This window comes from Pleurodeles waltl, chromosome 3_1 (assembly GCF_031143425.1).
Source record: "Pleurodeles waltl isolate 20211129_DDA chromosome 3_1, aPleWal1.hap1.20221129, whole genome shotgun sequence".
NCBI lineage: Eukaryota > Metazoa > Chordata > Amphibia > Caudata > Salamandridae > Pleurodeles > Pleurodeles waltl.
Window position 1 is genome coordinate 444,601,727 of NC_090440.1, and position 144,179 is coordinate 444,745,905.

Genomic DNA, 144,179 nt, shown 5'->3' on the forward strand with positions numbered 1-144,179 from the left:
GGAAGGAACCTAGGACATCCTGGAGAGTCTCCTCATTGATGGTCGGCAGCTGGTCATCCATGTCACCTGTAAAATCCAGAACAGGAAGGTTGGCAGGAGGTAAGGCATCGTCCTCTGCATGGGATAGTGAAATGCCAATCATTGACTGTAGTGGCTGTTGACATGGCTCATCATTTACTTGCTACTGCTGGCTCAGTGACAGGTTACAGACCCCAGATTGTGATTTTTAATAATGGGTTGCATTGTGCATCACACATAGCACAACCTTTCATGGTATGTGGTGCATTAATCCCAAACCACCATATTCCTTTCAGGCCCCATGCCCCAGCACTGACACCGTGGTAGCATGTGATTTACATTCCTGTTCACCATGGTAGACATTCCCACAGTACTCCAATGAGTGTTGTTGTCACTATTTTGGTGCTTTACTGTATTGGCACCATGAATGATGGCACTATCGCAACAAGGCATAGGGAGGTCCATTGCTTACAATGCTTGTGTCACATTGTCATCTGCCTTTAGGAGGCCTCACACATGTGGTAATAAGATGGCACAGTGCAACCTTTATGGATTGTTAGCCCCATTAGTTTGTCCCTCTCTGTGTAAGGAACATCTCCTTGCGTAGACAGCATATCTTCCACAGGCATATGTTGATGTAAGGATGTACAATGTGGATCAATGCATGCATTTTGTGACTTTGTTAAAGTGGCACAGGGGATATGGGCAACTTGGATCCACATTGGCAACTATTTGTATGATGGTGCTGTTGCATTATGGGCTAGTGACATTGGGGATGTAGTGCAACATTGATACCACTTGTGGCTGTTCTTAAGCATGAAAGTATCCCCTTGTGCACAACACCAGCCATTCCACAACACAGACAACCTTGTTACATGGTGAAATGGAAGCTACTTGTACTGCAGCATAAAGGATGATCACAGACATGCCCTATATGTTGTATATGTTCACATTTCTACCCATTCACAAATGGTGCATGGAGGTGTGTGAGAGTAGTTGCTGGGCCACATGGTGACTATCAGAGGACATGTTGCACACTGAGGCCCTGATTTATTCAAAAGTGCTGCAGCTCCGTGCTGTGCCAAAAATAGCAGCTCCGCGCTGCACCACTTTTAAAACACTGGGATGTGCTGTATTTACAGAAATACGGTGCACCCCTGCATGTCCCTTGAACTGGCACTAATTTAAGCTCACTGCGCAAATGCAGGCATCCTTGCACCATAGTGTGCCACAAAAAGTGGCATTACACCTCCTTGTAAAAATGGAGCAGTGGTTATCACCACCGGAGTGTCAAGAAAAGTAGGGGCTCTTAAATTTGCCCCTGAGTGTTACACATGGGCAGGTGGATCTGTGGCAACAGCAAAGAGATTGCTGGGATGGCTGAAAAATATTTGGGACATATAGGGGGGGAAGATTGCCATGAGGGACACAATCAAAGGTGGCTTTAAAGTCAACAAAACACAAATAGGTGGGAGTCCTATTTGCTTTTGCTCTGTTGGTAATAAGTCCCAGTGCCATGAGGTTTGTTTGAGTTCCTTGATGTTTGGTGAAACAGCTTTGATTTAAAGGCAGAATGCTTTTATTTGTAATCCAGGTCTCTAAGTGGTTTAACACACAAGATGAGAAATACTTGAGGTCGACATCTAGGAGAGCAATAAGTCTGTAATTACTTGGAGAAGCCGTGTTCCCTCCTTTGTAGATGGGGTGAATTATTGAGCCTCTCCAGGTTGCCGGGACCGTTCCTGTTGTGAGCACACAGTTGAACATTGCAGCCAGGATCTTGGCCCATCTTTCTGTTTCCTGTTTAAACAGTGCCTGCGGTAAACCATTTGGTCCTGGTGCACAATCAGTTTGTGACTTCCCAATGATTTTTATTAATTCCAGTGCTGAGATCTTCAAACTTTCCGCAACATCGGGTTTCTGGTTTTTCAAAAACCCCTGGGGTTGCGGCTCATTTTTGGTGGCTGACTCCTTTAGATGTGACTTTAAATGGTCCACCCATGCTTCCTCTGAAATGTTTGCATTATTAGCTGCCTTTGGGCCCATATCCAATGTATTAATAATTTTCCATAATCTTTTGGGGTCAGATGTTTTAGACGCAAAGTGAAGTTTGGCCCAAAGCATCTCCTGCTGATGTTTTTTAGAGGACCACAGTTCCCCTTTTAGAAGTTTCCTTTGCTCTCGCAGGGCCGCCAGTAGTGATCCATTGTCTGGGTATTTACACATTTTCCTTAGTAGTTTCCCTACAGCTGCTTTTCTTCTACGGACTGGCTGAGGTAGCTGTAAACATTTTTGATGGTTCAATTGTGCTCCCTTTCTTGTGTTTCCTACAGAGTCTTTATCAATAAGGTCTACGGCAAAGTTCTCCCAGACCATTGTCAAATTTGCCCCACTCGTGGCCATTGATTCTAGTCTTAGTAAAGCCCCTTCTGCTTGGCTTTCAATGGTGTCTGATAATCATTTAAGTCGTTTTAGGTTTTCGGTGCCAATCACCCCTTCCAAGGCTACCGCTTTCTCTGGTTTATATGGTGATGAACGAATCCCGATTACCTGTGGCTTGTGATCACTTTCCACGCGGTCCAAGATGCTGAAGTCACTCACTAATGTATACAGGGCGGGAGTTACCAGTGTGTAGTCAAGGTGGGAGACTGCTTTCCTGGAGGATCTTGTCCACGCTGGTGGGATGTCAGGCGATTTTCGACCATTTAGTGCAAAAAGGCCTACCGCTTCACAGGTGTGTGCAAAACTCTCACCTAACTTGTCTTTCCTACTTTTTATTGGGAGGGTTTGAGCGGGTGCTGTTGCTACGGTTTGGGTGTGATCTTCACCAGGATTATGGAAGAGGTTGAGGTTGAAATCACCCGAAATTAGCCAATATGCCGATTGCACCATACTTTTCATCCTTATCAGTTTGTTTAATACCTTATTTGCTTCAACTGTTTTGTTTTTGGGGTTGATATATATATTGACTAGGATCAGTTTTTCCTGTATATTCTTTCCCCAACCATCAAGACTGACTAGGTGAAAGGGTAGATCTTCCTCCTTGTGGTCTGAGATCTTTGATCTTTGCTTGGATGCTCGTGCTAATATATATATCGCTATGCCTCCCTTCGGCTGACCAGGCCTGTTAGTTTTTGTGGCTGGACTGAGATATTCTATAAATCCTACTAATGGTATTAATTCCATCGCCCAGGATTCCTGTAGGAGTATAATATCAAAGGTGCTAAAAAACGTTGTTACCGCTGGATCCTCCATATTTGCCCGCAGGCCACCTATGTTCCACGAGCAGATGTTCAGTGTGCCTTGTGGTGATGGGTCTTCAGCTTCTTTCCATTTTGTAGTAGCTTCCCCGTATGCCCTTTCAGACTCTAAATTTTAAACATAGCTAATAGATATGTGCACATAGTTCTTCACACTTGCAGTCGAAAAAAGATCACAAGAGAGAGGTTAGTAATATATATATTTTCGTGAATTCCATTAAAGAGCACAGGATGTAGTGCTACTGGAGTGCTACTCTCCATGCTAATAAAGTCCTTTTTTAATTGCCATCAGTATGTAGCGGTATGTAGTAGTATGGTACAATGTGGCGAGAGGTAGAAATATGGAGGCAGGGCTTCCTCTGTTCATGTTGACACCTGATTGTGCACAAGCATTCATATCTCTGTATCTTTGTATATGCACGTGTGTTTGTGTGCTTGCAAGAAAAGCCTCCTTCTTGCTGATGCCACTGGCCAGGAAGAGCTAGGGTAGCTCTTAGTTTTTAACTAAGTTGATTTGGAATGATGCCTGTAAAACTCTAGACAGGTACAGTCGGAGTTAAGAACAGGACCTGTCAGCTTACCTGCTGAGATTGGTTTTAAGCCTTGAAAAAGCATGTAAGCCTGCTTAGCATTTTCAGTTATAAGCCAGACCTATAGGCTTTTCCAATTCCTGTAATGCTTATTTCTGGTGTGATCCTAATATAGTGAGACAATGTACATAAACTTAATCATACACCATAGCTGCTAGGCATCTGTTTATCTTATCTTTATTATGTTGCCATTTGCTCGACCAACCTCCTGAACTTTGATGATTGACCTTGTGCTCGCAGCCTTGGGCTGCAATCTGCTTATTGCTGTAATTTACTTGTTCTAACCGTAGTTCCGAGAATTTTTGTGCCTAATCAGTAACTGTCAGAACAGGTTCGTACAGGGCGTTGCCACCTCCTGCCAGCTACATCTGTACCTTCTCCCACCACACGTGTATCCCTGAAATATTCTGAAGGCCGCAGAGGACCTTGAATACGCTAGAGGTGGAGTTGTCCTCTGACTAAGCAGTTTTGTGTGTATATAAGGTTGGGTGCCCCAGAGTGAAGGGGCAGCCTCCGTAGGATAGTCACTTGACTGTCCTGGGACTCTGTATTAGCTTGAGTTTAATCTATGTAATAAACTTCTCTTTATTCCTCCAGTTGGTGACTCCGCTTGATTTGTGTACTCTCTGCTAAACGGACCCTGAGGACTAGGGTGTCCCTCCACCGCTGGGAATAAGACCCCGGGTGGGGATTCTATCTTTCCTGGTTCCTCAATAGTAGTAGCTTTACTTAGCTATTTTAACAGTAATACTTTCTTGTCAGAATTTAAGCTCAGTAGTACCGATTTAAACATAAATACAGCAACTACAACTTGAGAACCAACAATTTAAGTTTTCAAAGGGACTGCACTTCATGTTGCACTGTTGAACCTTTGGTTCATAAACAAAAAATATCATTGACGTTTGCAAACCAAAGTCCCAGAATAACCTAATTGCTGTGGGTTTATGTATTATTGAAAGCCAACAGCTTAAACACGATTAGGATAAAAATAATGTGCTTTGTGTCACTTCAATCACAATGCAGACCCAATCAGCAGATTGTTTTCTAAAACTGACTCTAGACAAGGGGCTAGAAATTTCCCGTTGCAGAGACTAAGTGATGCAACACAGGATAAATTTGACCTTTGTGCCATTTTAGTGTCATTATTTTTTTACCCTAAAACGTCACAAACTTAACTCCATATTTATATTTTGACGCTAGACCTGCAACATTATAGGAGTTTGTGTGAACCCACCTTGCATCAATGAGATAAAGGCAAGTTAGGCATTCCCGTCCACAAAAAGTACGCTATTGCCTTAGCTCCATTTTTATTCCCATGCTAAAATGACGCACGGGTGGGAGGTGTACCCAAATAATGACGTTAAGTTTGCTTCGCATCATTATTTAACGCCTGGGTCAGACGAGGCATTAAGGTACCAGTCGACCCATTTCTATGACCAAAGACATGAAATGGGCCCACAGGTGCCCACCCAAAGCCCCAGGAACACCCTCAGCCACACCAGAGGGCCACCAGAACCAGAGGAAGGGGGACCCGTCCCAGGTATGTAGGGTAAGTATTTTTTATATTTTATTTTAAGTGCCATTAGGGGCCCTGACATGGGGACCATTACCTGACACTCTGTGTAATGGCCATGCACAGGGTACACTGTTCCACTGTGCCGGCAATTGGGGTGGTGGGCATGACTCCTGTCCTTACTAAGACAGGAGTCATTTGTGGGTGGTTGTCCCTCAGAAAATGATGCTAGGCTGGTTAGTGGCCTTATTTGTGCAGCTAACCAGCCTAGCGTAATTTTCTGTTGCACAACCTCCTTTCCCATCCTGCCACCCCCACCCAGCTAACGTCTTTTTTTTATGCTACCCCAAGTTTAGCCCCTATCTGAGCCATTCCTTAAATATGGCATCTGGCTGATGCTGTAGAATGGTGCAAGCCGGAGCTAAACATTTTGATGCAAAACTGTTAGCGCAGTTTTGCATCAAACAGTATGAATCTGGACCTTAGCTTGAAAGACTTCAAGAACACATTAAGTGTGGGCTAGAAAGGGGGAAATGCTTTTGCTCAAACATTGCAGCTAGGGAAATCTGCATATTCAGTATTTGTGTTGGTATGTGTGTTAGAAATCTGGTTATTAGTTGATTGATGTGAACTACACTTCTAGTCAGAGTAAGTGTCAGACAAACCCTAAATAAACCTGTCATCACCCTCTGGTAGCTTGGCACAGAGCAGTCAGGTTCTTAGAGGCATTATTTAAAGTATTAATGTAACACTTCAAACAATACAGCAGTGAAAACTCCTCACAAGAAGATTCCACACCAGGTTAGAAAAATAGATCTGTATTTAATAAATAAAACCAGACCAAAAAGACAAACAATAATCCAAAAAGTAGAACATGAGTTATGAATTATTAAAGAATGAACTGTGAATTTGCACTTAGAAGCAAGAAGCGTCAAGAGGGGGTATCTGGTCGCAATGACTCAGGACAAAGTCAAAAGTTCCGGCAGGCTGTGGGGACCAATTTGGGCCCACTGAACAAAAATACCTTAAATTCTGGTTGTGAAATGATGCATTGGTTATTAACCACACAGTAGAGGTGATGCATCGCTTTTTCCACCGCAGCAGCAGCGATGCGTCAGTTCCAAGTTGCGGTGAAGCTGTGGTGTGAGTTTCTACTGCATTGACATCCAGAATCTGATGCACAGTCAAAGCAATGCATCTGTTCTGATGAATGCAGAGGCTGCAACGTGGAGTTATGGCATCTTCATTGAGGCTGCCATCGTCAGGATGTAAGGACCTTGTGCTGAGAAAGACACAGCAGTATTGTTTTCCAGGGTGATGGTTGCAAGGTACAGCAGCAATGTGTTCCTGGTTGCTTAGGTTCTGACCCACACAATAGAGATGATGCGTCAATTTTCTCCATGCACTGATGGCGATGAGTTGAGGATGCATTGGTTCTGCTAGAGAAGTCACCTTAGGTCCACTTCTAAAGCTCCAGGACTGGGGTGGCACCACTTGGCAGCACAGACTTAACGAGGGCAGAGTCCAGGTGCAGGATCAGGGTGGTTGGAAGTCTGTTATGTTCCTGAGACTTCAGATCAGGAGGCCAGTGGACTACCTCTTGGAATCAATCTAGGTTTGAATGATGAAGGTCCAGTCATTCTCACTCACACATGGGAACAGCAGGCAGCATGGCAGCACAGTAATGCAGAAGTACAGCAAACCAGCAGTCCAGAAGATTGATGATGTATTCACAGGTCTAGAAGTGTACTGAGTTGGTGTTGCCAGAGGTTCAGTACTTATACCCAGTTGGATCTTTGAAATGTGGGAAACTTAAAAAACAGGATTTTGAAGTGTACAGAAGTCCCGCCCTTCCTGGCCTGGTTCCAGACTCACTAAAGGGGGTTATACAGCCCTTTGTGTGGGAACGGGACACAGCCTATTCAGGTGTAAATGAAGTTGCGGCCAGCTCCTCCCACTCATTCTTCCAGGATGGCCCATCAAGTCACACCTAAGCTCCCATTGTGTGTGGCTGTCCAGGGGGAATCCACAAAGCCCAGCTGTGAACCACCCCAGACAAGTGATCAGAGACTGACACCAGGCACCAAAAGTCAGAAAATCCCAACTTTCTAAAAGTGGCAATTTCAGAATTACATTTTAGAATCCAACTTCACCCTAAGTTGTAATTGTAAACTGTGATTCGGGAGACACCAAACTCAAGAAGTGTATTTCTTCCAGATTGTGAATTACACTTATAAGAGGCAGTAAGGTAATTCCAATGATACCCCATGGGATATTTAGGGCTAGCTGTAGTTGAAAACAATTTTGGGAGCTTTTTTTTCCTACCATTAAATGTAAAACTTAAAGGTACATGACCTGCCTTTTAAGTATATTGCACCCAGCCCTCTCGGTTGTCCTTGGTGATGACTTATATGTATAAAAAGGGAAGATTTGGGCCTGGCAAAAGGGTTACTTTCCAGGTTGACATGGCAGCGTAAAACTGCATGTACAAGCTCTCTAGTGGCAGGCCTGAGACCAGGTTAAATGGCTACTTAAGTAGGTGGCACAATCAGTGCTGTAGGCCTACAAGTATCATTTAGTTTACAGGCCCTGGGCACATGTAGTGCACTTTACTAGGAACTTACAGGTAAATTAAGAAAGCCAGTTGGGGTAAGCCAATGTTATCATGAATAGTGGAGAAAACACAAGCACTTTAGTGCTGGTTAGCAGTGGTAACATGCACAGAGTAAAGCCATCAAAAACGAAGACAGAAAAGTGAAGGAGGTAGGCAACAAGTTGGGGGAACACCATCCTAAGGTTGTCACGTCTAACAAAGTGCACTTTTTTAAGTTGGAATAATGTGATGTGTTACATATGCAACATTGTTGCAACCCAATTTCTGGGTAATATGTAGTACTTTGGAAGTGACAGTAGTGTAAACAGTCACTAGTGAGGATGCAACAATTGAAGAAGAAATGGATTGCATTGTATTTATTAACACAGCCAGACCTTAGAATGGGGGCACAGACCTGGTGAGTTAGGGGAAGGACATAACCTTGCTGTGATGATACCAAGTGCAACTGCAAAAACCTACAGAAGGAGAACAAGTGCTTACATAGTGCTATGGTGAATCGAAAGAACACTCCAACAGCACCTATGAAGGGTATCCATGTAGTGCCAAATTGTAGGTACTAAGGAGACACAAGTGAACTCAGTGCCCTGAAAGGGATGTGCAGGTGGATCTGTTTGGTTTCGTGGTAAAGGGAAAGAGAAGCCATTCATTGAAAACTCTAGAAAAAAGAGATGGAAAGCATTTCCACAGTTTTGCCAAAGAAGTACCCACACATTGCGCTAATTAAAATAAGGTACACAGTCCCCTTTGAAAATGAAGACCACCCACAAATCAATTGTATAGCTAAGGAAGCTCATATAGATCTCTGTTTGGAATGGTCAGTAATCCACTTCCAGAAACATTCTCCTTGGTGCCTTGGTGAAAGGACTAAGAGAACAAATGACACCGTACTGGTGGAGTCGAGGCATGTCGTCTTCATTTTCTGGTTATGTGGAGGGTGGGTTGATGAGCAAGCAATTCTCTGACGATAAGGTGCTCACATTGAGCTCTGGAGACAAGGATACAAACACAGTTATGTGGAGAGGAGGGAAGCATAGAATATCTTGAAAATGGAAACTCTACAAGATCCTAGTGATAAGGGGACACCTAGTTGATGTTCTCCTAAAGAGATTCTTAGAATTTGAACACAACCGAAAGGCAGATATACAATTTGGGAGTGAATATATGAAGAGGTGCATCGTTCTGAGAGGGAGGGTGAGTTATTTACTGCATGATGAGGTATTGTTCCCTAAAGAGGTGTGGCTTCAGCTTTTTCTTAATTTGAAGAAGGATAGGGAACTCACAATATATACGTGGATGCCCTTCCACATCCTGGTTGCATAGATGGAGGCCTGTGTACTTTTTCTGGCAATTCTTGATGCATAGTTTGCTACTGTTTTGCTGGTGTTCTGGCTATGGATTTGCCGAGAGGTATTGGAGAGGGTCAGCTTGTTAGCTAGAGATGGCTTTAAAGGTGTATGCTGGCAAAGGCAATTCACTTAATCAGGCATCCTCCGCTGTGTGGGGAGGAGGCACTCTGGAACTCGAGAAGCTGAAAAGCATGGTGTTGTGTCATCCAGATTCATATGAGAGTTTAAACAAGACTACTGAAATTACTTTCTCAGAGAAACAGTTTTAAATTGTTTAGTACAAAGAGCTAGTATCAAGTCATCTTGTTTTACCTGTTTATATGTTCTTTGATGGTGATTTCAGTGTTAAGGGTAAATCTGAAAGAGCTGTCACTGATTCAAAGTTGGGGTTTGAATCTGTCCAGCTGCATTTCTGTAAGCCAGGTTTGGACTGATTAGTGTTTGTTGTTGGTGAATAGAAGACAGCCATTTTCTGTTGGGTTATGTGGGAGGTACATACTGGAGCATGGAGCTTCAATCATTGATGTGTTGAGAAGAGGTCATACAGGCAGCATGGATGGAATGCCTATCAAGTAATGTTGTGGTTGCTAGGAACAGCAAAGGAGTCTTCTTGTAATCGAAGGTTTATAATTAGATGAAGGTCACCTTGGTATCCATAGCTACCACATCATGTTACTGAAATCCCTGGTGAAGGGGTTGGTAGGTACTCCAAAGTGCTTGCCTTGAAACTGAAGTCCTACCAATAGGAAGATGTTGATTTGGTCTCCTCAGCAACACCATCATTTTATTGAAATCTGGCTCTTTCCATGGAAAATCGGCAGCAACATCAGGGAAGGCAGAGGTAGGGGCGGGTGAGTCAGTAGAAGTGCAGATGGGACTGTTTGCTTCAAATGCACTTGAAAAAGATACATACAAGCACTACTTTAAACCCATTGCAATTTTCAGCAATATTGATACTAACGTATACATCTGTGAAATGCAGTGGGTTGATCAATAAAGTGACAGACAGCCCAAAGGTTGGTGCTTTAAGTGGGCTTACTCAAACAAGAAAACGACTGCAGAATATAGGAGATCCAAAAGCCCTTGTCCAATTGTATGTCTTGTGTGTCGTGGAAGTATAATGTCTTACCAGGCAGCCAGACCTGACTAACGTCAGATCTAACAAGGTCTCCTGTCACTTTAGTAAGCTATTATCCTCTATTAATAAACCAATCTGATACATTTACAATAGCTGCGCGATGAGAATAAGGGGAATTAGGAGGCACAAGATTAACAAGGACATGGGACTGATCCAGCAGTTGAAGATTTTAGAGAATTGAGATTCAAAGATCAGTAGGGTTGGTTAGTGGCAGATGAGGGACTAAGGTTTCAGGCAAGCCTTCCAGGCCAAGGTCACTAAGAGACCAATTAGGGGCAAGTCTTGAAAGAAGGTAAGAACTTTTTGGGGAATTCATGATTACGCATAAGCAATGGTTAGTTTCCACCCCACTGCTTGCTGTAAGGCTCTTCCACTCATAGTTTTTGTCCCCTGCTTGCTCCTTGTCTGCACTTATGTTGTTTCTTCCCTTCCCTTCCCTTCCCTTCCATGTTCCTACCTCCAAGCAATGCCTACTTGCTTGGCTGCTTGCTTCTACATTAACTGTCTCACCATACCATACCAGTGATTCTCAGAAGTAACCTAGCTGGTATGCTTTTCCTGTGCCTCCTCTCATAATATCATCCTGACTCCCTCTCTGTGAAATCTAGACCCATCCGTTTGCCAGGTCTCCGGCTCTTTCGATGCTAGAACGTTACTGGAAATCTTGGCCTACTACCGGCACCTCCTGACTACAAGCCTGGTAAGTCCTGGACCGGAGTGGGGGTGTGGCTGGAAGATGTTCTGTTGTGTATTAATTATTGCATCTGGTACTTGAAGGATATGTATCCATAAATGCTGGCTTGATGAAGCACTATACCATACAACTCTTAATGCCTACAGTGTTTCACCAACCCACACCCCTATTTTCCCCCCGATTGAGCATATGTGCTCTGAATTCCTGCCACTCAGAACTGCGACATACTGGACAGGGTGAGACATAAGCTTTTCAATCCAAACCTCATTATTATTATTGGCTTGTGTGTTATGTGGGAACTACAGCTTTGCCACAGCAATCCGGACCACTCTCTACAAGTAAATGGTTATTGGCTTTCCATAATATACTATCAATGTGAGCATAGCAACCATTGTGTGTTGTTTATAGACAATTTACATAGTTTCTTTGATTAAACTTATTTAGTTAAATATTTTGACTTTTTCTGTGGGTCATGGAACTGTAGGGATATATGTATGAGAACAACATATAGATGTAGAGATAGATAGGTAGATGGATGGAGGGATAGATAGATAGATAGATAGATAGATAGATAGATAGATAGATAGATAGATAGATAGATAGATAGATAGATAGATTTAGAGTGTAATTGCTATTTATTACCACTGTCAAGTGCGAGGTGAGTCGCAAGAGGTGGAGCCTATATCAAAATGCACATATTTAAACCTTGCATCCTGGTTTCAGTTAAATCCTATAGAAAAATCTATACATGCCAATGCACAGTGTGATGTTCTAGTTTTGAGCCATGCACTGGTCTTTCTCTTCTCTGTTATATTACATCACTCATGACATGATAAAAGACATCATTAATGTAATTACTGATGATATTTAAAATGACATCATTGATGACATCACTGGTGCCATCATTGATTACATCATCCAACGGATTGGGCAGTTTGGTGTAAACGTTTCATACTGGATGGAATTCAGTAAGGTGCACATAGACCCAATTTCCCACAACCTCTGTAGTACTAATGTGCACGTTTTTGCATCAAGTGGTACAACCAGAATGAGAAGAACATCTTTAAAATTAGTGTAGTGGCTTAGAGTGAATTTGCGTAGAGTGGAGTGCGGTACAGTGGAGTTAAGTTCAGTGGAATAGTGTAGAGCAGACTTACCTAGAAAGGAGGGGTGTCCAGTGAAGTGGCATTGACTGGAGAGGCATAGAGTGGAGTGGTGTACTGTGGAATAGCATACAGTGGAGTAGTGTAGAGTGGAATGGTGTAGAGTGACCCCACTCTACACCATTCCACTCTACACTACTCCACCGTATGGGTAGAGAGGAGAGAGTGCCATAGTGTGATATGACATAGAGTGGTATAGCATACAGTCAAATAACATACACTGAATTACCATAGATTGAAGTAGTGTAGAGTAGAATAGCATACAGTGGAGTGACATAGACTGGAGTGGCATAGAGTGAAGTGTCATAGACTGGAATAGTACAGTGGAGTGGCATACAGTGGAATGGCATAGTGTGAAGTGGTGTATAGTGGAGTAGTGTACAGTGGAGTATCATACATTGAATTGAGGTGTAGTAGAGTAGGGTAAACTGGAGTGGCATAGAGCTGATTAGCATACAGCGGAGTGGCGTAGAGTGGAGTGACAAACTGTGGAGTAGTGTAAAGTGTAATATCATATGGCAGAGTTTTATAGAGTAGCGTACAGCGGAGTGGTGTGCAGTTAATTAGCGTACAGTAAAGTGGTTTAGAGCGTAATAGCATACAATGGAGTGGCATAAGGTGGAATGGTTCACACTGCAGTGACACAGAGTGTAGTGGCATACAGTGGATTAGCATAGAGTAGACTGGCATAGAGTAGAGTAGCATAGAGTGGAATAGAGTGCAGTGGAGTGGCATATAGTGGAATAACAGAAAGTGGAGTGGCATAGAAATGAAGTTCAGTAGAGTGGAATAGCATAGAGTGGAGTAGTGTACAGCAGAATGGCATAGACTGGAGTGGCATGGAGTGGTGTAGTGTAGAATGGAATATCATAGGGTGAAGTGGCATAGAGTGGAATGGGATAGAGTACAGTAACGTAAGGATGAGTGTTGCACAGTGGAATAGCGTATGGTGGATTGTTGTATAGCAGAGTGGTAATCAGTGCAGTGGCATATATTGGAATACCATGTGGCATAAAGTGGAATTGTGTTCAGTGGAGTAGCATAGAACGGAGTGTGGTAGAGTGGAGTGGCGTACAGTGCAATACCGTATAGTAGAGTGGAGTACAGTTAAGTAGTGTAACGTGGAGTGGAAAAGAATAGAGTGAGGTACAGTGTAATGTGTACAGTGGAATACAGTAGAGTGAGGCAGCATATAGTGGAGTAGCATACAGTGGAGTTCCACACGGAGTGGCAGAGAGGGGAGTGTGGTACACTAAAGTTGCTTACAGTGGAATAGCATACAGTAGAGTGGCACAGAATTGAGTAGTGAGACAGAGTGGAGTGAAGTACAGTGTAGTGCCTTAATGAAGAATAGTATAGAGTGGAGTGGTTTACAGTGGAGTAGTATGGAGTGGAGTGTCTTAGAGTAGTGTGGTTTAGAGTGGAATACAATAGAGTGGAGTGTTGTAGAGTTGAGTGTTGTAGAGTGGAGTGTGGTGGAGTGTTGTAGAGTGGAGTGGGTAGAGAGTTTAGTAGAGTAGACTGTAGTTACGAAGTGTTTAATAGTGTTGTTAGAACTGCCATCCTTAGGGTGGTCTTACCCCACACTTATTGCATGGCTACCTCATTATTTTTGCTGGTCTTAAGGCTTAGAGCACTTTACCACTGTTGACCAGTGCTAAAGTTCATGTGCTTCTCCCCTAAAAATTGTGACACTGGTGTATACACAATTGGCATATTTAAATAACACAAATAATTCTGTATAAAGTGGTGTACTATATACCCAGGGCCTGCAAAATAAATTATGCTAGTGGGCCTGCAGCACTGGTTCTGCCTCCCACTGAAGTACCCCTCAGGCCTGTTACTTCGACTTGCCATTTAAAACTCCTTTCCAATCCTGAAACTCCTGTTTTAGTGCATAAGGGTAACCCCTAAGGTAGGCCTAGGTAGGCCATTAGACTGGGTGCTACGTAACTAAAAGTTAGGACATTTACTTCAATGTTTTATATGTCCTGATGGTGAAAAACTCACAAGGTGTTTTTCACTACTGTGAGTCTTACCTCCCTCATAGGTTAACATTGGGAGTTCCTTAAAACACTTTTAAACTCGAATTCCTTATTAGAAAGGAGTAGCTGTATCATGTTTCATATCTTTGGACTGGTAATGAAAAATCTTTTTTACTGCTGAAGTCAGGTTTAACATTACTATTTTAGAAATGCCACTTTTAAAAAGTGGACATTTCTCTGCTCTTACTGCTCTGTGTGCCTGCAGCCTGTCTCCAATACACGTCATGGATGGGTGACAGCTACACTTTGCCCTTTCCCTCTAGAACGCCTCAAACACAAGAAGGGTAGGTGTGTCTGAGTGCTCTTCTGCTTTTATTTGCATTCTGATGGCTCTTTCTGGGCAGGAAGGGCAGGAGTGGATGACACTTACATCTGGAAAGGCAGTGCCTGTCCCCACACAAAGGACTAATTGCCACCTACTGATAGTCTGGAGCCAGGGCTGAGGAAGAAAGGATAGTTGTACACTTCAAAGACCCTTCTATGAAGTCACCCTCACTTCAAAGGGACATTTTGGATACAAAATCTTTTGGACCTACAAATAAACTCTGTTAGAAGAACTGCTGTGCTCCATTAAGCACTGTCACTCTGCTGGACTACTGACCTGGAGGGACTGCTTTGTTGCTGTGCTTCCCTGCTGCTTGTTACCCTCTGACCTTGCTGTGGGAGGCTTTTAACCCAAAGTGATCTACAAGGGCTTGTTGGCTTGTCTCCTGTTGCTAGAGACTCAGCGATGTCAAAGTCTCTACCTCTGACCCAGAGCCCGGTTCACTGGAAGTGGATACAGATAATTGCACCAGCAAAATCAATAAATCAACACTGTTTTGGGAGCAGAACTGGCACATCACAATTGAAATCAGTGCTTCATCAATGCATTGTCGTTGCATCAGAACCACTGCAAAGCCGCCATTGCTGAAGGAAGATCAGTGCATCCCTTCACTGCATGGAGAAACCCAGCACATCACTTTGGAACTGACTCATCATAGCATGGGCACTTTGCCTTTGGAAACCATTCATCAACAGCACTGCGCAAGGAAAATCACTGCATCTTGTGTTTGCAACCAAGATCAAGGAGTTCTGTTCCCCACATCTTCGGGGCTCCTCTGTGGAGGCTTTTTGTGGTGTTTTCATTGCATTCCTGTATGTGTGTATTGCACACATATTTTACATATTGCCTCTTTAGATAAGCCTGACTGCTCTGTGCCAAGCTACCAGAGGGTTAGAAAAGGTTATCTTTTACTGTGTATCTTACTTACCCTGAGTATAGTGGTGAACCCTATTTTCACTGGATACGTACCCCTTCCAACTACAGAGCCCACTTCTAACAAGTGTACAGTGGCATAAAGTGGATTGGTGAAGAGTGCAGTAGCCAAATGTGGAATACTATAAAGAGGAGTTGTGTAGAGTGGAGTGTCAAAAAATGGAGTGGCATACACTAAAAGAGCATACAGTTGGGTCATGTAGAGCAGAATAACTTTGAGTGCAGTGACGTACAGTGGAGTGGTGTAGAGTGGAGTGCGATATAGTGGAATAGTGTACAGTGGAACCGTATAGAGTAAAGTGTTGTACAATGGAATAGCATATAGTGTAGTAGTATAGAGTGGACTAGCATACATTGGAGTGGCGATGAGTGGACTGCCATAAAGAGGAGTTATGTAGATTGTAATAGCAAAGAGTGGAGTAGCATATAGTGGAGTGGTGTACATTGAAATAGCATACACTGAAGTGGTGTACAATGAAGTAGCATAAAATTGAATAGCATAGAGTCATAGATTGGAGTTGTGTACAGTGGAGGGGTATACAGAAAAGTGGTGTAGACTGGAGTGTCTTGAATGGAATAGTGTAGAGTATAATATCGTACAATGGTGTGGTGAAGAGTGGTCTGGAAAAGAGTGGAGAGGGGTAGAGAGGAGATGCGTACAGTGGGTTAATGTAGAGTGAAGTGCCATAGAGTGGAGTGATGCAGAGTGGAGTGTGGTATTTCAAAAAGATGCAAAATAAAAATGGGCAAATAAATGTAGATGTTATGGGGCAGGAGTATAGATTATAAAGTGTAAATTGTAATTTTTGGTAGGAGGTATAAATAGGGTAAGTAGTGTTAAAGTTATGAGTGTTAAAGCAGTTATATATTGTGCCATGGTATACCACAGTAACATCATTGTATACCGCTTTACATGGCAATGAGAAAGCTCTATTGATTGGCTAATAGCTTTCTTTAAAAAACGTAAAAGGCAGCTATGCACTTTTCAGCACTCTGCGTTCTGCGTTAGAGTCTTAGAAATAGGTAAGTTGGAGGTTTTATTGTTGTTTATATGTATTTTTCTGTATATTTTTACAGCATTTAAGAAGAACCTGACCTTTTTTTTAAGTAGTGCTGTATTTGGGCGGTATTACTTTGGTAATCCATAGACTTTTTTTGTAAACAATTAAATACATAAAAAATCGAAAATACACTGTACTACACTATATTGGTAAAATATAAAAGGAAGGATGCACAGATATAGGCCCTCATTATGAGTCTGCTAAACTCTTGACAAGGTGGCTGCTCTCATAGTGGCAACCACTCCGCTGGACCTATTAGGAGTTTCCGGCTGGGTCGGCGGGCAGAAACCTTGGTTTCTGCTGACAGCCTAGCAAGAAACAGGCTACAGCATTGCCTCTGGCCCTTAATCGAGTCAGATGTAAAACTGTAGCCAGCAGAGTGCACCAGCACCCTTGCAATGTTCACTGTCTGCACAGCAGACAGTGAATATTGCGTAGCTGGTGAGCAGGGTGACCCCTGCACTGCCCATGCCTGGTGCGTGGGCAATGCAGTGCGCCCCCCCGGCTCTCTGCACCCGATCTCCAGCAGCCTTACCATGGTGGTGAAATCGCCATGAAAAGGCTGGCAGACAACATGGTCATAATCTGCATGCAGCGCTGCTCTGGCAGGTTACGATCTCCGCCACTGGTAGTGCTGGTGGAACCCTTGAAGTCTGATGCCAAGGTCTTTATGTGGCAGTTGGACCGCCACAGCAGCGGCGGTCTTGACCGCCACCACGGGGCTGGCAGTCTGAAGACCCCCCAGCCTCATAATGAGGCCTATAGTGATTTTATTTTATGAATTATAACTTTATTAAGCATTTTTATAATAATTACTGTTATTAAACATTGCGTTGTATGAAATACTGAAATACAAATTTGATTAAACCTATTTTGTGATTTCTTGACAAAATTAAACATCTGTTTTCTGTGTATATCTATATCTATCTCTATCTCTCTCTCTCTCTATATATATATATGTATATATATTTATATATATACATATATATATTTATATATATACATATATATATATATATATATACATATATACATAAACATACCCCTTGATAAAGCCAATAGGCTCACTTTTTATATTTTGGTGTTGTGACTCTTTGAGTCATGAAGGCCCTCATTATGGACACAGCGGTAAACACTGCACCGCCGGCGGTGGCGGTAAAAACCGCCAACAGATGTGCAGTCCAAACAGCCAAATAATGAACCAACTGAAACAGGCATCCTGAAAACCACTCACCGCCAGCAGAGGAGTGCTGACAAAGATGGGAGAGCCTGCCCACAGGCCGACGGAAAGGCCCTACCCGCCCATCAAATAATGAAGCACTAGACCGCCATCAGTTCCGGGTCGGGAACCACTGCCACACAAAGCCAGACAGAAACAAACCAAATATAAGGAAACATTCACCGGAGGCTCACACAACACGCCGAAGCAGACATGGAGAGAGAGTTGCAGATCATGCCAGCCCTGCTCCTTGCCATATACCTCCATGACCGAAATCGCCGACGAAGACGACAACGGTAAGTACCGCAACCTACTAAACAAGGGAAGAAAGGGCGCAGTTACATACCCAACCACTCCACCCACCCTGCAATGCTCCCACAACCCTTCACAGCAGCACAAGCCACAAACCCCACAGCAAAAGGTACTTACCCGACACAAGGCAAATCCAACCTGCCCAAATTACATACATGTGCCCGAACACCCCCAAACAATGAAACGAGGGACCATGAATCCAGAGTGTGCCTCAAACAACACAGGCCACACATTAACCGTTATTGTGCTCACTGAGCAACAGAAGTGCATAGAAGGCCAATGGCCAGTCCATAGTCAAATAAGTCTGATGGGCCACAATGGCTCCAACTTGGCTCCCACAAGTGCAACGGTACTCCACCTCAGAGGGACAACAATGGGGCATCTAGGCACCTCAGGGAACAGGGGCAGGAGATGGTGGGGGTGGGGATTTATGACTGAGCGTGGAGGGCTCAGATTTACGTTGAGAAAGTAGAGGGGGCTTAGGTTTAGTCACAGGAGCTGGTGGAGCAGACTTGGCCTGGGGTGTGGCAGATGTTCCTTGGCCAACACGGGATCTCTTCCTCACACAAGAAGTAGCACAGGAATGGGACGGGTGGACAGGGGCGGGCTGTGACGTGGAAGGAGTGAACAAGGCAAGGAGGTGAGCATGTTTAGGGATGAGACAGGGTGGGCCAGTGGGTTCAAATAAGTCAACACGGGATAGGAAAAGTTTCTTAGGGGCAATTGGGGTGGACCTGGGGGAAGGTGTGGGAGTGGAGGTAGAGGGGAGTGGTTGTGACAGGTGTAGGTGTGCATGATGTGGCTGCAGGTGACTGGAGTGTATGCTGAGGTGTGGTGGATGTGTGATGGGTATATGTTTTGGTGCATTTGAGTGTCTTGGAAAGAGGGGGGTGGACACAGTGTGACAAGACAGGCTGCCATTGTAAATGTATGTTGTCTGGGTGTCTGCAAGTCTGGTGAGTGTGCTGCATGTGTCAACTAAAGTCGTTGTGGTGAGTGCAGGTGTGGTGTCTGGGGTGCATGACTGGATGTGTGCTATTGTGGTGACTGCAGGAATAGGGTCAGCAACATTGAATGAGAGTGCAGTGCCTGTGGGTGTACAGATAGGGAGGCGGAAGAGGTGGACACACTGGGGAAAGTGGATGTTGGGGTGTGTGCATGTGTATGTTGTCTGTGGGTATGCTTGTGGTGGGAGGTGTGGTCCTTGTGTTTTGAAGTGTGCTTCTTGTGTGTTGGGGTGTGTGCCTGCGTGTCAGAATGTGTGATTTAGACGGGTGAAGGGAGTGGGGTGCTGGAAGGGGTAGAGGTGGTTGGGGGGGACAGAATGACCAGGGACACTGGCTGCCATCCAAGAGGAGACCAGAGCCTGAAAAGATCTCAGTAGGCCAGACACGGCAATGTTGGATGTCTGCTCTACAGAGATGGTTCTCAGGAGGTCAATAGCCTCATCCGTGAGGGCAGCAGGGTTGGCTGGGGCAGGGAAGGAGGTGCCTGGGGTGAAGGAGTCGCCCACCCTTCTGGGTGACCGGGCACGGTCAACTCGGTGGGGAGCAACTCGGAGGGCAGTGATGGTATGGGGGGGGTTGAAGATGACAGAGTAGGGGTGGGCCCACTAGGGTCCGCCACCGCCAGGGAGCTCCCATTGGAGGAGGTATCGGAGTCACTAACTCCAGTGGTAGTTGCCACCCCCTTGGGTCTCTCCTCGCCCTTCTACCCACTGGCCCCCTTGGTGTCAGACAACTCTGCCTCTGAGGATCCGTGGGCCGCTGCCTCCCCACTTGCCGGTACCTCAGCTCCCTCACCAGATGATGCTGATGTACACAGACAACACAAGAGAACAGGGATGGGGAGAAAAAACAGTAGAGACACTTGTAAATAGCTGAATGGAGGTACATTAGTAGTTCACACATACACCCACCCAGAAAACCTTCCACAAGGCAGCACCTACCGCTATACACATGGCTATGCCCCTGACTAGTGGCCAGAACCATGCTCTACAGCCATTCCCCAACTAACGTAAGGACCTGACGTACTGCAGTCTTGACCCAAACACCCCTACTCCCCAAGGGGGCCATTATGCAGATGTACATCAGTCATAGTCCCTGCCACTAGACAGCATAAATACGAATGCACATACACACATCCATCAAGGGGCCAAAATATGGTATATGTACTCACCCCTTTGTCACTGCTGTGCTGCCTTCAAGCACCCATCCAGGACCGGGTACGCCACCTCCAGGATACATTGCATAAGAAGGGTCAGTGCCCGACGTGCACCCCTTCCTCGTTGGGAGGACTTTCCCAGCTGGGCCTCACAGATCTTCCTCACCCAGTGCCGCAGGTCGTTCCACTTCTTCCTGCAGTGGGTGCTCCGCCAGTTGTAGACCCACAGGGTCCACACTTCCTTGGCGATGGCATGCTAAAGTCCCCTCTTCTGGTGGGCGCTTACCTATAAGGGACATACAGAAAAGTAACACTGAGGTCAGACACTGGCCAATCATATACAGCTGGCTATACGTCCACTATGAGACGGACATTTCAAACAGCCTAACAGAACACACACACGCAGCATGTCAGGAACCCTGGACCACACAGTGTCACAAGTGCACACGTGTAGGTAGCCAACACCCACCACTACACAAGTCCATGCCCCCAATCTTCCTACTCACCTGTACCTCTGGCCGACCGTAAAGCTTGGCGTACAGGGGCAGGACCCCATCCACAAGCTTCTCCAATTCCTCGTTGGTGAAGGCCGGCACCCTTTCCCCTGCAACACGTGCCATTTCCATGACCAGAGGCAGGACACAGCAGTACACTCAGTGGAGTACCTGCAGGCATGAGATCAGGAAGTCAAGTGAAGTTGGGGTGACGAGTTCGCGTACGTACCGCAGCGGTGTACACCGGCACCACCGGCGGTGATCGTGATACGCTAAGAAATGCCCACTGACAACCATGTTAACCAATGAATTTGTGCACGGCGGTAAACACCACCTTACGCTATTAAATCAACCGCTAGCGGTATGAGGTCACTTCCACCACAACACTTCTGTTTTACAGGGGGCAGACATTTTGGCCTTAGCTACGCTGTTGTAAAACCCTCATCAGCACAATGCAGGCCCTATTGTCCCCTAAACACCCATAGGCATCAAACAATATACATTACCTCACCTGACCAGTCCTGATATATCATTGTGGTCATGTTGCTGTAATGTCACACACACTAAGCATTTGTGTAGTCGACAATCATGCCAGCAGTGGTGAATGAAAAACAATGTTTGCAGATGTATGTGTGTTCCTCACTCCTTTTCAACTCCTCCTAGGTACAGACCCTTGTGGTGAGGAAGGGCCCCATCGGTGTACAGACCACTTGTTGATTTGCGGACCATGGTGGAACGTCACATCATTATCAATAACAGACTCACTTGTGCATCTATTCATGAAATTTGTGCATTACTGCATCGAGCACTGAGACCGGCAAATCGTAATCAGCATGCCATCCTTACTGAAGTGCAGGTGCTCTCTGTACTCCATTTCCTGGCCACCAGCTCATTTCAAGTGACAGTGTGCATGGGTGCAGGTTTTTCACAGCCAATGTTTAGCATTATACTGTCAAGATTCCTGAATGCATTTGTACGACACCTGCAGTCCTATGTGAGGTTTCCCCAAAGTGCTGACCTCCCTGCCATCAAGTCAGACTTATATGCCTTTGCCAACATACCCCATGTGATAGGTGTCATTGATGGCACCCACATAGCTATCATCCCCCCAAGAGTCAGTGAACAGGTGTAGAGAAACAGGAAGAACTTTCATTCCATGAACATTCAATTGGTGTGTACTGCAGACCAGTACATCTCACATGTGAATGACATGTTCCCTGGTTCAGTCCATTATTCCTTTATGCTGAGGAACAGTAGTGTGCCACACAAGATGGAACAACTACAAGAGGACAGAGGATGGATCATAGGTAGGTGTTTCTGACACTGATTGCCACATAGCAGACGACCAGGCTGTCTGCCTCTGAGAGTTGTCAATGAAAGTCCTGTTTTACACCTTTATCTAGGTGACTCTGGCAATCCCAACTTGCGTTGGCTCCTGACACCAGTGAGGAATCCTGGAACAGATGCAGAGAGGAATTAAAATGAGGTCAGTGGACATACTAGAAGGTTGATAGAGTGCACAATAGGTCTCCTGAAGGCTAGATTTAATTTCCTACATATCTCTGGTGGTTCCCTGGCCTATGGGCCTGAAAAGGTCTGTAGAATAGTGGTGGCCTGCTGCATGCTGCTCAACGTGGCTGTGAGAAATTCTATCCCCCTCTTTGAGGAGGAGGATGCTGTATATTCAGACCAGCTTCCTCAGAGAGGGGATGAGAGTGATGGTGAGGATGAGGAAGGGGAAGATGTAAATACCAGGACCCAACTGATACAACTCTACTTCCAGTAACTTTGTGGGACAATTGGATGAGATTGCTGTCTGTGCATAATACTGTCAGTGTGCCTTGTCATCTAGGGGGGTGTTGGGTCAATACTCATTGCCACTGTGAATAGGTCTGCAGAGGACAGGTCACAATATAGTGTAATAGTTCAACACATCTGTAGGCACAACAACATGTAATGCGTGTGGTGCATTTCCTGTTACTCAGATAATAATAAGAGTTATCATACAGTTGCATCCATACTTCACTTTGTTTAAACTTAATGACAGTGGACATTGTAACAAGTGAGGTGTTTTATTTGGTGCAGGGATTAAATCGTGCAGATTACAGTGATGGGTGTGGGCTACTGGTGGTTGTACAATGTGGCAACATGGTCATAGCATTGTGGGCAGTAGTGGTAAGGTCATCAATGCTTACAAGAGTTTGTTGTAGTTTTCACATGGTTTGGTCGTTGATTCAGTGGGACACTTGGAGGACAGTTCTTGCCAGAGTCACTTCTTTGAGGGGGGTCTTGATCTTGGCAGGTATTCCTGTGCCATATCTGGGCCTGAGGGTCCGTTTGGACACCTGGTGTTGGTCGGTACAGGTTGAGATGGATGTCCCCTTTGTGTCCTGAGAGGGTGGTACATGTGCAGTTGCTTCTGATGCTGTTGCTGTCCGGTCTGCATCCTGGCCTGTAGTAGGGGCTTCCTGGTCTGTGTGGGCCTCAGGCTGTGTTGGGACAAGGTGCAGCAGTGCACCTGCTATGCTGCCATTGTGGCATTGTCCATGACCTCTTGGTGGTGTGCCAGCTGCATCCTTTGACTCTGCTCTGGGGTGGATACTATCTGGGACAATTTGTCTTGGGTATGGTGATAAGCTCCCAGGGCCTCAGAGATCACGTCCTGGCATGGAGCATCCATGCTGTGGCCTCCCCCCTGGGCCACTGATGCCCTCCCACTGGGCCTAGCCCCCTGTGCCTGTGTCCCCTGCACAGGTCTGGCAGTACCACTTCTACTGGGGGCCATCATCTTCCTCCCTGTTGGTAGGGGTTGACTGTGGCCTCTGTACTTGTGTTCCACCAGTCTGTGGCCTGGATACACAGGTGTGGCGACGGTTGCCCTGGGCTGATGTTGTTGGCTGGGTGGTAGGGGTGTCAGTGGTATTCTGGGTGGGTCTGCTGGATGGTGATAGTCCAGGACTATGTGAGGGGCCAGGGTGATCGTCAGTGTCCAGGGGTCCATCCCCAGTGTCCTGGGAGGTGCCTTTGTCTTCCTGTGGGTCACTGCCACTCCTTGTCCTGTCCGTCAAGGTGGCATGGGTGGTGGTGCCTGTTGGGGGGAATGGACATGCCTGTTACATTAGCATGATCGGATGGGGTGCACAGGACTGGGCAGTTTTGACACTTTGGGTCCATGCAGGTTGCTTTCGTGAGGTTAGCATTGCTTTTTGCTTAGGATATGGATGTGCATTGTGGGTGCTGTAGGCCATTGTGATTCCTTGCAGGGGTGGGTGGCTGTGCACAGGGGGATGGATGTGGGCCTGTTAGTGGGTTTGTGGGCATGAAGAGTAACTGGATGTAGTGATTGTGGCCTGGGTGGGGTTGTGGTCATGATGGTAGTTGGAAGGGGTGAGGTGGTGCATGCATTCCAGGTGTGATGGATATGGGGTAATTGTAGATGACTTACCCGAGTCCATTCCTCCAGTGAGTCCAGTGAGTCCCTCAGGGTGCAGGATCGCCAGTACCCTTTCCTGACAGTCAGTATAGTCGGGTGGTGTTGGTGCAGGTCCTCCCCCAGTCTTATGGACTGCAATGTGGTGCCTGGGTGCCATGGACCTGACCTTCCCACGCAGGTTGTTCCTTCTCTGGCTGATGTCGTCCCTGGTGCGTGGATGGTGTCCCACTGCATTGACCTTGTTGACTATTGCCTGCTATAGCTCCATCTTCTTCGCAATGGGTGTGTGCTGGACCTGTGCCCAGAATAATTGTGGCTCGACCTTCAGGATCTCGTCCACCATGGTCCTTAGCTCCTTTCTGTGAAGCGTGGGTGTTTTGCGAGTGCCTTGGTGAGTGTTGTGAATGGTGCCTTGTGTGGATCTAGGTGAGGGTGCTCTTGTGTGGTTGGGTGTATGTATCGTGGATTGGGGCGTCCGGTGTCTGGGGTTCTCTCTATTAGTTGGCCTAATGTTGTTTCAAAGGATTGTGGGGTATGTCTGTGAGTGTTTTATAGTGTTGTGGATGTTTGTCAGGTGTGTGGGTTTCAAACTTGCCAATGTATGCATTTCTTGCTGTTGGGTCCACTTCCCACCCGTGGAGGTCTGTACCACCAATGGTCGTTCAGCTTCCACTGACCGCCGCAGTGATTTGTGCTTTGTTATTTGGAGGGTGGGGTGTTTGTGTGCTCAGTGGTGGCGGGGTGGGAGGTCCAGCATTTCCGCCGACAAGGTCCTGGCGGTGACTGGTGGTAGAGAGATTTTTGTCAGATTCTGATTTTTTCTTCATTATATGGTGGGTTTCTATTCACTGCCAATGGTGGCCTTCTGTTCACCGTTGCCACTGCGGTCGACAGTATTTACTGCCGTGTTCATAATGAGGGCCTAAGTATACTTGAGTGCAGCCAGTACCTGCAAGATCAACTGCATGCTGCCCGTGGCAGAAGGCTGTGTGCTGGAGGAGGTAGGGCACTCACAGGGGGTTGGTTGCAAGGGCTGAATACAGGCAAGTTCCAGTCCTAACCCTTATGCTGTGTGGAACTGAAGGCCATGAGCAATATGGGGTTGGCATTAAAAATGATTATAAAATATTACTGTACATTAAAAAACCCTAGAAAATCACTGAAAAAACTAAAGATTAAAGTGACGTTACAGTTAGGAATTGTAAGTGTATCTCACATAACATTCAAAAAACATTTATGGCTTGGCAAAAAATTCAGTGACAACATAAAATTTTAAACTAAAAAAACACTGAAATTCACCAATTATAATCTCATGGTCTAGAGTAACTATAACTTGTGCCCTCGCCATGCACTGCTAATTATCCCACATATTGCATGATCTGTGGCATCACTCATAATATCACTGCAACATTTGAAATAACATATTTGATGACACGACTGTCCATGGAGGGGGCACGAGTTATAGTTATTTTAGGGAATAAACTATAGTTACTTGAGATAACTATAACTGGTGAATTTCAGTAGTGTTTTTTTAATATGAAACATTTTTTAAGAGAATATACATAAAGTGACATAGTATATATAGTATAAGGTGTCATTATAGTTAGGTACGCTTATAAGATTTTAGCTTACAGTAAAAAAGGCCCAGAAATGTACTGAATAAAACAAACATTAAAAGGATGTTATACTCTTGTGTTATAATTATACAATAACTAATGTTTAAAAAAACAAAAACTGACATTCACCAGTTTAGTTTAGTTCAGCATTCCTCACAATACTATCCTATTGGCCCAGGTACTGGCAGTGTGCAGATCAAGTGGGGGAAAACCCATCAGCAACATACATTCTGTTACTAACAAGATGTCAATAAATCCATGCTCTATAGGCTGCTCATCAATGTTCTTTTAACTCAAGGGAGCAGAATGCAAAATGTTACACAGTGGCTGATCAGGGTACATAAGGAAAGCAGAGTGAGGGGTGGGATCCAGGCCCCAACCAGAAAGAGTCTTTGACAACTGAATCCTGGATAACTTCTTCTTCACCCACTTCCTCTCAATCTGACAATGTTTTATCCTCAATACATTGACAATGTCTGTCACCTTTTGTGTCATAGCCATCTTCTTTGATCCACTGAGACTGCTTGGAGAGAGAATACGTGATTGGCTGTAATCAACTACAACAAAGGTAACTACAAGGCCTGCCTCAAAGTCAGTGAAGGTCATCTTTCTTTTGAATGGACTGACTTAATTCTGGAGGCCTGAACTATAGTACCCCATCCCTAAAATGTCCAAGGGGAAAAGTAGAGATCCCAGGGTGTGATATTTTCAATTTAGGCTAGATTAATATGAGTCAGAACTGTGTGACTGAGGTCAGGTATACTTTTCTTGTAGTTCTTCATTGTGTATACTCCTTGTTGTTTGGCCATTATCGCAAAGATATGTTTGCATTGGGTAGATCTCCTTTACATCTTCACTTAATTGTAAATGTCATCATGCAACTGGATGTAAACATACAAATATGAGGCCTTCAAAGCAGGGGATGGAAACTCCTATGTTTGAAGTAATAAACAAACACATTAATATCCTGCCTGTTTGTAGAAATCTCCATCACCAAAAGGGAGATCACTATATGAAAGTAACAGGAAATTAATTTAAATTATAAAAATCAATTATATAATTTGTGCTGAATGTATCACAATTGTGTATGAAAGTTATGTCTTATTTTAAATGTGATGTATTTTTAAAATAAGCTGTTGTTTACAATATATTTTATTACATTCTTATAATCTAATCTTAAATCTATATTACAAAATTACATTTGTATGATTATTGAGTAACAAAGCAAAAAATAATCTGAATGAACATTAGTTAAACATTTTGTTTAGTTATACATTTCCCACGAGTGCGGACATAAAGATAGTAATCATAAACGCCCTTTTTGAGTTCTCAAAGTCATAAACAAAGACTTTTGGCCTATGTTTAGAACACGTCTAAGGACCTGATTACAACTTTGGCACTCCTAAAAGCAGACCGCTGAAGTTGTAGGGAAGACACTGCCATCATAACAGTGGCATCCACCCCAAACATATTACAATGTTCCCGCCAGTTCCCGCACTGTTCCTGCTGGTCAGCCTGGCGGGAAGGCTCAATACAATGTTCCTGCCTGGCTGACCAGTAGGAACAGTGCTACAGTATTGTTCTCAGCTACCTTAAGAGAGCCAAGGCCAATATTGTAGCACACCATCACCAAAGCAGACATTGCGCACTCTGATGGTGCTGGGCAGGGGGGCCACCAGCCCTGGCTTTTAGCAAGCCTTTCCATGGCAGAGTCCCTGGATTGAAAGGTTGGTAGAAAGCTGAGTTATAATCAGCCAGGTGGCACTGAGTTCAACTCCGCTGTGGCTGAGTACAACTCAGACCGCTGTCAGCCCATTGCGAACCATATTCCTGGCAGGGACCGTGGTCCGAATGCCCGGATCATAATGTGGCAGTTGGACTGCCTGGAGTGCGGCAGTCCGCCCGTCACTGTGAGTCTGACAGTCCGAGGACCGCCAGACTTGTAATTGAGCCCTCAGTTTACCTCTGTGAATCAGGCCCATTATTTTTTCTCAAATTAATGTATATTTTCAAAACTCAAAAAACCCACATATAAAATGTAAAAAAACAGCAAAATATATCAAATCACAAAAAGGAAAGCTGTTGTTTGTTAAAAGAGGATAAACTTGAAGTAAGGATTGCACGACCAGTGATAAAAACACACCAAATATTATTCATAAACATGTTATGACTGGCCTACCATTAAAAAAAAATTGTTTAAGGTATATGGAACATAACCAGCCACCTAATATTACTTCTAAATAGAAGTAAAACATAGTTTGCAGGACCTGAAAAAGGCCAGAATAAGCTCACAAGAGACAATAGAAAAAGTTAAAATATTTTACCAAATGCTCCTGAGAAAGCAACAAGCCAATTTCTAGCATACCAACCGTAAAAAGATGAATTATCAGAATATAGAACAGCAATACCAATTTGCTAATCTCTAGGACCAGAAAAAAATGTAATTTGACTGGTGTAATTGGTATAACTTTAATAATTTCATGTAATGAAATGTCGGTGTAATTACAAAGATGATGGGCCTGATTACGACCTTGGTGGAAGGGATACTCCTTCACAAACGTGACAAATATCCCCCCACCATTCTACAATTTCCATAGGGTACAATGGAACTTGTAATAAAGAGGATGGGATATCCGCCACCTTTGTGGCGGATATCCCATCTGCCAAGGTCGTAATCAGGCCCTATGACATTATTCCACACAGACCAATGAAAATTCCATTCGGGGAGAAAGAGTAATGTGAGCTGCATGAAAATAATGGGATCAGCACAAACTCAATTTGCAATCATGTTGATTGATTTTTTACCTAAGCAGACTGATTCAAAACTACATTTCCAAACACCATGGCACTTCTTTTAATGCAAGCAATCAGAAAATCAACCCAAAAATACATTTTTGTTCTGAAGATTTACTCAACCATTCAGGTAAAGCCTAAAATGTATTTTTCTTTTTTTTTTAACAGGAACAAAGTTCCAAAGAGAATTGGAGGCTACTGTACATACGTAAGTAACTTCCTATTTCTGCCTGGATGAGAGTGCTTATAAAGTAAAAGAATGAGTGCTGGTGAATAGAAGCCCACAGTGGTGCTATTAAATGTTGGCGCTGAATATCAAGGCTTTATAGTCTTGAATTCCCCTCATGCCTCTTTATTGTACCTCCAGACATTGCCTGCCCCTCTATATCAATCTTGCTGGTCCCTGCATTCTCCCTTTATGATAGTTATCCTTTCTTTCCCTTCCTTACACTTTCTCGTTGTGTGTTTTCCCTGTTTTGCTCTGGGTCAATACTGTATGAGGAAAAATAAGTGTTGGTCCACAAAAATGAGCTCTGGTGAACACCACCAGCTGAAATTAAGCACTGCATAAAGAATCATCCTTCTGCTTTGTCTAGCCCCTGGTAATTCTGAAATTGTGTTTTAGAAGAAACAGCATCACTGTCCTCTGGTCTGCAAACTCTGTTGGATCCTTAACCTTGGAATTTTCACTTTTTGGGAAAAATCAAGTAAAGTCAATGCATTGCTTGGAAAAAAAGTGTGTTGATTGACGCAGGGTAGGCACCAGTATATTTTTTCCTTTGTTTGTTTTTGTTTATTTATTATTGGATGTTCTGGAGTTAGGCTTAGTGACCCTTGTGGGATTAAATAGGTTAAAGGGATAGTATATGCATATTTTTGGAAAGATGGAGACCTAGAGTTATACATTTATTTTCCCCATACTCTTGTGTTTTTGCTGTGAATTTCGTACAGACTTTTAATCATTTTACTATGTTGTTATTTTAGTGTATTGGTCCTAGTCTGTCCTGCATTTGGTCTTGAGTGTATTTTTAAATGTATTTGACACATTCTCACTGCTACTGTGCTCTATATTTTTTTTACCCATTGTAGGGGATAGTGGATGACCTTGTACTGAATGTAAAATTATTGCAATCCTTTGCTTGCAATGCTACAAGATTTTCTGTTCAGAGGGTTGTCTAGGAAGGATGTCTCCTTTTTTGCTGGACGTGTGTTGGTAGCCATTTTGTGACACCTGTGTGTGTATTTGTCATTTTTCTTTGTTCTCCATGCCTACTTCTTTGGTGAAATGCGTGGAACACAATTTTGTGGAGTCAGTGATTATGTGTAGTGACCACTTTGTCTTTGCTCTCTATGCCTCCATCCTTGCAGATCATGTGATGGATGATCTAGCTACCACCATTTTGTGCAGCCAAGTATCAATACTTGTATTCCACATTTAACAGTCATTTTCTAGGAACATTATAGAAGACATGCATTATATTTCTGTTATTTGGTATACTTTTCCTGATATATCTATTTGGGCTTGTGGCTGACTATGGTACAGTATTGTTGCTTGGTATTGATTTATTTATTTTTGCCTGTCTTCCTGTTTTCTGTAATGTTTTCATGGACATGGAGGAGCACCAGAAGTTAATTAATTCCTTTATTAAATCTTTGCTTGCCCAACACCTCTCACAGGGGCCCCATCAGCCCTGAGGATGTGTCAACAAATAATTGATTAATTTATTCAGTTTCTGCCACCCCCCTCCAATGGGTCCTTAAGGGGCATCAGTAATTTATTAATATATTTATTGGATTGTTACCTGCCTCCCATAGTGTTCCCTTGGGCTCTGTAATCACATAAGCAAATATTATATTTATTTTTTTGATTTGTGCATGCTCTCCACCTCCTCTGGGTCCTAAGTGGACCCCAACAAATATGCAATTCAATTAATTTATTTGATTCTTGTCTGACAAATGTGTCCCATCTTTCCCCCATGAGCCCTGGAGGTACAGCGGCAATTATTTGATTTAGTTGTTCAATTTTTATGTGCGCTCCTTGTTTCCAAAAGGTCGTAGAAAGGCAGCAGCAATAAAGTAATTTAATCTATTTTTGCGTGCCACCCATAAGGTCCTCATGTGCCCTGGAGGAACACCTGCAATTATTTAATTCATTTATTCAATTTTTGCCTGTTCCCTCTGCCTCTCATGACATCCCTATGGCCCCTGAGGGGTACCACATTAGCTTTCTTGTATTATGGCTAGCAAAAAATAGTTTATGTCTGAGTGCACTACAGTTACGTATGTATGGTGATTATAATGATGATGATTTGTATTATGTTGGCTAAATTGCCAAAATCTCACTGACTTTCTGCTTTATTACCTGCAGGTGCACAAAACATCATGTCAAGCACAATACTGAGATAGAGAGAATTCTGCAAATTAGCTGATGGTAACACTAGAGTCCTCTACTAAGTGTTTAAGCATGTACTAAGTCCTAATCCATATAAAAAGTAAAGAAGATGGCCCCAAAGGAAGACGTCATGCCAAGAAAGTGGCCAGCCAAGAAAAGAAGAAGTATGTTGCCAGTGCCACTGCTTACATCAAGACCTCCTCATTTTTCTACAAATGCAAATTACCTGGTTCAACCTCCTCTAGGTAGGAAGAGACTGTGAAGAGGATCACCCCTGAATAAACATCATAACACCAAAACCAAAGCCCATGTTTCTCTGCACTGGAGTGACTACAGCCATGGTGAGCAAAGAGACTGAAATCAAATTGGCACACTAATAAACAAAATCATCACAGTAAAGGCAACATCAGGACCCCCAGCCTGCTAATGTATTATCAGATAATGAAGTAAGCTTGTGACTGTTCCCCCACTGGACATGTCAGCTTTACAATCTCCAGCAAGGAAAATAAATAATACTCCCCCATCTTCTCCAAGCCCATCTTTCAATGATCTGCATATGGATTGGTACCTAACCAACACCTGCCATTAGATATGAGAGAAAAAGTTAGTCCTGAAAGTCTTGGAATTGAGGAATGTGACAATGGGCTAGCGATTGCTGGTGTGGAGAGTGGCAGAGAGAATGTACAGCTCACCTCCATTCATCCTGCTGTTAGTCATGTGGTTTTTAAGATTAAAAAAACATGCCACAACCACCACCCCTACCGCAGGTACAGCATGCCCCAGAGAAACATCAACATGATGGCCTTGCATGCATGCATTAGCACCATGAGAAGACTCTTTTTCCTACTTTGGTACTTCTTTACATTCAGGCCACATGTGGCGCACAGAGTAGATTGCTTAGTTTAAATAAAAATAAAGAAATAAAAAAAGGTTGTCCTGGTAATATATATGGACATTATAGTACCCGGGCCGACTGATCAATCTGAAAAATCAAAACGCAAACCTCAAATACATAGTTGCTGATGAGAGAGAACAAGAAGTTCAACTGATAGAAGGAGATGATGATGAAGAAGAAGAAGAGAGTGTTAGCATCATGGAAGCAGTGACCTTCACTCATTGTGTGCAGGAAGTCATCACCTGCAGAAACCTCAGAATGGCATAGTGGACAAAGAGATAAACTCACACTAAAGCACCCAAGCAGCTTAACTGCTCAGTGGAGGTATCATAAAGAGAAAACAACCACAACATCCAACTATCAAGGCTATATTCATTAAGGAGTTGTCATACCACCAAACCTATGAGAAAGTGCTTTTATACAATGAGAAGATGGCCAAAATATAAGCGGTTAAACTTCCTATTGCTTTTTGTAGAAAGAGAGGGGTTTCTTGGATTTGCAGCAACCCCCTGCCCAATATGAAGGTCTATGCAGGCCCTATTTTTCAACTGTTGCTGTGCCAGTACTGCATCATCAAGTGCTCCAACTTGTTGGCAACACTATGAAGGAGATCGCTGTTCAGTCCATCCATCATATGACAGACATGTGGACCAGTTGTCAGGCAACAAATTACATGTGCATCACAGAAGACCGGATCTCCTTCAAGGGAGTGTAGTGCTAGATAACTTAGGGCACTCCATAAACCTGATTGTGGAAGACTTTCTCCAAAAAGAAATGTAGACAGCAACATACTGGTCTCATTTCAAAGAATTTAGTACATAGAATAATTCAAGCCATCCATCAATCACCCTGTTCTTGCAGTTGATGCCCTATGTGCTACTTGCGCAAATGCTGTGTTCATTGTGCCATAGGCCTCAAGCCACATGCTACTGACAAGCCGCATGTGGGGAGAAACCAGACTAGGGTTGCTCATGGTCTGTTTTGGAGGGGGCCTGGTCTGACAATTTAGGAAAAACTGTTCCATTAAGAGCTAGATCTGTACTAATATGTATAAGTTGGGCCTTTATTTAGAGTGGCCTGGTAAGCAAAAAACTATAGACTGGAATGCAGCCCAAGCGATTGCCAGTTGTTGAGATTATTTCAAGACTTTCATTCATCACCTTGCTATTGTTGTAGCTAAAGCCCTCAGTATGACCAGCATGCCCAGACATGTGTTCAGTAGGATAAAGCTTGAGTCTTATGGCACAGTGAGACAAGTGTCCTGTGTTCACTGTGCCATAAGACTCAAACTTCACCTCACTGAAGTAGAGCAAAACCAGTTTGAGGTTTCTTGTGGTTCCTTTCTTAGGGTGTCTCAAATTCAAGTTCGGGGTGGACTGTTCTAATGAGGAGCAGGATAGTTTCTTATTTACTTAAAGCAGGCCTTTGTCCAGGGTGGCATGGTGGGTTGAAAAAACATGTTAACGTATTTAGATTTTGGCAGATGGATTACTCCATCACAAGAGTGACTGATATTCCATCCACCAAAATATAAATCCCATAATTTTCTATGGAATTTATATTTGGGTGGACAGGATATCCGTCACCCTGGGGACAGAGTAACCCATCTGCCAAAATCTAAACCAGGCCCTTGGTCTGGAATGCAACCCTGAATGATTGCCAGTGGTGGAGATTAATTCAAGCCTCCACCCATCAGTGTGTAGAGAAACTATTCTCTGCACACATATACATATCATTCTCTAACAGGAATCAGGCACTGCACCTACCTATTTGTTTAGGTTACTCTGAATTGTCAAACGTGACCAAAACTCACTGAAGTCAGTTCTGTTAGAATATATTATGATGTCTACTACCTTTCCTATTGCACCATTCAGAAGGCTCTACTCTACGTTCAAATTATGGTGGAAAATAATCCTTGCATTTTTACAGAGGTTTAGAGTTATTCCTAAACCAGCTATGTGTGAAAATGACTTTTCTAGGTTGGTAATGTCTTTACCACTTTTGAGTTAATGGTAAGTTTACTTCTTGTTAATCCATATTAAATATTGAGGTAAGTTGAATACTTTCCTGCCTCTCTAACTGTACATTTTGTATATTAAACTGTGCACACTCATCCAACTTTGGCACAACACACACAATTTATTTGTATTTTTTATGTAAAGCTCCTTCATTATACCTGGAGGTGATATTTTATTTGAAAAAAATTATGTACGACTTTTGAGATCCATCTTTGCTTTTTGACTTACTATATGTCATTTAGGCCCTCATGATATCAATGGCGGTAATGACAGCCTACCGCTGCGGCGACGGCCGCCAAAACACCGTCGCCGTGGCTACCTACTGCCTGTCATATTATGACCTTAGCCAGAATTCCACCAGAAGGCTGGCAGAATTCCGGCTATGGACATGGCGGCACACGGCGGTAAGGTGGCACTGCTGCCAGCAGCAGTGCCACACCAGTAGACCACCGCAGAACATATCATAAACCATGATACGGCCTGGCGGGGTTCGGCTGGTGGACTCTGCTGTTGGCAGCAACGCCACGTCCCGTTTCCTGCTGGAGGACCCCCTGCAAGCAAGTAAGTCGGGTACCCCAACAGGGGAGGGGGGTGGAGGGTGTTGTGTGTTAGGGTGTGGGTGTATGTGTCTGTGTGCGTGCATGCGGGTGTGTGGTTTGTGGAATGCGTGTGTGTATGAATGGATGTGAGTGTGCATGTACATTGTGTTGTGTGAATGCGTGTGTGTTTGTATGTATGTCAGTGTGTGTAGATGTGTGTGTGAATCTATGTATGCATGCGTGGGTGAATGTGGGTATGAGTGTGTGTATGCATGTGTATGTTGGTGCGTGAATGTGCGTGTATGTCGTGGGGGGGCTGGGAGGGGGAGAGCGGGGAAGGACTCTGGGGTGGGGAGTGATGGAGACCCCTCTCAGTGTCAGGGAAGGAATTCCCTGGCACTGATAGTGCCTACCACCATGGATTTCATGGCGGTAAGGGAGCCACAAAAACCATGGCGGTAGGCAGTGTCAAAATCGCTGGGACAGTGACGGACGCCTGGCTGGAGACTGAAGTCTCCAGTCCAGAGTTGGACGGACGGAGTGGTACATTGTCAGTTCGGCTTCAGCCAAACCACCAATGTCATATTTGGGGGAAAGGTACTGCCAGCTTGTTCGCAGTCACTTTCTCTAAAATACCGCCGTCCGCCAAGGTTGTAATGCAGGCATTAGTGTTTCTCAGCATGCTGCCAATTCTCACATTTTCAGCTTGTCTTATGTTCTTAGTTTATTCAGTGTTTTGTAAGCCATGTAGTCATGTTTTCAATACTGCCTATAAGTTGCTTATTTGCTAGTGGAGCAGCCTGTTGAAACCTAACTGATCATTACAGGAGTCAGCTGAAGGTTACCATAGATTATGGCATGGTTTCCTCCAATATACTTTGTTCTAAGAACTTCCTGCATTCTCAGGGGAACAAAGGCTAGCATCAAATTTGAAGCCATGATAATATTCTCAATAATGATGACCTTCAATTTTGGAACCGCCCTATGACAAACTTCACCAGATAACTTTAGTTACTCCAGTTTGTTGTCATGGTGAATTGGCAACATTAGAGAAGACGATGCAAAGTTATACCTTTTATGTGGTGTGCTGCCTGACTAGTCAGAGTTGTTACAACACAAGAAAGGATGCATTCTGTCATTTTAACACATGCAGTAAACACTTGGATAAGAAAATGTTTCCCAGTGTGTGCCTGACCACTAACATAGAGAAGTATATGCTTGAATGTGTTGCAGGAACACCGAAATTCTATGTCAACTGATGCTGTTATATCCCTGAAAAAGCTTGACTGCTCTTCTTTAAGTTGTTCAAATCAATCGACTCACTTCAAACCTGATCCATAGCATTTTCAACTTTATTCATAGCTACGGCTGCCTCATTTTCTACTGTAAGCTGATTGAGAATTGTTTCACAGTTTTCTCTTGTTGGATTACAGCATTCAACATTTTTAGATAGGTCAGAAACACTAGACACTAAGGGCCTCATTATGACATTGGTGGTAAATCCCACATTCCGCCACGCCAACTACTGCCAACATACTCCCGCCGCAGCGGATATCCGTTCACCATATTATGACACACACACACCAATCTATCATTATTCAGCCACACACACATTTTTGCCGCACCAGAGGTCAATGCTAAATTGTCAGTATCCAAACCCACACCGTCACACCAACAGAACTACGCCCATCACATTATGACCCATGAATCACCACGGCGGACATTCAATGGAAGTAAACCATTGGCAGTACATACCGCTGCACTCGAAATACACACACTCAAACAAAACAGCACCACATTGGACAACTTAAACTAGACACACCTGACACCCATACACACACCACACCCAAAACACTATAAACACCCACCCACAGTTCCCACAACACTTTACAAATACAAACCATTGGCACGAGCCAGACACCACAGACAAGCCCAGAGCCACACACCACTATCACCTATACACCACCCACGCACCTTACATCACACACCCCAACACATCACCCTACACACCCTCGACCACACTACTCACACAACACCCATGGCACCACAAAGACACCCCAGATTCTCAGAGGAGGCGGTAAGGCTCATGGTGGAGGAAATCGTCTGGATAGAGCCTCACGTATTTGGAGCACACGTGCAGCAGATATCCATTGGTAGGAAGATAGAGCTATGGAGGAGAATCGTGGACAGGGTCAATGCTGTGGGACAGCACCCAAGAACAAGGGATAATATCAAGAGGTAGAATGACCTACGGGGAAGGTACGTTTCACTGCAGCAAGACATCAACTCGCTGTATAGAGGACTGGTGGTGGATCCCCACCTCCTCCCCCACAACTAACAACATGGAAGGAGCATGTCTTGGCAATCATGCATCCTGAGCGCCTGGCAGGAGTAGCAGGACTGAACTCTCGTAAGTCAACTCTCTATTACTGTCACCCCCCTACCTGCATGCCATCACATACCCCCAACCCACCCTCACTCCCATCACTCCACCATCTCCCACACAACCCACCATCACATATCACCCATTCCGATGCCAAGCCCTGCATGCACCACCAATGCATGGACATCAATCACAGCCCTGCATGAACACCAATCACACAAGCATGCACACCAGAGAGAATCATCTGGCCTACCACATACCAACTCACACAAGTGAAAGCTACCAGGGTGAATACAACCAAAGATGGCAACCCACCAATGCACAATATGTCACACACAGAAACAATAACACTGCATTTATATCCCCACAGGTAGCCCAGCAAATGTCATTGGAGAAGAGGTGCCAGCAAAATCCAGTCCCCCCACAGAAGAGGGCCACAGTGATGAGAGTGACTCTGGTCGCCTGGATCTGGATGACCAACCTGGCCCATCAGGGACCTCTGGACACTCGGTTACCAAGGCACAGCCACACACCACCACAGAGCCTCCCCCCTTCAGGAAACACCACCTCAGCACCCACCCAGCGTACCCATACCTCTGTCCCCAGGGCAAGTCAATCAGCAGTGTGTCCACCACTACAGGGACCCCAGGGCACTCCTCAAACCCAAGACAATCAGGGACCTGGGGTCAGTGGCAGTGGGCTCACCGTTCAGGGGACTGAGGCACAGGACAACAGGGACATTGGGAGAACTGCTGTGTGCTAGGGGGAGGACAGGCCCAGGGAACCAACTCTCCAGGAGGCACTTACCAAGATCCTGGGAGCATACCAACATTCCCAGGAAATGCTGTGCCAGATCCTGGACAACGTGCAGGAGAACAGGCGGCTACAGGAGGGACAGTACCAGGGGATCATGGAGGACTTGCAGGCAATCAACACCACCCTGGTCTCCATAGCAGGGGTGCTGGTAGACATAGCCAACATTATGAGGGAGGCAGTCTCCCAACAGTGGCCCCCCACCACTAGCCAGACTGCCTTCCACCTCCGCTGCCTCTAGTGGACAGGAGGCCCATCACAGGACCAACAGGCCACCAGCACCCCTTCCCCTGCAGAAGGTGAACCACCTCACAAACGTTCCCTGCGATCCAGGCAGAAGCCACAGACTATTGCCAAGACCCCCACTAGGAAATGAGACTCTCCTGATTGTCACCCTTGTGTCCCACTTAGTCACCCTGTCCACCTTGAACTGCCATTGCTCCCTTTCCTATGTCCCCATGGACAATTTATCTGTGCTACAAATAGACTGGAACTATACCCTGGACTTTCCTCCATCATCAACCCATCACAATGCTCTTGCCCCACTCCTCCTTATCACTTCAATAAATACTGTTTGAATAAATACAAGTATGGAGTATGTCAAATGATTTAAGTATGTATTCGTTTAACCAGGTTCAAACATTGCATTTCAACTGTACAGTAATGTGCACATAGGAAAGACCTGGAGTTGGCTGCAGTAATCACACCAGCAGTGATAGTGGGGCACCAACATCTGCAAAATAAGTTGCCAAAGGGTACAGTGAGTGGGCATAGAATAGGGAAATAACAGCCTGCCAGTGACAAAGATAAACAAAACAATTACAATGAAATATGAAGTAACACTGTCTTACCTGTGTGTCATTGGAAGTATTGTTGAATCACTACAGTTCTGTTGTCCTTATCCTCATCCTCTGCCTCCTCATCCTCACTGTCCACAGGGTCCACTGCTGCCACACGGCCATCTCCAGCATCCTCCTCTTGCAGAAAAGGCACATGTCGTCTCAAGGCAAGGTTGTGCAACATGCAGCATGCCACGATTATCTGGCAGACCTTTTTGGGTAAGTGGCACATGGATCCACCTGTTAGATGGAGGCACTGAAATCTGGCCTTCAGGAGGCCAAAGGCACATTCGATTATCCTTCTTGTTCGCCCATGTGCCTCATTGTAATGTTCTTCTGCCCTTGTCCTGGGATTCCTCATAGGGGTCAGTAGCCATGATAGGTTTGGGTAACCAGAGTCACCTGAAAATATCGAGGGACAACATTTAGCCACAAACTATCCCATATGGCCCACACCATACCCATACACCAACATCCACTGGGTGGGAACCAGGGCTCACCTATTAACCTCACCCTGTGCCTCTGTAGTTGGCCCATCACATTTGGGATGCTGCTATTCCTCAGGATAAAGGCATCATGCACCGACCAGGGTACTTAGCATTGACATGGGAGATGTACTGGTCTGCCAGGCATACCATCTGGACATTTATGGAGTGAAAACTCTGTCGATTTCTGAAAACCTGTTTATTTTGTCGGGCGGGATAAATGCAATATGTTCTTTATTAATTGCCCCAATGATGTTGGGGATATGTCCCATTGCAAAGAAGTCAGCCTTCACTGTGGCCTGGGGGAAAACAATGTAGCTGCACATGTGTTTAATCAGGGCAGACAACACACTTTTCAGCACTATTGAGAACATTGGCTGTGGCATTCCTGCTGCCAAGCACACTGTCACTTGGAAAGATCCAGTTGCCAAGAAATCGAGCACAGATAGCAGTTGCACACGAGGGGGGATAACAGTGGGGTGACGGATATCAGATATTGCTATGGGGTACAGTGGCCAATGGTGATGTACACCAGCGGTGACGGTATACACTGCCGCGGACGTGACCGCCATTTTCTATCTGATCACTCACTTGCTACCTGACCTTCAACAGGAGAGGCCCTACCCTGCATGTGCTGCTGTGACCTGTGTCTGGAACCTACCATGGCTCGTGTGACTGGGGAAAGGGACCCTGCCTTCACTTCAGCGGAGTTGGAGTGACTGGTGGATGGGCTCCTACCCCAATACCAACTGCTGTATGGACCTCCAGACCAACAGGTGAGTACACTGTGAGCACAATGCATGGGGCATGAATGCATGGAGTGGTGCGTGTGAAGGCCTCATGTGGGGGGAGTTGGTGGATGGCCCCTGGGCGGCAGGCAGCTTGTGTGCTTGGCCCTGTGTGTGCAAATGGCAATATGAAGGGGTATGGTGGGTCGTGAGTGTAACAGGCAGGACGGTCTGACTAATACCTTTCCCTGTGTGTTTTTCTCTGCAGGTCAGCACCCATCAAAAAAAGGGTATATGGTGTTCCATCGCCAAGGAAGTGCAGACCCTGGGGGTTTATGGCAGGCGGCGCACCCACTGTCGGAAACGGTGGGAGGACCTGAGACACTGGGCATGGAAGACAGCGGAGGCCCAGCTGGGAATGGCCTTCCAACGAGGAAGGGGTGTCCGTCAAACCCTGACCCCCCCCTGATGTCACGCATACAGGCGGTGGCCTATCTGGAGCTGGATGGGGGCTTGAGGGCATCACAGCAGCCACAAGGAGGTGAGTACAGTTCCTATCATTACAAGTTATGCATGGTAGGGGGGTACCCGGGTGGGGGATGTATGTCAGTGGGTGCCCCTAGGCCAGGCCTGACTTTGCAGAGTAGGTCACATGTTGGGCAGGGTTCTGAAGTGATATTCCTGCTACCTAGCTTGTAGGCATTCACTACTGGGCAGGGCTGTGTGGGTCCCAAGTGTGCTGCAGTTGGCGGTTTGTGTCCCTCCTCATGCCCTGGTGGCTAGCATTATTACTGGTAGTGCATTGCCTAGTGCGTAGGGCTGTTCCCAGTGTGTGATGGTGGTGTGTACGCCAACGGTGGTGTTGGTGCAGCAATTGACCCAGTGTATCCTTTGTCTCAACCCCATTTTTGTTTTGTCATCCTGGCCTTATGTTCAATCGCCTCATCTGGCAGAGGAGCAGAGGCACTGGTGACAGAGGGAGCTGCATTCCACAGGACCCAGGTGGCACAACAGTCCACCGATGGTGAGGGCACAAGTGGGACGGAGGGAGAGGGGAGCACCATGGTGGAGACTGGAGGGGACAGTTCGGACACAGATTCCTCCTCCAATGGAAGCTCCCTGGTGGTGGTGGACACTTCAGTGACCACCCCAGCTACAGGTACATCCACCACCCCCGTACCAGCACTGCCCTCCCAGAAGCCCCTCAGTGAGTTGCTTGTGGCCGCTCACCCAGGAGTGTGGGCATTTCCTTCACCCCAGGGACCTCAGGCCCTGCCCTAGTTAGCCCTGCTGCCCTGAGTGAGGAGGCTATTGACCTCCTGAGATCATCTCTTTAGGGCAGTCAACCATTGTGAATGCCATCTCGGGGCTGGCAACAGACCACTGCAACAGTTGCAAAATGCAACAGACCACTGCATTCCTGGAGGGCATTCACACTGACTTGGTGGCCCAACATAGATCAATCCAGGCTCTGGCCTCCTCTCTGATGGCAGCCATTGTCGCTGTTTTCACCCTCCCCCTCCAACTTCCTCTTCCCAATCCCATTCCTCTCAACCCCAACCTATATCAAGCACACAGGCAGACGAGCATGCACACAAGACAACACACAAGAGTGGCACAGGCAAACACAAGCACCACACATCATTCCACAGGCACTCACACAAACACCATCCAGATGCAGACATACCAATATCCACTGCCTCCACTGTGCCCCACTCCTCCTCCCCAACCACCTCCCTCCCAGTTGTGTCTACACTCACGCCTGCATGCACTACACATGCCAGCATCACCAGCACACCTAGCAGAACACACACCTCACTTGCAGACACCACCACAACAGCCATGCACAAGTCCCCTTTGTCCTCTCCACTTTGTCTGTCCCCCCTCCTAAGGTGCACAAACACAAGCACTCAGACATCCAACAGCCATCCACCTCACAACAGCATCCAGCCCATGCACCTGCACCAAACACAGCAGACAGACACCTCCCACAACCACTCCCTCTTCCTCCACTCCCAAACCTTCTCCGTCCGGAAGCGGTGTTTCCTCTCCACCATTGACCTCTGCCCTACGCCTCCCCTCGTCCTTCATGCCTGGCCAGGGTGGCAAAAACCCAGGCAAGCACCTCAGCCACACAGTCTACGGGCCCAGTAATCTCCACACCCACTCCTGGTGGGAAAGGATCCAGGGCACCAGGCAGCCTCAGGGAAAGGGTGCCTGCCCTAAGTGCTGCCCGGATGGGCAAGGAGCCAACCCCAGCTGCTGGAAAGAAGTGCAAGGAGCCATCCCCAGCTGCTGCCAAGAAGGGCAAGGAGCCGTCCCCAGCTGCTGCCAAGAAGAGCAAGGAGCCATCCCCAGCTGCTGCCAGGAAGGGAAAGAGGCCTGCACCAGCAGGCAGGAAGGACAAGGGGCCTGGTGAAGGGACTCAGTCCGAGCCCCCACCATCAACCATGGTTGTGCAGCCATCCGAGGCTGCAAGGGATGGGCTGGAGCCTCCCCCCAATACCAGCAGCAGCACTACCACCAGCAGTGGGCAGCAATCAGAGGCTGCAGGGGATTTGCTGGAGCCTCCCCCCACCACCAGCAGCAGCACCACCAGTAGTGGGCAGCCATCCAAGGCTGCAGGGGATGGGCTGGAGCCTCCCCCCACCACCAGCAGCAGCACCACCAGTAGCAGGCAGCCGTCCGAGGCTGCTAGGGATGGGCTGGAGCCTTTACCCACCACAAGCAGCAGCACCACTACCAGCAGCGGGCAGCTGTCCGAGGCTGCAGCAGATGGGCTGGAGCCTCCCCCCACCACCAGCAGCAGCATCAGCAGCACCACCACTGAGCAGCCATCACGGCTGGCAGATGGTGTGTAGTCCTGCCTCCATGGGCTGTTATGCGGCCTGCCCCCTGCAAATCCTGTCGGAATGACACCCAGCTGAGAGACTGTGACCCTGCACTCACCAGGAGCAAGAGCACAGGGCACGATGCCCCCTCCAGAACCAGTGGGTATGGCACCCACTCACCCCATCCTCTAAGAGCACAGGGCACAATGGCCCCTCCAGATCCAGTGGGTATGGCACCCACTCACCCCATCCTCCCCAGGAACAAGAGCACAGGGCACGATGCCCCCTCAGAACCAGTGGGTATGGCACTCACTCAACCCATCCTCCCCGTGAACAAGAGCACAGGGCACGATGCCCCCTCCAGAACCAGTGGGTATGGCACTCACTCACCCCATCCACCCCAGGATCAGAAGAACAGGGCACAATGCCCCCTCCATAACCAGTGGGCAAGTGACCCACTTGAGAGACTGTGGCCTTCACTCCCCAGGACCAAGCCTAGGGCATGTTGCCGTCTCCGGAGTCAGTGGGCAAGTCACCCACTTGAGAGACTGTGGCCTTGCACTCCCCAGAACCAAGCACAGGGCATGTTGCCCCCTCCAGAGCCAGTGGGGAAGTCACCCACTTGAGAGACTGTGGCCTTGCACTTCCCAGGACCAAGCACACGGCATGTTGCCCAATCCAGGACCAGTGGTGTTGTACCTTCTGCCGGCTGAGGTGCCCTCCCCCTTTTCCCGTCCTCCTGAGGTGCCTGTCTATGTTCCAACTGATGCCCCTGTAGTGTTCTCTCCGTGTTGTAGCAGGAGGCAAGTGGGGCCTTGGACTTTGTCATGTTGCCCTGTGGCCCACGCACATTGAGGTCTGGGCAGTGTCCCTTGAACTGTACATATGTATATACCATTAGATTGAATTTTCGTATTTCTACTGTATTTATATTATTGCACTCACTTTCATCTATTCCTGTACTCCTTGCATTATTCCTGATGGGTACGGGGTAAATATGTTTTATTACTGCATCTGATTTTGTGTATGGTGTTGGAGGTGGGGGTGTTGTGTGTGTGTGTCACTCTCTTTTTTCTCCCCCCCACGTGTGTTAGGTGGCTGTACTCACCGTGGTCGTCTGCACTGTCGTTGGTGTTCGTGGTAGAGCAGGACATAGAAAATCATTGGAAAGATGTGAAGTTCAGGCTCCATGGAGGTGTGGTTCTTCCCTGTGTCTCCAAAGGTGAGTCCTTTCACTTCTGAGGTCTGTTTCCACCAGGCTTTTGATGTCATTGGTACCGCCCCGGAAAAGGTGGCGGTTTGGGTTGTCTTAATAGGGTGGGCCTAACATTGACTTCTGCCTGGCTGTAGGCTGCTACCGCCGTGGTGGCTGTTGTTTACTCCCTGGCGGTCGGTGTGGTAAAGTGGCTGTCTATGGGAGTTTTCACAGCCATGGTCATAATTTGGCAGTAATTACCGCCAGCCTTTTGGCAGTAATACCGCCACTTTATCACCGACCGCCAGGGTTGTAATGAGGGCCTAAATATGATCTCTTACTGAATTGAATGCCTCTTCATAGCAGTAATTGTGACCCAATAGAACTTCTTCACTGTGCCAAGGTTTTACAAATTGCAGATGGACTGTTTAAAAAAATATGGGCATATTTAAGAGTTCCTAGTGCCATCCCAAGGCCCCATTAGCATCATTTTTTGACATTAATGTGGCATTAGAAGGTCAAAATCCACACACCATATTTATAAAGTGGTGCAATGCTTCCATTGCACCATTTTGTATTCCTTTGCGCTACATTATGCCTGCACCAGCATTAAAAATGTTGCCAGCTTACCATTGTACAAAGATGCCATTAGGTGGTTGTGGTCACTGGGCTCTTCCTGACTAATCATGTCCGTAATTGTATCCTGGATTTTCTTCTATTGTGGGGCCACTGATGCAGGTAACTTTTAGTTTGTAGGTCATGGTGGTACAATCACTGTATACTGTGGTGTCTCCATCTGACTGAGAGTCTTTCTGTGCCATTGTGAGGTCGCTGAGGCAAGTGAATCTGGCACACTGCTGGGGAAAAGGCTGCTTTGCATGAGGATGATGGCACCCTCTTCTTCCTCCGTGATTTGACCAGGTATAACTGATGTTTCCTGGCTCTCCTCATCTTCATCACTGTGACCACGTTGGGTCATTTGTTTAAGGTGCTACTCTCACTGGTCGTCTGTCGTCCAGTACCATTATGTGAACCAGGCTTACCTCGACAAACACTCGCATGACAAAAAGAGCATATGGCAATGTTCTCCCCTTGTTTGCTAATTGTCACAAAGTCCCAAACTGGGGAGTACTTTCTTATTGGGCCACTGCCAATGCCTGAAGAACAGGATGTAGATGGTCATGGATGTGCCTCTCTGCAGCGCATACATGTACAGAGGTAGGGGTTGGTGCAGGTGTCTGCTGGGACCTTACAAATATGGGAGCTGGTGGTGCTGTCTGTGCTACATCCCTTGAAGCAGGTTGGATAGTAATGCCGGGCACCTCTGTGCTAGCTTTCACAATGACAGTGCCGTCGTCATCATCCTGGTCATTATCCCCTTCCATGGTACTAAGGCTTTCTGGAACTTTTTTTTACCCTTCTCTCTCCTGGTGTCTCCCAGACTCTATGGGGGTCCACTTTATGTCCCTATCATCGTCATCAGAAGTGGTGCTTCGAGAAGATGGTGGAGTAATACCTTTCCTTTTTCTTGCTGGAGATGTGGGAGCCCTCGATTCTAAAAAAGGAGGTTCTTGCTCGACAGGAAGCTCAACCTCCTGTTCTGCTCACACTTTAGGAAGATCAGGCTACAGCTGATGTCCACTTTGCTCTGTTTCCTGAAACAATTGGGTACTCATTTGAGAAAGGGAAAAATCCAAATCAACCTCACTGCTCCTCGGCATCGCCATGATTGCAGCGGCTGCCTCACTGACAGACATGGTCTTGGGTTGGGGTGGTGCTGTTGATGCGGGTCTGTTGGTGTGGTAGGCAATGTCTCCTGAGAAAGGTTGCAGTTGACACACCACTGGTGGAAAGCTGCTTTTTCTCACTGGCCACTTTCTTGGGAGCAAATTTTCTTCGGGCCCTCTTAATTAGCTCTGGGACAGCTTTGGCACTAAGATGCACAAGCAAAAAATGTTGGTGCCTGTGGACCGAAGTAATTGTAAGGCCTTTTCTTTGGTAGTACTGTGGGTGATGTGAGGTTTCTTCTCTTGTACACCTAAAAACAAACAATCACGAAAAACATGTAGTTAGTGAAACGTGGCGCAGAAGGTTGAAAATAGAGAAATGCAATCTTAGTGCAGTTGGTTACTTATGTAATATACCTGGTATTTAATCAAACATTGTGAAGGCAAACCACACCACCACTCCATAAAAACATTACATTTCAAATTGTACAGCACAACAGGCAGATCTAGCTCTTTGCTTTATCTCCATCTGTTTTAGGAGACACCTGGGGTAGTCAGAGAGAGTTGCATGGGTAAATTGAATAATCCTTTAAATAAAATACCCTATGGTGGCAAGATGGTCCAAGGTAATTGGAATATTCACGAAATGAATTATGCTGGTGATCTGTTTGTTGTGCTCCACCGCCGGGGTGTCTTGGAGGAAAGTGAATTACACCTCAGAAATATATACATAGAGGAATGGAATGGACCAGATGGATGGATCAAGGCAATATGAAGAATTAAATAAAAATAAAAATAACAAATTATATAAAATAAAATAAAAAAATAAAATTAAATATTGAAATTAAAAATCAAAATTAAAAAAGTATAAAAGAAGAAATTATTACAAAAATAAAAAACAAAATTAAAATGAAAAGACTAAAAAATTAAAATTAAAAATGCAAAAAACTAAAAACTACAACTAAAATATGAATATTAAAATAAAATATACATTCAAAAATATAATAAAATGGAATAAAAATTGAATAATTATTAAAAATAAAAATGAAAAAAATAAAATAGAAAAAATAGATACGTAAAAAACAAGTGATCATTAGTTAATGCAGTTTATATGTAAGCCTATGTCAAGGACACACTGGCCGCACAGTGTATGCACAAAATGGCTGCCAGCCAGCCACATTGTCAAACAGCAATAAGAAGAAGCAAAGAGTAAGCACGAAGAACAAAGAACACATGCAAGCCTATGGCAAAGGGACCCTGGCTGCATGCACAAAATGGCTGTCAGCCATATGGTCAAACAACATCCTCCTATGCCACCAAATACTATTGCCCCATACTATATACACTTTTTGCAAAAAAATGAAATGCAAACAATGCCCAACATTTTACATTTAGTACAATGTCATCCCTGCCCTAAATCAGGTTTAAGGTTTTAGGTAGAGTGTGGGCTGGCATTGACAGTAGTACATTGTTGTACAGTGGAGTGCTATAGAATAGAGAATAGTATGGTATAGTGGAGAGGTATATTCTGTTGTTGAGTAGAGTACAATGTTGTTGAGCTGAGTACAGTAGAGTGGCAGGAAGTGAAGTTGGGTAGAGTGGAGTGGTGCACACTAGAATCCCACAGTGTAGAGTAGCCTACAGTGGAGTGGTGTGCAGAGAAATAGCATACAGTGGAGTAGCATACAGGCGAATGGCATAGAGTGGAGTGACATACAATAGAATAGAATACAATAGAGTTGCTTACACTAAAATTGCATAGAGTGGAGTGACATACAGTGGAGTGGAATGCTGTAGGGTGGAGTGGTGTAGACTGGAATGGGCTACAGTGGACCGGTGTAGAGTGGAGTGGCTTAAGAGTAGAGTGGTGTACATCCGAATATCATACAGTGGAATAGTCTACAGTGGAGTGGCATACAGGAGAGGGTGTACAATGGGGTAGGTTCCATTGTTGTTCCCTATCCATTACCACTTAGTTGATTTTATTTATTGGTAACGAGTAGAGAAATGTATTTATATTTTTCTACATAGCTTTACAGCACTTTACAGAGAACTATGATGTATTTATTTTTAAAGTACAGCAATAATTCCTAGGTATTACCTTGGTGCTCCATAAACTTTTTTCTAAAGAACTGAAAATGTAACACAATGAAAATACAATGTTTTACACTATATTGTAAAATTAAGTGTAGTACAGTGTACTTTTAATGTTTTAACATGTTTATTTTTTTTATAATTTCTTTTAGTACTGTGGCACTTCCTAAGAAGTACTGTAGTACCCCATATTTTTTTAAACTATACATATCAACTTATAAATAGATTTCCCTTCCTATTATCACTTTATCAATATAAAGCCTAATACTTATCTATATCGAAGGCTGTAATCCAGAAGACAGCCAAAGTGTACTTAAAATAACATGGCTGAAACATGGATGCCTTGAACTTTTGTAAAGGCAGTCATTGGTCAATCACATTATGCCTTGTCATCACTTTGTACCGTAGTACTTTGACAAAATACCGTTTAATTTCACAAAATTACTGCAGCCACAGATATCTCTGAGTTTTGATTCCTTATAGCTTAAAAAATACCCTATTTACCTGTAGTACCAAAAAAGATCATCTGCACACCATAATCTATAATCCATATTCTACAATCCTGCCAAATTGAATGCACATCTGTTTAGGCATTTTCACTCTACATCTGATATAAAAGACTATGGAAAATGCATTGGTGGAAAAAGGACTTTTGGGTCCACCTTTTTTCTTTTCACCTCCTTGACCATTCACCACAAACCTTGCAACCTCTGCCAGTATAGAAAACGTTATGGGCCTGGAAAGTTCCATAGAAAATTGACAAACAAGGAGCAAAGTTATTATTGAGCAAAAATATTAGGAATTTCTATACTAGATATCCTTAATATACCTACAGAGTAGCTACCACCACTTATTGGCCACCAGCAACATGAGAAAAACTGTTGCTGGCAACCATTACAGGACTTCAGGACTTAGGCCCTCATTATACCATTGGCGGCAAATGACGCCTACCGCCACGGCAACGTGGCTACCAACGTCCAACAAAATTTGACCATAGCGGGAATTCCACCAGAAGGCTGGAGGAATTCCGGCTACAATCATTGCGGCAGACAACAGTAAGGTGGCGCTGTTGCCAGCAGAAAACGCCAGTAAACCACCACCGTCCGTATCATGAGCCATGATACGGCCTGGCGGTGTCCTGCTGACGGACTCTGCTGCTGGCAGCAGCGCCTAGTCCCTTCTCGTGCCGGAGGACCCCCTGCAAGCATGTAGGTCAGGTTCTCCAACAGGAAATGGGCGTTGTGTGTGTGTGTGTGTGGGGGTGACTGCGTTTGTGTGTAATGCATGTGTGCATGAATGGGTGTGAGTGTTAGTGCCTACCGCCATAGTTTTCGTGGCGGTACAAAAGCCACGGAAACCATGGCGGTGGGTGGGGTCATAACGCCATGGATGGCCTAGTGACAGTCGTTAGGCTGGAGACTGTAGTCATGGCAGTCGATGTTTTAAATTGGCAGTTTGGCTTTGGCCAAACTGCCAATGTCATAATAGTGGCGGTATGTACCACCAGTCTGTTGGCGGTATTACCGCCACTATTACACCGACCGCCGGGGTTGTAATGACCTCCTTAGTCCCCTGTCCTGAAGTAAATTAAAAAAAATAATATAAGGAGACAAGGTATGGAGGCAGGTTAGGGAAACCCTGCTTCCCTAGACTCCATGGGGCCCCCTGGCATCCAAGTAAAAAAAATTGCAATTTTTGCAGCAATCCTGCAGGACTCGGATGGGATTGATAAAAAACAAAACAAAATGGCAGCTGCGGCTGCATTCTTCACCCTGGAGCTGCATTGCTTTTTTAAGTGGAGGGTGATATGACTGAGCCCACCTATGAGGAGAAATGTCAGAAAAGCAGAGGGGACTCCATTCCTCAGGAACAATATATTTAATTGAGGGAATGGGAGCTGAGTGCCCCCCATGCAGAGCTGCTAAAGGCTGAAGGCCCTGAGGACCACATCTCCCAGGGCCACTAGACGTTTTAAAAACCCCCCTCCCTGAGCCTTCTACGGCCATGTCGACCCCATCCCTTGGGGGTCAGCTGACATACCAGGTCCCACGGAGCCCACACCAGAGACAGAACAGTTTCCGTGCCCATACCGTCATGGGAAGAGAAACTTGTACTTGTTCCCACATCATTTTTTAAGACTTATGTCTTAAACATCTGCGCTACACAAATTAAAATATGCAAGGTAGGCAACTACATGGAGGTTGTTATCCTGCAGCTCGACTTCCCAAGGAGAACACCACATAGACAGTGGAGGAGGAGTGAGAATGTGTTCCGGCAGTACATCTCCCTCATCAATCTCAGGGAGGATGAGGTGATGAAATTCTTTAGCCTCAGGAGGGAATCCATAATAGTATTGCTCCAGAAGACTAGGCCAAGTCTGCTGCCTGAACTGCCAGGCCCAACAACATTCATCCCCAGGTGAAGTTAATGGCTGTGCTCCACAAGCTGGCTACTGCATCATTTCAGATCACAATCGCAAGAGTGGCAGGAATAACAGAGGCATCATTTTCTGCATTTTACCCACTGCCCTGGATATCATAATTCACCTCACACCCCAGTACCTCCTCTTCCCTAAAACCCACTGACAACAGATGGAGACCAAACAAACCTTCAATGCCATTGGAGGGTTTCCACATGTTTTGGGTGCTATGGATTGCACACATGTGTACTTGGTTGCCCCAGCAGAAACAGCGGACCTATTTCGGAATAGAAAACATTACCCAATCCGTGTACAGGCTATCGTTGACCATCGGGGGATGTTCAATAATGTGGTGGCCAAGTGTCCTGGAAGTGCTCACAATGCCTATGTCTTCAGGCACAGTATTACCAATGAGAGCTTCCAGAATGGCTGATAAGGAGATGGCCTACTTGTTGGTAAGTGAATCTGAAGTGCACAACATACCAACAAACATGTTGAAATGTATGACATAATAGCTATCTCTGTATCTGTTGATGGATAGAGGGGCATAAGTGAGAGTGGTATGCCTCACACTTACACAAAGCATTGTGGGTCATGTGTAATGCAAACTCATAAGTCAAATATGTTAGGTCTTGATAACACAGTTTGTGTGGTTGTGAATTTTGTACTAAGTCTGGAGTTATGCAACATACCAACAAATGGTGTGTATAAGGGAGGCGTCCCATGTGTGTTGTATGTGTGTATCCATTCAACTCCCATGGTTGATGACACATTCATACCAAACATGGTCAACCTATGAATGCATAAATGAAAAATGCCTCCCCAGGTAATGCAGAACAAGGATAAATGACTTAAGTTGTCCAACTCACTACTGCTTCATATGTGTGCTGCTTCCTATTGCACACAAAGAGATTGGAACATTCCTCTAAAGATTGTTTATGTGCTCAAAGGTGCCCTTCCTGCACTTAAACAATCATGCATGCAACATAGGCACACTTGCACCATGGTGCAAAGGTGCCTGTGTTTCTGATAGGCAAACCATTGTGTGCCACTTCATGTTGAAAGGACAGGAATATACATTATGACTTAAATACTACACATTCCTGGCCTTTCCCAGTGACACAGTGCAGCACAGTAAGGTCACTTGCTGTGCTGTACTGTGCCACTTTGTCAAATATCTGGACCCTAGTGCCATGCACATACTGGGAACAATTTACAGCAATATATTTAGATAATTATTTTTCATTCTGCCTTACCCTCACTAATCCTGTAATGGTGGTAGCAACAAAACATCTGTGTGTACTATTGTCTCATCTCAAACTGTTGAATGGACTGAACCACATCATCCACACTGGATAGCAAATCAATGTAATAATCATGTGGTACACAAGACAACTTTATATAAGTTAGAACTGTATATGATATCTAATTGTGGGATGAGAGTTTGTTCAGTGGTATACCTTGTCCCAGTATCAGTTACATTTCCAAAAATGTAATGATGTGTGAACTAATCCTGTGTTTATAAGTAAGTGTGTCACACATGGATGAACACTTGTATGTGGACCATAGTTCCTGAAGCAACTCTAGAAGAACTAGTTGTAAATTACATTTGTGTCACACAACAAAAGTGTAGGCCACAGCCATGTGTAAAAGTCAATTTAGTGTACCAACGTGAGAGTCAACATGAAAAAATAATGAAAAAACACACATATTTCTCTGCCATACTTACAGTCTAGGTCACACACATACATATGTAGCCACATTGACTTTTTAACCAATGTAATACATCCCCATTGTTTTGTAACTAGGCCTAATTCCCAGTTTATAAATCCTTTGATGTTCAACACACAAACTCAAACACAATGCTGTCCAAGATGTCATACACCAGTAACTAACAGAGAAAGGAATACAACCAGGGCATTACATGTAGAAACTTGTCTAGCTTTGTCTGCAAATGCATGGTTACCTGAAAAATATATGTGCCATTTTGGAATTACACCATGTCTTTGTGAAAAATCCAGAAAATCTGTAAACTGAATGGTACATACACTGTAGAATGGATAATCCAGCCTGCCTCTCTGCTTCCCTAGGAGTGTGTTGTATCAATAACACATCTTATGGCAGGAATCCTGACAGTTTGACTGAATGAAGATGTTGGGCAGAATAGATGATACAATAATGTTGTACATAGGAGTAGTAACACAAATATATGACATAATTCCCACAGCTACCTAAGTCTACCCAAACCTACAACAACCACTAAAGTTAGATAAACTTGAAAAGTTCACAATATTTACTTATTTTCCCTCACAATAAATTGCCTCTTAATATGTCACACCTAAGACGGTGAAATGTTACACAAAAGCATACCAAGACCTCTGAAATGTCACACATCTGATATGTCCAGAAAGGGTATGGCCAAGAATTTGTCTGAGGATGATTTGGGGGCCTGCTATGGCTCCTGAGCCATTACCTTCCAAACATGCTGGCATCAGGGGGCACGGGCAGCCAGGACTACCGGGCCAAGCGGAAGGAGCATCAGGAAAGAATGTGCTCGTACATGTCTATTTACTTGATTTCCGTCACAAGAAATTGCCCTTCAATATGTCTCATCTAAGAAGGTAAAATGTGACACATAAGTACACCATGACCTTTGAAAAGTCACACATCAGCCATGTCCGTAAAGGGGAGGGTCAGAAATTTGTCTAAGAATGAGTTGGGGCCTGCTATGGCTCCTGAGCCATTGCCTTCTGAACATTCTGGCATCAGGGGTGTAGGAGGCTGGCCTGGCTCTTAGTGGGTACCTGATGCTACTTACACCTTGAGCTAGGTCCATTTATCCCTTATTAGTAGTTTAGTAGTGTTCTAGCAGCTTAGGCTGATAGAGGTAGCTATAGCAGAGCAGCTTAGGCTGAACTAGGAGACATGCAAAGCTCCTACTATACCACTTTTATCATATAGCACTATGTCATAAGAATCACAATACTCAGAGTTACTAAAAATAAAGGTACTTTATTTTAGTGACACTGTGCCAAAAATATCTCAGAGGATACACTCCCTTAGGAGGTGAGTAACATACACAAAATATACACACAAACCAAAATGAGGTAAGTTAACTGTTAGAAAAGTAGTGCTAACGTAGAATACAATAGGATACAATAGGCCTAGGGGCAACACAAACCATATACTATGAAAATGGAATGCGAACCACTTAGGGACCCCTGGCCTAGTATAGTATGTAGAGGGTCGCTGGGAGTGTCAGAAAACACTAAGAGTGTCCAAGAATACCCACCCCAAGACCCTGAAAAGTAGGAGTAAAGTGACCCTACTTCCCCAGAAACACACTAAAGTTGTGATAGGAGATTCTTCAAAGACTACAAATGACTGCAAAGCACTGAAGGCGGATTCCTGGACCTGAGGACCTTTAAAGGAAGGGGACCAAGTCCAAGAGTCACAAAAGTGTCCGGGGAGCAGGAGCCCACTAAACCCAAAATGAAGGTGCAAAATGGCTGCCTCCGGGTGGAACAAGCTGAAGATTCTGCAACAACGGAAGGTGCTAGGGACTTCTCCTTTGCACAGAAGATGTCCCACGGAATGCTGGAGGAGATATTTCTTTGAAAAAAGACTGCAAACAAGCCTTGCTAGCTGCAAAGGTTGCAGTTGAAGAAAAAGGCTGCTGCCCAGGCCCAGTAAGGACCAGGAGGTCGCCACTTGGAAGAGGAGAGAGAGGGGGCCCTCAGCAATACAGAGAGCCCACGCACAAGAAGGCAGCACCCGCAGAAGTACTTGAACATAGGTTCAAGAAAGCTGAGCGCAGTGGTCATCTCAACACTACAGAGGAGGGTCCTACGAAGCAAAAGTGCACAGAAGCCCTAGCAGCTGCAGTTCACCAGTACACAGGATTACTGTCTGGCAAGGGGAGGCAAGGACTTACCTCTGCCAAATTTGGACAGATGGACCACTGGATTGTTGGGGTCACTTGGATCCACCACCTGTTTTCAAGGGACCACGCTCGTCACGATGAGAGGGGACCCAGAGGACCAGTGAAGCTGAAGTTTAGTGCCTGCGTTAGCAGGGGGGAGACTCCGTCAACCCACGGGAGATTTCTTCTTGGCTTCCAGTGCAAGGTGAAGGCACACAGCCCCCAGAGCATGCACCACCAGGAAACAGTCAAGAAAGCCGGCAGGATTAGGCACTACAATGTCGCTGGTAGTCTTCTTGCTACTTTGTTGCAGTTTTGCAGGTGTCCTGGAGCAGTCAGCTGTCGATCCTTGGCAGAAGTCGAAGAGGGAGATGAAGAGGAACTCTGGTGAATTCTTGCACATTGTTATCTGAGGAAAAGCCCACAGGAGAGACCCTAAATAGCCCTCAGAGGAGGATTGGCCACCTAGTCAGGTAAGTACCTATCAGGAGGGGTCGCTGACGTCACCTGCTGGCACCGGCCACTCAGAAGCCTCCATTGTGCCCTCACACCTCTGGATTCAAGATGGCAGAGCTCTGGGACACACTGGAGGAGCTCTGGGCACCAGCCCTGGGGTGGTGATGGACAAGGGAGTGGTCACTTCCCTTTCCTTTGTCCAGTTTAGTGCCAGAGCAGGGACTGGGGGTTCCGTGAACCGGTGTAGACTTGCTTATGCAAGGAGGGCACCATCTGTGCCCTTCAAAGCATTTCCAGAGGCTGGGGGAGGCTTCTCCTCCCCAGACCTTAACACCTATTTCCAAAGGGAGAGGGTGTAACACCCTCTCTCAGAGGAAATTCTTTGTTCTGCCTTCCTAGGACTGGGCTGGCCAGACCCCAGGGGGGCAGAAGCCTGTCTGAGGGTTGGCAGCAGCGGTAGCTGCAGAGAAAACCCCAGAGAGCTGGTTTGACAGTACCCGGGGTCCATATTGGAGCCCCAGAGATGCATGGGATTGGCACCCCAATACCAGAATTGGTATGGGGGGACAATTCCATGATCTTAGACATGTTAGATGGCCATATTCTGAGTTACCATTGTGAAGCTACATATAGGTATTGGCCTATATGTAGTGCACGTGTGTAATGGTGTCCCTGCACTCACAAAGTCCGGGGAAATTGCCCTGAACTATGTCGGGGCACCTTGGTGAGTGCCAGGGTCGGCTCACACTTAGTAACTTTGCACCTAACCTTCACTAAGTGAGGGTTAGACATATAGGTGACTTATAAGTGATTTAAGTGCAGTGTAAAATGGCTGTGAAATAACGTGGACGTTATTTCACTCAGGCTGCAGTGGCAGTCCTGGGTAAGATTTGTCTGAACTCCCTATGCGTGGCAAAAGAAATGCTGCAGCCATAGGTATCTCCTGGAACCCCAATACCCTGGGTACCTGGGCACCATATTCTTGGGAATTATAAGGGTGTTCCAGTGTCCCAATTAGAATTTATGAAAATGGTCACTAGCCTATAGTGACAATGTTAAAGGCAGAGAGAGCATAAGCACTGAGATTCTGATTAGCAGAGCCTCAGTGATACAGTTAGTCACTACACAGGGACACCCATTCATGCCACAAACTATGAGTACTGGGGTCCTGGCTAGCAGGATCCCAGTGAGACAGGCAAAAACAAACTGACATATAAGTAAAAATGGGGGTAACATTCCAGGCAAGATGGTACTTTCATACAAGGGGGCAGGGTCAGCAAGGGCTACCCTTCCAAGGAGCGGAAGGAGCACTGGGAGAGAGTGTGTTCGCACATGTCTACAGTGTTCAGGACAGAGCGTATCATCCACCAGCTAAAACACTGCTGCGATTTCGAGGCCCTCCTCCACCCTCAGGCTTCTGCCTGCACATCATCCCTGGTGGTCAGTGGTGAGCCGTAAGTACTGTCTGTCTGTTTTCCTTTGTGTCTGTTTTCCCTGTTTTCCTTTCTCTGTATCTCTGTTTTTCTCTGTGTATTTTGTGCCTTTTTTCAGCTTTTTTCTGTTGCGCTGCGTTTTCTGCTTTTTTTTGGCTTCTCCCCCGTGCTATCCCACCGATGCGTCCCCTGCGGTCCCACCCCCTCACGCGCCCATTCGCGCTTCCCTCCCACCTCCCAGCTGCTCCTCCATCCCACCTCCCCCTCTTAATGGCGGCCGCTGCGCAACCGCACAGTGGTCGCGCTGGAGGAGTGCCAGAGGCAAGCCCCTCTGCGCCCCTCTGCACCAGTACCACGCCCAGCACCAGACCCCCTGGCCCTCATGACCCCCATCACCCAACACCACTACGACACCAACGCCCTCCACGCCCTCAACAACGGCCGATTTACCACCTGCTTCCAGGCCTCACCAAAGCTCACCCACGGACCCTTCTCCTGCTGGAGCTGCAGCTTCACCACCGCCCGAGCAACCACCTCACCCGCCAGAACCAGATGCAACCACCTCAGATGCATCCTTTGCAACACCCGCTCAGACCACAAGCATGCGATCGAACTCTAGGACCTTCTCGACTCCTCCTCCCCAGACATCACCTTCCTGACGAGACCTGGATGAACCCATCCTCAGCACCCGACATCGCCATAGCCATCCCAGACAGTTACAAGATCACCCGCAGAGACCGCACAAACAGACCGGTAGGAGGGATCGCCATTGTCCACAGGAACACCATCAGAATCTCAACCAACACCGTAGACACCCTCAGCACCGCCGAACACATGCACTTCCAAATCCACATCGATCCCAAGACCACCCTCAGAGGTACCCTCATCTACAGACCCCCCGGACCTCGACCCCAGTTCAGTGACTCTGTCGCCGACGTCATCAGCACTCAAACCCTTGCTTCAACAGAGTACATCCTCCTCGGAGACCTGAACTTCTGCCTCGAAAACACCAATGACAGCAACTCCACCACCCTGCTCAACAACCTCGCCAACCTAGGATTCAAACAGCTTGTCACATCTCCCACTCACTCCGCCGGACACACGCTCGACCCCAACTTTCTCCTCCAGCAGCCACATCGCCTTCAGCCACACCACCGAACTCCACTGGACCGCCACCGCTGCATCCACTTCACCTTCGATAAACCCACCACTCGCCACCACCTGCAACCGATCCCCCGCCGCAGCTGGAACAAGGTCACCACGGACCGGCTGATCCCCGCCCTCGCCCGATCCCCACCAGCCGACACCACTGACGCTGACACAGCTGGCCACAACCTCAGGCAATGGAACGACGACTGCACCGACGCTCTCGCCTCAATCAAGAAACCCTCCTACAACCACGCCATCAGAAAGCCCACCTGGTTCACCACCGACCTCAGGACCTCCAAACAGACCTGCCGTAAACTCGAGAGGAAGTGGTGCCAGGAACAGACACCAGCCACCTACACAGCCCTCTAGAACTCCATCCGCAAGCACCACCAGCTCATCCGGTCCACCAAGAGATCCTCCTTCAAGGAACTTATCGACAACAACGCGCACAATAGCAAAGAGCTCTTCAACATCGTGAAGGAACTCGCTAACCAAAGCTCCAGCACTAACGACATCCCACCTTCGCAAGACCTCTGTGACTCTCTCACCACCTTCTTTCACCTCAAGATCACAGACATTCACGACAGCTTCAACACCAAGACCCCACCGGCAGCTGCTAACACCTCCGACTCACCACCCCTCAACCACACTACCTTCCTGCTCTCCTGGACACACATCAACAACGCTGACACCACCAAAGTATTGAACACCATTCATTCCGGCTCTCCATCTGACCCCTGCCTGCATTACATCTACAACAGAGCGAGCTCCATCATTGCCCCCCAACTCCGTATGATCATCAAGAAGCTCCTTCGAGACCGCCACCTTCCCGGAAAACTGGAAGCACACTGAGATCAACGCCTTACTCAAGAAACCCAAGGTGGAACCTAAGGACCTCAAAAACTACCGGCCCATATCCCTGCTTCCGTTCCCGGCAAAGGTTATCGAGAAGATCGTCAACAGGCAACTGACTCACCACCTTGAGGAAAACAACACTCTCGACTCGTCCCAATATGGCTTTCGCAGCAATCACAACACTGAGACCACCCTCATCGCTGCCACCGATGACATCAGGGCCTTCCTGGACAAAAGGGAAACCGCAGCCCTCATCCTCCTTGACCTCTCGGCCATATTTGACATTGTCTGCCACCACACCCTGTGCACACGCCTTCACAACGCAGGGATCCACGACAAAGCCCTTGCCTGGATCACCTCCTTCCTCTCCGACAGAACCCAGAGAGTCCACCTCCCACCATTCCGATCTTAAACCTTCTAAGACCATCTGCGGCGTACCACAGAGCTCCTCCCTCAGCCCAACACTCTTCAGCATCTGCATGGCACCACTCGCCAACATCGTCAAATCTCACAACCTCAACATAGTCTCATACGCCGATGACACCCAGCTGATCCTCTCCCTCACCAAGGACACCGCCAAAACCAACCTCCACGAAGGTATGAAGGCCGTCACCAATTGGATGAAGGACAGTCACCTAAAGCTGAACTCAGATAAGACAGAAGTCTTCATCCTTGGCCCCACACCCTCCACCTGGGATGCCTCCTGGTGGCCTTCCAAGCTGGGAGACGCACCAACGCCCACCAACCATGCACTCAACCTGGGTTTCATCCTTGACTCATCGCTCTCCATGACATAACAAGTCAATGCCGTTTCATCCTCCTGCTTCAACACCCTCCTCATGCTCCGCAAAATCTACAGGTGGATCCCTAGTGAAACCAGAGGATGGTCACCCATGCCCTCGTCAGCAGCAGACTAGACTACGGCAACGCTTTCTACGTGAGAACCACGGCCGTTCTCCAGAAAAGACTGCAACAGATACAGAACGCCTCCACACGCCTCATCCTCAACATCCCCTGCCACAGCCACATCACAGCCCACCTGAGAGACCTACACTGGCTCCCCGTCAACAAAAGGTTCACATTCAAACTCCTAACCCACACCCACAAAGCACTCCATAACATCAGACCAGCATACCTCAATGATCGATTCACCTTCTACACCCCAAACCGTCAGCTCTGTTCCGCCGACCTCACCCTCACCACCATTACACGCACCACAGGACAACAACTGGTGGCAGATCATTCTCCTAACTCGCTGCCAAGACCTGGAACACCATCCCCATCCACCTACGTCAGACCAAGGACCTACTGACCTTCAGGAGACTCCTCAAGACCTGGCTGTTCAAGCAGTAGCAACTCCCCCCCCTCAAGCTCCTTGAGACCCTCACGGGTGGGTTGCACGCTCTACAAATGCAATGAATGATTGATTGATTGACTTAGACAGATGAAAATGCCTCTGGCAATGGAATTTTTTCTGTAGGTGGAACATTCATGAAAAAACATTGAAACAATCTTCCAAGGCTTGCAACCCTGAACCATGTGCAAGGTAGCATGATTTCTGCTAGTCAGCACTCTGTGCACTAGTACCATGAATATTCTGATATGGTCCTTAAAATGTTACATATGGTGTAAACCTGTCCTGTTTCACTGCTGCACTACTTTGGTCTGCCTAGAGCCAACACTTCTCCCCTGTGTCATTGTGCAAGGGGCCCTGAAGTGATGCTGCACATCCGGTTCATGTAACATCTAATGCCTGAGGCATGCTTCAGGCATGTGATGTCAGCTATAACATAGCCTCAACATCCAGCCACCTCTGCCATGCAATGTGACTAGCTGCATTCCATATTCAGACATACACCTATATGTTTCCAATGTGTTGAATCTCCCAATTCACTGGGATGCCATAGTAGTAATAGTAGTAGTAATTTATTTGATCAATATATTTTCATTTACGTAAAATATATTATCACATAAAATGCATAAATAAATACATTTTAAAAAGAATAAACACACAAGATACATTTTCAACAAGTCAATCAATCAATCAATCATAGCTTTTGTAAAGCGCAGCACTATCATCCCTAAAGGTATGTGGGCATTGAGGGTGCTGTATCTCTGTTGAAAAGTCACATCTCGAGCATCCTTCTGAAGTTCACCAGGGATGGAGCAGTGCGGAGGTGGAGGGGCAAGCTTTTACAGGACTTCTGGACGGTGAGCCAGTTGAGGTTCCTGAGGTGTGAGGTGATGCTTGAGCACTTGGGGAGTTTAAGGATGAGTCTGGCTGTGGTGTTCTGTACAGTCTGGAGTCTTTTACATAGCTGGGAGGACCCTCCAGTGGAGAGAGTGCTGCTATAGTCGAGGTAGTTGGTGATCAGGGCAAGCGTGACTTTGTTTTGTTGTCGGTATGGATCCAATTGAAGATTCAGTGGAGCACCCAGAGGATATAGAAGCAGGAGAGGAGAATGAGTTTACTTGTTGATTTATGGATAGTTGGCAGTCGAGGATCATGCTGAGGTTTCGTAGTGGTCTGATGCAGAGGGTGTTGGTCCGAGTTCTGCTGTCCACCAGCTGTGGTCCCATATTGAGGAGTTCTTCCTGAAGATCAGGACAAGTCAGAATTCAAAAACAGCAATACAGCTTAAAATGACATCCACAGGGATTTTCAGAGCTACACAATAACCAAAAGGTAAATAGTACTAATTATCAACTAATAGATGCCTTCATACAGAACACACAAGCCATTCTGTATTATCTGATCTTCAAATGCACACAGACTCTGCAGGTTGTAAAACAGACATTAGTTGGCAGGCTGGAACTATCCATCTGCTGATCTTTACATATACAAGGCAAACAAACAGGTCCAGGACAGAGACTACTAGCTGGGCAAGTCGAAGATACAGTAGACTGCTTTCATTTACTTTTACTTGCATTAAAAAATTCCCATGCCTGTATTGCAAGTAAAATGCTCATGCAAACGGCGGTTCAATCTGATCCATGAATGTCTCCTGTAAGAAAGTGCATTTAATATCCAAGAATCAGAGTGCCTTGAATGAAGTCCAAGAATCTCACCTTTAGAAAAGATACTGGCCCTCATTACAACATTGGCGGTAAATGCCACTTACTGCCATGCAGAAGACCGCCAACACACCACTGCGGGAGTGGAATTCCGCTACAGCTATTACGACCAACAGGCCGGAATCTGCCAAAATCCAGACACCCACACAAGTCCGCCACACCAAAGTTCAGTGATAAATTGGCGATAACAAAACCTCCACCGTCACGCCAACAGGAATACGCCCACACTATCACGACCCACGAATCCACGCGGCGGTCTTTCAACTGCAGTATTCCATTGGCGGTACACACCACAGCGCTCAAAATACACACACATTTACAAAACACAACCACAATGGACAATTCAAAATGCACACACCTGATACACATACACACACACCACTCCCACATACCCAATACAATATAAAACACACACCCACATCACCCACAAACCCCTACGACAAAAATAGAGAAAGAAGCACAGAGAGAGACACCACTATCAACAATACTAGAATCCACAGGCACACACCATCATCACTCACACAACATCCACGCACCTCAGACAACACACATAAACACATCCCCTCACATATCACAACACACACCACCCTACACATCACCCACACCACATAATGGCACCGCAAAGACACCCCAGGTTCTCTGAGGAGGAGCTCAGGGTCATGGTGGAGGAAATCGTCCGGTTAGAGCCACAGCTATTCTGATCACAGATGCATCACACCTCCATAGCTAGGAAGATGGAGCTATGGTGAAAAATCATAGACAGTGTCAACACAGTGGGACAGCACCCAAGAACACGGGATGACATCAGGAAGAGGTGGAACGACCTACGGGGGAAGGTGTATTCCGTGGTTGCAAGACACCAGATAGCTGTACAAAGAACTGGTGGTGGACCCCCACCTCTTCCCCCACAACTAACAACGTGGGAGGAGCAAGTCTTGGCAATACTGCATCCTGAGGGCCTGGCAGGAGTAGCTGGAGGACTGGACTCTGGTAAATCAAATCTTTACTACTTTCAACCCCCTACCTGCATCTATCACATACCCCACCCTCACCCTCACTCCATCACTCCACCACCTCCCACACGCCCCAGTATCCAGCACTGCATGGACCACCAATGCATGGACACCACATACAGCCCTGCATGGACACCCATCCCCACTGCATGCACACTAGAGAGGATCACCTAGCCCACAAAATAACTACTCACACAAGGCAAAGCTGACAGGGCACTCAGAAGCATAGAAGCCAACACACCCATGCACAAGATGTCACACGCAGAAACAATAACAGTGCATTTACATCCCCAGAGGTCCCCCATACAATGTCACCGGAGAGGAGGTGCCAGCAACATACAGTCCCCCCACATAAGAGGCCCACAGTGATGACAGCATCTCTCCTTGCCTGGATCAGGATGACCAACCTGGCCCATCAGGGAGCTCTGGACAGTTGGTTACCCAGCCACATTCCCATACCATCACATAGCCTCCCCCCTCAGGAAACATCAGCACAGCACCCACACAGCGGGCCCATCCCTCTGTCCCCAGGACACGTCAATCAGCAGTGTGTCCACCACTACAAGGACTCCAGGCAACCCCACAAACACAGGACGTTCAGGGATCTGGGGTTAGTGGCAGTGGGCACACGGTTCAGGGGACAGAGGCACAGGAGAACAGGGAAGCTGGGAGGACTGCTGTTTGACAGGGGGAGGACAGGCCCAGGGAACCAACTCTCCAGGAGGCACTCACCAACTTCCCGGGAGCATACCACCATTCCCAGGAGACCATGGGCCAGATACTGGCCAAGATGCAGGAGACCCAGCGGCTGCAGGAGGGAGAGTACCTGTAGATCAGGGTGGACCTGAGGGACATCCATACCACCCTGGTCACCATTGCAGGGGTGCTGGCAGACATGGCCAACACCATGAGGGAGGCAGTGGCACACCAATGGGCCCCTGACACTAGCCACACCAATGAACAGCCGTCTGCCTCTGCTGACGCTAGTGGACAGGAGGCCCCGTCACAGGAACCACAGGCCACCAGCACCCCTCCCCCTGCAGAAGGAGAACCACCCCGCAAACAGTACCTGCGATTCAGGCAGAAGCTAGAGAACATTGCCAAGATCCCTGCCAGGAAATGAGACTCTCCTGATTGTCACCCTTGTGTCCCACTCTGTCACCCTGCCCACCTTGAACTGCCATTTCTCCACTGCGTATGCTCCCTTGGACAATGCACCTGTGATACAAAAAGACTGGACTCTATCGTGAACTCTCCTCCACCATCACCCAAGCCCACTGCACATCCCCATTAAATTTTCAGCAATTAAATAAACACCCTTTCAAAAAATACAAGTATGTGGTATGTCAAGTGATTCAAGTATATATTCCTTGAACAATCTGTAGACATTGCACGTAGACTGTACAGTAATGTATACATAGGTATGACCAGTATTGTGCTGCAGTCAATACACCAGGAGCCAGAGTAGGGAACAAATATCTGTGAATAGACATGTCAAAGGGTACAGTAAGTGGCTATAGTAGTGGGAACAGCAGCCTGCCAGTGAAAATTTACAATACAAAACTGCAATGGAAGGTGAAGTTACAGTGTCTTACCTGTGTGTCACTGGAAGTACTGTCGATTGATAGATGCTCTGATGTCCACATCCTCATCCTCTGCCTCCTCTGCATCACTGTCCACAGGCTCTACAGCTGCCACACGCCCATCTCCAGCCTCATCCTCTTGCTGAAAAGGCACCTGGCATCTCAAAGCAAGGTTGTGCAACATGCAACATGCCATGATGATCTGGCACACCTTCTTGGGTGAGTAGCACAGGGATCCACCTGTTAGATGGAGGCGCCGAAACCTGCCCTTCAGGAGGCCAAAGGTTCGCTCTATAATTCATCTTGTTCGCCCATGTGCCTCATTGTAACATTCCTCTGCCCTTTTCCTGGGTTTCCTCACTGGGGTCAGTAGCCATGAGAAGTTGGGGTAACCAGAGTCACCTGTAAATATTGAGGGATACTTGTTAGCTAGACACTCACCCTTAGGGCCAACCCATACCCATATATGAACATACACTAGGTGGGGACCATGGGCTCACCTTTTAGCCACACCCTGTGCCTCTGGAGTTGAGCCATCGCATATGAGATGCTGCTATTCCTCAGGATATAGGCATCATGCACAGACCCAGGATACTTTGCATTCACATGGGAGATGTACTGGTCAGCCAGGCACACTATCTGCACATTCATAGAGTGAAAGCTCTTTCGATTTCTGAACACCTGTTCATTTCTCCAGGGGGAGGGGACAAAGGCAATATGTGTACCATCAATTACCCCAACAAAGTTGGGGATATGTCCAATTGCATAGAAGTAAGCTTTCACTGTGGCCAAATCCTCCACCTGAGGGAAAACAATGTAGCTGTGCATGTGTTTCATCAGGGGAAACAACACTGTGGTCAGCACTATTGAGAACATTAGCTGGGACATTCCTGCTGCCATGGCCACTGTCACTTGGAAGGAGCCACTTGCCAAGAAATGGAGCACAGATAGGACTTGCACAAGAGGGGGGGTCCCATTGGGCTGACGGATAGCTGAGATCAGGTCTGGCTCCAATTGGGCACACAGCTCTTGGACTGTGGCCCTCTCAAGTCTGTAGGTGAGGATAATGTGCCTGTCCTCCATTGTTGCCAAGTCCACCAGGGCCCTGTACATGGGGGATGTCTCCATCTCCTATTCATCCTCAGCGGTTGTACTCTAGGGGGCAAAATGATGAGCATCTGATTAGTTTTCAACATTTCCTCATTGTACAATGCATTGCATGTTGTGACAGAAACAGTATGTTTATGTTTATTCCCAAAATGTGCTTATGGCTGCTGTGACGCAGTTAGGTGCCATGGCTTGCCCTCCCTGAAATGGCGGATGCCTCTCCTGAGTGGAGGGACAGGTGGGAATGAGGTAATGCCTCAGATGTTGTGCGCCGTGGCGGGAGGCAGTCGAGTACAGCCGTGCAACTCCTCATTGGTTATCATTGGGCCTTATAGGTTACAGTAGCCAATGGTGATGTACGCCAACGGTGATGGTACGCACCGCCGCGGACCTGACCGCCATTTTCTATCTGTTCACTCACTTGCTACCTGACCTTCAACAGGAGAGGACATGCACTGCAAGTGCTGCTGTGACCTGTGTCTGGAAGCGACCATGGCTCGAGTCACTGGGGAAAGGGCCCCTGCCTTCAACGCTGCGGAGTTGGAGAAACTGGTGAATGGGGTCCTACCCCAGTACCGATTGCATTATGGGCCTCCAGAGCAACAGGTGAGTACACTGTAGTCACGATGCATGGGGCATAACTGCATGGTGTGATGTGTGTGAGGGCCTTGTGTATGGGGGTGGTGGAGGGGTCATGGGCAGCGTGCAGTATGTATGGTAAGCAATGAATGTGCATAAGGCGAAGGGAGGGATATGGTGGGCCATGGTTGCAACAGGCCGGACGGTATGACTGATCCCTTTTCCATTTTCATTTTTCTGCAGGTCAGCGCCCATCAGAAAAAGGATATATGGCGTGCCATCTCCAAGAACGTTTGGACCCTGGGGGTCTATGGCAGGCGGAGCACCCAGTGTCGCAAATGGTGGGAAGACCTGAGATGCTGGGCAAAGAAGACGGCAGAGGCCCAGCTGGGGATGGCCTCCCAACGAGGAAGGGGTGCCCGTCGAACCCTGACCCCCCTGATGTTCCGCATACTGGTGGTGGCCTATCCGGAGCTGGATGGGTGCTTGAGAGCATCACAGCAGCCACAAGGGGGTGAGTACAGTTTCCAAATTTGCAAATTGCGTGTGGTGGGGTGGTCTCTGGGTGGAGGATGTGGGCCTGTGGGTGCCCTTAGGCCAGGCCAGACATTGCAGGGTAGTTTCCAGGTTGGGCAGGGGCTGATGCATTCGACCCCCAAACATGCTAGTGGGCATCTACTATTGGTCAGAGATCTGTGGGTCTCAGGCATGCTGCTATTGGCGTTAGGTATTGCTGTCCATGGCCTGGTGACTAGCATTGTGAGTGGTAGTGCATCGGCTAGTGCGTAGGGCTGTCTCCTGAGTGTCGTGTACAGCAATGGTGGTGTTGTTGCTGGCATTAGCCAAGTGTATCCTCTGTATCTTCCCCCCCTTTTTGTTTTGTCACCCTGTCCTTATGTGCATTAGCATCATCCGTCAGAGGAGCGGAGGCACCGGCAAAGGAGGGAGCTGTATTTCACATGGCCCTGAAGGCCGAATCCACCGACCGTGAGGGCACCAGTTGGATCGAGGTTGAAGGGAGCACCACAGTGGAGACAGGAGGGGACAGTTCTGACAGTGATACCTCCCCCGGTGGAAGCTCCCTACTGGTGGCGGACACATCTTTGGCCACCCCAACTACAGGTACAGCTGCCACCCCCGTACCAGCACTGCCCTCAGCGAGTTTCCCATGCCCAGTCACCCAGGAGGGTAGGCTTCTCCTTCGCCCCAGGCACCTCAGGCCCTGCCCCAGTTACCCCTGCTGCCCTGAGTGAGGAGGCTATTGACCTCCTGCGATCCATCTCTGTTGGGCAGTCAACCATAGTGAATGCCATCCAGGAGCAGGCAGGGCATTTGCAACATACCAATGCATTCCTGGAGGGCATTCACTCTGGTGTGGCGTCCCAACAGAGATCATTCCAGGCTCTGTCCTCCTCCATGATGGCAGCCATTGTCCCTGTCTCTAGCCTCCCCCTCCAACCTCCTCTACCCAGTCCCATTCCCATGAACCCCAACCTATCCCAAGCACACAATCAGACCAGCATGCACCCAAGACAACACACAGGAGTGGACATGGCAAACACAAGCACCACACATCATCCCACAGGCACTCACACAAACACCATCCAGAAGCAGACACACCAGCATCCACTGCCTCCACTGTGTCCCCCTCCTCATCATCCACCTCCCTCCCAGTAGCGTCTCCACTCACACCTGCATGCACTACATCCTCATCCACTAACTACATCACCAGCACACCTATCACTGCACACCCCTCACTGGCAGTCACCACCCCCACATCCACGCACACGTCCCCTGTGTCCTCTCCCACTGTGTCTGTGCCCCATCCTCCCAAAGTACACAAATGCAAGCACTCAGACACCCAACAGCCATCCACCTCAAAACAGCATCCATCCCATGCACCTGCACCCAAACACAGCAGACAGACACCTCCTACAACCACTCCCTCTTCCTCCACTCCAAAACCTTCACCCTCTTCCAGTACCAGTATCCCTAAGAAGCTTTTCCTCTCCACCCTTGACCTCTTCTCTACCCCTTACCCCTGACCTTCACTTCGGGCCAGGGTGGGCAGAACCCAGGCCAGCACCTCAGCCATCCAGTCCACGGCCACTGTAGTTTCGGCAGCTACTGCAGATGTGAGAGGCTTCAAGGTGCCACCCATCAGCAATGGCAGTGTGCCTGCACCAGCTGCCAAGGGCACGGCCAAGGAACAACCAGCAGCTGCCAAGGGCAGGCCAAAGAAGAACCACCAACTGTCAAGGGCAAGAAGGGACCACCAGCTGCCAAGGCCAAGGAACAACCACCAGCTGCCAAGGGCAAGGAGGCACCACCAGCTGCCAATGGCAAGAGCAAAGGGCCTGCCCCTGCAGGCAGGAGGGACAGGAGGCCTGGTGCTGTGACAGAATCGGAGCACCCATCACCAACCATGCCACTTACGCTGTCCGAGGCTTCAGGGGAAGAGCTGGAGCCTCCCCCCACCACTGGCAGCACTGCCACCAGCACCGCCAGCAGCACCACCAACGGCACCGCAAGCATCACCACTGGCAGAAGCCCCAGTGGGTAGCAATCCAATGCCGCAGGGGAAGGACTGGAGCCTCCCCCCAACACTGACAGCACTGCCACCAGCAATGCTAGCAGCACCACCACCGGCACTGCCACCAGCACCTCTGGCAGCAACCCCAGTGGGCAGCTGTCTGATGCTGCAGGGGAAGGGCTGGAGCCTCCCCCCACCACCGGCAGCACCACCACTGGCACCGCCAGCAGCATCACTGGCAGCAGCAGCAGCCCCAGTGGGCAGCTGTCCAAGGCTGCAGGGGAAGGGATGGAGCCTCCCCCCTCCACTGGCAGCACTGCCACCAGCACCGGCACTGCCACCACTCTGCAGCTGTCACTGCCAGTGGATAGTCCTGCCTCCATGGAGTGTCATGCATCCTGCCCACAGCACATCCCGTGGATCCGACACCCAGGTGAGAGACTGTGACCTTGCACTCCCCAAGGGCTGCATAGCAGGGCACAAAGCCCCCTCCAGAACCAGTGGAAGAAGGCATCACTCACCCCCTCCTTGCCAGGATGAAGCACACTGTGCACAAGGCCCCCTCCAGAACCAGTGGAGAAGCCATCCACTAGAGAGACTGTGGTCTTGCACTCCCCAGGACCAAGCAGTGGGCAAACCACCCACTTGATAGACTGTGGCTTTGCACTCTCCAGGACCAAGCAGTGGGCAAACCACCTACTTGAGAGACTGTGGCCTTGCACTCCCCATGACCAAGCAGTGGGCAAACCACACACTTGAGAGACTGTGGCCTTGCACTCCCCAGGACCAACCAGTGGGCAACCCACCCACTTGAAAGACTGTGGCTTTGCATTCCCCAGGCCATCGCAGAGGGCATATAGCCCTCTCCAGGAGCAGTGGCATTGTACCATCTTCCGGCTGAGGTGCCCCACTTTCCCTTCCCCCTGAGGTGCCTGTGTATTTTCGACCTGATGACCCAGCAGGGTTCTCTCCGTATTGAGGCAGGAGTCAAGTGGGTCCTCGGCCTATGTGATATGGCCCTGTGGCGCATGGACATTATGGACTGAGCAGTGTCCCCTCATTTGTATATCTGTAAATACTGTTTTGATTTTTGAGGACGTATTTCTAGTATTTTATATTATTACACTCACTTTCTTAAAATCAGTTTGTCCTTGCATTATTCCTGAGGGGTGGAGGGTGAATATTTAATGTCATTGCATCTTCTTGTGTTTATGGTGTTGGGGGTGGGAGTGTTGCGTGTTGCTTGTGTGTGTGTCACTCTCTTCCCCCGCCCCTGTGTGCTAGGCAGCAGTACTCACCGTGGTCATTGTCGCCGGCGTTAGTATTCCTGGTGTAGTAGGAGGTATACAATCATGGGAAATATGTGCAACTCAGGCTCCATGGCATCGTGGTTCTTCCTTGAGTGTCCAGAGATGAGTCCTTTTCATTGGTACCGCCCAGGAAAAGGTGGAGGATAGGCCAGTTAAAATATTGTGGGCGGTACATTGTCTTCCGCCTGGCTGTTGGTGGTTACTGCCACTGTGCTTGTTGCTACCGCCGTGGTGGTCAGTGTGTTAAAGTGGCCGTCTGTCTGGGCGGTTTCCACCGTGGTCATAATCCTATTTATTTTACCGCCAGCCTGTTGGTGGTATTACCACCACTTTATCACGACCGTCAGGGTTATAATGAGGGCCTAAGTGCAGATTTAGAGAAAATGGCGCTGTACCGAGTGCAACACCACTTTCCCAGCACCCCTTAGCGCCCCGTACCACCACCATGTGTGCACTGTATTTAAAATGCGGCGCACCATGGTGCAGGGTAGAGGGCAATAGTGTCATTATTTTTCACGCTATTGATGTACTCTGCAGGAGTAGCACCAAACCGTTGGTGCTAATCCTGCAGAGTACATATGGGCCCATTCTAAAGAATGGAAGCCCCATTTTAAGACCTGCTCTGAGAAAGCGTTAAAAGTGCCATGTAAAAAATGGCACTAGGAAATCTCATAGATTTCCTAGCGCCATTTTTTCAGCCGCCCCTATGGGGTAACTGCTGCAGACATAACGTAGCGCAAAGGGTTACAGAGTGGTGCAATGCATGCATTGCGTCACTCTGTAAATATGGCGCAGGGATTTCGACCTCGTTCGGACACATTAATGTAAAAAAGTAATGACATTAATGTGGCACAAGGTGGAACTAGGGCATTATTATTATGAATATAGCCCCAAAGCTTTTAGTACAGCAATATGAGAAATGCTTCTCAATCGAAGGTCAAGGCGTACCGGGACCAGTGGTATGCTTAATCGTAAATTTAGTATAGATCTTATAAATGTATACTTGACCAGCTCTAATCCCTTCTTCTGTTCCAAGTCCCACAATTCAGCCCCATATACTGCTGCACCTAACCCTTTCCCTCCATAGATTTCAAGTATGGAGGATATGGGGTGGAAAACGTAGACCAATTAAATTTTTGAACAATCACCGCCTCTATGTGTTTCAATGACATTTGGCTTATTCCTCATCTGGGCAGACAACATTTCATCCTTCTCAAGAATCTTCGACCCCAGCTACAGTTTCCCTTTAAATGATCGATGAGGTCGAAAAGTCATAAATTTAGTTTTTGGGCAGGTGGTCTCCAGATCACAATTATCACATACATTGGCAAACCTATTTAGTATGTTCTGCATGCCCATTGGTGTTTTTGAGATCAACAGCGTATCATCAGCAAAGAGAAGTGCTGGTATTGGCCAATCCCCTAATTTAGGGGTGTCACCGCCAAAGTCAGAAAGTGTATTAACTATCCCATTCATGTCAAAGGAAAACAATGTTGGGGCTTGTAGGAAAGTACCATCTTGCCTGGCATGTTACCCCAATTTTTACTTGTATGTATGTTTGTTTTTGCCTGTGTCACTGGGATCCTACTAGCCAGGACCCCAGTGCTCATAAAGTGTGCCCTGTATGTGTTTCCTGTGTGGTGCCTAACTGTATCACTGAGGCCCTGCTAACCAGAACCCCAGTGTTTATGCTCTCTCTGCTTTTAAAATTGTCACTGCAGGCTAGTGACTAATTTTACCAATTCTCATTGGCACACTGGGACACCCTTATAATTCCCTATTATATGGTACCTAGCTACCCAGGGTATTGGGGTTCTAGGAGATCACTATGGGCTGCAGCATTTATTTTGCCACCCATAAGGAGGTCAGACAATTCTTACACAGGACTGCCACTGCAGCCTGAGTGAAATAACGTCCACGTTATTTCACAACCATTTTACACTGCACTTAAGTAACTTATAAGTTGCCTATATGTCTAACCCTCACTTAGTGAAGGTTAGGTGCAAAGTTACTTAGTGTGAGGGCACCCTGGCACTAGCCAAGGTGCTCCCACATTGTTCAGGGCAAATTCCCCGGACTTTGTGAGTGCGGGGACACCATTATACATGTGAACTACATATAGGTCAATAGCTATGTGTAGCTTCACAATGGTAGCTCCGAACATGACCATGTAACATGTCTAGGATCATGGAATTGTCACCCCAATACCATTCAGGTATTGGGGGTACAATTCCATGAATCCCCGGGGCTCCAGCATGGACCCCGGGTACTGCCAAACTAACTCTCTGGGGTTTTCTCTGCAGCTGCTGCCAACCCTCAGACAGGTTTCTGCCCTCCTGGGGAAAGGGCAGCCCAGTCCCAGGAAGGCAGAACAAAGGATTTCCTCTGAGAGAGGGTGTTACACCCTCTCCCTTTGGAAATAGGTGTTAAGGGCTGGGGAGGAGTAGCCTCCCCAGCCTCTGGAAATGCTATGAACGTCACAGATGGTGCCCTCCTTGCATAAGCCAGTCTACACTGGTTCAGGGAGCTACCAGCCCTGGCTCTGGCGCGAAACTGGACAAAGGAAAGGGGAGTGACCACAAAGGCACCAAACTTCTGCATCACCAGTCATCTGGGTCCCCTCTCATCTTGACGAGCATGGTCCCTGGAACACAGGAGCTGGATCCAAGTGTCCCCGACAATCTAGTGGCCCTTCTGTCCAAATTTGGTGGCGGTTAGTCCTTGCCTCCCCACGCCAGACAGTAATCCTCTGAACTGCCTGAACTGCAGCTTCTAGGGCCTCTGTGCACTTTTGCAACACTTCCTTCGTGCACAGGACAGCTCAGGTCCCCAGCACTCCGTCCTGCATTGCCAACTCGCTGAGTTGACCTCCGACTTCGTGGGACCCTCTTTTGTTGTGCCTAGATGACCACTGTGCTCAGATCTTCTGAACACCTGCTCAGGTGCTTCTGCTGGTGCTGCCTGCTTCTGCATGAGCTCTCTGTGTTGCTGAGCGCCCCCTCTGAGACAGGGGACAACTTCCTGGTCCTTCCCGGGCCCTGGCAGCACCCAAAATCCTCGACTGCGACTCTTGCAGCTAGCAAGGCTTGTTTGTGGTCTTTCTGAGTGAAAACAACTCTGCATCCTCCAGCATGCCGTGGGACATCTTCTGACTAAAGGAAAAAGTTCCTGGCACCTTCCATTGTTGCAGAGTCTTTGGCTTCTTCCACCAGGAGGCAGCCCTTTTGCACCTTCATCGGGATTTAGTGGGCTCCTTCCCCCCCTGGAAACTTGCGTGACTCTTGGACTTGGTACCCTTCCTTTGCAGGTCCTCAGATCCAGGAATCCATCTTCAGTGTTGGTGTCTTTGCAGAATCCCCTATCTCAACTTTACTCTCTTTCTGGGGTAGTAGGGTACGTTTACTCCTACTTTTCAGGGTCTTTGGGTGGGGTATCTTGGACACCCTTAGTGTTTTCTTACACTCCCAGAGACCCTCTACACACTACACTAGGCATGGGGTCACTTGTGGTTCGCATTCCACTTTTGGAGTATATGGTTTGTGTTGCCCCAGGCCTATTGCCTCCTATTACATTCTATTGTGTTCTACAGTGTTTGCATTACTTTTCTAACTGTTTACTTACCTGATTTTGGTTTGTGTGTATATTTTGTGTATATTACTTACCTCCTAAGGGAGTATATAATCTGAGATACTTTTGGCATATTGTCACTAAAATAAAGTACCTTTATTTTTAGTAACTCTGAGTATTGTGTTTCTTATGATATAGTGCTATATGATTTAAGTGGTATAGTAGGAGCTTTTCATGTCTCCAGGTTCAGCCTAAGCTGCTCTGCTATAGCTACCTCTATCAGACTAAGCTGCTAGAACACTTCTAATCTACTAATAAGGGATAACTGGACCTGGCACAAGGTGTAAATACCACTAGATACCCACTATAAGTCAGGCCAGCTTCCTACAGGGCTAGTATGCAGCTTTGGTGTACCCCTTTAGAAACATTAATTTAATTTTCTTGGTTTGCTCACCACCCTTACCCTACCTAACTTGTGAATAGTTACCTTCATGCAGGTGACCTATGAGTTGCAACAGAACATGGGGCATTCCAGCATCCTTAAGAGAAACCCACAGATGGTCCCACTGAATTAAGTCAAATGCAGATTTAAGGTCCAGAAACACAATATAAAGGTGGCCCTTCCTAACCACAACTGCCTTCCAAACAATAAGTAAAAAACGAAACACCTGATCTAGGGTGCCAGTATGTGCCCTAAAGCCAGCTCACAAATGGGATAACACCCTGTTATCCTCAATCCACATTTGCTTCTGTGTTAGAATTAGTTTGCAAAACACTTTCTGCGCAGTATCCATCAGGTTGATTAGTCTATAATTTCCATGATACCCTCTGTCCACTTTATTATCAATTGGGATTATTGCGGCACCCGTCCATGGTGCCTAGTATTTCTCCACCTCCGGTGATGGTGTTAAAAACTACATTAAGTATGTAGCCCCAAATAGTCAGCTGTAAACAATAGAGGTCTCAGGGGATTCTATTGAGCCCTGGTGCTTTACCACTTTTCATACTAGTAATAGCAGCCATAGTTTCGGCCACTACAAATCTAACAATTTCCTCTCCTAGGTCTAGAGATTTATACTGTACTTCCCTCTCAGTGTCTAGTCCCATTTTCCAATCTCCCACCCAGAATATAATTTGGAGAAGTGCTGATCCCATTTATGGGGTTGTATAAAAAGTCCTCATCCTTGACTTAGTACAATACCCCTTAACCCCTTCGCTACCAGGCCTTTTTCCCCTCCTGTGCCGAGCCTTTTTTTGGCTATTTGGGGCAGTTCGCGCTTAGGCCATCATAACTTTTTGTTCACATAAGCTACCCACGCCAACTTTGCGTCCTTTTTTCCAACATCCTAGGGATTCTAGAGGTACCCAGACTTTGTGGGTTCCCCTGAAGGAGACCCAAAAATTAGCCAAAATACAGTGAAAATTTAGTTTTTTTCAAACAAATTGGAAAAAAGGGCTGCAGAAGGCAGCTCGTGGTTTTTTCCCTGAAAATGGCATCAACAAAGGGTTTGCGGTGGCAAGATCACCATCTTCCCAGCTTTCAGGAACAGGCAGACTTGAATTGGAAAACTCAATTTTTCAATACAATTTTGACATTTTACTGGGACATACCCTATTTTTACTATTTTTTGTTCTTTCAGCCTCCTTCCAGTTAGTGACCAAAATGGGTGAGAAACCAATGCTGGGTCCCAGAAAGCTAAACATTTCTGAAAAGTAGACAAAATTCTAAATTCAGCAAGAGGTCATTTGTGTACATCCTACTAGTGTTTTCTACAGAAAATAACAGCTGAAATAAAAAAATATTGAAATTGAGGTAAAAAGCAATTTTTCTCCATGTTTTACTCTGTAACTTTTTCCTGCGATGTCAGATTTTTGAAAGCACTATACTGTTATGTCAGCTGGACTCTTCTGGTGCGGGAATATATGGGGCTTTTAGGTTCATCAAGAACTCTAGGTACCAAAAGCCAATAAATGAGCTGCACCTTGCAATGGGTTTTTATTCTATACCGGGTATTCAGCAATTCATTTGCTGAAATGTAAAAAGTGAAAAATAGGTATCAAGAAAACCTTTGTATTTCCAAAATAGCCACAAGATAAGGTGTTGAGAAGCAGTGGTTATTTGCACATCTCTGAATTCCGGGGTGCCCATACTAGCATGTGAATTACAGGGCATTTCTCAAATAGACGCCTTTTTTACACACTGCCTTACATTTGGAAGGGAAAAATGTAGAGAAAGACAAGGGGCAATAACACTTGTTTTGCTATTCTGTGTTCCCCCAAGTCTCCCGATAAAAATGGTACCTCACTTGTGTGGGTCGGCCTAGCGCCCACAAAAGGAAATTGCTCAAAACACAACGTGGACACATCACATTTTTTCACAGAAAACAGAGGTGTTTTCTGCAATGTGCCTACCTGTGGATTTTGGCCTCTAGCTCAGCCGGCACCTGGGGAAACCTAGCAAACCAGTGCATTTTTGAAAACTAGACACCTAGGGGAATCCAAGATGGTATGACTTGTGAGGCTCTGACCAGGTTCTGTTACCCAGAATCCTTTGCAAACCTCAAAATTTGACCAAAACAACACTTTTCCCTCTCATTTGGGTGACAGAAAGTTCTGGAATCTGAGAGGAGCCACAAATTTCCTTCCACCCAGCGTTCCCCCAAGTCTTCCGATAACAATGGTACCTCACTTGTATGGGTAGGTCTAGCACCCACGAAAGGAAATGGCCCAAAACACAACGTGGATCATCAAATTTTTTCACGGAAAACAGAGGTGTTTTTTACAAAGTGCCTCCCTGTGGATTTTGGCCGCTAGCTCAGCCGGCACCTGGGGAAACCTAGCAAACCAGCAAATTTTTGAAAACTAGACACCTAGGGGAATCCAAGATGGGGTGACTTGTGGGGCTCTGACGAGGTTCTGTTACCCAGAATCCTATGCAAACCTCAAAATTTGGCCAAAATCACTTTTTCCTCTCATTTTGGTGACAGAAAGTTCTGGAATCTGAGAGGAGCCACAAATTTCCTTCCACCCAGCGTTCCCCCAAGTCTCCCGATAAGAATGGTACCTCACTTGTGTGGGTAGGCCTAGCGCCCACGAAAGGAAATGGCCCAAATCACAACGTGGACACATCACATTTTTTCACAGAAAAAACAGAGGTGTTTTTTGAAAAGTGCCTACCTGTGGATTTTGGCCTCTAGCTCAGCCGGTCCCAGGGGGGACAGAAATGGCCGAAAATAAATTTGTCCACCCACCCCCCCAGGGAGCGACCCTTGCCTACGGGGTCGCTCCCCCTGCGTAACATTGGCGCAAAAAAAAGATCCCGGGTGCCTAGTTGTTTCTCTCCCCCTTGGGGGCAGATTGATCTAAAATCGGGCGATTTGCCCCGGGGGAGCAAAAATGGTCTAAATACAATTTGCCCCCCAGGGGAGCGACCCTTGCCTAATGGGTCGCTCCCCATCTCTAAATAAACAAACAAACAAAAATAAACACACAAAAAAATTTGCCTTGGCACCTAGAGGTTTCTGCCCCCCCTGGGGGCATATCAGCCTAATAACAATAGGCCGATCTGCCCCCAGGGGGGCAGAAATGGCATAAAATAAATTTGCTCCCCGCCCCCCCACCCCTCCGGGGAGCGACCCTTGCCTATGGGATCGCTCCCCTTGCGTGACGTTGTCGCAAAAAAAAAGATCCCCGGTGCCTAGTGGTTTCTGCCCCCCTTTGGGGCAGATTGACCTAAAATCAGCTGATCTGCCCCCAAAGGAGGCAGAAATGGCCTAAATACAATTTGCCCCTCCAGGGGAGTGACCCTTGCCTAAGGGGTCGCTTCCCATCTGTAAAACAACAACAACAACAAAAATCCCTGGTGCCTAGTGGTTTCTGCCCCCCGGGGGGCAGAAAAGGCCTTTAAAAATAATGCCCCCTGGGAGCTCCCTCATGCCAATTTCATTAAAAAACAAAAATCCCTGCTGTCTAGTGGGTGTTTTAGCAGCCGGATTGCTTGCAATCCGGCTGCTAAAACGCTGAGAGAGACTTCAAAGGGAAGGAAATTCCTTTCCTTCCCTTTGGAGCCTCTCGGCCTCCTCCACGTAATCGGAAGAGAAATGCTTTTGCATTTCTCTTCCGATCGCGCTGGAAGCTGAGCTTCCAGCACGATGGGAGGAGGCCTTGTGACAATCAGCGTGCGACGTCACAGGGGGGGGTGGGGGGGTTGGGGGTGGAAGGGGGAGGGCTTCCCCTTCCATCCCTGCCTTGGGGGGTTAGGGGGGAACCCCACAGAGGGAGCGCTAGCGCTCCCTCTGGGCTCTGTGCCCAGGACGTAATGGTTACGTCCTGGGCACACGAGCACTGTGCCTCAGGACGGAACCATTACGTCCTGGGCACAGAAGGGGTTAAGACAACAGATGTCAGAGTAGCTGGCTCTCTTTCATTTTTGAAACACTAGCTATTTCACACCAGTTATCCTCCTCCCAACATTTTTTGGTATGCAACTGCATTCTGTTGTAAGCCCTCCTGTTCTCTGCTATGGCTGCACTACTACCACCCTTCACAGCTAAGATCAGAGCTGATCATGTGTACTGCCATTTAATGGAGTTTGTTTGACCAATGACTTTGTGTTTCACCACTGCGCATATTAGTTGCTCAATGTTCACCAGTAGCACATTGTATGTTTTGTTCAGTTTAGCCGCCTATTGGCTTTGACATGGCATTAGCCATTACTTTCTGTATTCAGTTTAGCCGCCTATGGGCTTTGACATTGCATTAGTCATTACATTCTGTATTCTGCCTATGGGCTTTGACATTGCATTAGTCATTACATTCTGTATTCTGCCTATTGGCTTTGATATGTTGTATCCAGTCTAGCCGCTTATTGGCTTTGACATTGCATTAGCCATTACATTCTGTATTCTGCCTATTGGCTTTGACATGCTGTATTCAGTTTAGCTGCCTATTGGCTTTGACATGCTATCAGATATTCTGCCTATTGGCTTTGACATGATATTATACATTGCATTTTGTATTCAGCTTAATTGCCTATTGGCTTTGACATGATATTATACATTACATTTTGTATTCAGCTCCGCTGCCTATTGGCTTTGACATGATATTATACATTGCATTTTATATTCAGCTCAGCTGCCTATTGGCTTTGACATGACACTAGACATTGTATTTGATATTTAGGTTAGATGCCTATTGCCTTTAACTTGGAGTTAGACATTGCAGTTGAGAATCCAAGCTGTATTTTTCCAAGCTGTGTTTTTGCACCAGATGAACCAAGATGTTTTTTCTCACAGTAGACTAGACCTGATAAGAGAGAGTACATGGGTGTTGTTTTTCTCCGCTTGAGCTTGGGAACAGGAGTAGTCTCGGAGACCTGGCCAGTCTCCAAAAGGCTTGCTCAGTTTTCCCAGGTCTGAGAGGAGGGGGCACACCTTTGTAACGAATGACACAGGCTGCAGAGATTCAGATTCGAATCTGCCGGACCTCGTGCTGGAGCTTGGCGCCAGCTGGCAGCAATCCCGTGTGGGTAGATGAATCTCTTTCTCGCGGCTGACAGGGGGTCATCAGCTTGCAGACCTTAGAAAGATGAAGCTGTAAATAGTTTCCCACACGGTGAAGTATTTGTTTTGCTTTGCATTCAATATCTTATAAATATAACCTGCTGTGTATATTGCAAACTGATATATTTTGTTTGATTAACGCGGGCTTGAAAGCTACTAATTCGTCAACATAAAAATTGTGGTTGGGGAAGAATTAACAACAATAAAAGTCTTCTTTGACCTCAGAAGTGCATTGCTGGTGTGTTATGTTAGTGCTTAAAAACTAGCTAAGAGGAAAGCACTACAATTGGTACCAGAAGTGGGGTCGGTCATTAAGAGGTGATTAAGAGGGTGTTGACGAGTTGGTAGATTTCTAAGTGCACACTTTGAAAGTGTAATTGTTTTTTTGTTGTTTGGAGAATTACAGGAATTGTTTTTTTGTTTGGAGAATCACAGTAGCACGGCAGACCATGTCTGAGAATGCATGTGTTGTTAAACTGCCCGATGGTGCTAAGAAAAACTGTGAGTTGTTTTCTGTTTGGAGAATCACAGAAGCACGGCAGACCATGTCTGAGAAGACCATGTTTGAAAATGCAAGTGTAGCTAAAATGCCTGATATTGCTTTGAGAAATAATTCCTGTTGAACATATGTAGAAAACGTGTCTTTTGGAAGTAATGATGACAGAAAGGTCTGGATACCTTTATCTGCTTACAGAGAAATGCAGGAGAAATGTAGGCAGTTGGAACATGAAAATAGGAATTTACGTGAGCAAATTAGCCAGGATACAATAATTCAAAATAATTCTGAAAGTTATAAAACTGCTGTTGTAGAAGAATTTTTCTTTTCCCATTCCAGTAATGAGGGGGTTAAGACAGCTCCGAGCTGCACTGAGTTTTCGTGTGAGCCAGGGTTTTTGGCAGACAAAATGCATTCCTTAACTGATAACACGGACGAGAGAGACCAGAATGTGATTTACAAATTACCGTTGCAGAATGAAGTAAAAAGAAAGGTTTTAAAGGAAGAGACACCGAGTTTCATTAGCTTGTTTGATTTTTGGAAAAAGAATAGCCCTCATTTGAGAGAAATCCTAACACTTTTGTATATGGTCACTGTGAAAAATTATATGCAGTTGCGCGCTTGTGATTTGGCAAATGAAATAATGCAGACTTTAGGTTTCTGCGCAGTGCAAGAAGGAAATACTTATGTACATGTAACTCAAGAACAAGGAAAGAAAATAGTGCCCCTAGCTAGAATCATACAATGGATCTGGTACTTGCAAGACAGGGCTAGAGTACCACAGGTAAAAGGGTTACCAATGAAGTTGAATGCACCATTTGAATTCGTGTCCACTGAAGATAAAAAGCATGTTTGTTTTACTAATGATTCATTGACTGAAATGTTGTTTTCTGGCACAGTAGAAGGAACAGCGTTGTATAATGTGTGTCAGATTTTAAAGCAAGAGCTACGTGAGATGTGTCATTTTTACGCTGATTTTTGCTTCATTGCTAATGTTTTAGCACCTAACTGGTTCAATTACCTTGCAGATGTTAATGAGAAAAATTCAGAGAGAGAAGTGTTCACCCAGAATTCTGCCTTAGTGGGGATGGCTAAGTGGGTGCCCCAGAAATGTGAACAGCTGAGAGAAAAAGCCACTTACAGGTGGGCAGAGATGAGAGAGATGCACATTCCCCTAGATTTGATAAAAACTGTGCAGTACGCCCAAAAGCAATCTGTCATGCAAGCAGTCACAGAGCAGTTGGGGAGAGGAAAGTTACCAGAACAGAAATGGCAAATTGATCAGGTTTTAGGGAGAGTGATTGCTGCAAATTACCAAGGAAAAATCGAAATTATGCTGATACCTAGAAAAGAATCTGATTCATTCATACAAATTGGAGACAGAATGGCCCAACTTGGCAAAAATGCAGTGAATGGAGGTTTGGTAAAGTATGAGTCTGCCCCAGCCCTTCTGACAGTGCAAGAAAAGGGAAGCTGTGGCGCAGCAGATAAAAACCTCAGTGCTGATGTGTGGGCTGAAGCCCCAAGTGATCCTCCAGAACCTGCAGAAAATATAACAAAGGGCCTCAAAAACGTCCTGCTGATTATAAAACAGGGAAAGAAAGAGGAAGGGTGCAGTTTAAATGAAAAATGTTATTTGCAAGAAAAGTCATACTTGTTCCTTTTGCAGATCCTACCACGTTTCGCCACTGTCCCTGAGTGTGCTGTGTGGTCCCCTTTCCAGTGTGTGCGTGTGGGGTCGGGGAAGGGACCGAACCCCCAACCTGAACCTGGCTGAGTAAAGTGCCAGCACCATGGATCAATTTTGCGCAAACGGCGCCTTCAGTTCAAGTTCAACTTGTTTGATTGCATTCTTCCACTGGAACTAAGCTGTGTGTTTTTTTTTTTTTTTCCCTTCTCGTATGGAACTCTGACTTTTGCTTACCTTCCAGCATACCTTTCAAGTGGACCGTGCACCTTTACATGAGCAGAACTCACGCCACATCAAATTGCTAACACTATTGAATTAGAGACTCATTCAGAGTACAAATTGCTCAGTCTTTTCTGTGTAGATGTATCTGATGTGAAAGGTTATGAGATCAATGTGTTAATTCACTTCTATTGCTTTACAGGTATTGCTTTGATTATTCAAATCTGACTTGCTGATAATGTTTTTTTTTGTGCTGATGTTTTTTGTTTTTTTTGTTTTTGTTTGAAACAAGAGATATGTGAAACAAAAATTCATTGGTCAAAGGGCGGAATGTACTGCCATTTAATGGAGTTTGTTTGACCAATGACTTTGTGTTTCACCACTGCGCATATTAGTTGCTCAATGTTCACCAGTAGCACATTGTATGTTTTGTTCAGTTTAGCCGCCTATTGGCTTTGACATGGCATTAGCCATTACTTTCTGTATTCAGTTTAGCCGCCTATGGGCTTTGACATTGCATTAGTCATTACATTCTGTATTCTGCCTATGGGCTTTGACATTGCTTAGTCATTACATTCTGTATTCTGCCTATTGGCTTTGATATGTTGTATCCAGTCTAGCCGCCTATTGGCTTTGACATTGCATTAGCCATTACATTCTGTATTCTGCCTATTGGCTTTGACATGCTGTATTCAGTTTAGCTGCCTATTGGCTTTGACATGCTATCAGATATTCTGCCTATTGGCTTTGACATGATATTATACATTGCATTTTGTATTCAGCTTAACTGCCTATTGGCTTTGACATGATATTATACATTACATTTTGTATTCAGCTCCGCTGCCTATTGGCTTTGACATGATATTATACATTGCATTTTATATTCAGCTCAGCTGCCTATTGGCTTTGACATGACACTAGACATTGTATTTGATATTTAGGTTAGATGCCTATTGCCTTTAACTTGGAGTTAGACATTGCAGTTGAGAATCCAAGCTGTATTTTTCCAAGCTGTGTTTTTGCACCAGATGAACCAAGATGTTTTTTCTCACAGTAGACTAGACCTGATAAGAGAGAGTACATGGGTGTTGTTTTTCTCCGCTTGAGCTTGGGAACAGGAGTAGTCTCGGAGACCTGGCCAGTCTCCAAAAGGCTTGCTCAGTTTTCCCAGGTCTGAGAGGAGGGGGCACACCTTTGTAACGAATGACACAGGCTGCAGAGATTCAGATTCGAATCTGCCGGACCTCGTGCTGGAGCTTGGCGCCAGCTGGCAGCAATCCCGTGTGGGTAGATGAATCTCTTTCTCGCGGCTGACAGGGGGTCATCAGCTTGCAGACCTTAGAAAGATGAAGCTGTAAATAGTTTCCCACACGGTGAAGTATTTGTTTTGCTTTGCATTCAATATCTTATAAATATAACCTGCTGTGTATATTGCAAACTGATATATTTTGTTTGATTAACGCGGGCTTGAAAGCTACTAATTTGTCAACATAAAAATTGTGGTTGGGGAAGAATTAACAACAATAAAAGTCTTCTTTGACCTCAGAAGTGCATTGCTGGTGTGTTATGTTAGTGCTTAAAAACTAGATAAGAGAAAAAGCACTACATCATGCCAGCTTACAATTTCCATTGCAAGGCACATCTTTTCTTCCTGCCTGGGACATTATAATATTGTCTGAAAAAATGTCCCCTAATGGACGTAAGTAAATTAATGAAAGTATTCATAATAGACAAATTATCTGACTCAATATTCTCGAGAGTGGTTAAAGTCTAAATTACTTCTTTATAGATACCGACTAATGACTCCCTATCAGATTCAACAAAGTACAATTTTATTCTCCTATCAATATTATAAGAAACCATCGGGATATGCAGAACAATACAGCACTTAGTCCGATAGGGAATATCAGCTAATTCCATAATTCATGCACTGTGATCACTATCAGATCTATTGTGTACCTTAGGCCACAGGTCCGGTTTTACCATAACATAGTCTATCCTAGACTGAGTGTTTGCCCTTTTAAAAGTAAAGAATACGTCTAGGTCTGAAGTCATTCGCCCATTATAAGCACGTAAGCCATAGGCTACAGTAAGGGACATAAGTTGCTGGGCAAGCCTCCAACATCTCCTAAGAGGTGCCCCTTGCTACCTCTTCCTCATGAACAAGATCTTGTATAAAATCTATTGGCTCATATAACACATTAAAATTTCTAGCTAGACTAAGGTAATGTTCTCTATCCATATTTTCCAAGAAAGTAGCTAGGGTCATAAGTGTAGTGACCTGATTCAAACTATTAAAACAAATATAAATATTGACCAGCCTAACTGCAAACTTCCCTCCCAATGATTCAATGTCAAGCCGAAGATATCAGCTGAGTCAATGTTTAACCTTCGTATTATGCATGCCAAGCTTGTCTTTACCTAAATTAGTAGGCCTCCCGCTGGGCGACCTGTTAATGACGGTCTAGCCTGGACACTAAAATTTGTGGTATCCACCCTAAAGATTGATTGAGTTGCCCATTCTCAATCATTCAGTTTTGACCTCAATCTAGCAACATTCCATGAGATCACTTTAAAGTAATGATCATGTGCCTTAATCAGCTGGATAGCTCTAGTCTTGTGGACCATACCTTGTGGGAAGGGTCTCTCTGCAGCCTTATTCCTGACTAATATCCAATTACCCTCTATGAGTGATAGGGTCTGGGGCTGCTTCTCTAACTGAGTAACTGTGCCATTGTTTGTATATGTATCTCTGCCCTATATTCATTGGGGAGACTCAACTGGGGCCGGGACATGACACTTGGATGGGACCCATCAGGCATTAATCTAAGCTGTCAAGGTCCTTTAGTAGATGGAACATATTGCAAATTGCAACTGTGGATTTTGGTGGTTCCATAAACCTGCCCTGGGCAGGAAAACATCCAGATGGAACTATCAGGTGAGGGGGGATAAGATGTTTAAAAAAGTATCCCAAGGGAACAATGCCTAAGCCAAATCCCACACCCTCCCAATGACGTTTAGAATCATACTTAATCAGTGATTCAACAAGTTTAGGGTATCTACTATGCACCACAATGCAGTCACCAGTTATATGTTTAGGCGATGGGCCAACTCACCCAACCCTTCTAACAAACAAAATATCCTGAAAATCATATTCCTAAAATCAATATTCCATGATAACTAATAGTAGACTTTGTTCTTCAGTTGGACTGTTGAGTTATCATTGTGACTCAATCTGGTAACATCAGTTAAAATAGCCACATGGGGCAGCAGTCGGGGAGAAGAACCAAAGTAACCTAATTAGGGTGGATTTTTGATTGATTCACTGGATACAGAGTTGGAACCCTAGTAGAGCCTTTACTCTGACGCTACTCTACCAGACCAACACTTCCCTTTTTATCCACTTGACCAGATGCAGCGTTACGAACTCTTAGAGCCTCGTCCTGAGGATCTTTTGTCCCAACATCAGGACCCATATTAACGGTGGGAAGGGAAATAGAGTTAAAGGGGTGAGAGGATAAATGTCCAGCCTGAGAGCCACCCTCGTCTATGCCATCATTCTCCACTATATCCCTGGACTTGCAGGCTGTCCAATGAATTCTGAAGTAATAACACAGCGTCTTCCAATTTACTGAGTCTAGCCAATATTGGGGAAATACTTGCTGTTAACAAATTCTTAAATTTACTAAGAACGGAGTCCAAATCCATGTCCAGTTGCGGTGTGAGACCAGAGGTCTCAGGTATAGGGAGTTTAGCCACATTTGGCAGCAAAGGTGATAAGAGACTATCAGCCATAGAGCACTGAGCATTTTCGGCCCTAATTGCTCTAGAACATGTTGTCTTTATTTTGGCTCATATGCTTAGTTTCTTTTTCTTTTTTTTGACAGAGACCCATCCACACTAGTGATTAGTGACTGTTGGTGAAAACTGGGAGGGCTGCAAATCTTGAGAAACAACCTCAACCATATGGCCAATTTTGATACCATTGAGAGGGATCTCTGAAGTGCTGACGGGTTCTGTGGGCAGCATGATAGTCTGCTATCCACATCAATAGAAGACGTTTCTCTAATGTTATCTCATTTTAAATAACTCTAACACCACACATCAAAAAAGAATCCAAAGTGGTGCCATGCAGCCTCTTATTAGAGGCTTCCTTGTCCCCCAGTAACTTCTGTTTCACTATTCCCACTGGATTAGTTGTACCAAGCCCAATTAGCTCTCCAGAAGCAGGCATTCACCAGTTACTAGTGACACAGAAGAATAGACCAAGGAAGGTGACCCAGCCCAGCCTCATCCGGCCATGGACGGGCGAAGACAGGCCCGCTCTTGAACCGGTCTTCACCTGGGCACACACCCGGGCACGTCTTGTACTGAGGTGGTGAAAGGCACTTTTCAAACGCTATGAAGTCCCTCTTCCTTAGTGGTAAGAAAGAACAGTAAGGCCTGCTGGAGGACATGGTTCCACCTCAGAAGGTTACATGGAGTGTCAAATGGCAGTGTCAGCATGCTCCGCACTGCAGTGGCGAAGGTGCTTTTCAAGCACTATAAAGCCCCTCCTCCTTTGTGGCAAGCCAGAACAGCATGGCCTGCTGGGGGATATAGTCCCACCCCAGCAGGTTACAGCAAGTGTCCAAAGGCTGTGTCAGTGCATCATAGTACTCTTAATGGAATTAATACTGTGGCCCTCATTACAACCCTGGCAGTCGGTGATAAAGTGGCAGTAATACCGCCAACAGGCTGGCTGTAAATATCACCAAATTATGACCATGGCGGAAAGAGCTCAGATAGACAGCCACTTTACCACACCGACCGCTAGGGCGGAATCAACAGGTACCACGCCGGTAGCCGCCTACAGCCAGGCGGAAGACAAGTTTTGCCCACTGTATTATGACAGTCCAATCTGCTACCTTTTCCGGGGCGGTACCAACTACCAAAAGCTTGGCAGAAACAATGCACAGAAGGAAAACAAATCACGATTGGAGACACAGGGATGAACAACGCCGCCATGGAACCAGAACTGCAGATCATACCCATGATCTTCTACATCCTGCTCCACCACGAACACCAATGACGGCGAAGATGACCACGGTGAGTACAGGGGCCTACCACGCAGGGGAGGAGGGGGAAGAGAGTGACACACACATGCAACATGCAACACCCCCACCCCCAACACCATACACAAAAGCAGATGCAGTAACAACATATTTACCCCGTACCCCTCAGGAATAATGCAAGGACAACACGAATAGATGAAAGTGAGTGTAATAATATGAATACAGTAGAAATACATACATCCAATCTAAAAGTATATACATATGTACAAATCAAGTGGCACTGTCCAGTACTCAATGTGCGTGGGCCATAGCGCCACATGACAAAGCCCAAGGATCCACTTGACTCCTGCAACAACACAGAGAGAACACTGCAGGGGCATCACTTTGAAAATAGGCAGGCACCTTGAGGGGACGGGGAACTGTGGGACACCTCAGCCAGCAGATGGAACAACACCACTGGTCCTGGAGGGGGCAACATGCCCTGTGCTTGGTCCTGGGGAGTGCAAGGCCACAGTCTCTCAAGTGGGTGACTTGCCCACTGGTTCTGGAGGGGGCATCGTGCCCTGTGATCTTCATCCTGGGGAGGATGAGGTGAGTATATGGCCTCTCCACTGGTTCTGGAGGGGGCATCATGCCCTATGATCCTGGGGAGGATGGGGTGAGTGGACAGCTTCTCTACTGGTTCTGGAGGGGGCATCGTGCCCTGTGATGCAGATCTTGGGGAGTGCAAGGTCACAGTCTCTCAGCTGGGTGTCATACCGACAGGCATTGCAGGGAGCAGGCCGCACATCAGCCCATGGATGCTGGACTACACACTGCCCACCGATGGTAACGGTTGCTCAGTGGTGGTGCTGCGGATGCTGTCGCTGGTAGTGGGGGGAGGGTCCAGCCCATTCCCTGTAGCCTTAGACAGTTGCCCACTGGTGCTGCTGCTGCTAGGGGTGGTACTGCTGGTGGTAGGGGGAAGCCTGTGGGATGATGTGTGGTTCTTGTGTTTGCCATGTCCACTCTTGTGTGTTGACTTATGTGCATACTGGTCTGCCTGTGTGCTTGGGATAGGGTGGGGTTGAGGGGAATGGGATTGGGAAGAGGAAGTTGGAGGGTAGAAACAGAGACAATGGCTGCATCAGAGAGAAGACCAGAGCCTGGACTGATCTCTGTTGGGCCGCCAAGCCAGTGTGAAGTGAATGCCCTCCAGAAATGCATTGGTCTGTTGCGTTTGGGCTGCCAGCTCCTGGATGACATTCACAATGGTTGACTGCCCAACAGAGATGGATCTCAGAAGGTCAATAGCCTCCTTACTCAGGGCAGCAGGGCTCACTGGGGCAGGGCCTGAGGTGCCTGGGGCGAAGGAGATGACCACCCTCCTGGGTGAACGGGCATGGGCAACTCGCTGAGGGGCTGCTGGGAGGACAGTGCTGGTATGGGGGTGGTGGCTGTACCTGTAGCTGGGGTGGGCACAGAGGTCTCCGCCACCACCATGGAGCTTCCATAGGAGGAGGTATCCGTGTCTGAATTGTCCCCTCCAGTCTCCGCTGTGGTGCTCCCCACGCCCTCCGTCCCACTGGTGCTCTCACCGTCGCTAGACTCTGCCTCCTTGGTCCTGTGGGATGAAGCTCCCTCCGTTGCTGGTGCCTCTGCTCCTGTGCAAGATTATGCTAATGCACATAAAGACAGGATGACAAAACAAAAAGGGGGGCTAGAGACAAAAGATACAATTGGTCAATGGCTTCAGCAACACCACCTTTGGCGTACGCAGAACCCTCACACACAGGGAACAGCCCTATGCTCAATGCAATGCACTACCAGTAACAATGCTAGTCACCAGGGCATGGGGAGGGACACATACCGCCAACTGCAGCATACCTTGGACCCACACAGCCCTGCCCAGCAGTGGATGCCTACTAGATAGATTAGAGAAATTCCACATCAGAACCCTGCCCAACATGGGACCAACTCTGCAATGGCAGGCCTGGACTAGGGGAGCCCACAGACACACTTCCCTACCAGGTGTAAGTAGTAATGATGGGCACAGTACTCACTCCCTTGTGGCTGCTGTGATGCCCTCAAGCGCCCATCCAGCTCCGAATAGGCCACCGCCAGTATGTGGGCCGTTGGGGGGGGTCAGGGTTCGAAGGGCACCCCTTCCTCGTTGGGAGGCCCACCCCAGCTGGGCCTCCATGGTCTTCCATAGCCAGCATCTGAGGTCCTCCCACCGTTTCCGACAGTGGGTGCTCCACCTGCTGTGTACCCCCAAGGTCCACATGTCCTTGGCGATAGCACGCCATATGCCCTTCTTTTGATTGGCGCTGACCTGCAAAGGAAATATATCAAAAAATAGTGGGATAGGGAGGAGTTAAAGGTCCAGTGCATACCCTCCAATAACAGTTCCTAATAATGAAATGCACTGTTCCTGAATGACAACAAAAAGGAAAGAAAACCAATAGGGAGAGTGTTAGGTTAACCTATTCAATAGAGAATCCTATTCAATAGGAGCAAGAGTCCTCACACACCCAAATGGGTGTCATGCTTCATCATCGGACAAGCTCCTCGTCAGACTGGCGCTGCAATGTCTGACGGGCACCACCCTTTCGGGGGGCTCTTTGCCGGAGTTCTTTTACGATGATGCCTCACTATCCCATAGATAAGTAAGGAAAGAAAGGAGAGCAAGAAAAATAAACCAAGCTAAAATTGGCTCGAACCTATCTGCAAAATTAACTTTTATTGGTGCAGAGAGCAGGCCAAGATTAAAACAATTATCTGGAGAACAGAGTCGATATAATGTCCGACCTGTCTCATACAAATGGGTAGTCAAAAACTATAAGACCCCTCTTAAAAATTGGGTCGACATGTTTCGCGTCTATTCGGTCCACATAGGATCCACTGACGCTTCCTCAGGACCTAAATGTGATGATGCTTCTCCACAAACAAACTCAAAAAAATGATCTTGCCTGTAACAACTACTAAGTGAAAGCAAAAAATCAGTCAGTCAGTTACATAAGTCCATTATGACCCACAGTGTCAATCCTATTCGTCGCCCCTCCCAATTCGAGACAAGGCTTCATGGGATCACGCAGACCTTAGGCCTGGTCCAAGTGACAGGAAATTGGCGGCCGGCCGTCGACGGTTGCTCCTACCCCTGGTCGCGCTCCCGAATTGCTTGCAAAGGAGCTTGTCCGATGATGAAGCATGACACCCATTTGGGTGTGTGAGGACTCTTGCTCCTATTGAATAGGATTCTCTATTTGAATAGGTTAACCTAACACTCTCCCTATTGGTTTTCTTTCCTTTTTGTTGTCATTCAGGAACAGTGCATTTCATTATTAGGAACTGCAAAGGAAATATACACAGGGAAAGGTATTAGTCAGACCATCTTGGCTGTTACACTCATGGCCCGCCACAGCCCATCCCATCCCCATTTGCACAGACATGGCCCAGCATACATGCTGCACGCTGCCCAGGACCCATCCACCAACCCCCATAACACAAGACCTTCATAGACACCACTCCATGCATTCATGCCCCATGCATCGTGCTCACAGTGTTCTCACCTGTGGGTCTGGAGGCCCATACAACAGTCTGTACTGGGGTAGGACCCCATCGACTAGTCGCTCCACCTCCGCTGAGGTGAAGGCAGGGGCCCTTGCCCCAGTCACTTGGGCCATGGTAGGTTCCAGACACAGGTTACAGCAGCACATGCAATGTAGGTCCTCTCCTGTTGAAGGTAAGGTAGCAAGTGAGTGAACAGATAGAAAATGGCGGTCACGTCCGCGGCGATGCATACCGTCACTGCTGGTGTACATCACCATTGGTCACTGTAACCGATAGGGCCCAATATTATCCAATGAGGCATTGCACGGTGGTTCATGACCACCTCCTTCAACGGCGCACAACGTCAGCGGAATTACCTCATTTCCACCTGTCCCTCCATACAGGACAGGCGGATGCAATTTCGGGGGGGGGCAGGCCATGGACCATAACTGCATCACATATAACAATTGTACATATGTCACTAATACATTCAAAATTCACATCATGCATTGAACTGTAGTGACTTCAAAGTACAGTTTATGACAGGCTCCTCACTCTTTTGCCCCTTAGATTGCAACCACTGCAGATAATTAGGAGATGGAGACATCCCCCTTTGTTCAGATCCCCAGTAGACTTGGCAACAATGGAGGAGAGGCACATTATCCTCATCTATAGACTTGACAGGGCCACAATCACAGATCTGTGTGCCCAATTGGAGCCTGACCTGATATCTGATACCTGTCACCCGACTGGGATCCCCCCACTTGTGCATGTCCTATCTGTGCTCCATTTCTTCCAAATGGATATTTCCAAGTGACAGTGGGCTTGGCAGCAGGAATGTCACAGCCAATGTTTAAAATAGTGCTGACCAGAGTGCTGTCTGCCCTGATTAAACACATGTGCAGCTACATTGTTTTCCCCCAGGTGGAGGATTTGGCCACAGTGAAGGCTGACTTCTATGCAATGGGACATATCCCAAACATCATTGGGGCGATTGATGGGACTCATATTGCATTTGTCCATCCCTGGCACAATGAACATGTGTTCAGAAATTGAAAAAGTTATCACTCAATGAATGTCCAGATGTGCCTGGCGGACCAGTACATCTCCCATGTCAATGCAAAGTATCATGGGTATGCCTTTATCCTGAGGAATAGCAGCATCTCAAATGTGATGGGCCAACTACAGAGGCACAGGATGTGGCTAATAGGTGAGCCCTGGTTCCCACCCAGTAGATGTTGGTGTATGGTGTGACCCATAAGGGATAGTGTGTGGCTAACTGTTGCCCCTCAATATTTGCAGGTGACCGTGGTTACCCCAACCTCTCATGGCTACTGACCCCTGTGAGAAATCCCAGGACAAGGGCTGAGGAATGTTACAATGAGGCACATGGGCGAACAAGAAGGATCATTGAACGTACATTTGGCTTCCTGAAGACCACGTTTCGGTGCCTCCATCTAACTGTTGGGTCCCTGTGCTACTCACCCAAGAAAGTCTGCCAGATAATTGTGGCATGCTGCAAGTTGCATAACCTTGCCTTGAGATGCCATGTGCCTTTTCTGCAGGAGGAGGCTGGAGATGGCCGTGTGGCAGCAGTGGGCCCTGTGGACAGTGAAGATGAGGAGATAGAGGATGAGGATGAGGACAACAGAACTGCAGTGATTGGACAATACTTCCAATGACACACAGGTAAGAGTGTAACTTCACATTTCATGTTCATGTTTTTATTTCACATTGTCACTTGCTGGCTGTTATTTCCCACTTCAATGTCCACTCACTGTACCCTTTGGCAACTCTTTTTGCAGATGTTGGCACTCCACTATCACTCCTGGTGTGTTCACTGAAGCCAACTACAGGCCTTTCCTATGTAAACATTACTGTACAGTTGAATTGCAAATTTTAAACCTTGTTAAACAAATACATACTTAAATCATTTGACACACCACATACTTGTATTTTTTCTAAGTGTGTTTATTGCAGTGGTATGAAGAAAAGGGAGAAGTGTCATATACTGGGGTGATGATGGAGGAAAGTCCAGGGTTTAGTTTCATTCGATTTGTAGCACAGGTGCAATGTCCAAGGGGGCATAGGAAGAGGAGCAATGGCAGTTCAAAGTGGACAGGGTGACAGAGTGGGACACAAGGGTGACAAATAGTCTCATTTTCTGGTAGGCATCTTGGCAATTGTCTCTGGCTTCTGTCTGGATCACAGGGAACATTTGCGGGGTGGTTCTCCTTCTGCAGGGGGAGGGGTGCTAGTGGCCTGTTGGTCCTGTGGCAGGGACTCCTGTCCACTAGCGGCAGCTGAGGTGGAGGGCTGTTCAGTAGTCTGGCTAGTGGCAGGGGCCTGCTGTTGACTGACTGCCTCCCTCATAATGTTGGCCATGTCTGCCAGCATCCCTGCTATGGAGACCAGGGTGGTGTTAATGACCTTTAAGTCCTCCCTGATCCCCTGGTACTGTCCCTCCTACAGCCACCTGTTCTCCTGCATGTTGTGCAGGATCTGGCCCAGCGTATCCTGTGAATGTTGGTATGCTTCCAGGATCACAGTGAGTGCCTCCTGGAGAGTCGGTTCTCTGGGCCTGTCCTCCCCCTGGCACACAGCAGTCTTCCCAGCTTCCCTCTTGTCCTGTGCATCTGTCCCCTGAACTGTGTGCCCACTGCCACTGACCCCAGGTCCCTGATTGTCTTGGGTTTGAGGTGTGCCCTGGGGTCCCTGTAGAGGTGGACACACTGCTAATTGACGTGTCCTGGGGACAGAGGCATGAGTATGCTGGGTGGGTGCTGTAGTGGTGTTTCCTGGGGGGAGGCTCTGTGGTGGTGTGTGACTGTGCCTGTGTAACTGACTGTCCGGAGGTCCCTGATGGGCCAGGTTGGTCATCCAGATCCAGACGAGCAGAGTCGCTGTCATCACTGTGGGCATCTTCTGTGGGGGGACTGGATAGTGCTGGCACCTCCTCTCCGGTAACATTGGCTGGAATACCTGTGGGTATGTAAATGATGTCTTATTGTTTATGTGTGTGATGTGACATATTGTGCATTGGTATGTTGCCCTCTATGATTGTTATTGCCTTGGCAGCTTTACCTTGTGTGAGTTGTTATGTGGTGGGCTAGCTGATTGTCTCTAGTGTGCATGCTTTAGTGCAGGGCTGTGAGTGATGTCCATGCATTGGTGTGGCATGCAGGGCTTGGCATTGGGATGAATGTGATGTGATGGTGGGGTATGTGGGAGGTGATGGAGTGATGGGAGTGAGGGTAGGAGTATGTGATGCATTGCAGGTAGTGTGGTGATAATAGGACAGAGTTGACTTATCAGAGTCCAGTCCTCCTACTTCTGCCAGGCCCTCAGAATGCATGATTGCCAAGACTTGCTCCTCCCATGTTGTTAGTTGTGGGGGAGGAGGTGGGGGTCCATCGCCATTCCTCTGCACTGAGAGTTGGTGTCTTGCAGCAATGGAACACACCTTCCCCCGTAGGTCGTTCCACCTCTTCCTGATGTCATCCCTTGTTCTGGGGTGTTGTCCCACAGCCATAGCTCCATCTTTCTATCAATGGATATCTGCTGCACCTGTGCTCCAAATAACTGAGGCTCTACCCGGATGATAACCTCCACCATGACCCTTAGCTCCTCCTCAGAGAAGCCGGGGTGTTGTGGTGGTGCCATGGGTGTTGTGTGAGTAGTGTGGGTGAGGGTGTGTAGGGTGATGTGTTGGGGTGTGTGATGTGGGGTGCATGGTTGGTGTGTAGGTGATGGTGGTGTGTGTCTCTGGTCTTGTCTGTGGTCATGATGTCTATCTCGTGGCATAGGTTTGTAGTCGTAAAGGGTTGTGGGTAATGTGTGTGTGTGTTTTATAGTGGTGTGGGTGTGTGGGTGTGGTGTGTGTATGTGTGTCAGGTGTGTGTAGTTTGAATTGTCCAATGTGGTGCTGTTTTGTTTGTGTGTGTGCATTTTGAGCGCAGTGGTATATACCGCCAAAGGTTTTCCGCCATTGACAGTCCACCTTGGTGATTCGTGGGTCATAATGTGGGGAGCGTTGTTCTGTTGGCGTGGCGGATTCGTGTGTGTGGCTGAATAGTGACGGATTGGTGTGTGTGTCATAATATGGTGAACGGATATCCGCTGCGGCGGCGGCATGTTGGCGGCAGTCAGCATGGCAGTAAGTGGGATTTACCACCAATGTCATAATGAGGGCCTATGTGTATTTGCCCTATTTACAATGCAATATTGCAATTTGTGTCTTGTAGGTGGACCTAACCCATACACCAAGGACGAGGTCAACACCTTCCATGATCACAACGCTATCAGTAAGTGTGATAGGTTCATTGTTCTAGCTCTGTAAGCTTTAGGTGTGATGCAATATAGTGGTATGTTCTGGGCTAAGCTTGCCTGGGCATGATTTGGCAACCTACATTCATATTTGAGTATGACACTGATGATGAGGCGGTGTAACACATTACACAGACAGTGTTACCAAGTGTAAAACATTTTTTTATCTCATGATATATGATTTAAAGTAGGTGTGTGTCCAAACACCACATATATTGCATCATATTTCATCATACTATGCACATATATGCTGCACACATTAAATCTATCCTGCATTGTGGATGAATATATTTGAGGTCTGATGTTCATGCAGAAAAACACAGAAATGCCTAGTGACACATACCTGTTTGTGTATGTGTGTGTAAAATCAAATTACAATGGGGGTCATTACAACCCTGGCGGACGGTGTTAACGCGGCGGTAAGACCGCAAACAGGCCGGCGGTAAAAAAATGGGAATTATGACCGTGGCGGAAACCGCCAACAAAGACAGCCACTTTAACACTCCGACCACCACGGCGGTACAGACAAACAGCACGGCGGTCACCGCCAACAGACAGGCGGGAGACAAAGTACCGCCCACAGTATCACAACCTACCAATACGCCACCTTTTCTGGGGCGGAATCTCCGTGGATAAAAACACGGCGGAAACAGCCATTTCAAAGGGAAAACGCTCACCTCTACACACTCCACGAGGAAGGAGGACACCATGGAACAGGAACTCCAAATTCTCCCTGCGATAGTCTTCCTGCTCCTATACGACCATCATCAACGCCGGCGCCGAAGGCAACGGTGAGTACTGCACCTACAACATAGGGGAGGGGGAGGCAAAAATCAGGGACACACACATGCAACACCCCCACCCCCACCCCGACCCTCACCCACTACAACACACACACCAATGCATATCCAAACATTACAGAAACAACCCCCAACCCCCCCCCCAGAAGAATGCAAAGACAAAAGGAATTGAGTTCAACCGTTGTAATATATCAAAATACAGGAAGCAAATATATATACATATATATATATACACATTCAACAAAATATACATCACGATTAGTAGTGCAGGTAATGCACCATTCATAGTTCGTGGACCACTGGGCCCAAAATGCATGGGCGAGGCCCACATCAGATACGTGATCAAAACGGAGAGAACACTGCCGGGGCATCAGATAGAAATACAACAGGCACCTCAGGTGGAAGGGAAGGGGGGTCACCTCCGCCGGATGAGTGAACCACGCCAGATCCACGAGGGGGCTCCATGCCCATTGATGTATCCTGGGGAGTGCAAAGCCACAGTCTCTCAAGTCTCTACAGTGGTTGCTTTGCCCACTGTACCATCCTGGGGAGTGCAAAGCCACAGTCTCTCAAGTCTCTACAGTGGTTGCTTTGCTCACTGTACCATCCTGGGGAGTGCAAAGCCACAGTCTCTCAAGTCTCTACAGTGGGTAGGTTGCCCACTGTACCATCCTGGGGAATTCAAAGCCACAGTCTCTCAAGTCTCTACAGTGGGTGGTTTGCCCACTGGACCATCCTGGGGAGTGCAAAGCCACAGTCTCTCAAGTCTCTACAGTGGTTGGTGGGCCCACTGTACCATCCTGGGGAGTGCAAAGCCACAGTCTCTCAAGTCTCTACAGTGGGTGGGTTGCCCATTGTACCATCCTGGGGAGTGCAAAGCCACAGTCCCTCAAGTGGATAACAGTCTCCACTGGTTCTGGAGGGGGACTGGTGCCCAGAGTGCTTCATCCTGTTAAGGACAGAGGTAGTGGATGCATGTCTCCACTGGTTCTGGACGGGGACTGGTGCCCAGAGTGCATCACTCTCCCCGTGATGGTCCCAGTTCCGTCACTGGCCCTGCCGCTCATGGGCTAGCGGTGCTTGAGTTGGCAGTCCTTTCCCTGTTCAGCGGTCTTTGCCCTGTTCAGCGGTGCTTGAGTTTGCAGTGTCTGACCTGTTCAGCGGTGCTTGCCATGGCGGTCTATGCCCTGTTCAGCGGTCTTTGCCCTGTTCAGCGGTGCTTGAGTTTGCAGTGTCTGACCTGTTCAACGGTGCTTGCCATGGCGGTCTTTGCCCTGTTAAGCGGTCTTTGCCCTTTTCAGCAGTGCTTGAGTTTGCAGTGTCTGACCTGTTCAGCGGTGCTTGCCATGGCGGTCTTTGCCCTGTTCAGCGGTGCTTGAGTTTGCAGTGTCTGACCTGTTCAGCGGTGCTTGCCATGGCGGTCTTTGGCCTGTTAAGCGGTTCTTGCCATGGCGGTCCTTCATTGCCCAGCTGGGCTGGGGCTGGCGGTCCTTCATTGGGCAGCTGGGCTGTGGCTGCCGGGGCCCTCCTGGGCAGCTGGGCTGTGGCTGGCAGTGGCCTCCTGGCCAGTGACGATGGGGCTGCCCTCCTGGGCACTGACTCTGGTGGTGGCCTCCAGGCCTCTGATGATGGGGCTGGCGGTGGCCTCCTGGGCAGCGGGGATGATGGCGGTCTTCTCCACCGTGCTGCTCTTCCCAGACTTTGGCGATTTCTTCTGCCCCTTCCCCACCTTGGGAGGAGTCACAGCTGAGTGGACACTCCCCCGGGACCCTTGTGAGCCGCTTTTCTGGCTGGAGTCTTCCCCCACTCCCGCCGGGCACTGTCCAACTTCTGGTGCTTCACAGGGGGGGGGGGGGGCTGGCTGTGCTGTGGCTCGGTGTCACACTGGCTGCCCTGGTGCCTGGTACACTCCACATACCTCTAACAGGCACCACTGGTACCAGAGATTTTTTGGCTGCGGTGCTAGTACGCGACCTATGAATTGGAGGGGGGGGTGGGAAAGAGGTCAAGCTTGGTCAGGAAAAGTTTCTTAGGAACACTGGGACAGGTAGCTGGAGGGGGTCTGGGAGTGGAGGAAGAGGAGGTGGTTGTAGGAGGTGTAGCTTTTGTGGCTTTGGGTGCAGGTGCATGTGCTGGAGGCTGTCGTGAGGTGGATGTATGTTGGGTGAGTGTGTGCCTGCATTTGTGTACTTTGGGAGGGGGCGTCACAGACACACTGGGAGAGGACACAGGGGACGTGTAAATGGTAGTGGGGGTGGTGAGTGCAGGTGAGCGGGGTGTGGTGGTGGGTGTTCTGGTGCGGGACCTAGTGGCTGTAGTGGTAGTGCATGCAGGTGAGAGTGTAGACGAGACTGGGAGGGAGGAGGGAGACAACGAGGAGGGGGACACAGTGGAGGCAGTGGATGTTGGTGTGTCTGTATGTGTGTGATGCTTGCGTGAGTGCATGTGGGATGTGTGGTGCTTATGTTTGCCTGAGCTTCCCTTGTGTGTTAAGGTGTGTGCAGGCTGGTCTGATGGTGTGCTTGGGATAGGCTGGGGTACAGGGGATTGGGTCTGGGTGGAGGAAGTTGGAGGGGTAGGCTAAGGACAGGGACAATGGCTGCCATCAGTGCTGATGCCAGAGTTTGCAGGGTTCGATGAAGGGCAGCCTGACCCCTTTCTACACCCTGGATGGCATTCAAAATGGTAGACTGCCCAACAGTGAGTGACCTGAGGAGGTCAATGGCCTCCTCACTGAGGGCAGCAGAGGTGACAGGGGCAGGGGCGAAGGCTGAGGGGCTGCTGGGAGGGCGGTGGTGGTAGGGGGGGTGGCGGCTGTACCTGTAGAAGTGGGGGGCACAGATTTTGCTGCCACCACAAGGGAGCTCCCATCGGAGGATGAGTCTGTGTCGCTGGTTGCAGATCCAGTGACCGCCGTGAAGCTCCCCTCATCCTCCATCCCACTGGTGTATTCTGAGTCCGTGGTGTGGCCCTCCATGGCAATGTGGGATGCAGCTCCCTCGTGCTCCGGTGCCACTGTACCTCCGCCTGATGATGCTGATGCACACAAGAACAGGGAGACCACAAAAAGGGGGGGGGGGCGACAGAAGAAAGACAGGTTGAGTGCATGGCTTACCACTACCGTTGGCGGACAATACAGACACAGCAGCCCCATGCACTACGCCGCGCTGTTGGGCTCTACAGATGCAATTCTTGGGATATGTCCTACATGGCTATGGTCGACATCTGCACACATAGATGACACAGGGGCATGTATACCTGTACTTGGCACTCTACAGAGGTGGGGTGGAGTGCCACATGGCCTGCATTACGGAGGGGCCTAGCCTACGGAACTCGCCCTGGCCTAGGGAAACCCACAGCCCTCCTCCCCCACCCAGACACTTTCACTGCACGCAAAGTCAGCAGAATGATGTTTGACTCACCCCCTTGTGTCTGCTGTGATGCCCTAAGGCGCCCACCCAACTCAGGGTAGGCCACCGCCAGGATCCGGAGCATCAGGGGGGTCATGGTGCGACGGGCACCCCACCCACGTTGGGAGGCCATCCCCAGCTGAGCCTCCGCCGTCTTCTTGCTCCAGCGGCGAATGTCCTCTCATCTTTTACGGCAGTGGGTGCTCCATCTGTGGTGGACCCCCAGTGACCGGACGTCCTTGGCGATGGCACGCCAAATATCCTTCTTCTGGTGGGCGCTGACCTACATGACATGTACAGGGGAAGAAGAGAAGTCATTACCAACTGCACCGTCAAGTGAGTGGCCCACATCCCTACCCTTGCCATGTGGCACATGCATTCACAGTCCTTCATGCACGCAAAACTGTTGCCCCTTCCTTCTTACAACCAGCCCCCTCCACTCAGGCATAGCCCATACAACATGCTCCCTGTGTACTTATCTGTTGGTCTGGAGGACCATAGAGTAGCGTGTATTGGGGGAGGACCCCGTCCAAGAGCTTCTCCAACTCCTGTGCAGTGAAGGCAGGGGCCCTTTCCCCAGATGCACGAGCCATTGTCTCTTCCAGACCGAGGTCACAGCAGCACTTGCAGTGTAGGTCCTCTCCTGTTGAAGATCAGGTATCGAGTGATTGAACAGATAGAAAATGGCGGTGACATCCGCGGCGGTGACGTCCGCGGCCGTGCGTATCATCACCGCCGGCGCACTTTGTCATTGGCTCCTGGGACCCATAGGGTCCAATGTTAACCAATGCAGCATTGTGCCACGGTCTTCGACCGCCTACCGCGACGGTGTAGAACGCCAGCGCAGTTACCTCACATCCCATTGTCCCAGTTTAGAGGTCAGGCAGCCGCCATTTCAGGGGCCCACATGGCTTCATTTTCAACTGCGTCACACATACCTAGGCCTAGACTCAACACACATCGAGACAACTTTTTGGATTATGTTTCGTGTTCTGTGTAGACTGTGGGTACATACCTCTGAGTTGTTTGACTCTGTGGTCGCTGGTGTCCTTCCTAGGCACCGTCCACTGCGACATGTGAGGAGATGGCGGAATCCTCCGGTGTACCGACCGCTGGTGGACCTGTTGACAATGGAGGAGCGACATTTAATCATCACCTACAGGTTTGACCGTGCCACAATCCAGGAACTGTGAACCCAGTTGGAGCCAGACCTGATGTCAGCAATCCGCCATCCCACAGGGATCCCCCCTCAAGTGCAGGTGCTATCAGTGCTCCATTTCCTAGCAAGTGGGTCATTTCAAACAACAGTGGCCATGGCATCAGGGATGTCCCAGCCTATGTTTTCCAACGTGTTGTCCAGAGCGTTGTCTGCCCTGCTGAAACACATTCGGAGCTACATCGTTTTCCCTCAGGTGGAGGATTTGGCTACAGTTAAAGGTGACTTCTATGCCCTTGGACATATCCCTAACATCATAGGTGCCATTGATGGGACCCATGTAGCTCTGGTCCCCCCCGCAGGAGTGAACAGGTGTACAGGAACCAGAAGAGTTATCATTCAATGAATGTACAGATGGTATGTTTGGCAGACCAGTACATCTCCCAGGTAAATGCTATGTTCCCTGGCTCTGTGCATGATGCCTACATCCTGCGGAATAGCAGCATCCCTTATGTGATGGGTCAACTCCAGAGGCACCGGGTGTGGCTATTAGGTGACTCTGGTTACCCCAACCTGTCATGGCTACTGACCCCAGTGAGGAATCCCAGGACAAGTGCAGAGGAACGCTACAATGAGGCCCATGGGTGGACTAGGAGGGTGATCAAACGCACCTTCAGCCTACTGAAGGCCAGGTTCAGGTGCCTCCATATGACAGGTGGTTCCCTATTCTACACACCAAGGAAGGTGTGCCAGATCATCGTGGCCTGCTGTATGCTTCACAATCTGGCTTTGCGACGACAGGTGCCTTTCTGCAGGAGGATGGTCCAGATGGCGGTGTTGTGGCAGCTGTGGAGCCTGTGGAAAGTGATGAGGAGGAAGCAGAGGAAGAAGACATTGACAACAGGGACTCAGTTATCCAGCAATATTTCCAGCCTACTACAAGTACTTTCACACTTCTACCTCTATCCTGTCTGTCGATTTCAACCAGTATATTATAACTGAGTTGTACATTTCCCTTACGGTTTCACAGGTGTGGTTACCAACGTGTGTCATCTGCTTAGATTCCTCATGGACTTGAGATGTGTGACATAGGTATGTTGACATTACATTTGAGAACGGATTTTGTCACTGTCATTGGTAATACACATTTTCAAAATCACAGACTGACTCCAGATTGTTTTGTGGTTCAAGGGTGTTTATTGAAGTGCTAAATATTGGAGGGGGTGGTAAAATGGTGAGGGGTGATGGTGGAGGAATGTCCATGGCAGAGTCCAGTCTATTAGTCTCACAGGTGCACTGCCCATATGGGCATGGGAAGTGGAGCTGGGGCAGTTCCAATATGGACAGGGTTACAAAGTGGGACAGTGGGATGGCAATCAGGGTGGTCTCATTTCTTGGCGGGGGTCTTGGCATCGTGCTCTGTCCTGTTCCTGGATCTCAGGGATCGCTTGCGGGGTGGTTCTCCATCTGCAGGGGGGTGGGGTGCTGGTGTGGTGGTCCTGTGGGGGTGCCTCCTGTCCACTAGCGCCGGCGGAGATGGTGGGCAGTTCATTGTCCATGCTAGTGTCAGGGGCCCCTTGGAGTGCCACGGTGTCCCTCCTGGTGTTCAGTATCTCCTTCAGCACCCCTACGATGGTGCCCAGGGTAGAATTGATGGATCTGAGTTCCTCCCTGAAGCCCAAATACTGTTCCTCCTGCAGGCGCTGGGTCTCCTGAAACTTGGCCAGGACCGTTGCCATGGTCTCCTGGGAGTGGTGGTATGCTCCCATGATGGAGGAGAGGGCCTGGTGGAGAGTGGGTTCCCTAGGCCTGTCCGCCCCCTGTCGCACAGCAGACCTCCCAGTTCCCCTGTGTTCCTGGGCCTCCGTCCCCTGGACCGTGTGCCCACTACCACTGCCCCCAGGTCCCTGTTGTTGTTGGGGTGGTGGGTTATCCTGGGTTCCCTGTAGTGGTGGACACACAGCTGGTTGACGTGTCCTGGGTACGGAGGTATGGGCCCGCTGGGTGGGTGCTGTGCTGGTGTTACCAGAGGGTGGAAGGTCTGTGGTGACCTGTGACTGGGTGTGGGGAACCGACTGTCCCGATGCCCACGATGGTCCGGGCTGGTCATCTGGATCCAGTTGGACAGAGCTGCCGTCATCACTGTTGGCCTCTTCTATGGGTGGGTTAGAGATGTCTGGACCCTCCTGTCTGGTGACGTTGGGTAGTGGTCCTGCAGGGGTGTAAAAGCATGATTATTGCATCTGTGTGTGTCATGGTGTGCAATGGGTGGGTGAGCATGTACCCCAGTGCTAGCATTCCTGTGTGGGGGCTTGTGTGATGATGGTTGGGGGGGTGTTATGGGTATGTGCAGTGGGCATGCTTTAGTGATGGGTGTCCATGCTTTGTCGTGTCATGCAGGGCTTGGTGTTGGGATGGGTGGTTTGTGTTAGTAGTACATATGTGAGGAGTTGGAGTGATAGGGGAGGGGGTGAGGTGGCGGTCTGTGATAGCATGCAGGTAGGGTGGGGGATATGATAGTTAAGATTTGACTTACCAGAGTCCATTCCTCCACCGACTCCTCAGAGGCCCTCAGGATGCATAATGGCCAAGACCTGCTCCTCCCATTTTGTTAGTTGTGGGGGAGGAGGTAGGGGTCCGCCGCCAGTCCGCTGTACTGCGATGTTGTGCCTGGAGACCACGGAACGCACCTTCCCCAGTAGGTCGTTCCACCTCTTCCTGATGTCGTCCCGATTTCTTGTGTGCTGTCCCACTGTGTTGACCCTGTCAACTATTCTTCGCCATAGCTCCATCTTCCTAGCTATGGAGGTGTGCTGCACCTGTGCTCCAAATAGCTGTAGCTCTAACCGTATGATTTCCTCCACCATGACCCTGAGCTCCTCCTCCGAGAACCTGGGGTGTCTTTGCCGTGCCATGGGGTGGTGTAGGTGATGTGTGGGGTGGTGTATGTGGTGATGAGTGTGGTGATATGTTATATGTTATATGCATATCATGGATGCTGCAAATACTGTTGTGATAGGTCAACTGTGTTCATAATCATAGATGAAGCATGACAGAGGACATACGGCATCTCAACATGTGTGTCTGTAAGGATATGAGTACATTATCAGTAGTATATTAGTCACATTGTTGTGTAGCCATTTTAGGTATAACTCCATGCATGTTGTTTTAACACACTAGGCCGATGTGCACTTTACCCTAGATATATTTTATTCAGCTTTGTCTTATTATTGTTACAATAAAAAAATGTTATGGTCTTGTTTTATTTTCCGTTTATGTAACTGTTTTTGCCTAGGACAGCCCTCTGTTCTCAAACAAGACATTCTTGATCACTCTGTGCTTCTTCCAAGGCTACAGCAGGGTACATTGCCGGTGAACGTGGTAGAAGTTTAGTCTCCAAAATTCATAGAAAACACACATCTTTAGGTAGGGACATTTTCTCAGAACATCAGATGTGTTATTATAAAAACACTTCCTTATCCCTTACACGTTAGAGGGAGATTCCAGCCAGGGAACCACGACAGTATGCTGATTACCGAATGCTTCGCTACAGGTGCTAACGCAGACCGCAGGCCTTTGCTCAGGTATGGGTATTGATGTCTTCCCAGTGGAACCTGAAGGTCAGAATTAGAGCTGATCATGCTGTGCTCTATTATACCCTAGGTAGGATCTAGTCCATTGATTACAGTGACAATATGATATTGTTGTTTTTATGCTTCACTCTCCTTGTCACAATTCTAATACTGTCATGTTCTGTTGTCCTGGTTATTGCAGCTCACGCTTTGCTATCTAAGATGCAGTCATTTTATTAAACTCATTATTGAAACATATACTGCCTCTGTCATTTATATATGAGACTGAATTCTAAATGAGAGAAACGGATGAGACCTAAGTGACCACGACTTCTCTGAGAAGCCAAGTATGTCATGCGCTCGGCTGCCCAGTTATCCCTATCCTTGGGTAGAGATGAGGCACTGCTAGTTAGCCGGAGCAAAACCTGGATTGGAGTGACAGGTGTCCCCTGCAGTGGGTTAGACTTAGTCTCCCACACCGCTGGCGATTCTGCCGCTCAAAATTTAGTAGTCTCATTAGAATAATGACAGCCTACACGACAACATAATTTACTTAACTTCACCTAAGGGATGGCTGCTGTCATCCAACCTCAGGGGAACTTGAGCATCCCTCAGAGTGGTACATGTTATGTGAATAGGAGTGACAGAGGAACATTAACACAGATGTCCTGGAGACTGCAAGGATGTAGGTATGCGACTGTTATTAACCATAGTGTTAGACAAAATATTACCACACTGCCTGACAGATGCACATTGTTAGGGTAGATGGCAGGCTTATGGACATATGGCATGGCAGGTCATATGAGGGTGTCAGAATTCCTAGATCAGTGCAACCAGAAAATTATGGAACACATTGGGCAAACGTCACTGTTCAGCACATGGATTTCCATTGAAATGCCAAACTGATTGCCTTATATAACATATGTCCCATTTCTCAGAGACATTCATCAAATGCAAGGTATGCAGTGATGTTGCTGCACTCTGTAAAAAATTCACATGCAAGGATGCACTGTGTCAGCAGCATACAGCCCATTCTACTGCCCACCTACTGGTTAGGTAACTTGTATTGGCTAGTAAAACGACAATCACCCTTGCCTTATGGTGTACAGTTTCCTGCATCATATCCAGCATAGTTCTTATGCAGTTGGGTACTCTAGCATACATACACATACTCCTGAGATGCATTACCAAATTTAAAATGTATAGGGTAAACCGACCTTGGGAGAATGTTTGTACAGACATTTGGAAATGTTTAGCTCACCATGGAATTGCTACAACTGCATACCTGAAGCTAGTTGTCTGATTCCCTGGAATTTGCCCGAGGCTCAATTGTTGTGATGTACTGCAGGCATGTCTAACAGGAGGTAGCCAACATCCCTTCATTTATGTGTTCACTATCTGGCACTGAGTAAATAAAGACAGCAATGTCAGTTGCCTTGGGTTAATCCAGATGAGTAGTGCAATACAGAAACACAATACCTGCATGTGTCCTATTCACTATGTACACATTATCATGATTGCAAATCACTGTCATGAATGATATGCAGTTGAAAAATTGTGAGACTACATTTCAATATCATATAGTTACACTGCTGGCTATTCAGTCAGTTTGTCTTGTTTGATTTTGAGATGTGTTCGTTCAGATGGTGTGTTGTCCAGATCCCTTCCTCCATATTTGTGGTTGGTCTAGGCTTCCACATATAATTTTATGGCACCATAAGCATAGTCTTGAAGACATAATGTACAGTTTCAATGGAAGCTGATATGTTATTTCTTTACCTTCCTTGATAACATGACAGCAGAGGAGATAAAACAGTACTCCTTGTGACTGGAGCGCTACCCCCACATCAGGCATGTCAGCAAGGCTTTCTGCAAGATGGGTGTGCGATATTAGAAGGCCAACTCAGGGGGTAGATGGCATCCAGGAAGGAAGGCACACACAGCCTGATTCAGTGGCCACACTCAACAGGAGGGAGTCCAACTGCAGGTGGACACTGCCCAACCCATTCCACTCCCATCTATTGGCTCTCAAGTGCCGGGCCATCAGCACATGCAGACAACACCTGCAAGTAACTCCATGTTCCAGGACCAGGACTAGGTTTTGCAGGACTTAAATGAAATGAAAACATGAATAAAGGCCACTGAAAAGGAACAGACAAGCGTGCCATGCTGATACAATTAGAAAATAGGCTGGATTGCATAAGTGCCCAAATTGGAACTCTACCCTTGACAAATCCTCTTTTCCTGTTGTTTAACTGTTTTTTATAGTTGTATTAGTATATGCATAGTTTAGGATTTAGCGTAGGTTTAGTGTGGTATACTGGTAGTTTTTTATACATTCTATTCGTTTGTTGAACCTGCCCTTTCAGGAAGGAGAGGCTGACCGTCAGGGGGTTGGTGACATGGGTCAATACCACACTTGCATGTTCCTTCTGAAATGATTGACCTAGGTTTGTCTGATGTTTTGTGTGTGAATTTGCAGTTTGATAAGGGGGCTTCCTCATGTCTTTATAAAGTCTATTGTAGTAATGACAATCAAGGGGCAATTTATCTGTCATTGACCAAGTTATCAGTCATTTGGCATTCCTTCCACCTGACTCACTCAAAATAGTGATGGGGGATTTTGGTTGTTGCTTTGAACCAATTGATGTAGGATCTGGTCCCATTAGTGGAGAGGAGGATGGCCAATGGGCGATTCCTGACCTCACCTTACCATCAATCAAGAGTTGGTCAGCTGTTGTTATGCAGCTGAACACGTTTGTTCTTGGTAATGGTTTGAGAGCTTGCAACGGGAGAACACTATAAGATATGGAGGGGAAGGGATATGTTCAACTGGCAGGGTGGCTTGAGCCGATCAGGTTATGGCCATTAGTCATAGATATGGAAGTGGTACAGTGGCAAGACAGTGATCACAACCCCTTGGACTTCAATCTTCAAACTTTGGGGCCTAAAGTTTCTTCTAGTGTCAACAAACCTTTTGACAGAAGGCTTGTCCCCTCAAGTAATTGCCAGAGGCCGAGGTGGAGTGTTATTGTCGCAACCGAGTCCACCCAAAAGCTGATCTATGAGGCTCCTATTGCAGCCCTGGAAAACAGTTCTTAGACCTTTTCTATATTGGAGATGGATATGGGTTTCAATGTACCTACTGGAGGCGCTCCTTTGGCAGCCTGGAGCTTCCACGATCCTGTGGGTAGGGCATATCAAGACCACCCTGACAAAGATTTACCATGAAGTGATTCTTTTATTTAAACATTCAAACTAGAGGTTCCCTGAAAGACCAAGGCATCTCAGAAAAATAAAGAGAAGAGCAGGAAGAAGAACAACAGCAGGAAACCTCAGCACAGTCTACTGTTTGGGACTTCTTTACCATTCCAGCTACAGGAAAAAAGTGTCAGCAAAGTAGTCAGTTGTAAGCTTTGCCTTCATGAGTTTTCCGAGGGTACTGGAAAAAAGTACTCATATGGAATTTGCGTATGCTAAAGTATCTCAAAGCTTGGTATACCACACAACTCTCAGCTGTAAAGAGGAAATGTCAGGAAATGTCAGGAGGATGAAAGAGCCTCCATGTCATCTGTTCCAGTACACACTGACCAACGTCGGGATACTATTGCTGCTATTGCTGCCGCCCTAACTTGCAATGTCAAACCATTGTACAGAAACATCATGCTATACTGCATGAAATGCAGTAAATTTGTCTTTGATGGAAAGCGGAGTACTGAAGCCAATGACCAGCTGTTTCTTTTTTTTAAATTTATTCCCACAAAATGTAACAATACAAAAAAAGGTAAAATTATTTAAAAACACAAAAAGGTTCTTTTGAGAGCCACCTTTTGGTTACAAAATTGAAAAATAATTTATGTTGTTTTTCATGTCTGTTTATAAATGTAAATATACTCCTATAGTCTGCAATAGCACACTATAGCAGCAATTAGAGGACCATTCTAGTATTATAGGCCCAAGGTAAAGGCAAAGGAGTATAACAAGGGAGTGGCTGTAATAGCGTGCTAGAGTGGGCTATAAAGATATAGGGCCTCATTACAACCCTGGCATTCAAAGGTTTACCGCCATGGCTGTCCCGGCGGTTTTAATTCTAGTAGAGACCGCCATGGAAAGGCTGGCGGGAAGGGGAGTCGCGGGCCCCTGGGGGCCCCTGCACTGCCCATGCGCTTGGCATGGGCAGTGCAGGGGCCCCCAGGCACAGCCCCACACTGCTTTTCACTGTCTGCACAGTTAGGAGCTGGCTCCCTTGTTGCGGCCAATATTCCCGCTGGGCCGGCGGGCGGAAACTCGGTTTCCACCCGCTGGCCCAGTGGGGATGTCAAAATGGGCACGGCGGGAGTGCGGCTGCATTGGCGGCCGCACAGCAGTTACAACTTGGTGGGCTGTGGAGGCCGCTGGCCAAGTTTGTAATGAGCCGATAGTGTTATTTGTACATTCTGCACCGGGAGGACAGAGGGCCTGGTTTAGATCCTGGCAGAGGGAATACTCCATTACAAACATGATGGATATCCTGTCTGACGTATTACCCCCATTGGATCTCCATAGAAACTACTGGGATCGTAATAAGGTGGGTGGGACATCCATAACAGTTGTGACAGAGTAACCCCTCTGCCAGGATCTTGGGAATACTCCATTACAAACATGATGAATATCCTGTCTGATGTATTACCCCCATTGGATCCCCCTAGGAACTAATGGGATCATAATAAGGCGGGCGGGATATCCATAACAGTGACAGAATAATCCCCTCTGCCAGGATCTAAATCAGGCCCAGTAATTCATAGTGTAATCTACAGCCCACAGTACCAGGCTTTACTGGCTTATAAAGGCTCACTCCAATTTTATAAACATCTGGTGAGATGAGACTTTAATGGCTGTGTCACCCACCTATAGTGATCTAGAATGTTATCAGAACATTCCGCTCTCTGAGGGCTGCATAGGTGCTAATGCACCTTTACAACCTGCTATAGCAAACTATAGCAGTAGTTAAAAGCCTGTTCTAGTGTAATAGGCCTGACCAAAAGGTGGAGGATTATTACAGCAAGTCCTCATTAATAACAAAGGTGATCATTTACACTTTAGCACACAATGTGCTCTGTCCACATACAACAAACAGTGCTGTCTACCATTTCCTTGCCCACCAACTTCATATTGCCCCGTATTGCCATCAAGAGAGACTCTATCAGCTCCATTCACAGCATACTTATAGGATGCACACTTTTCCTCCATAAGCACTATACTGATGTTCTCTGCTGGGTTTGACTTTTAAACAAATTTTGTAGGAAGGAAGAGTGAGTTAATTGGTTTCACTTTGAAATTTCCTAGTGTAATAGGCCTGAGCGAAAGGCAAAGGATTATTACAGAAAGTCCTCATTAATAACAAGGGTGGTCATTAACACTATAACACACAATGTGCTCTGTCCACATAAAACAAACTGTGCTGTCTACCATATCCTTGGCCCACCAATCTTTTAAACAAATGTTGCAGGGAGGATGAGTGAGTTAATTAAGTTTCACTTTGAAATATCCTTTCTCACCTACTCTAGTCATCATGTACACTACGGAACATTAAAGCTCTAGAGCTGTTATTCTTCAGTTTTGTTAATAACATTCTCTTTTGTTGCATGTGCATATGTGTTAACAGCACAACATGAGAGAATACCTATATTGGCATACACCAAGAAGTAAGAAACAGTTGTCATTGTAAGACATTGGATTCTTGTTTGAGGTGGTGGAAACCAACAATTAAAATTTTTGTCAGAGTGAACCACATTAGTCATCAATTTACCCAGTGCTTAACTCTCTGGTATCTTGATAGAAAAGTAGTCAGGCTTAACTTAGAGGCAATGTGTAAAGTACTTAAGCAGCAGTAATAAAGTGAAATCTCAACTCACAAAGACACCAAACTAAATGTAGAACAACAGGGTAAGTTGTAATAAATAAACTTATACCAGAATGACAAAAATCCAATAAGTAGAGACAGAGACATTAGATTTTGAAATCTGAAGTAGCTATAGTGCCTAAAGCCACAAAGCGCCACTCACAGTCATCTGATAATGCCAGATCAGGGGAAAGTTACAGGTTGAGGCTACTCTCCATGGAGTTCAGGTTGGATACAGGGACCTAGTCAATCCCCTTGAAAAAGTTACTGCCTCCACCTCTGGTGCGAAGAGTTCCATTCAGAGTGGAGGAAGTTGCGAGGCACTAACCAGAACGTCAGGTTGGGAGTCACCATTGGGGGGCAGAGTCTCCGATCAACCAAGCCTGTTTGTGATCTCAAATAACCTAAAACTTCAGGCTTTCAACTTTATCCCCAGGAGGTTCTCACTGATGCCAGCCAAGGGAGTCACCTCTTAGGGACCTGAAACTAATTTCAGCAGAGACCAGTAGGGCTCAGGTAGGCCCAGGTGCAGGGCCAGGCAGTCCAGTGTAGCAAGTCAGCTGGGCAGTTGAAGCAAGGCCTCTAGAGCTTGTTGTGTCTCTGTAGCTAGGTAGGAGGTCAGCCAATTGACCTTTGGATTCACATGGGTTAGCCTAGGATAAAGGGAGCAGGTCTAGTCTTTCCTCTCAGAGAGCAAGGCGGCCCTCAAGCAGTAGGGCAGCCCTCAGGGGGTCAGGGCAGTCCTCAAATAGCAGGGCACTTCTCTGGTAGCAGCAGGGCAGTCCTGTGTGGAGCAAGGCAACCCTTCTCTTGTATTGTCCACAGGTCCAGCAGTGTACTGAAGAATGGCTCTGGAGGTCCACTATTTGTACCTGGCACAATTCTTTGAAGTGGAGGTATTCCCTTTACTACCCCACATATGGGTATTTAATGTTCTTCCCTTTCTCTTTCAAGGCTCTGAGAAGTCTGGGAGACAAAAGACTAGTGTCAGATTCCTTCATTTGTGCAGGAGGAAATTCCTTTGAAGTGTAATTGGGGCAGGACACAGCTCTGACCCCAATCATCCTGGCCGGATGGCCCATCCTGCCCACGCCAAATCCCCTTTTGTGTTACTGTCAGAAAGCAATACACAAACCTTAATATCTGAGCTATTCACAGTTATGTAATACAGGACATTAAGGCACAAATTGCAAGGACAAGACAATGACACCTTTCTAAAAGTGGCATTTTCAGAATTATGTCATAAAATCAGACTTTGCCATTAAAGAGGATTTTAAATTACAATTCATTTGAGTCTGAACATGACATTTATATCTACTCCCAATCCAAACTTAGCACATGTTAAATGTAATAAGGTAACCCAGAGTTAGTCAATGTGAGAGATAGACCTTACAATAGTGAAAAATGAGTTTAGGGTTTTTTCACTACCATGACATGTAAAACTCAAACACATATCCTACATTTTGAATACAATGCACCCTGCCCTATGAGCCTTTAAGGTCTCCCTTGGGGTTACTTATATGTATTAAACAGGAGGTTTAGACTTGGCAAAAGGTTTATAATGCCAGGTCAATGTGGCAGCTGAAGACTGCACTGCAGGATGCAGTTGCAGACCTGAGACATGTATTAAAGTGCCACTTTAGTGGGTGGTACAATGTGTGCTGTAGGCCATTTAGAAGCATTTAATTTATAGGTCCTAGGTACATTTAGAACCATATAGTAGGGACTAGCGAGCAAAGATTTGTGACAATCTGGTTTGGGCCAATTTTACCACGTTTTAAGAAGAAGTCACATGCACTTTATCACTGTTTAGCAGTGGTAAAGTGCACAAAGTTCTAATACCAAGTGCAAATTCTGAACAAAATAGGCAGGGTGGAGGCAAAAGGTTTGGGGGTTAAATTGCTGAGAGGGCCAGGTACAGCTTGAATAAAATGCAAACATTAGTTAATAACATCATTGCTTTTGGAGAAATGGTGATTGACATGGGGGCAATGTTTCAGATAGAAGGCTAAGCGTCCCAACAGACATTTACAGCATTGACTGGAATTATCAAGGCAGCAGTTCCTGACAGTTTTAAGAGATGTACTCTGGGCCTCTGGACATCTTTACTTTTGGTGGACAGGATGACCATCAGCGCGAAGGAGTGATTTACTTCCTTGACCTGACGGACATTCAACCACCTTCTAAACTCTAAATCAGGCCCTTAGTGTGGATTTTTGGAGATTTATCAATATATTTTTACCACCCCTGAATAGATGTATGTCTGCATATTTTTTTTAATTGTTGAAATCATTGTTTGTTTTAAGTCAATGTTTATTTTTCTTGGATGGTAATTGTTATTTTTCAATTTTATTTCAGTCAGTAATTTGTGGCATGTTGCACTGTGCTTGATAAAAGTGCACAGCCTACTTGTATGCTTGCATTATGGTATTCTTCATTTGAACTATTGAATGTGCCACCCAACATTGCTCTGAGTTAAAATAAGTAGGGTATTGTTAGTTGGGTACATAATTACTGGTGGTGTCAAATTTAGGGAAAGTTTAATTTGTGCATGGTACAATTATGTTTTCAAGGATAATTGTATCCTCAAATTTCCTTGAGGGAACAGGGGTTTACCTGGTTGTTCTTCTATTTTTGGCTACACATCTTTGTAAATTCGGCATGGCAGAGAGTTGGCCTAAAGCATAATCAGTAATGCTGGGTAATCATTATATATTATTGTTTCTATAGGCTCTTGTGAGCTCATACTAGCCTGTCTGGGGTTTTGCAGTACATTTCTTACTTCAATGTTGGTAATGTTTTGGGACCCCTGTTTTCTTGAATGTTTTCAACAATTTAGTTCTTTGTAGTTGCCCTCCGATATCATGCATTAGAGTAATAATTCATACATTTTGGTTTTCTTGCTGCCAGTGCAACATTTTTTCTGAGATTTGATATACTTGTCCTTCAGACATAAAGGGCTTCATTACATTTCTGGTGGTCCTAAAATTGCCAGAATTGCAGTGGCAGTTGGACCACCGCAATCCTGGCGGTCTGACTGACATATTAATACCCTGGCAGTCGGACCGCTGGCAGAATTAGGAACATGGTGCCCGACGGGGTGGTGAGGGTCAGATTCATGGTCAGCCACAGCAGCGCTGAGTTCAGTGCCGCCATGCTGATCACGAGTTCCCTTACCGGCAATCTTTTTATGGGGGGTACTCACCTTGAAAAGGCTGTCAGAAAGGAAGTGCTGGGGGCAACAGGGTGGCAGAAGGTGTGCATTCCAAAGGTTCTGGGGACAGCCTCTGTGATGGCATTGGCCTCAGCTCCATGAGGAGCTGAGGTCAATGCCGCTGCCCGGTTTCCACTGGGTTGACCAGTGGAAACCTCAGATTCCTTATAATTATAGTTGAAGTTAGCACTCTGGATTTGTCTATATTTTGGAAACATGAAATGAAAGGGTCATACTGATAATTTTCTTAAAGTTTGGATATGCGTTATAATGCAGCTATCATTAATTTATTTTCTTTTACTTACTTTCAAAAAAACTCTTTATTTGTAAATGATCTTTTAATATATTGTGGGTCAGCAATCTAGCAGAGTGTATTTTTCTTGCAGTGTTCGATTTTTTGCTTTTTTGGGATTCTGCATACACTTTTCTAATCAGTAACAAGTTTGCATTAGTTAATTCTTTTTAACTTTAATTTAATTGGTTCATTTCCTTGTTGTTTGATTTGTATTGTTCTCTCCTTATTTGGTAAATGCTAATTAGTCTTTGTGCGCAAGTGTTAGATAGACATTTGATATGTTATGTTCAAATATACATAATTCTAGTATTTGTAACATTTAAATACTTAGGGGCATATTTATACTCCGTTTGCACCGGAATTGCGTAGTTTTTTTTTACGCAATTTCGACGCAAAACTAACTCCATATTTATACTTTGGCGTTAGACGCGTCTAGCGCCAAAGTCAATGGAGTTAGCGTCATTTTTTAGCGTGGACACCTACTTTGCATTAATTATATGCAAGGTAGGCGTTCCCGTCTAAAAAATCGACTCCGAGGCATGTGCGTCGGATTTATACTCCCGGGCAAAAATCACGCCCGGGAGTGGGCGGGTAAAAAAAAATGACGTACGGCCGCTTTTGCGCCGTTTTTTAGCGCCTGCAAAAGGCAGGCGTTAAGGGACCTGTGGGTTCTGAAGGAGCCCAGAGGTGCCCTCCCATGCCCCCAGAGACACCCCCTGTCACCCTTGCCCACCCCAGGAGGACACCCAAGGCTGGAGGGACCCATCCCAGGGACATTAAGGTAAGTATTTTTTATTTTTTTTTGTGGCATAGGGGGGCCTGATTTGTGCCCCCCTGCATGCCACTATGCCCAATGACCATGCCCAGGGGACATAAGTCCCCTGGGCATGGCCATTGGGCAAGGGGGCATGACTCCTGTCTTTGCTAAGACAGGAGTCATTTCTATGGGGGTTGGGAGTCGTAAAAAATGGCGCAAATCGGGTTGAGGCGAAAAAATTGCCTCAACCTGACTTGCCCCATTTCTTGACGCCCAAGCTCCATTTTCCCCTACGCCGGCGCTGCCTGGTGTACATCGTTTTTTTTAACGCACACCAGACGGCGCCGGCGGCTAACGACGGCTAATGTCATTCAATAAATACGGCGCCCGCATGGTGCTTCAGAATGGCGTTAGCCGGCGCTAATTTTTTTTACGCAAAACTGCGTTGGCGCAGTTTTGCGTCAAAAAGTATAAATATGGGCCTTAATCAATTGTGATTGTGGGTGTATTTGCTTGTTAAAATTCAATACTACTAAAGTAGTAGCAGCTGCAGATGTTTGCACAGCCCCTTCTGCAATACAGATCTGGCCTGCACTTCATGTGTACACTATGATTCCAAGGAAGCATGCACTCATGCACCATGCTATGGCGCATGCAAAAGAAGGAATCCTTTGCCTTTGTACCAACACAGTAGCACAGATGACAGTGCAGAGACAAAGAAGCCATCAGACTCCAGATAGATCCGCCAAACATCTCTCTTCATGGCATATGAGTAAACAAAGTACTATAAAATTCCTGAAGCTTGGGGAACATCTCTGGAAGAAAAAAACAACCAAAACCGAGAAAATAGAACAAGTCACATGGGAATTTCTTAAAACAGAACTAATCACACGGAATACACCTTGTAGCGAACCAGTTACAATGTTACATTATTATTGCTATTTATTTTCTGATGATATTGAACGAAAATCCACTAAATGGGTTCTATGCACATATGACCTTTGATGGAAAACTCACTACAGAGAAACTGTGGAGCAAAGATAATCACATGAAGCGCTAGAACATGGAAACCTAATACATCTAAAAGTGGAGAACTTGGAAAGGGTCTAGCAACTCTAGAAGCAGAAGGAGAAGAACAATAAACACATAGCTCTGGGGAAAGTATCTACCCATGCAGAGAAATGAACAAAGTAATAAGGTGAACAGGTGTGATCAACACCGATTCTCATGGATCACTTACAGAGGTATTAGCTGCATGAGCACCACTGGACCAGGCGGCAGCCACACAAGAATCCTATGGAGATTTTTATTGACAGAGAGATCCAGGGAAAGAGACCACCTGCACAGAAAGCCTGAGAAGATCTACATTGCATGTGGAGATTGAGGCCAAATTAGGACCAGGGCCCAAGTCAAGGATGAATGCAGATGTTCTGAGTCCCTCCACTATTTTTGGAAAAGGGGCTGTTCCCATAGGCCGTAGGCTGAAAGGTGCCACCTTGTGCCACAGCACTGAAGCTGTCAGCACTTCCCAACATTATTCATGCATGCAACTGTATGCATGTACCTGGCATCAGAGTATTTTAAGCCTTATTTCCACAAACAGAATTTCCTTAATTTGTGAGAGAGACCGAGTGGGGGTGTAATATTTTAATTTTTCACCTGAGGACGAAAGACCCAGTTACCTGTCTTTTACTAATTGAACTGTGAATGTGAAGCACTTTTGTGCTTTGAGACAGGATAATGACTAACAGCAAGAAACAACCATTCATTAACAACATGTTTAAACAAGCATTGGCAATGCAATTAGTTCTTGCATTTGGGACCTGGTGAGTTCTGGTTGAGGGAGGGTGTTCATAATAGTGCATGATTGAGGGCTCTGGTGCCGAGGCAAAAGACAGTGTGAGCTATTGGGCCATAATAAAATTCAGATGACATGCTCATTCAATCCTTGTGGTCTCGCCAGTGTGTACAAAGTGATGGTCACATACACACCAGTTTTAATTTCCAGTTCTATTTACAATAAAATCATTGCTGTGTCCTACTACTAACAAGCACTCATGAAACCAACATGCCTGACTGGTTTAAGACTTATGTTTGTTATTGTGTGATGTGCCTACATGCAGTAGCAGAATGTTCACAAAGAGGCAACTAAATGCTAATCAAGCAGCATGTCGTTTAAAGCACAGGATTGGAGTTCACAAGTTTTAAGCTACGCCTTTAAATACTTAGGCCACACCCCTTCTAGAGACCCAGATCTTTATCCTCTGTCTTAAATCAAGGTGATCCACAATAAACTTTTGTCTTAAATCAAGGTGATCCACAATAAACGTTTGTCAACAGAAAAGCGAAATCTGCCTTGTATGTGAAAACTATAACTTGTGATTTAAAGCTGTGAATGCAATGGAGTCAAATCTAAAGCTTGTAGAGCAGAGAGAAGGAGCAACCGCTTTTCTCCTCTGCAACACTCACTCTGCAGTGTCTCTAGGAGGCCAGCTGCACAGTGAGTGCTACGTGTTAGAGAAGAGATTCATGCAATTCAGTGAACGAAAGATGAGGGTTTAATGTCCTCCTCTGTGATGCTTCAGATCTTGAGTTGAGAATACTATGTACACACTCTGCCACCCCACTACACACTCAATATTTTTCACTCATGCAAGTGTCACCCTTAAAATAAAAAACAAACAATGCATGTATTTCTCAGAATTTGAAAGGAACATATCACGTTTCTGTGTATGGGGCAGCTGGGCTAGGAATGTTTTGTGATTTGTTATAGTGGTTAAGCAAGATGGCGTGCGTGGGGAGAAGTAACACGAAGGAGAGAAAGGGGTAAAGGGAGAAACACAGACAAGGATAGCAACGTGGAGCTTGAAAGAGGAATCATGGAGGATGGGGCTTGGGGTATACAACAGAATGGCAGGGCTTGAAGCAACCTAGATGAGGTAGTGGAAACAACATGCAGAGCGCATGGTGGGATGCAACATGGAGGATGCTGGTAGTTTTTGAGTAAGGATGATTATAAGGGTATGATATCACTTCTTGTAATGGCGCTTCCTTTCACATCATCACAAATTGCATATAATAATTACTCTCACCCACCGCAGCTAATTTGCTTAGGACTTGCACCGTAATTAGGGCAAACAAGGGGGAGCAACTACACAGAAAACACTGTGGTGGGAGTGGATATAACACACAGGTAAGTGTCTAACTCTCCAGGAGAAGTAAATGTCATTGGGGGACTTCCATTAATATTTCTAAAAATCTTCCTGATTCACTTGTTGATAGTATGGAGCCTTTTGCAAATTGCATTCTGCGCACAATTTGCATGATTCCCTTTATAAATTAGCCATCATTGTAAAGTTTATTTTGCTCAAGCAAATCAAATATCTTCCTGAGCTCCACAAAGTTAAACGTCTTTCTATGCTATACAAAACAAGTTGCGTTCCAGCTAGTGTATTCTGATGCCTTTACAACACGCATCATTGAGGAAAATTGTATTTTGTAGAAAAGAAAAAAAAACTGTAGGGTTACATTGGATACAATAGATTATAAAAAAGACAGAGGCGTATAAAGTAATGTAAGCAAATACAAAACGCTAACATCTTGATATGTTTTTTGGTTTAAAGGGAAATAAGTAGGTTATCCTTGGTAAATCTACGCTTTCGGGACGAGGAATTTAAATTGGACTAAGGCGTTTTGTACCGAAAAAATGCATTGACGCAATATAAATTAAAGCAAACACTTGACTCCACACATGAAATCCTGTGACCTTTGATAGAAATCTCCACAATTTTCCATTCAATCAGGTTTCTTTGGCTGTGTAAGAGGCCAGTAAGTCATGAGGTATGCTTTTTGTTGTGGCATGTTTGCTGTATGTGAAGTATTGCAGTCCACCTGGCAATGTCTATGCAGTTAGTAGTATAAACACATGTACCAAGTAACACATGGGTTTCCTTTTAAACATTACGTTTCTCAATTGATGTAAAACTGTAACATTCATCTCCCAAGTGGCAAATAAAAGTGACTAGGAACAACAATCTGGACTTGTATTTTGCCTTGATTTTGTCTTTGAGGAAGTCAGCTGAGCCCTCCCAAATATGGAGCACAAGCGAATTCGGACATACAGCTGTTTTAGGAGTACACAGAGAGAAGTCAGGCCAAGGACTAGCAAAATATAGCAGCACACAGACCTCAGCCTTGGAGTACGTGCAGTCTTTTCTAAAGCATTCAAGCAGCCACAGAGTATCCTAGAATAGAACAGTAAGTAAATAGGTTATCCAATGGGTTTTCAGTTTTTTCAAAGTGGGTGGAAACAAGGTTTATTGCACACTTATGTAAGGAGATGGTAACAGATAGAAAGGACTCGTTGTTGGTCACAGTAGCTCGGTGCAGATTCAACTTCAGCTTCAACGAGTTCTCAGTTGTTCCTACAGACATGTTGGTGACACACAAAACTGCTCAAAAGTGATTTTAGCACGTTTGAGGTCAAGCGAACAATACTCAGTTTCAGGCACTGGTTAGCAGACGGCCTCATTATTCCGACCCACGCACAAACTCTTCTACTCAGAGATTTGAAATATACGCAGTGCACATTTTACTACGCCCAGTAGTTACCCGGTGGGATAAACTGCTCAGGACAACAATTTCCCTCAAGTACATTAAGGAAGGTCAGACCTACTGAAATATATATGAGGAAAAGCTAAGTAAACAGTAAGACATGAGTATTTTGACGCAGAAACCACCAAACCTGCATGTCATGCACCACTTTGAAGGCCATAATTCGTAACTCAAGTTAATATGGAATATAATGAATCCTGAACTCTGGGATATTGGATTTCAAAAGAAACAGTACTTTTTTCACCCTTTCACCGAGGCACTTGTTGTCAGGGCCATAATATATGTCTCCCCAAACTAACTTAAGGGTCTTCAGTTTGTTAGTGCTTCGGAACTAGGGGGCATATTTACAAGACTCTAGGACCATCTTGAGCCACCATAGCATAATTGTTATACTAAGAAGGTGCTAAGGTGGCTTTTCTGCCATGCCGTATTTACAAAATAGTGGAATGCTTGCATTGTGCCACTTCGCACCCCCTTGCGCCACATTATGCCTGTGTCAGGCATAACGTATGCAAAGGGGACATTCTGATGCAGGGATGGCACAATGAAATTTACAACATTTCACTGTGCCATTTTTTCCATCATTTTTAATGCCTGATTGGAGCAGGTGTTAAAACGATGCACCCATTGCAATCAATGGGCCTCCCTCTGCTTTGCTGCACTAGCATGAAAATTATTGACGCTAGGGCAGCAAAGCCCCACAACAGCGTCAAAAATGTTGGCGCTGTTGTGGTAGCGACCACCATGGTGTGCCATGTTGTAAATACAGCACACCCATGGTGTCATTAGGGGCACCGGGGGGCGCAAGAACAGTGTCGTATCTGGCCCAATGTGCCACTTTCTTGTAAATCTACCCCTAGGTGTTGACTGATTAATAACCTAATCAGGGATACAGCATACACCAGCCGAATAAATGCCTTCAGGTCCCCATCTCCACATCCACCCATCAAAGCAGACTCTCCCTTAGGGAAGAAAGTGCACTCTTCTGAAGTTTAATTGTTATCACTAAGGACAAAAGTAAGACTAACTCGGAGCTGTATGTGCTTCTCTTCAGCACATCTCTCACTTTAAGTCTAAGAAATGGGAGTAAAAGTATTGCTTCCTGTGAGAAATACGCATATTTTGCACTGGGTTCTGTCCCTGCAGTACGCCTGAATTTTTTCCTTTTTTGGACTCTATACTGTGATTCTAACTAGCGGTGCTTCATCTACGTTAATCACATGGCAAATGGACTGCACATTTTTACTACCAGTGGCTGCCTTTTAAGATAAGGCTGCTGCAGCACAGCAAGGGTGAGGTGCACCTGGCTGGTTACACGTGAACAGCTGTCTACACACATGCAGGCTTTTTGTAGGAGACTACTGTCTTGCACAGCCCAATAACAGTGCACAGGTACCCTGGTGCACAGGGGACTCTGTAGGATTAGGTATTCACCTGGTATAGGCCTTATGAGGATAGTGTACACTATTAGGGAAAGTCTGTGGCACCCCATTATACAAATAGGGGATGAACTGCCATAGAGTTTAGTTTCACTTCCTCTTGACCTATAGAGACCATACATGCCTTGAGCTGGAGTGTAACTTGTGAGAGAAAACCAAATATGTAACTTCTAAAATGATAACTGTACATCTTATGAGTTTTCCAGGGTTTTCACATTTTCCTGGCTCAGATCAGAATCAGAGCCCAGGGCTTGTGTGACCCTGCTGCATCCATACTTACATTTTGTCTAGCAGCAGCACAAAAGGCCACACCTACACAAAAGGAGCAATAAGCAGTACTTCTCCCAGCTTCTGAGGAGCAAAGGGGTGGGGCAGAATGATCTGTATCAATCACCCAGGTGTCACACTGTGGCAGGGAGTGGCCTACCTAAGCCCACTGAACAAAGGAGAGTGCCCAGGCAACTAGAGATGACCCACTGGGGGATCCCTTTGCAATTTTAGTGTGCAAGTCCCGGCTAGTGATTTCAGCGAGGGGTGGAGCTGAGAGTCTAGGAGTTGATGTGACCAGTGGCTCCTGGATGACACCATTTTGGGTTGTCTCAACATAATGTGCAGGAGGGTTGGGATAAGGCATGGAGAGGTGATGTGGCATACTATGATTGGCCCAGGTTACCTGTCTTCTGGAACCTTCCCCTCCCCTTTAAAAATTCATCCTCAAGGGAGAGACTCTCTCTTGACTGTGGATTTGTACACATTTTGTGGCTGGATCCTGGGACTGATATGGAGAAATGGAAGCCCCCTGACCCTCATCAGGATCAAGGACTCTGCCCAGTTGACCACAGGACCAGTGGGTCTACTGAAGAGTCAGTGAGGCTGACCCCCTTACACCCACTGAGGGCCATTTGGGAAAATACACCAAACTTTTCTGTACCCAGCAACAAAGAGCCAAAGGAAAATTGCCATAGGGGATCAGGAAACCCTGCTCTTTCAGGATTGTGCATATTTAAAAGTGAGGAGGGTGGCAACTGCCTCTGGTGGATAAAGTTTGCCACCATGAGTAAATTAGCCCAGGATCGTCCAAATCTGCCTGACAAGGTCTGTGTTCTAAAGTTTGGTGACCTTTGACCTATGTTCCTCTCTTGGACCGCGTGGGTGTCCACTGCCATTCCAAACCTTTCCCTCAGGGTTGACCAAGGCCCAGGGAGGCTGTGCAAAAAAGCTGCTTATGTCATTGTTGGGGGAGGGCATGCGTGGGGCCCCTTCTCCATTCTTTCATCCTATCAGGGACCTCATCCACAGTGGGCAGATTTCTTAACGGGGGCCAGGACCACATCTTCAGACACACACTGAGTGTTTCATGAGGTGGGGAAGTGCTTCCACAAGATTCTGTATGCAGGGGGGGCAACATTGCAGACCACCCCAGGAGTCAGGAGGGGACCAGGATTCTGGCCCTGGGCCACGAACGTACATGGAGGTGAGGGAGTGCTGCTGCACTCCCCCTCTTTGGCCTGTCCTCCTTACTCCCCATACCCGTGTCTGTGGGGAAAGGGAGATGGCTACACACCCTACATGTCTGCCCACGGGAGCAGGTAGACACCACTGGAGGCTGCTGGTTTCCACGGCAGCACGTGATCATGCTACTGACACAGGGAGTTGGCGAGGGCAGCCTGGGGTAGGCTCCTGAGCTGCCCTCCAATGATGACAACCCATGAAACTTTTTTACAGTTTATTGCCAAATACATGAAAGAATACACAAATGGAAGGTTTATTCCTGATAAATATTTTATTGGGTTACTACAATGGTTGCACATGTTTTATCAGTTTATTACAAAACAACAGTCTAAACTCACTTCATATGTTTTGTCGACACCTCTAGAGGGTTACCAGTGATTACAAAATGTCATCTATTGTATGTTTCATCTTCATCTGCCACTGTACATATTGTACATTATTGCATTTAGTGTAATAAATGTACTTCTCATTTTTCTAAAGAAAATGTACTGACTAGACAATAATTTATTGAGTCTCATTATTGCATGCCGGTTATTGGTGATTACCAGCTTACACCACCTCCCTTGGTTTTTGGTTTCCAGTGAGGACAGTTGTGGACCTATTACCTGTGATGGCCACACAACTAATAGACCAATGTCCAACAGATTAATAATGCAGGCCTGGGGGGGCAACATTCGACCCTAGAAGGGACCGCAGCTAACAAACCCCAGGGATGGCAGAGAGAAAGAATGATCACACAAAGTCTGGAAAAATACCCACACATTGGCTGGCAGGTTTTACAAAACTGCCAAAAAGGGAAGGGGGTCATAGCAGGTGCACAGGTAAGAGGAATCCCAAATCAAGGACAAATACTGTGAAAGAGCTGCACCTACCAAGGGCATTAAGGGTAAACAGAAAGTGCAGTGTAGTACAGAGGGCAGCCAAAGACAAGGAAGGGAGGAGCCAGGACAGCAAGATGAAGAACGAGGGAGTGGGGGGCTAGGAAGCACCAGGGGGGCCAGAGCAGAAAAACACAGCACAAACCATTGGAGCAGGAGGCACCAAGGGACAGCGCAAGTACCAGCAAGAGTTGAAGTAGAAGCAGGAGCAGGAGACACTACAGGGCAAGGGCCAGCTGGTGGGGCAGCAGCAGTGGTAGCTCCTCCGAACATTCTGCATCAGCTGAAGCAGCAAAAAGAGCAAGAAAGCAGATCTGCACTGTGCCATCAGGCTGAGGTGGGGAGTGGCTGGAAACAGTCATAACTGTGAAAGTTCTAGCCCTGTGGAGACACATGTAGCCTGTATGGTGGCATCGAACACGGGCAGGGTGACCGAAGTGGAGCAACAGACAGTGAATGGTAAGATATGCAGAGGGGGCACATATGTGCATGGGGGTTTGGGGCGCATAAATGCAGAGAGGCATACAGGTCCGGAACCAGGCGCAACTCAGGGGATAGTTAATTATGAGATGCAAGTAGACATGGCCAATTCTACCACCCACCCAAAACTCAACAGCAGTTCACAGAAGCATGATTAGGTGGCTGAGGGGCAGCCCAGAGCTGGGGCCATGATCGTGGCATGGACAGCCTAGGTGCCAGTAGATAGCAGCACAAGTTCGATTAACAACACTGGCTTCTCCGTGTTGGGTGTGGCAGGGTGTTTGGGGTTATGGTCTTTGGCTGCTGACCTGCTGCCATTGTGGGGTAAGGACAGTGGCCTAAGCAGGGAACAGAAGAAGGAGAGCAGAGGGGCACTGGGGGGCCCTGAATGGGCACTTAGATCTCTCATGAGTAAGGACAGGGCCATCAGAACCATGTGCTTTACAGGTTAATAGCTCAAATGGAAGTAAGCCATCATCTCCAGCACAGTGGAATGAACCAGTCAAAACTACAGCCACGGGGGACCAACTGACGAGGCTCCTCAGGAGATCCCACAGCACCTGGAAAGGGGATGCTGTGCAGGACACAGCCCAAGCAAGCCATAAAAAGACTACATCATGCTGTCACCCAGCAACCCGTCCATTAGCTCATAATAGACAGGCCTATCCAGTCTTGTCCCAATTGCGGTAAAGGAAAGTATTTTGTGCAAGGAATTTATTGACATATTTACACTGTTAGATACCAGGCATGAAGGGCTGGATTTAGTGGCCCAAGACAAAGATGAGGAGGATAGGAAAGAGAGGCACAGACCGAGAGTAGAAAGATTCACAGACAACTAGCTACACATCTTCCACACAATGGGTTGTTGTTGAGAAGTTTCCCCAGAGTGCACCAGCATTATTCTCATATGAGCATAAAGTGCATGAGGTAGAATGAAAATATCAAGGAGAAAGCCTGGGAAAGATATGACGAAAGGTTTGGGGTCCAGATGCAGGTATGGCAAAAAATCGAGTGGTACCAACAAGATGTGACAGGTTTCACACACCACATGGTGGCAGTGCATGAGGGTCAGAGGGGCAAGATCATTTATTTTGGGCTCAATGAGGCAGGAAGAAGGAGGAATACTACCAGCAGGGCAGCAAGCGCAAGTCACTCCAAGTGCCATGTGTTCAACAGCAGCATGCTGGAAATGTTGTGGGTTCTCCTGAGTGCCTGGGTTGGACACCCTTATTTAATCATTAGGCCCATGGCCTGTGCCTTTTACACATAGACACGTTTTTATTATTTTTATATTTTGTAGCACAACCAGCTGTCAGCTCATTGTTTTTTATATTTTAATCATCTGCTTCTTTTCTGAGAAGACATAGTTGTTCACACTGTACGTTATCTGCCACTTGCATGCATTTCACTTTGTGCCCTGTTCAAGGATGTTATGTTTATTAAATGATATTCTTACCAGTATTGATGCTCCAGAAGCTTAGGAGCCAGTCCCCATTTTTTAGAGATATTATCACGTCAGGCCTGTTCTTTGAACACTCCAGGATTTATTATATAAACACCACATAGGCCTATGGGGGCAGAGGGAATTCCAGTCATGGCCATCCTGTGATGTATTCTATTCCATTGACAGCTTCGCTGATCCTGGCACTGACTCCTCAGCCAACTGAGGGGATTGCCATCCAGACAACAGGCAGACCCTTGCCAGCCTTTTCAGGTAAGGGGTCCGGGTCATTCTCTTGGACTAGGATACGCAGAAGAGTTACCACCTCTATGCTCTCAGAATTTAGACATAGGGCTTAGGTAGGAATCATTTAGGTTTTTATGATCATACAAAGATGGTGGGTTTGTTTATCTTCTTTACCCTAATCATAATGATGATTACTGTTTTATGTTTCATCTCCCTTTTTATAGCAACCCATGCTTTTTATAATGGGATGCAATTACTTCAATAAATGCATTTTGCATCTCTTATTCTGCCTTGGCATGTGTACGTTTTTTGTAACTGAGCGAAAGGGGTATGATATGTTCACCACACCTTCCTTGAGGAGTCAGAGTGTCATGTATAGGTTGCCACAAATTACCTTTGCTCTCTAGGTTTCAGTGTGGCACTGCAAGCTAGCCGGGAATCAAGCCAACAGCTTCTTCATGGGCAGGGACTGTCACCCACAGGCGGTGGTACTGCCACCCTAAAGCACACAGGGCCTGATTCACAAACGTAAAGACCAAAAGTCTAAATTTATGACTTTCTAGTATTCACAAAGGTAAGTTAGAAGTAGCATCTTTACATCCACACTCAGGGCAGATTATCCATACTTGGAGTGGATCATCTGCACTTGCGGCAGATCATCCGCACTCAGACCAGATCATCCACACTCAGGGCGGATCATCCACGCTCAGAACAGATCATACGATCTTGGGCTGGAATCATTGTAATTACCTGTCCCAAATCCCAGAGAAAAGCAGCACACAAGCAAGGTTCTTGTTTGTCCACAGTTACGCTGCACCTGCTGGCTCTGCATACATAGAAGTCATGCTACCTTCTAGGAGGAAGAGAAACTACACTGAGGAGGAGACCACCATGATCATCAGATATATATTCAGGTAGTACAAGAGATGGTTTCCTACCCTACAGCAGTAGTTCTGCTCAGAAGGCCACCCTATGGCAGCAGTTTGCCACAGCAATTGCTGCTTTGTTAGGGGGCCACATGAACTGTGATTGACATCAAAAAGAAGTAGCAGGATGGGAAGAGAAGGGTGAAGGAGAAGTACAGCCTGAGAGGTGCCCAGAGCTCTTCATGGTGCACCAACTGGAGCCCGCCTCCCACTCACCCTACTTGAGAGGGACGTTATCTCCATCATAGACCCCTACCTCCTCCATGGGCTGCCTGTGAGTGATGACCTTAATGTGATGCCAGGTAATATGTGATGAAACTGACAATGACACCAAATGAGCAATGCCAGTGATACTCCACATATGTGACATGAATGTTGTCCCAAGTATGTGCAATCTACTTCCAATACCTCAGTCCCAAACAGTGGCCCATCACTGCTGCCTCATTCACTTAGCACTCATAAATGGCAATAGGTAATGTCCCTCATTCACTTACCACTGCTGTGGGGTTGTAGATGCAATTGTGTACAATTGTGACAGACTGCACATATTCAAATATCTTGGCTGTGTTTGATGACCTTCCCCTTTTTTGCCACATAGAGCTAGAGTACATTCACAAACTGGAACAGAGGTCCCTGCAGCATCAGGGATGCAACAGCATGGAACACAACATCCCATACCATCAGCCCAAACTGATACATAAATATGGCCAGGGGAGGGCCTACTTTGTCATAATCAACTCATGGGTACTTTAAATGGAATCTATAAACAGTGCCAAACCTGTGAAATAAACCAGGTAATGTTGATTATCATGTGTCAACTAGAATGTAAACTCAAAACATGCATATCATGGTAGGCTCTGTGACATTGTTCAGATAGACATAGCCTACAGTGACCTCTGCAACATGTATGGGTATGACATCTGGTCAGGCACCACATACTGGGCGGCTCTCGGACACTAGTAAGGATACATAAAAATGACTTTACCAAATGCTTATGCTCCTAAACTGTGGTCTAAATGTCAGCAGCATATGGCTCATAACAGTATACCACATCCTAACATCTTGGCCAAAGAAAGGTTGGCTCAAAGTGTATGTGTACACTACCCATCTAAGGGTTCATATTGGCCCTCATGTAGGTAGATTTTGCATGGGTCAGTGCATCAAGTCCATATGTTTCATGCCATCAAGACTCACCTCAGGATGTGTAAGGTGTTTGTCCCTCCCCGGGTGTACATGGTTCTGTCACTCTGGAGAAATATCACAATCCCCCAACGTTCATGGAATGCCACTCAAGTGCAAAGTAAGGCAAAACAGTGACTTGTGTTTCTTTGACTCACCCCATAGCTAGGGCGCCATTCCAAACCATGCAAAGTGGCTTACCGGGGTCTCATAAACATGATTTACTAGTGTGCACAGCTGGAGTCATACAAAGAGTGATACTTTGTTGCCTTGAGGGTCTCATAATTATGTCCCCAAGTCTCACATTGAGAGGAGTAGTCACAACTTGTTTGGAGGTCTATGACATGGATACTTGCTGAAAACAATCCCAGGAACCAGCAGCTAAAGTAATGATGTAGATGAGGGTTGTGCTGATAGCAGCAGGCCTGCATTTAGGGAGTGGGACTGTGGCTCTTAAGGTGGGTGTGTGAACTGCACAATGTGAAACCAGTAAAGGTGTGGATCAACCCAGCTTCTCCACTTGACCAAATTGTGTGATCCCAGTCCAATGTTTATTTCACTTTGCCTCCCTTTCCCCCATAACCACAAGTAAGTAAACCTTTAAATACAGGACTTCAGGATGTGTGCTGTACATCCAGTGTCAGGTAAAATAGACCATGATGTTGTTCTTGTACATTCGGAACACAGGCCAGAAGAAGAGTGCACAGCAGAAATGGCTGACATCACTGTTCCAAAATGGGCATGTTATTCCGTGTGGGAGGAAATGAAATGAATGTTACCCATACCTTGGTTGATAATTGTATAAATTGAATGTGTTCTCTACAAAACACTGACAAAATCTGATGTGCAAAGATAAACCAGCTCTCCATGTTGCGGAAGACTCCTTTACAAATGAGCAGATAGCACGTCATACATAGGATGCATGATGCCCCTAAAAATTGAAGGTGTGCCCAAAGGTAGGCAGTGAAGGACACCCTAGTTATTTCTATCTTGTAGCTCTCAGTAACCTCCAAATAGATGTTTGCCTGTACATGTGATACCTGGTTGATATGAGGGCTACCTGTAACTTGTAGATCACTAGTCCATACTTCTGACTTGTACATGTAAAATCATCACCATCATCCTTTGAACTTAGTTATCGATATGTATGTTACATTACCGCTGCTGCCAGGACCACTTCAGTGATATGGATGACACCATCCAAGGGTTTAGGAGACACCCTGGCTGCAGCAGTCAAACTCACTGCCATCCGTAAGTCAAGTAAGTGTGCCATACAGTGTTGTATACAATAGATACCCTACCCATCTTCAATAACCAAAACCTTGTGGAAAGAGATAGATAAGCAGATATTGCCACTTCAGCATTACTTCTGAAGCTGATATGTAAAAGGTACCCAACATAATCAGAGATTTTTGTGTCAAGAGTGCATATTCACATCTAAATCATGCAGAACCTTAACTATGGTGTCACTTCTTTCACATGCTGCTGGATCAAGGACCATATCTACAACTACACACTCAAGGAGCCTGGTCCAACAGCTGACATCAAGGGGGATCTGAATACCACACAGTGCTGTGGTTGAAACTGGTGAGTTTGCTTTTGCATTATATGTCTGCATTGAATACCTCAATGCAACAGTGTGAGCTGTCACGTGTATGTGTACACAAACCAAGTCACATGTGAAACAATAAATTATGTGAAGATAATTTGACTCAATCCCTATGTTGCACTGCAAGATATTCCAAGGCAAATACTTAGCCTGCTGCAAGCTCTGTCTCACAGGTGGTGAGGACAAAGATTCCAGTCAGAAGGAAGGACCATCCACCAATGGCGTGCGACGGGCAATTTGAGAGCATAACCTACTCCTCTTACAAGCTGCCTTGTCAGCTGTCAGAAATGCATGAGAGGAGGAGGAGAAGGAAGAAGAGGAGGAGGAAGATCAGGTATTTATTTCAATATATGATGAGGCTGATCCCCTGCACGTTATTGTTGGCCCACTCAGCATTCCATCAAAGTCTACATCTGCTCTGGTCAGCATAGTGCCTCCTCCCATACTCCCAAGTATTGTCGATTCCTCACACACCCCAGCACAACCATCACTTACTCACAACCCTCACATCCAGGTCAGATTTATTAGCTCCCCAAACACTCCTACCCTGACAGTGCCTCCCTGGCCTTCCCTCCAACATCTGATGTATATATCAGCCCTGGTGAGGAGCAGGTAGCCCCTAAGCACAAATCTCCTCCTTACAACCTCTAACCTGCCATTACCCACCTTCTGGTGGACATGCAGGTCGCATCTGTTGCCGTCCAAGGTGGAGAGGGCTGGCACATATTAATGGTGGAGAGTGTGAGGGGGATTTCTTCCAACAGCAGTCAGGTGTGCAGCAGGATACTTATGACATGGGGCTACACTGTCTGCCTCACTAAAGGACATGCTCCCACATTTTGTGCGCAGAATGACCCAGATATTAGAGAGGATGGACGCATTCTGGAAAGACATGGGAAAGAGGCTGGATTACATCATGGACATTTATTGGTTATGAAGATGAAGGAAGGAGGGCACACTCAAAATGATACCAAATCAGCCTTCACAGTCAATGCATGGAGGGGAACCAACACATCTACCTGCACCATATCACCCCAGCCCCTAGTTAGGAAACTTTCACAGGGCCCACATCAACCTACCACTGCAACACTCCCCTTGCACACACTCCCACTGCACAGTCAAGTCCTCCCCTGTACAGGCACCACCGCCCTCTGTCCAGGCAGCCCCCCCCCCTCTGTACAGGCATCACTACCCTCTGTCCAGGAAGCACCCCCCCCAATACAGGCACCACCACCCCTGTCTAGATAACACCCCCCCCTTTACAGGCACCACCACCCCCTGTCTAGGAAGTACCCCCTCATGTACAGGCACCACCACTCCCTGTCCAGGAAGCACCCCCTGCACCTCAGAACCCCAGGAAACACCCAACATCACAAAGATACTCACTACCAAAATTGAGAAGGCATAAACGAGACCCCCTCACGAGCACTGTAAAATATGTGTGCACAGAACAATGTAAATAGAAGCCATATGCCACATTCAAATTGCGTTCAGTAATAGTTTCTGATGATCAGTTGCTTATTGAGCTTGTAGGCCATATAGGTGTTGATAAACGTAGCTAGACATGTTCATTAGTAGAACCATCTGTGTACAAAGGTATCATGTTGAAGGCATAGCTAAACCACTCCAGATGCGTACTTCCATACCTTGATTCTAGCAAATACATTGAACTACACAGCACAGTGCTTTTTGCTTCTTTTATATTAATATGATTAGAAAGAAAACAAATACTGTTCATGGGAAGGGAGAAACAAAATAATGCCCTTATAACAGAATGTGCAGAGTACTTGGAGGGGGTTGGCCAAAATATCTAGGGCCATATTTATACTATTTGACGCAAAACTGCGCCAACGCAGTTTTGCGCCAAAAAAATTAGCGCCGGCTAACGCCATTCTGAAGCGCCATGCGGGCGCCGTATTTATTGAATGGCGTTAGCGCCAAAGTATAAATATGGAGTTAGTTTTGCGTCGAATTTGCGTCGAAAAAAACGACGCAAATTCGGCGCAAACGGAGTATAAATATGACCCCTAATCTATATATATAAGGGCAAAAACAAATGTCCAGTCACAGTATATTGTACAGTCACGCATCATCATGGTCATCCTCCTTCTAAATGACAATGAGCTCCTCTGCACCAATAGCCTCTTCCGCGCTGGCCGGTGGCGGACCTCACACCCGATGAGAGTGAGACACATGAGGGGTACAGGGCGAACAGATTTGGAGGATGAACAGGGAGACACACAGAGGAAGGTAAAAGGGGGACACTGGTACAGGGCAGACACCATGTCTGCACCCAAGGAAGTGGGGGTAGCATTGAGGGTGACCATGACACAAGCATTTTCCTCTCGGGATCTACACAGTTCCTCAAGGATCTGCTGTAGCCATGCTCCCCCACAGGTGCCATCACCCCTTCCTGGGATGCACCCACAAGGATGACATAACAGGGAGGGGTTTGGGTTGCACTCAATGGGTGTGGGATGTTGGGGACAGAGATGCTCCTTGGGGCACTGAGGAAGGCACTTGATTTAGATTTAGGTAGGTGTCACAGGCAGACCCAGGTGTTAATTCGGCCCACCCTACGGACACCTCAGGAGGATCCAGTTCTTGTGTTTCAGTGAAAGAGTAAAATTCTTCACCCCCCTGGCCAGAGGTGTCCAGTTCCCTGCTTTCCCCTACAGTGTCTGCAGCCTCCACCTGTTCTGTGGCTGATGTTGTGTCCATCTATTTGGATGCACTACCAGTGCCTGAAGATGTTCCAGGTCCCTCCCCCTCCTCTTCCTCTTCTGTTGACGAAAGAGGCCATACCCACCGACATCCTGAGGATGCCCTTATATTAATTTTCCTCACTGGGCCTTTCTGGCCAGATGGGTGCACTGAAATAGAAGTGAGAACATTATGTAGCTGGTGTACAAATCAGGGCATGGCACACAAGCACATGAAGCAAGTGCTGACTTTGTTCTCCTTTGAGCTCACTATGGTCCTGATTTATACTTTTTGGTGCAAAACTGCACTAACACAGTTTTGCACCAAAACGTTTAGCACCGGCTTGCACCATTTCTGTGCACCAGCCGGGCACCATATTTATGGAATGGTGCAAGCTGGTGCAAATGGTAGGCTAGCATTAAAAAAATTACGTTAGTGGGTGGGGCTGGCAGTATGGAAGAAGGTGGTTTTGCACCTAAAAATTACGTTAGGCAGGTTAGAGTAAAAAAAAAAAAAATGACCCTAACCTGTCTAGAGTCTTTTCCTGATGCAAAACCATCCATACCACATTACTCCTGCCTTAGAAAAGAAAGGAGTCATGCCCAGCACCCCAATGGCCAGCACAGGGGACCGGGGTCTCCTGGGCATGACCTTTGCACCCGGTGCCATGTAGGGGGGCCCTTTTCAGAGCCCCCAATGGCCCTTAAAAATATACATACTTACTTGTACTTACCTATACTTACCTAGGATGGGGTCCCCCATCCTCCACTGTCCCTCTGGTGTGGGTGGGAGTGTCCTTGGGGCCTGAGTAGGGCATCTGTGGGCTTATTCCATGGTGTTCCACCATGGAAATAGCTCCACAGGTCCCCTAACGCCTGCCCTGACCCAGGCATTAAATAATGGTGCACAGCAAGCCTTTCACCATTATTTGACCCCCCTCCCCCGTGCGTGATTTTAGCACGGGGATAAATATTGCGTTAAGGCCATAGAGTCATTTCTTGCACAGGAATGCCTACTTTGCATCTCATTGACGCAAAGTAGGTTTCCACGTCCAAAAAATGACTTAAACTCCATAAATTTGGTGCTAGACGGGTCTAGCGCCAAAGTATAAATATGGAGTAAGTTTTGCACCGAATTTGCGTGAAAGAAAATAATGCAAATTTGGAACAAAACAAGTATAAATATGCCCCTCTGTGTTCTATCTCTGTAAAGTTCCGACATTACCCACACATTAATATCTGACACAATTATGGGTTGTATACACTTCTGTAGAGACAAAGCCTCATTTTCAGCATTATTGTAATACTGAGTTCTGATTCACAAAGTTAAACAAAGACATTTGTTGTGAACGTAGATCAAATGTCTGTGTTTACCTTTGTAAATTTGGCTTATTGTTTTCTGTCCTTGCTACCTAGTCATCTTTCAAAGTCAGACTGCAAGTGGTGATGGGACACAGTCTGGATGGATCTGTCCACACCTAAGCATGTATCTATGATAATCCTGTAATGTGCAGACAGGTTAGTCTTACACTGCCTATTGCACACCATTTGATATGTAGCACGGTTTAATTCCACACAAATTAATGAATGGGTGTACATATACAAACTTGGCCTTGGCTATGACCTTTGCTAAGCTGTGGGTCTATGTATTGGAAGATCCCTGACAACATCAGCCAATCTACATAGAAGATGCCACATTTGGCACCCCAAGACTGCCTGTTGGTTCTGTAAACCAGTTGGCACGTGTGCATATTTGGTACAGCTAGCTAGACATTACATTTTACACATGAGCCACTGTTGTGAAGATATGTGCCTTTGGTTTTTCTTGAAAATGTTTGCACCATTTTGTGTGAGACAAGTATCCAAAAGTCAGCCTTTACTCTAAGATACATGAAATGATAAATTACACTAACAAAAACACACAAAATCATGCATGATACTGCATCCAACACCCAAAAACATCTTGACCCCACACTGGACATTGTCTGGCCCATCCCTTTACCACTTCACCCAGCAGTGATAAGGTCCTTGGTTCATCAGTCATGTTGTTGGCGTTGCATTTCTTCCTTCAAATGCACAACTGAGGCCCATTTCTCAAGTTCAGAACAGTACAAGTCCCAGGATGCACCCTGCTTTCTGCATCCAATGTACTCCACTGAGACATTAGCCTTATGGACTACTGTAGCAATTACTGGGATTACATAAAAGGAGATATGAGAGACACACAGAAAGCATGCATAATAGTTTCATTCAACACCCCAAAAACATCTTGACCCCACGTTAGACTTTGTTTGGCCCATCCCTTTGTCAATGCACCCAGCAGTGATAAGGCCCTTGGTTCACCAGTAATGGTGGTGACATTGCATTTCTTCATTCAAATGCACAAGTGAGGCCCATTCCCCAGGTCCCATGTTGCAACCTGGTTTCTGCATCCAGTGTGCTGCAGTGAGGCATTGGTTTTATGATGTCTACAGCAATTGCTCAGAATGTGTACATGGTGACATGAGACACATGATGGTACAGCTCAGTCACCACTCACATCATAATAACAGACACATGATGCAGCTCATGCACTTACCAGGTCTCTGCTGCTTCAACTCTTCCAGCTGGGCATGAAAGGTTGGCCAGGCTGTCCTCAGGACCCTCCTGTACAGAGGAGTAATGCGGGGCTGGTGCACATGGGGCTGGGAGGACTAGCCCAATAGTTTGCTGGGCCCTCAGTCGGGCCCAGCATTTCATGTCCTCCCAGCATTTGCGGCATGTACTGGCCCACTGGTGGTACACCCCCACTGCACTGCAGTGCTGTGCAATCCTCTCCCCGAGTCTGGTGCATTCTGCCTTGCTCAGCTGGTCCTTGGGGCCCTCATGAAACTGAAGGTAATTGTCCAACACCACCCTAGCTAAAATGTCCAATTCACGTTCACTGAAGAGGGGTGTCCTCTCATCAAATCTCTCAGCCATGTTGGGGGCAGTTACGGTACACAGAACAGCAGGATGGCAGAGGATTCTATCTGGAGGTGTGGATGACTCAAAATGACAATAAAATGTCTCCCTGCCACTTCCTGTCATAAACATTCTGCCAAATACCCAAAGTACAGATCATTTACACCCGGAGCATACACTACGCACCCGGAGCGCATACTCCATGGTAGAAAAGAATCTACACTTGGGTGGATGACATGGTCAAACAAGTATTACATATGTAAACAGGTGTAAAAAGGACATTAAGTGAAATGGAGGAATTGAAGAGTTCATAGATACACACTACACTACATTACTGCCTCGCACAGTTTGGCCCTTTGCATTATGGTACATGTGATCAACATATGACACTTACATCAGAGTAGTATATTACCAAAATAGGCACAGGTAGTGTTGTTCATCCCTGGACACATAGGGCCAGATTCACACAGGAACAGAGGATGAAAGCAGGAATGGGAACATATAGCAGCACTGTCAAGTCTCTTAGAGCAGCACACACACAGACAGGAAACGCAAGTATGTGGATCATGCAGGATTGCTGCTTTGTTACTGGGGGCACACATTGCACACCAGTTCAGACCCAAAACACTGTAACAAAACCAGCCCCCATCCCTCCAGCCCCTTAGGGTAACACCCAATTCCCCCGTGGCCGGTCTGTCCCTGCAAACAGCCTACACATTAGTGGCAGCAGCACCTCAGTGATTGCACTTGGGCAGATTCTCCACAATAGGACTTCAAAGGGTGAGGGCCATTTTGAGTCAGGCTCATATATGTGTTCTATATTTTCATACAAAATCGGTAGTGAGTAGCACTCCAAATCCCCTTCAAAATGTGGAGGGGCTGACATCCAATTAATGGTCATTCAGAGTCAGCCTCACCTCCAAGCAGGATCCTCTGCCATCCTGCTGCACTGTTGAACCAACCTCACACAACATGGCTGAATGACCTGTGAACGAGGCACCCACACAATCAGGGATACTGAAATGGGCATACTCACTGAGGGGGTGATTCATAGGTAACCCCATTATTAAGTGGGCCTAGAGAAACAGATCTATGCTGCTGTTCACACATTGGTAACTGAGATGTTAGTACTCATGAGGCACACTTTCTCTGTTTGCAACATGACAGATCTTAAAGAAAAGTACAGAGGGGAAAGTGTACCCCAATACATTGAATGCAGTGCCCCCAGGGCAGACACACACTCACAATGCAGTGGGGGTGGCATAGTAAAGTGGAAGAAGTGGCTGTCTCAAATCAGCAGTTCCATTTAGCACTGTGCAGATGTCAACCCACATGCATATTTGAATGGGATTTGTGATGCTCTTGCAGGCAAGTGCAGTGAGTGACTACACCCAGATGCATAGGTATGGCTGTGGGGTCAGTAGGACCACCTGTCTTTCCTACATGGGGCTCCCATCAGGTTATGCACTGACAGTGACCTACTTTTTATTTGGGGCACTGTAAGTGCACCTCCTGACAGCTTCCTTGCCTCTGCACCTGCATCTAATATGTGGATAGGCTTCAGTGGCAAGGGATTCCATCATCAGTATGAGGCTATACCTCCAGGGTAATGAGTGGACACCCGCTGGTGCTAGTGCAGATACTATATGTACACCAGCACTATCCATATTGCAGAAAGGACAGCACAAGTGTCTGCTGCCCTTTCTGTACTTCAGAAGTACCCTGGGGGAGCACAGAGTGGGTGCAGATTCACAGTGCATTCATGGGATTCTTTGAAGAACATGGCCAATTGAGTTTATTTACTGTGTGCTGCAGTGTAGTGTGTCTTTGTACCTGTGATAGGTGTTGATGTACCTTTGGAGAAGGGAGTGTGCGTTAGAATAACATTACCTTCCCAGATAGTGGCAGTCACTCCATGTCATATGTCTTACAAGGTACCTGTGGAGTATACAAGAGACAGTGACATGTCATCATAGGGGTACATGAGACCTGCATGTGTGATGCATTCTCCATTGCACATATTACAAAAAGGCTACACATTGTGAATGTGACCAGTCAGTGTTAGTCTGAATCATGAAGAAGACCATTTGTGATCATGGAGCCCTGCCCTTTTCCCAGGTCCATTCTTGATGTGCTGATCCAGGCCAGATGGTCATGATGTATTCTGGGTCTTGTAGTCTCAGTTATTCCATAGTGAAGCAGGAACATAAGTTCCAGTCCCCTCTATAATTGACTACAGGCCTGAAGTGGCACATCCCATGGGCAGTTGCCAAAAATGTCAGCTATGAACAAGGATTATCCATGTCTCTAGTCTGGTTGACTTGTTCCATGGTGTACATATGTCAGACACATGGCCACACTGCCGCATGATTTGCCACACACACACACACACACACATACAAGGGGCCTGGTTCTCAAAGGGCCTTTGTCCTTGTGGTAGAGGCCACAGATTTGTGGGTGAGTCACCGCTCTTGGGACGAGATAACTACATTGTGAACACTTATAGCAGCAATTTCCCCTTGAGTACACGACTCACCCACTCATGTGGCACCTTCACCCTGAGGGGAGAGGCCCTTTGTGAACCGGACCCCTCGTTTGACACTTCCCAGGGAGGTCTCACATGTGAAGACATTTAATCCCCCAAGTCAATGAAGCCCTAGGAGACATTATCCACTCTAATCCCTGACATTTACACATAAAGTGTTGCATGGACAATCTTTTGACTGTTGGCAACGGCTGTTCTTTGCAGATGTCATGTACGGCATACAAAGTAGTCTCAGGTTGAAATATATGGACAGAGTGTCAAAAGTCCAACTATCAATATTGACAACAGATTGCTGTCGTAGAGAGACTCTCATTATGGTAATGAGACTGCTGGATTTAGGCTGCAGCACCACCGAGCGAGGGGGAGTGAGTCTGACCCTGCACAGTGTGACAGCTATCGGCCTAACCCTTCGCACCCATCTAACAGCATCTCACCAGTACCCAAGGGTAAAAGTGATTTTTTGCAGCCCTTTGCATGACTTCTTGGATTTCTCATGAAAACAGTGGTGCAGCAGATCATACCCCTTTATCTCAGTGACACATGTCTCATATAGGCAAAGGACAAACAGAAGCATGACTAGGTTCAATATGTCTTACTGAATTAACTGCATTCTATGTACAAAGGCATGTATTGAGATTATGAGGATGATAAAACATAATAGAAGCAAAGCAGTGACAAGGAAAGTGAAACATAGGGAAAGTTCCACTCTACTGTCACAGTAATGGTTCTAGAATCCCTGTCTGCGCTACTAATATTCTATACAAGAGCATGGCAGTAGAAGCCCTAATCAGCCCATCAGGCACCCCTGGAAGGAACCCTTTCCCCATACCTGTGGTTGTAGGTAAAGAAGAGGTCTGTTAATCTACTGAGAGTCCTCCCCCATATATAGACAGAGGATGCATCAGATCTCGGCAGAAACTGAAAAGTCAGCATGCAGCTCACAATGGCAACGGGCTGGAAATCCCCTCTATTGTAAAGGGGGTAGTGAGATGTTTTATAATAAAACATCAGATGTTCAGAGAAACTGTCCTGACGTGACAACACGTATATTTCTGTGTATAAAAGTTGTTGAGATGATGAACAATAATTAATAAGCTTATTATAGTCAGCCTTGGAAAAAGCGCACAGTGACTATTTTGTGCAAGAAAAATATGACGGAATTTTACACAAAGGAACAACTGATAAAATAATTAAAACATCTCCATTAAATGAAGCCTTTGTTAAAATTATAAAATGAGTAAAATTACATGTATCTAGATGAAAAGGCACAAGCTGCAGGCCTAACCTTAAAAAGGCTAAAATTATTTGTTCATGTCCTAGCTAAAGCAACCTTACAACACTGTAAACCACATGAAGGCCATGACACAACATGTTGCTTAGGTGAAGAAAGTGTCAACTAACTGGTCATGCACCTGCATACCCTGAGCCCGGTTTTGTGCAATGGCCTAGTTGTCCAGATTCAGACCTAGGTGAGGGGCCAGATGTATGTGTACGCCATGATGTAATGCTATGTTGTGCAAAACACATCAGGCTTCTATAATCTTGCACACAACTTGAAGTGAGTACAGCAGCACCCCCATACGGTCAATACATGTGAATCTTAGCTTCAGGAGACTAAAACTTCACTCAATGTTGACTGTATTCCCTATTGTACCTCATCTGAGGTACAGAGGTTGCACATCTGTATGGTGTGAGGAGATGAGGGGAGAGCGCATATGCAGCATCACCTGAGGAGGGGAATGGAGTGATATTTGTAAATGTCCCTCTTGCAACAGTAAAGTACATGATGAATGAAATATTACCTGCTGTGTCTGTTGGGAGCATGTATGTGGCATGAGGATTAGTGTTGTCTAATAGGTGTGCATATTAAAAAAATAAACATCTCATACGTGTGTGGTGCTTGGTAATTATCCAGTAGCACATGTTGCCAAATTCTTCTGCGACCATCTGCCGGCAAGATGTGATCTGCGGAATTCATTGCTATCATGGGTACTGCTTGGGAACACTGCATGCACATCAATAAGGCTACCACTGGCATTACAGACACCCTGCACATTGATGGAGAGCAGTGGAGTCAGTAGCAGAAGATGTATGCATTGTGGTGAGGTGGCTGAAGAGCCGCATGAGTGCAATCAATCGCTTCCATCACATATGGGAAGTAGTAAATGAGGCAGTAATCCCTAGGTAACATTTGCCTTCTGGCCAGTGTATGGGTCATTTTTATGTGGTGATGTGCGCTCCTATTGAGGCAGCTCAGTACCTGATGCAGGCATCGGGACTGAGTTGCCTGTGAGATGCCCACAAGGTCACCAGAGACCCTCTGGAACTAACCTGTAGCAAAAAAATGGAGGCCTGATAGGTTCTTGATATAAACTGGGATTGGCATGGGAGAGGCAGGTCACAGAGTCAAGATCCTGGTTCCACTCACAAACCATCTCCAAGATCATGGACATCCCAAAGAAGTTGGTCATTTGTATGAAGATCCTTTCTATTCTCCTCCTCCTCCTTCTCCTCAAATCCTGCTGTTGCATGGCAAGGGCCAAACTAACAAACACATTTAGGGGGTCATTCCAAGCTTGGTGGGCGGCGGGAGCCGCCCGCCAAGCGGGAACCGCCAGAAGACCGTACCGCGGTCAAAAGACCGCGGCGGTCAATCTGGGTTTCCCACTGGGCTGGCGGGCGACCGCCAAAAGGCCGCCCGCCAGCCCAGTGGGAAACACCCTTCTACGAGGAAGCCGGCTCCGAATGGAGCCGGCGGAGTGAAAAGTGTGCAACGGGTGCAGTAGCACCCGTCGCGAATTTCAGTGTCTGCTAAGCAGACACTGAAATTCAAAGTGGGGCCCTCTTACAGGGGCCCCTGCAGTGCCCATGCCATTTGCATGGGCACTGCAGGGGCCCCCAGGGGCCCCACGACACCCCTCACCGCCATCCTGTTCCTGGCGGTCAAAACCGCCAGGAACAGGATGGCGGTGAGGGGGTCGGAATCCCACATGGCGGCGCAGCAAGCTGCGCCGCCATGGGGGATTCCTCAGGGCAGCGGAAAACCTTGCGGGACACCGCCGGTTTTCCGGTTCTGACCGCGGCCATACCGCCGCGGTCAGAATGCCCTTAGGAGCACCGTCAGCCTGTTGGCGGTGCTCCCGCCGACCCCGACCCTGGCGGTCAAGGACCGCCGGGGTCGGAATCACCCCCTTAGTGACATGTTGAAAGGTCCAAAAAGGTTTGTTTGTGGTAGCTCTGATTTTATGTGTGCAGCAAGGCTGGGAGTTTGTGTGGGCTGAGGAGTTTCAGCTAGAGCTGGGAGCGGGGATGTTAGGAACTGGCACAGGTGTGTCAGTATGTAGGATTACCTCCTGAGCCCGGTGTGAGGATGATTCGCCCCAAGTGTGGATGATCCACAGCAAGTGCAGATAATCCACCCGAGCCTGGATACAAAGATACTACTCGTAAATCAGCTTTGTGAATACAAAAAAGTCATAAACTTAGGCCCATATTTATACTCTGTGCTGGATTTGCTTCATTTTATTTTTACGCAAATCAAGCACAAACTTAACTCCATATTTATATTTTGATGCTAGACCCATCTAGCGTTAAAAATATGGAGATAATGTCATTTCAAGGATGTGTGAAACCGCCTTGTGTCAATGAGATGCAAGGTAGGCGTTCCCGTCCACTAAATGACACAAACACCCTAGCGCCATATTTATCCAACAGGGCAAAAATGACGCACGAGTGGGAGGCGGACCGAAAAATGATGTTAAATTTGCTTTGTGTCACAATTTAATGCCTGGGTCAGGGCAGGTGTTAAAATGAGGCAAAGACACTACTACGTAAGGAAAACACACACAAGCAACATCACAGACCAACAGGACAACATGGAGGTGCTATTAATGCAGCTTGCAAGACAACACCGAGCACGGGACCAATGGCAGCAGCCATCACCACCCCAAAACGGCCCACAAGGGCAATGCAGAAGGCAGGAGAGGGTCTTCTGGAACAGTACAACCCTCCATGGCCTCAGGGAACAGGACAACATCCAGAGGTACCATCTGAAATTGCAAGCCATACAGCAGCTGATGCGCCATATTGAGCCACAACTAACAGCTAACCTGCAGACACCACACAACATACCACCGGTAACCAAGCTGCTAGTTGTCCTGCATATGTTGGCAAGTGGCTCCTTCCAGACAATGTGTACCCTGGTCGCTGGGATATCACAGCCCTCATTCTCGGCCTTCCTGCCCAAGGTGTTAGATGCCATAATCTCCCTCACACCCCGCCACATCAACTTCCCCAACACCCAGCAGAAGCACCAGGAGATTAAACAGGGCTTCTACCAAATTCATGGCTTCCCACATGTGCTCGGTGCAGTTGACTGCACCCATGTCTGTATCGTCCCACCTGCAGTGCTCGGTGCAGTTGACTGCACCCATGTCTGGATCGTCCCACCTGCAGCAACGGAGCACCTATTCCGGAACAGAAAGCACACGCATTCCATCAATGTCCAGGCCATAGTTGATCACCAGAGATTGTTCACTAACATCTTGGCCAAGTATCCTGGAAGTGTCCATGAATCATTCATATTTTCCCCCCTTCAGGATCAATCAGCACTAAGGTGTGAAACTGGTAGTCATTTTGTACACCCTGACACAATGGGATACACACCTCTCGACAAATGACGGCTGCCACAAACATTAGCTGCCACTCTAGAGCAACAAGGGACCAATGTCAAAGCCCACAGTAACAATGACATGACCTGGAAGTACAACTTGGAAGATGAACCATTTACAATTACATTAGGCCACATAGTCAGTCCAGCACCCTCCCATGCAGTATGTAGCGTGGAAGAGGTGTGCAATGTGTGTTGCAGGAGGTCTAACACCATGAGACACATAGCATGATGATGCTGACTCACATGTAGGTAACACGGAAATACTGAGGCAATCCCAACATCACATAGCCCTCCTGGGATGCCGTTGGCAGGTTGCAATAAGGAAGTGGACTGGGCTATGAACACATATTGATGTGGCATGAATGCAAACTGCACAGTGCTACACACACTGAAGGAGCCACTTGTCCATCAAAATAGCATATGTACAGGGAGATGGCCCTTCCTGCACAGATACATCCACTTCCACAAGGCAGTTAGCCAGGTTCCCTGAAGCAAGTTTGCAAGTGTAGGTGCACGGGTTGCACATGAGCTACTGGCAGAGGGAACAACAAAGGTTTGCCTAGAACCAAGATACATATGGGACAATTGTGCATCGTCAATACTGAACAACTCAGTGCTGCCAACTTATGGATATGTGCCAAATCAAAGGGCCTCACTGTTGCATTTCATCTGCAATGACATATGTCTAAATGGATGCGATGTTCAGGCCATGTAGTTCACACATGTTACCACCAAATCTGAATCTGTGTGTGTGGAAGTATCATGTCCCCTCCAGTGAAAGCACACTAAAACATGTTGGACACTACACAACACATGGTATATACACACTGACCAACAGTTTGGAAAAAACAATCATAGATCCCAGGCCAATGAGCCAAACACAAGTTGTCAAGTCAAACAACCCACTGCAGAAAAAAACCTCACAGAAGCCCAGGATCTCATACAATACCACAAAAACATATGAGTCACAGATGACACAAGATATCATCTGTATGCTACATGACATTCCTGTTGCAAGCACTAACAAAATACACACTCCTATTATCTTTTGCAGCGGATCAGGGTTACGGGATCCAGCCATGGATCATGACCCGATTTCCCAATCCAAGCACAGCAGCAGAGCGTGCCTCTAAGAGGCACATCGGAGGACATGCACCATTGTGGAAAGGACCTTTGGCATCCTGAAGTCCAGATTCAGGTGCCTGGACATCACAGGAGGCATCCTCCTATATGCCCCACACATTTTGTGTAAACGTATACTTACCTGTGCTATCTTGCACAACATATTTGTGAGGAGGAACATCCCTCTATATGAGCCAGAGCAAGAACTGCCTGAGGAGGATGGTGGCAGGGAAAATTAGGGGAAACAGCAGAACACAGCTGCAGGAATGCTGCACAGACAGCAAATTTTACAAAACATTTTCACTCAATAGTCACTCTACACACCTTGTAAGATATGTAAATAAACACCTTACTTGATCACACAATCCTGCTCTTGTTTCTTCATTCTCCATCACATGGTCCTTAGGAATGTGAGTATTACCTCAGGGAGCATGTTACAAAGACATATCTGACTACTTCTGATGCAACATCATATGTGATGTGTATGATTGTACAGAGACTTTCACATATGAAGGACAAAATCAATGGACTACAGCATATGACTCACATCCACGTTGCCAACATGGTCTACTGTAGCACATGACGCACAACTATGACATCTCCAATCATAAGGTAAATAAGCACTCCATCCATGAGGCAGTGGATGTGAAATAACAGTGGAAACAGGAATGTGTGAACAGACCCTTGACATTAGTAAGTGTGACATTTGCAATCTATGTAAGGAGCTTGTGTGACAAAAGGGGTATCATTTGTGAAAATGGATAGCATGAGTGTCACAGGTATGACAAGCAATGTTTACAACACATGCCCTGTGCAGTCCATCCCTGGAAATAAGTCCTGCCACTGCCATGTGTTACGTCTCTGCCCTCCAATCTCTAGAGGGTGCTGTGAACGGACTATCTGTACCCTGGGAATCATCATTATCACTCACCCAGAGTCCCTTTCTGACTCCTGTTTGCTTCCCTTTTCCATATGGTATGCTGTAGAAGAACTACATTCGCTTGCATGGACTTCAGGTCCCATAATGCACTGCCTGGTAGTCGGTAAGACCTGTAATCTTATATCCATTGCTTCATATGGGAAAAGTCTGGTTGTCCTTTTATACTGGATTCTATCCTCCAGGACTTGTGAAGGATTGAAGCTGCACACACTTGTGGCCTCTCTTGTGCAGCACAGCCATGTGACTCCGCCCTGGCCTTACTGCTGTTCGGAACTGCTTATAAGCTGCCATTCCCTGAAGCTCTTTGTCATGCATTGGAGTACGATTCCTTTGTGTTCCAGACCCCTTGTTGGATTGTGTTACAGTCCTGATTCAGCCTGAACCTGCTCTCTGTTTACCAAGTCCTGTTCCTGCTTGTTCCAGTCAGAGTCTGCTCCCTGTTTCTCAGCCTTTTTTGTTTCTGCCAGAGCCTGCTTTCTGTTTCTCAGACCTGTTCCAGCCTTTGCGTCAGCCTGTTCCCTGTTCCTAGCTTTGCCTCCTATTTGGTTCCTCCGCTTTCTGTTTCCTCTTGGGTTATCATGTCTGGTAAGTCTCTTTTCAGTCCTCACCTGTGTAGCAGTGTTTTCCTTTGTACTTGGGTTGGCACCTGGTTCCCAGGAGGCAAATCCAGCCCCCATCCTTTGTCTAGTGTTACATGTAGTCTTTAGTGCCTAAAAGTGACAGTGTGCCATGGATGTATTCCAGGAATTCCCACTGTGTCTCCAGCCGGACCCACAAGGGCTAGTCTTGTGTATGTAAGTACAATCCTTGTTTGTGCTCTAAGGGTCTAGACACAGAATCACTTCTGCTGCCTCCTTTCTATGGGGCTTGCGCAGTGACTATCTGTAAGATTAATCTGCACAGAGGCACTGACGTTCCCTGTTGCTGTTGAAAGTTCTGAGCCCTACCCTGGGTACAACGTTAGAGATAACCCCAGCGTGTTTGTCCATTACTGACCCGTTCCATAGTTGTTCACTATAAGGTTGCTCTGCCTTCACATTTCTGTTTTCTCTGCCTTTCCCCTTGTATGCCTTTAGCTGCTCTTCTGCTTTGGTACACTACCTCCTTGCGAGATACTCTGTGAACTCAAGGGGTGCCCCTAACAGAGTCATGACTAGACCTGTCCGAAACCGTGACACCATGGAGCTCAATCCTGACACAGGGTACTCATGCCCACACACTTGAACTGGACACTTCTGTGGAATGCACATCTAAAAATATACAAACACATGTAGCCAGGGCAGCAGGTACACCACAGCAACACAAGTAACATAGGTAATTGTAATGAGCCAAACTGACGTTTATGGGTGGAATTAACCAGTTTAGTGGGGGCGTCGGCCACTGGCCGACACCCATACTACCTCCCTGGTGCAGGTCACGACCTGTGGCCGACACCAGGGAGGAAGTTAAAAAATCCTCAAGTGTTTTTAAAACAAAAAAAAACGGGAGACACAGAAGATCTTCTGTGTCTCCCCCGTCCCCCCACCCGCCCCTTTGTGACGGCACACTAACGTCATAGTGTTGTTTTCCCCATCATAGCAGGAAGCAGGAGACTCTCCCCTTTCACACAAGGCCTTCCTGAACGTATTTCCAAGGGCCAGGAAACACCACTAGACACCAGGAATTTCACTTGGGGGGGTTGGCCCTCTTGGAAAATGGGCTGCCATCCCCCCCGGGCATATTTTTTCACATAAAGGTAGGTGTCCCCTTGGGGGCGCGATCACACTCGATCGCGACCCCATGGGGCACAATAAAAAAAATTTTTTACATGAGGTCGCCCGGGGGCAGGGCGACCCCCTGTGGGGGCAATACTTCTTTTTAGTAGTTGTAGGGTATTATATATATATATATCACTTTTGTCAATGCATGTGTGGTTTCCCTGGGGGATACGATCGGCCCCCAGGAAACCCAGACCCACATATATAAGTGATCTCTCTCTCTACATATATCTATATATATATATCTATATATATACATATATATAGATATATATATATATATATACATATATGTATATATATAGATATATATATATATATATACATATATATATATATATATACATTTGCCACCAGTTGTCTTGCAGTTGTAGCTTGCGTCTTCAAAGTAATGCACATACTTCAACTGATGTGTTTCCACTGTAGCTTTTAGGCAGCAATAAAAAAGTCAAGTAAGTCTTGTGATTCTGCTACAAAAGGATCAGACTTTTGTCTAGTGGCAGTTTTAGTACCATAAAGAAGCGCAGGTTTATATGCCTACT